This window comes from Cucumis melo, chromosome 9 (genome assembly GCF_025177605.1).
Source record: "Cucumis melo cultivar AY chromosome 9, USDA_Cmelo_AY_1.0, whole genome shotgun sequence".
NCBI classification, from domain to species: Eukaryota; Viridiplantae; Streptophyta; class Magnoliopsida; order Cucurbitales; family Cucurbitaceae; genus Cucumis; species Cucumis melo.
The window spans coordinates 21,181,589-21,294,170 of NC_066865.1; the positions used below are offsets into that span (position 1 = coordinate 21,181,589).

Sequence of the window (112,582 nt, forward strand, 5' to 3'; positions counted from 1 at the left end):
ATTCTCAAGAACAAATATTTTAAAACACGAGAGACCACATCCGCTAATAGCCTCAAGGTTCTCTACGAAACAAAGGAAAACGAAACCCACTGTCAACCAAAACCATCATCGAATGCGACTCAAGAGAAACCCAAATAGAAAAAGAAAAGGTTGAGAGAGACCGGGCAGTGGATGTGGAACGGGCAGCAGCCCGTAGCCTAGTGTTTTTGATTTGGCATTCGATTTTGAGGCCCACGTGGCTTTCTTTGCCAGCGTCAGCATACTCCTCTCGTCATACGCCACGAAAACCTCCACGTCATCCAAAATCCATATGGCCCCAGCGACCAGCAACTGAGGCGGATATTCCTTGCCCCGTCAGGAATTATTCCGTCCGCATATGCGAATATCCGTTGCCGCCACCTTCAATTTATTAATTTAAACCGTCCCATTTAACCAATTACCATCATACCCCTATCCTATTTTTTCAATTTCCATCTTTATCGTTTCTTCCCTTCTTTGAATTTGGATGTTTCTTTCCCGTGATTTTACCAAAATGTCCTCAGCCGTCTTTGTCTATTTATATTTTAACTTTTTGACCCAAACGCATTATATTTTCCGACTTTTCTCTTTCCATTTTTTTCCACTCAATAAAGTTGAATTTAAATAACTGGAACTAAATTATAAAAATAAAAATAAAAACTCTTATAAACTTTGTCTTTTTATAAACATATCCTTATTTAGTTTTAGGTTTTAAAAAATTTCTTCCAATATTTCCTATAAACTTTTATAAATGGTTAGAAATCGGAGGTGTAAATAGGTTAGATCGAGTTGGATTTTTGGAAAATCGGTCAACTCGAAATTGGATTGGTTCAAAAGAAAAAAAGAAGGAGAAGATGATGATGATGTTGGTTTGGTTCGGTTCATCGATTTGGTTTTCGAGTTCTTACACCCCTACTCAAAGCTATATTTTGAGTAGAATTCTTTTAGAATATCAAGTAGGAAATGAGTTTTTAAACAGTATGACGATTTTGAAGATGCAGTGATTCAAATCATCGTTCAAATCTCTAGTAATATTGCAACTTTTGATAGTATAAGAGTATTTTAAAAAATTAAAAACAGCAAAGTTTAATGATATTTTCTAATTTATCATAGGAAAAAATTTAGGTCTATCATCTATTTACAACTCACAAGTTGTTTAATTAAAGTTTGTTATTTGATAATTTTTTTCATTTCAAATATTTGATAAAGTGCACAAAGATAGGTCTCATCCTAAAAAAAAAAATCTTGGGGAGAAGAGTTTATTTGTCAAATTTTGGTGCAATGTTATTTTAATAATTATTGAAAAAGTGAAAATTATGGAAATATCTACATATATTTTGGAGATATTTATTGGTTAAAATTATGGATTGAATATGACTTATTTGATAATTGTTAAAAGAATGGTTGACCAGAAATTTTTTCCCTCATGGATTTATTACAAATTGCAAATAAAGGCTTAGTACAAAAAAGGACAACATTGAATACAAGAGGGGATTTTTCTTTCAATGGCAAAGTTTTATGCATTGATTAATACCACAAGGCGTTATTTGTGTTTTGTACTATGGGAGCATTATTGTGACACACACCATTATAGAATATTACAAAACAAATCAAACATAGGTTAAATTATCAAAAAAACGAAACTCGAAACTATGGGTTGATTCCATTTTAACTATTGTAATTCGAAGTTTGTTTCAAAACAATTCTAATAGATCATTAGCATTTACCTATGTGAACAAGTCTAAATATATATCTAATTAGAAAAAATAGCTAAACACATGATGCAACTTTCTATTATACTTGTTTTTTTGGTATAGTTAAGGGTGAGAGATTTGAATTTTGAACAATATACCTCTCGTTTTTTTGTCATTTTTGTTGTCATGATCTCCTTCTTTCAACTTTATGCCCCAAATTTTTTTTGTGTTTTTTTCTCTAACCTTAAATCTCTAATTATGCTTAAATTTGTTCATAGACAACTCATAAATAAACACAAACTTAATTATTTATGCATTTATAAAAAAAGAAAAACAAAAACAAAAACAAAAACAAAAAAAAAAAAATCAAATCAAATCTCGAGTTAAAATGAAAATTTAAATAACTTATAATAGGTAGGATAGAATACATTATTTTTTTAACATATACAAACACATACACACATACATATCTTATTATACACACACACATATATATACACACACGTGCATAGAGGATGGAGAGAAGGGTGGGAAGGAAATTATTGGAAAAGGAAAGGATGATGACATGATATGGGGTGGGGCCTACTGCAGTGATGGAGTTTTTATTTTTCGTTGGGAAGATAAAGACCGGCGTGTCTGTTACTGTGAGATTAGCATTGCCCACTTGGGTTGGGAATTAAGAAAATATATGTTTGTTCGGAAAAGGGCATAGCGGTCCATTGTATTTCTTTTTAACTCAAAATTCAAACTTCTCTTTCTTTTTTTAAGCAACGGCGTCTTCCATTCTTCCCCTTCTAATGCATATATTATTCTTTTCACTTTTCAAATTTTTATTCCTTCTTTTGCTTCCTTTGGACATTCTCACTTTTAGAGTATACGTCACCTATAGTTGGTTGATGATAAAATTTGAAATATGAATATTATACGGTAAAGTTCTAATTTAGAAAATAATACGACTTATGAAATAAGAGAGAATAACATATCGACATAGTGTCTATTATACAACATATGATATACTTAAATTAGTAAAGAGTAAGAGCAAGCTAATAGTAGGAAGAATGACTTATCTTGCATGTGTTAGGTTTTGACATACTTAAGGGTCTAAATCCAAGATGGATTAAGGAGTGCAAATTCAGAATGACCAAGAGAGATTGGATTAAAATCTGGAGAAAAAAGCAAGCATTTAGAGCTGGAAGACGACATGATTCAACCTCGACCTATGCGAACAAGTTGGGCCTTTTGGCCCGATGCTTTTCCTTTCCCTAGTTAATTTTCTTCCTTAATTGGTCTATTGGATTGTTTGTTACACTTTTCTTGTCTTCATTTGACTGTTATTGTTTCGATTTCATCCCTAATGACTTTTTTGTCTTCCTAAACTTGTGATTCTTGATCTAAAAGTGACCCATGACACACATGTATGCTGAAGTCAAGAAAGAAAAAATGCATCTAACCCTTATGCCACAACAACGAAAAATTTGTAATTTTTGATCTATAAGATGAAAAATATATACTTTCTTTTTCTACATATATTTGCTCTCTATCGCCCTCTACCCCATTATATGCATATATCTAATCACATGGTTTTATAACTTAATATTAACCAATTATGTGCTCTTGCACATATTATTTTATAGCAATTGGATTTGTTTAATTATTATTGTTATATTTGTATTAAATGTTGTTCTAAACTAAACATGTGCAAATTGAAATAATAGGATATCAAGGGATCAAACACAAACAATGTACCGATGAGATACATTGCCAAACCCCAAAAGGAATAACACAAAAATATTCTATTAGACACTTTAATTTAATAAACTATGGCATAATTAAAACATGAATGCTATATCAATAATATTAATAATATTAGTTTTGTCAATATAATGCCAATTTGTCAATATCCAATTCAAATTATCTTTAAATCTATGGAATCTTTTTTGTCACCCATCTCATGAAAAGAAAATATGCTGTTAGATTGACGATTGATAAGTTAAATTAATTATGTATAAAACTTGTAAGATTAAATATTAAAATGTGTTAAATAGTTAGTTCTTTCTTACTTTTTTAAAATTAATTTATTTTTTATAAAATTAAAATCGAAAGATTTAATGTATTTAATTTTATAAACTTGACTTAAATTTTTGAAAGCACATCCGTATAACCAATTATAAGTATTCATAATACTAATTGAAAAAACAAATCATATGATATTTAAATCAATTATTTTATAAATTTAAAGCATGTGATTTAAATAAAGATATATTTATGAAAGTTTTTTTCGTACAATGTTAAGATTTATTAATATGTAAGGTGACGTAAGTCAACAATAAAATTAAGATTCGATTGGAATAAACTCTCTTTTCATTTTTTTTAAATTGAATTTTACTCCAAATTTAGATAATTTAGATTGATTCTCAAACAAAACTTACAAAATTAAAGTTTAAAAAAAGCCATCACCGATGGAAACAAAAGACAATAATAAAACTATTGAAATTATTTATAGACATAGTAAAATTCTATTTAAAACTAACTTAAAAAAATATATTTAAATTTTCATGTTTAATAAAAAGCTAACAAAGGTTGAGTAGTCAAAACTTCGTTTATATTTTACTAAAAATAAATCCTAACACAGACATATTTCAATTAACTTAAAAGAAAGTTTAGGTAAGGAATTAAAGGTTTCAAGTCATTCATAACCTTTATTTTTTCTATATATATATAATTAAAAATCATTTAAGATAACAGAAGTACATTATTTAACTACTCTTTATACAAGTGATCCAAATATTTTACCCACTTAGAGGCATGATGTCAAGTTTAGGTTCAATAATGCTGATAAGAGTTTGTTTAATAATTGATTAAAAACTAATGATAACATTAAAAAAAAATGATTCAGTAGTCCACTTAGTAGTCCTTAGAGATACACACAAACAAAAACGTTAGTAAAACCTAATATTTCAATGATTGATTAAACGACCATTTTTATTATCATTGTGTATTTATTTACAACAAAGAAATAAATGATATACACAAATATAAATTATCCAACTTAAAATTGGATTTTGTGGCTAATGGTGGTTTAAATTTTTTATTTCTATGTCTAAAAAATATTTGGCGGCAAACAAACAAACAAAAGAAAAAAATTAAATAAGCTATAGAAAATTCTATAGATTTTTGCTATATTTATAAATAATTTCAATTATGTTTAATTCAAATAGTAAATCAAAAGTTTATGAATCAAACTCATAAAAATTTAGCTAAACAACTTACTTAAAATGTAATAAATTAGTTTTTGATAAAAATTTAAATATTTGAGAGGTTAAACTCGTAATTTAACCATTTGTTTAAGTATAGAGAAAATTATTGAGAAAGGCAGAAGAGAGAGGGAACAGTGAGGGTTGTAATATAAATTAATTTGATAGAGATTCTCAAAAAGAAAAAGCAATAATTGAAAAAATGTAAGCAAATCTCAACCCATCAAAAATTTGGACAAATTTGTATCTTGAAATTGAAAATGAAGGGCTTAGCAAAATGAACCAGCCCCTCCCTCTGTCACCAGTTTCTATTTTGGACACCATAAATCATTTTCATAAGTTTTATCAATTTCCATATATATATATATATATATATTATATTATACAATATGGACAAACTAATTTCAAATTATTTTATCCAAATTTTATATACAAGATAATCTTTTCAATCATTTCTTTTTTCCTTTTCTGTTACTATTAGAAAAAATGTATATTTTTATTTTTTGAAGATAAGAAAGAATCATTCTCATTTTGGTTTCTTGGAAATTGGAAAAATTTTATAAAAAGTATAATATAATTATTGTTGCTATTTTTTGGTTTTTTTGTTTTTTGCAACACAGTCAAAAAGTTGGAAGTTGAGACCTAAGCAATTGATGTTTTAAATTTTTAACTTCGTGTTTATTTTAATTGAATTAATTTTGTAATATGAAGAATTGATTAAGACTATTTAGAATCTAAATCAAAAAGGACAAATTATTAAAATAAAAACTATAGTTGAGAAATTGCACATTTATTTTGATCAACAAGATATGATCATATTAATTTAAAAAAGCACAAATTTTGGTTAGATATATTTTTCAAGTAGGTTTACATATTTTTCAAAGTGGGCTTTCAAGCTTTTTGAAAAAACTAATTATTTGAAAAAGACCATATAAATTAGATGATTCATATAAATAATAAAGAATTGGTTATAACAATGTATGCATACATATATACATATATATTAAAATAGTTTTGTTGTCTAAAATTTATTTTACGAGAAAAAGTCGAAATTTATTAAAATTTTGAATGAATATTAATCGAGATACGTAATAAGTGTGGAAGTGAAATAGTATCTTGATATGTTTGATTCTTAATCAAATAAGTGGAAGATTCGTTAAACTATGAAACCTCACCATATTACCCTCTCATAAGGTGATGTGCTTCGAGTGTCAATAAAAAGGAGTCCATCCAATGGTATTTAACATAAAAAAAAAGCCCAAGTCATCTCAAAGCCGAAATATCCCGATTGAAGTAACTCAAAAAGAAAAACTATGTTGAAGTAACTAGACTTTAAAATCCCTTATTTCATCTAACTTTAAAATCTCTTATTTTATCTAAAAATAAAAGACTTATAGGATTTAAAATATAAATTATAGAGTAAAATATAAATTAGGGGTATTTTCAAATATAGTAAAATAAATCAAGATATAACAAAATGTTAACAAAAGCTTTGACTCAACTAGTTTATATACGTGTAAGGAGGCAAGAGGTTCCAAGTTCAAATACTGTACTTAAAAGAACCCATAACTATTTTCTTTAATTATTAAATTATCAATTTTTTAATAAAAAACAAAAACAAAAAAAAGTAATAATAAGAAAAATTTATTAAAAATACAAAACTACCGAAAAATATATGCAAAATATCAAATTTTATCGAAGATAAATATTAACAGAAGTTTATCGATGTCTATCCATAAATATAGTAAAATAATAAAATTATCACAAAATATAATAAAATATTAAATACAACGACAGAGATTGTTCGAACTCCATAATTATAAATATTTTAGTTTATTACGATCTTTTTGGTAAAAATATACAATTGCAAACTTAAAGGTAAAACTCATAAATTTGAAAAGTGAGAGACTTGAAAAGACCAAAAGTATAAATATATTTAAATTATCTATTTGATTAATTCCAAGTGCTCATTTATATTTCCCATAAAAATTTGACGGTCAAAAGAAAACAGCAGGGGCAATTCGGTCCAATTGGAATTAATTTGAGATAGGAAAATGAAAATGGAATATACCACATTAAAATAACGAAGAAAGGGTATAACTGTAATTTCAAAAACCGAAAAACAGTGATCCCCACCCGCTATTAAGAATCGTCCTCAATTTCGATTCCCATGAGGAAAAATAGCAAAAGAACAGAGAAGAAGGGAAGGGGGGAAAAAAAAACTGAAGGAGCACAAAGAAGCAAATTCTGTTCGTCGAAGAAGAAGAATACTGAAAATTAGATTAGCGAAAGAGAATTTTTGATTTTCAAAAGCTCGAAGAATACCCACCAACCCCAAATAAATTTTTCTTTTATTCGTCTCTAAGAAAGGTTTGTCTTTGTTTCTTCTTCACAGTGCTTTTCTCTCAAGTCAATATGTTTTCTTCATTTCTAATCTTCTTCCTCTTCCTCTTCCAATTTTCTCGAATTTCTCTTGTTCGACGTGGAAGCTTTTGGTTATCTGGAGTTTTTCCTTTTAAGTTTCATGGTGTTTCTCTTGTTCTGTTTTATAACGTCGGAGTTTTTTTTTTTTTTTTTTTTTTTTTTTTTTTTTTTTTTTGTGTGTGTGTTTCTTGTAATGGGGGTGGAGATTATGAATTTGGATGATGGTTTTGGTGGGATTTTTGAATGATTTATGTGGTTTTTATATCTGGGTTTTTTTTATTTATTGAAAGTTGGAATTGTGTTTTTTTTTCTTTCGATTTTTCATGATGTTGATTGAGTTTGGTTTTGAAGTTGTTGTGTTTTTGTGAATCTATGCTGTACAAGTTTGAGAAATTAGTTTTTGAATTTGATTTTCGTAAGGACTTCGTGGGCTCGTTTTGAGAAGCTGTGATTGAAATTTGAGGCTCTTAACCTAAAAATCAACGTTTAACTAAATGATTGATTGAATTAGAAATCTCTGATCATGTATTCTTATTTAACTCTGGCCTAATATAACTTTCTGTAAATTATTTCTGCAGATTGCACTGGTAGAGGAAAATAATATTGTTCTTCGTTCTCATTCCGATTACCTTAAGAGTTGGTAATGGGTTCATTATCAGAATCAGAATGTGAAGTAAATAACAGGAAGCCATATGGTATAAGATTTCTCGAGTGGATGAGGAAAAAGCCTTTATCCTACAAAGCACATCAAGCCATTGTTCTACTTGTGACATTCTTGGCGTATGCTAACTATCATGCCTCTCGAAAAACTACGAGCATTATTAAGAGTGCTCTTGATCCCTTGTCTCCTGATGTAGGCTTGAAGTTGAACCTATGGAGAACAAGCCGGTCGAGTACACCAGTTGAGAAAACTAATCAATGGTCGCTCTCGAGTGGTGGTTGGGCTCCATTTGATGCAGCTGAAGGGACATCTTTACTTGGTGAGCTTGACTTGGCTTTCCTAGGGATATATGCTGGGGGGATGTACTTCTCTGGCCAATTGGGGGATAGAACCGATTTGAGGATATTTTTAACGTTGGGAATGTTGGGAACTGGTCTGTTTACTTCGCTATTTGGTTTAGGATATTGGGCAAACATCCATATTTTTTATTACTATTTGATAGTTCAAATGCTCGCTGGCTTGTTCCAATCCACTGGCTGGCCTTCCGTTGTTGCGGTGGTTGGTAATTGGTTTGGGAAGAGCAAGAGAGGACTAATAATGGGTATATGGAATGCTCACACATCTGTTGGCAACATTTCTGGCTCTCTGGTTGCATCTGCCTTGTTGAGCTATGGTTGGGGTTGGTCAATGGCTGTCCCTGGTCTGATCATTGCATTCTCGGGTTTGGTAGTCTTTCTGTTTCTTCCCGTGAATCCCGAGTCTGTTGGAATTGATAAAGCAGGAGATGACTTTAGCTGTCCCAAGAAAGCCGGGGAGGGAATTACAGAACCTCTATTGAAATCGGAATCGGAGATTGAGAAGGCAGTCGGTTTTATGGAAGCGTGGAGAATTCCTGGTGTTGCACCTTTTGCATTTTGTCTCTTCTTTGCCAAATTGGTGGCTTACACATTCCTTTACTGGCTTCCTTTCTACATTAGCCACACAGGTGAGCTACATTTCTGTTTTTTGTTTGCTTATGAAATCTATAAACATGAAAGATAAGAATTCTATTACTGGTTTATGGAATATATTTTGCCATTAGAACGATTTTATTTGATTCACGATCTCTCATTCTTCGGTTTGAAATGACAAGTATTGCTATCTTACTCAACACATTGGTACGACAAATCTAATTCTTGGTTAATGTTCTTGCAGTGATTGATGGGAAATATTTGTCAAGTACCACAGCAGGAAACCTTTCAACATTGTTTGATATCGGAGGCGTAGTAGGAGGAATTCTAGCTGGTCATATTTCGGATCGCTTAGGTGCTAGAGCAATAACAGCTGCAAGTTTCATGTACTGTGCCATTCCTGCCCTCTACTGCTACCGAAACTACGGTCACATCTCCATAACTATGAATGTAGCTCTCATGTTCATCACTGGCATGTTTGTCAATGGACCATATGCTCTAATAACAACGGCCGTCTCTGCCGATTTGGGTACCCACAGTTCATTGCAGGGGAGTTCTCGTGCGCTTGCTACTGTGACAGCGATTATTGATGGGACAGGCTCAGTTGGGGCTGCAATTGGACCGTTGTTAACGGGATATTTATCAGCTAAAAGCTGGAGTTCAGTGTTCGTAATGCTGATGGTCTCAGCTTTAATAGCAGGGCTGTTTTTGACCAGGCTTGTTATAGCAGAGGTGACTGCAAAGATTGAGGAGTCGACTTCGAGAGGAAGGATTACATCTCAGAGTCCGGTACTCGAAGTGTGAGTTATGAGACAACAATGATGACGACAACAACAACGATAATCCTGTGTCCCATTGTATTTATCACGTGTTTGGTTCATAAGAAGGTTGTGAACATTGCATCAGAACCATGGTTGTTAATGAAATTTCCCTTCATTTTTTCGAGGGGGCTCAGGGGAGAACTCCTCCAAAGTGTGTGATTCATTCAAGGAGAGGATTTTGTTACAACTTCTCCATGAATGATGTGTTGTTGAATGTGGTGGGAAAAGGTAAAATTGGTATGATTGTACAGTATTTGGCATTATTTGTGGTAGGAAAGGTGAAAGATGATCCTGAAAAACCAACAAAAATTAAGATTGTAAAAATCTTATGTAGTAGTAGTAGAACACTTCTCATGGTATGGATTTATTGAATGAAAAAGAAAAGTTACAACAGAAAGAGAAACAAAACACTTAACACTTATCTTTGTTTCCCTTTATTTTCCCTTTTACCAGTTTTCTTTCCCTCTTTAATGCATCCTTTTGATTTACATTGAATGAATTCTTGTTTATCTGCATACTTTAAATTGTGAAATTAAATCATAAATAACTAAATTATTACAAATTTAAGAAGGGAATCATTACTTGGAAAATAACTACATGTAGGTATTGAATTGCTTGTCCAAACAAAACAAGTTTAGTTAATTAAATCACAAAATATATTGTCAACAAATTCAAAAGATGATGAACAAAATCAAATTATATGTTTAGTGAAGGAAGTAACCGACTTAGGTTATGACTTTTAGAACATAAATTATTCTATTTGTAAATTATTTTCATAAATCTATACCAATCTTGAACGAAAAGCCACACCAGCTGGAACTCAGTAGACTTTGTATTGTAATGAACTAAATAAAGAAATAACCAATTAGACTTTGTAATATTTTTCTATCTTACTTTAGTTATACTCAATTCTTTTACTATTTTTAATTATTGAATACGTAACGTTTGTGACAATCACTTTGAGTTTAAGTGCTTGGAAAATATCATTAATTAAACTTTAGTATGTGAAATATTAATAATCATCCCTTCTTTTTTTTTTTTTTTTGTTTAACGGTGAAAATTGTTTTGTTATCTACTTTCTACCGCTATTGTTTGATGTTGAAAGTTTATAAAACAAATGGTTTTAAGATTTTTTTCCCTACAAATTCTAAACTCTTTTATTTTAGAAAAATATATAATAGCCATGATAAAAAATCGAGAGAAAATATGCTTAATTTTCAAATGCAAGAAACCAAAATTGATTATCAAACATGACCAAATAATGGTTAAAGACAATATCATCGGCAAAAAATTATTGTGTTTCTCCTTCTAAATCTCTTACATTTACGGTATATGAATTAGTGAGATCGGTGATTTAGTTGTAAATTATTACTTCCACTAATTTAGTTGTATTAAGAATAATTGCAAAGGATAACACTTTTAAGATTAATGATTAAGTGAATACTTTTAAAGAAAACTATAGTAAAATTTTCTAGTGAAAAACTTTTTTATTGTAGATTTCTATCAACGATATCTTTTACCCTTTATCACTTTTATTAGCGATATAGTCTAATCTAGAGCAAGATTTAAATTTTTTTGTAACTATTAATATTTTGAAATTAATTGTTATACTCATCGACAAAAATTTAAGTTTTAATCAAACGAGACTATTCATGTCCCCCTTTCCTTACATATAGAAAAATAATTTCTCTCTTTTCCTTGTAATTTATATTTATTAGATAATTTATTGAAAATTATTTTAACCAACAAATTTTTTGATAATATTACAAATATAACAAAATATCATAATTTATCTTTGATTAGATCATACTAAACGAAGATAAATTTCTATCTATGTCTATCATGATGATTAAATTTATATATTTATCTATTGCGATTCATTACAAATAAACGGTGATATTTTGTTATATTTCATCAATATTTTAATTTATTTTACTGTATTTGAAATACTACAAATATTTATTCTTAGGTAATTTTGAATTTAAAAAGAAAAAAATAAAAAGGAAAATGGGCCGGATCTCAATCGGATCCCGGCCCAGATATTATTAGGGTCCATATAAAAAGAAAGGCCACATCGAATTAGACCTCCAAAAGCAACACCAAGAACAAATTTGAAATTTGAAATTCCGAACTCGATCGATCGCAGAGAAGGAGCAAAATCAAAGATGGCGTCAACGCGAGGAGGGTTGAAAGATTTCTACAAGCAAAGGAAAAGCAGTGGAATCTCCAAAGCAAAGGCTTCAAAGCCCTCTTCTAGGAAAACCAAATCTCCGGCCAACTCTGCATCTTTGGGCTCCAATGCCGTCCAACCGGCTGCTCTCGTTTCTCACGGATCCCTCGACCTTCAAGGTTCATATCTCTTCTTCTACAGTCTTCTCCGTATCTTCACATTCTTGGATATCTGCTTAAGTTGTTGGGTATTGGTTGAGTTTTATGATTGTTGAATTAAAGATTCTCAATGGTTGAATCACCTTTCTCGTGGTTGTGAAGGATTAAGAAATTGTTGGGTTTCAGTCATAATCAAGTTATTCAATTGTTGAATTAAAGATATCTATTGTTTTGGATTCTTTAACTTTTTTAATGTAGTTATGCTCAAAGAAGGGTGAACACTTTAGTCTTACCATCTCACGATGTGTGTTGGACATTTGGATGCTTTGATACTTTTTGGACACTTATAGGATACTTGTTCACACCAAAAATGTGCATTAGACACTAGTTGTGCAAAATTAGTACAAGCCTAACCATTCTGCGTAAAGAACACTCATTAAGTTACTAAATGGACACCTAACAATCTAGGAAAAATATAAGAAATTTTGAGAGCGAAGTACATCAGAGTCATTTTTAGCACATATATGTATAAACTTATTGACTTTTCTAGTTATTATGTATAATTTATAAATCTGCCCTTGCCACGTTTGTGTTGTATTTATGTATCGTATTCGTACCTTCTTCTATAGTGATCGTATTATGGATGCCCAATGTTAGATTTCTTTTAATCTTCGACCAGAAAAATCTTATCTATCAATGTGTTTGGACATATGACTATACTACCATGATATTTGTTAAAAACAAGTGTACCTTTTGCCTAGTCTATTTTAATAATCTGCATTTTGTTTCATTTTGAACATTGATGACTTTTGTATTAGATGATTATGGCGAGTCTGAGAATATGCTGAGGCAATTTGATATGAACATGGCATATGGACCATGCCTCGGAATGACCAGAATGGCACGGTGGGAGCGTGCCTGTAGTCTTGGTCTGAACCCTCCAAAAGACATTGGGACACTCTTAAAGGCTGGAAAAGTGCAGTTGGAGTGCTTATGGGATTCTCGAGTTTAAACTTCTAAGCTTGGTGTGTTATTTTTGTTTAATGTATGAAGTGTACGCTGTGCTTATGCTTTTGGACAAAATGGTTCAGCCCCTAGCTGAAACGATGATCACTTTTCCTGTGATATGAATGGGCTTAGAATGTTTGCTGATGACAGCTCCCTTAGTTATTTACTTCTTACTTATGTTGAAAACTTATAACAAGTAGTTGTATAGTTAAATTTGGTGATATTTTCCTTTCCTAGTGTTACACTTGAACTTGATATGATGTGTGAATCCGTGACTCAAGACACCTTTCGATTCCCACTAATTGAAGAGGAAGGGATATTTGTGTACATAGTAGCATTTCAAATTTTTGTCAATGTGATAATGGGTGGGATTCCCAAATTTTTGTCAAAGATTTATTGCAGACATTGCGAGATTGTTAATAAGTGAAAGAGTTGAGTTGTGAAACTGATTGAAAATGGAATCTCATTTTTGCTTTTTTGAAAGTGTAGAAGGCAGAGATTGTAGAGGGGAGGGATAATACTCAGAACTAACTGAATTTAACAGGAAGGACGAGGTTTAAATACTATTTGATCGTTGCACTTTTAGTTTTGGTTCATTTTTTCATGCAATTGTAACACTGGAAGTTTGTGAAGGATTTTAGCAGTAAGTGGTGAGGTCAATGAGAAATGGAAGCTTTTAGTTTTGTTGAGTCCGTCCTTTCAAATATGGAGTTCGTTATTAGAGTATGAGTTCTAAATTTTTGTGATGGCACTTTTATTGTCATTTCCATATAATATGATGATTGATTAATGTAAATATTGGAACACATTCCATTACATTTTGGTTTAATCGGCAAAATGTGGTTTAGCCAAAGTAATCTAAAGTATCTGTTTTATTAACGACCAAAAAGTGTGTTGTTCGACTCTTATTGTATTAAAATTATTGAGTAAATATACTCTAATATCAATTAACCATCTGATTCCTTTTTTTATTATATGGATCCTAAACTTTCATTTTTATTAATTTGTCTTTTAACTTAACTTAACCTGATTTTTAACTAATTCACCCAATAATTTTAATTTTAAGAATAGAAAAGGAAAATTCTCTCTGAACTCAATAACTCACAAAAATAATTTGATTCACGTAAATTGATAAAATATTTATATTTTATAGAAAAATCAATTGTAAAGTACTTTTAAGTGTAAATAGTTTGTCGAAAAAACTCCTTTAATTAATATATATTTTTTCATGGAAATTACAAATTTCAAAAATATCATATATATATGTGTGTGTGTGTGAAAATGATAGTATTAGTATACATACACATAGATTTCATCGATGATGTTCTTATTTTAGGTGACAAATAAGTTGTCTTTTTTTTAGAAAAAGTCTAAAAATAGAAGAAGTTTATTTGAGGATTAATTTGATGATTCGTAGAAATAGGAATGACCCAACAAACTCCCAAAAATAAGACAGAAAAATGGAGCTATAAAATGAGCAACCCATCGTTCTCCATAATCATCACGCTTCCTCCAACAACCAAATAATAATAATAAGAAGAAGAAGAAGAAGAAGAGAACAGCGCCTATCGCGGCAGCAGAAACAAGAAAAAGAAAATGGCGAAATCCATGATCTTGCTTGTTTCAGCCCTTTCTCTTATGTCCCTCCTTAACGTAGCATTCTCCCAGAAGGATCGATTCTTGGTGGAGGGAAAAGTATATTGCGATGCATGCCGCGTTCAATTCTTTACCAAAGCCAGCAAATTCCTCGAAGGTAAATTAATTAACTAAGAAAACCCAGCTTTACGACGACTAAATTGGAATTGAATTTGAAAGCTTTGAAATTGACATACACAGGTGCGACGGTGAAATTGGTGTGCAAAGAAATCGAAGGAGGAAGCGTGACGCTGAGCAAGGAGGCGGTGACGGATAAAACAGGAAGTTACAGTATTGAAGCGGACGGAGATCATGAGGAAGAGTTGTGCGAAGTGACATTGGTGAAGAGCAATGATCCAGATTGCAGTGAGATATCGTTAGAAAAGTATGAACATATGGCCAGAGTGAGCATAACTAATAACAGTGGAATCACCAATCCCGTTCGCCATGCAAATCCACTTGCCTTTATGAAGAAGGAAAAGCTTCCTGAATGCAAAGAAATTCTTAGAGAGCTTGGATTTGACGAAGAGGGCATCCTTGTTTAAGCTTTAACAATTGTATTACCCTTACCACCTTCCTTCTTGTTCTCATTATTCATTCAAACCCACTATTATTAATTAATATATTAATATTCCATTTATCATCTTTTCTCATTTCCATTTTATGATTTCCATTTATCATCTTTTCTGATTTTCATTTATCGTCCTACTTGTTGCAAACTTGCAATGAACTTTAAGTACCTGTATAATCTCAAAGCACCTAACTGATGCATGCTGTCGAACATTCCTTTGCATTCCAATATGATCTCTCAACCATTGAAGATGGGTTGAACATGGGGCTAGCAAACCCACTTTTAGCTTGCTATTCACATCTACAATAATCTTCACTGCCACTAGTTTTCGTTGGCCCAAATTACCATGAATTGAATTAATTAGAACCACTAATGCACCATCATCCCAACAAAGTTAAAAAAATACACACATCCAGCACTCGGACTAGAAAGAGTCTGCCATCCCAAATAGTAACTATAATAATCATCAAGTCTCCCACAGGCCACAAGTGAGTCACCAACTCAGTGCATGCCATGCTGAAACTACAGTTGCACTAAAACTATTTAAAAGCAAAATATTTTGAAATAAAAAAGCACGTATTAGTTTTGACTTCGGAATTAAATAAAAAAGAACAACAAAAAAGGAGGAAAAACACTGTTTTCATGCAGCCGCAGTGAACTTCCTCCGGTGGTCTCTCCCGGCCGTTTTCCTATAGCATTGCTTATAGCATTTGGAGAAAGATTAGCGTATGAATATTTTTATAATAAAGTATTTTTTAGACATAGCAAAATCAACAAAAAATATTTATAAAATATAGCAAAGTATACCGTCTCGATTAACCAAACTGAAGTTGGTCCGACCAAAAACAAGGGGTGGTTGGTGACAACTTAGGAAAGTTCCAAATCAAGAAATTTTAGGGAACATTTCAAAGAACTAGCTCGATCGGTTGACAACAAACTGACCGACATATACTCATCAATGATCGATGTTGATTTGAACATTTACGAAACTAACCATAATTGATTCCGTCTTAAACCGACTTCGATCGATGACCATCACTACTATCTATGATAAACGGTGAAAAACTACTTTATTATATTTGTAAATATTTCTAAATAGATTTGTCATTTAAAATAATTAATCGTATTAAAGTATAAAATCAACGATGAACTAGACTATGTCCAACTGAAGAGTTTAAGGTATATAATTTAGACTTTAGCTGATGATTTTCAACTAGTTAGAGTTCAAGTTTCATAATTAGTTTAGATTTTAGTAGACTGAAATAAATGTTTCCATGATTTTGAAAGGATTAAATTCACCCAATTTTTCTTTGATCAATCATAATTAATTTTACTGAAGTGAAAAATAAGTTTAAAAATAAAATTAAATTGAGTAACAAAATATGTAATCTTAACCTTTCAAAGTTACACCACATATATAAAATTGCTTTCACAGGTTATTGTTATAGAAAACCTTTACTTTGGTTATGGAGTCATGTTAAGCCATGTTTGTTATGTATTAATAAATCAAGTGCATGTTTCATTAACTTATTAATTATCCAAAAGAACATATTTATAAACACTTAAGAAAGTATCCAAATGCATCTACGCAAACAAATAACCGTGTAAATGATGTGAATACAATTCAAATCATTCTATTATAATGGACTATAATTTTGTGTGAAAATAAAAAAAAGCAACGGAAGACAGCAAAGACAGAACAAAATCATTCCAATTTCAGAAGAGTATAACAGCCAAATTTATAGGTAAATCAAAAGGGTATAACTATTGCTGCAAAATAAAGAGACTTTCTGGATTTAAAGATGCACCAACAAACTAAAAAAATCGATCAGATAATGAAAACCAAATAAGGAAAAAAAAAAAAAAGGAAGAACAAAAAACATCAAAACACCTTTTATCAATTGGAAAAAAAGAAAGTTTACAAAATGATAATGCCTACTATCTAAAATATGGGGTGGAGATATGAGGTGAACTTTAAATCTTGTATAATTGTAATCTCCCAGTAATCATCGCAGCAGCAGCAATGGAATCAGAAATCGTTCCTCGAAACATGCAAACCGAATATTAGTTAGAACAAATGAGAAAGAATGAAGGAGAATGGCATACGAGGTAAGCGTAGAAGAGGATTGTAGAGTAATTGACTGACAAAAAGAGGAAGAAAAAATAGAAAGCAGTGTTACAAAAGGGGGAATGAAGAAGCATGGCCACAAATCATGCTATCAAGCAAACAATTAATGAACATAGTCTGAATGAAGAATTTTCTGGCAAGAGCCCACTAAGCTGGTGGAACTAATTCAAATACCAATACAATTTTCCTGCCAACGTAACTCTCTTGAGATGAAATAGTAAGCTGTTCAAATTCTAGATCCTCCCATAGTCTTTTCTTCCACGGGATGCTGGAGGAATGCTTGTAACAGGTTGATTCGCTCTAAACCCTATAGAAGAATATAGATATTATAAGCATTTTGGAACTTCGGAACGAGGGTTCGATTAGAAAGGAAGTACATGTAAAAGGTTAAGGTTATATTATATTGAAAGCATATTTACCCCATGACATGCCACTGCTGAAGGAGCCACTTCCAGGAGAACGAGGGCCTCCAGAATTATAGGTGGGAAGGGGTGGTTGGATCTTCACAGGGTTCCATTCGTAACCTCGAACGTTTGTGCTTCTCCCTTGGTTGAACCGCTGAACAGGTTGCTGTCCCAAGCGGCTTGGGGAATTGTGTGAATTATGAGGCATGAGATGGGAATGCTTCGATGAGGAACGAGCATATCCAGTGTGCAAATCTTGAGCTGAGGGCGGACTACCCACCTCTACATGCGGAAATGCTTGGACAGGTCCAGTTTTTCTGAAATTGTAATGAAATCGAAACGTATAAAGGAAAACTCAAAATGAAAAACATGAAGTTCCAAAGGAGTTCTGTGTCAGAACCAAAATAAAAAAAGAAAATCATGCGACCGGCTGAGAGAAATTTACAAATTACAATATATATTTAGTAGGGCGTGATTTGGTTATTCAATGGATCTACAAATCACAAAGGAAAGTGTGTCCATTTCATCCTAAATATTCAAATAATCAAAGCGCATAGTGTTTGGTTCAAGTGGGGAACTGAATATACACGGTACAACCAACCCCAATAGCTTGGGGTAGGGCATAAGAATGCACATGTATTATTCACATGATGAAGCGAAACTTAAGAAAGAAGTCTCTAATTATTGAAAGAATCAACCAATTTAGGCATAGGTGCAAGCAATTATGGCATAGGGACCATAACTAACCCATACTTCACCAACTAATAGTAAACTGAACCAAAAACCTCCCATAGTAGTTGGAACCCTCAAAACAACGACTAAAGCAGAAGTCAATAAACTAAATACGGCGAGTTTTTACAAAATAGGGGAAATATCTAATAAAAACTCCTATTATGTTTATTTGAACAAAGTACCAAGTCAAAAATTAAGACTGTCTCAACAAGTGTACAAGCACGTGATGTCTACCTTTGTGAGGATAAATTCAAACTAGGGCTTGGCACACTAAATCTTCCAATCCCAGTAGATGGATTTGATGAACCCACATGCATGTTGCTAAAATCAGTCGAAATGCTGCTGACATTTGAATCACCATCATCTTGGAGGAGTAGTTCATCGCTGAAGGAACAGAAATCATACCACATTGAAATTTGACGGAAAAAACAAAAGATCTGCATCTTACAAGTACATTTGAGTGAGACGAGGTATGGGAACTATACAAGGATACCATCAGCCTATAACTCAATTGACTAAACTTTATGCAAATACAATGAGAGACAATCAATCAACACCATAATGAATAAACGAAAGAAATATGTATTAAGGTGGTAATAGAATAAATAATGAATAGCTTAAAAGCACAATCATTGATGGAATACAGATACATTTGAGACAAGCTTTTATTATTTATTATTATTTTAGAATTTTGATACATTAAATTGGTCAAAATAAATCAAACATGTAAATTTAGCATTTAAAAAACATCTGCTTCCGTAAGAACTTGAAAAGTCAATCAAATTGAATGGTTCCTTTTGAAGGGTTCCAATAGCATCATCCACATACTGGAATTTATTTGCTTAAGCTGAACCATTGCAGTGTACATGGAGTCTCATAAATTAGCTTTTTCTTATTATTTTCCATTATGTGGGGTGGGGGTTTGAACTTCAATCTCAAAGAAAGAAAGAAAGAAAGAAAGAAAGAAAGAAAGAAGTATGGCATAGCCTGAGACCTATCCTTATATTGGATTTGTTTTAGTTATTTGTAAATGGATTCCAAGTTTACATTGAAATTTTTTTTCTTACTTTCTCGAAACTATTTGACTGCCCCTCAAGCATGGTGGTTTTGGCTCAATGTAGTGCCAGCTGCGTGGTGACTTTCATCTTTTTGACTTCCTGAACCCTTTGGAGCAGTTGGTTTGCTGGTTGTCTATTATCTTTGGCTGCTTGAAAGTATGCCTCTTTTTTAGGTTCTTTTTCTTTGGTTTCTCAAGGTTGTTGGGAGTTCTGGTGTTTCACGGTTCTTTATTGCAGGTAAATTTGTGTTGGTTATTTGATTATTTGAGGTTTTAAGCTGTACTTCTGTTTGGAGGCTGCTATTTTGACCTGTTTTTTGGTTTATCTTTGGCCATTGTTTTTTCCTTCACTCCCTATCGGAGGTTGTTTTTCTTTTTAATTTTTGTATTTTTTGTTTCTCATTTTAAAAAAATGTTTGCAAGCCTAACGTCTAAAGGAGTTTCTTCAACTTGGCACTACTTTTCTTTTCCGGAGGGATTTATCAATATCAAGACTATCCAAAATTCAAAAAAGTTCAAAAGCCAGGACATTTTTTTTTGCACATCAGACACGTGTCCAGCATGTGTATGACACACTTCGTTTGGATAGAGTGTCTACATTTCCTGGCTGAATACCTGATTTAATAAATTCAATAAAGCAAATACAGATGAAACAATAAAAAATGTAAAATAAAATCCATAATAAAAAAAGGACCGAGTTTTTATGGTAAGCAGATAAAAGTGGACTTTTAAAACAGAACACTCAAGAGCCAACTAGCTTTTTAATTACCCTCTACTGGACTATATGAGATTTGAAGTTAAAAGCAAACAACTTGATTCGATGAATTGATCACGGAGCCACAGAATCCCTCAATTGGTATTGTAACACGTGAGGATAAATGCATGGTTAAAATTGGTGATTCAGATCCAGTATTTGGAAAGTAGTTAGCATCAAACACACTAGTTCAGCAGAATGACTACACAAAGTAATAAGCCTATTTTTCTTTTCCTTCTACCTTTCAAGAATATTTTCTGCTAAACCAAACAAATTTATAAAAAGAATCCACTATTCAATTAACTAGGACTCGGAATCTATCCATCAAGCTCCCTGCTTCTTTTTTTTTAATATTATTTTATTTTATTATTTTTAAATATGAAACCGACAACAGATAGAAATAAATGCACAACAGATAGTTACCAACAAATGCAAAAGATGACCAACTAACCTATAATTGGGATCCCAATCTCCAGGATCGGGCAATTCAGACTTATTACGAGCCACATCCGTTGATTGTGAAAATTGCATATTTGAACCAGGCAAATGAGATCCCGGCATACTCTGAATGGTAGGGTATCCAGCAGAGCTTCCACTACCTACTGGCTGCTGCTTCCAGCTGGTGGCATTGCTACTAGGTGGCAGATGAGATGGTGAGCAACCATGTAAAGAGTTCCCGTCTGCTTGACTGTAGCTTGTGCCTTCAGTAGATTGCCCTTGCCAGTGGGAAGATGAAGAACCATCATGAGTGCCAGGGTAATCCCAAAATTTCCTTCTATTAAATTGACCAACTGTAGCCATTTTTCCCAGGGGCGACCCTTGACAGCTACCCCTAGCAGGAGAAGTTGGCCCATAATGTCCAGGTGAGCCCATTGAAACTTGACCATAACTGCTTGGTGGAGTAAACTGTGATGGACTCGTTCCTAGGGGCAGTGGCGCAAAGTTCCCAGTTGATGGGCTCACACCAATCCCATTACCATGAGATAATTGGAAAATCCTCTGTCGAGTATCTGGGCTACTGGCAAGCACTGATATTCTTGCTTGTGGATGCATATTCATTCCAGATGGGCCAACAGGCGAATAATATGCAAGCATACCATTGTCCCCGTAACTTCCGTAGCTGTTTCCAAACCCAATACTTTCATTGTAGCTACCATGACTTCCAACGCTGCCATAACTGTTGGCATGGGGATATGGTACCATTTGAAAATGTGGGCTGCTCTGAAGAACTCTGTTCCTACCTGCAAGCTGATTGAAAGTATATATTTACTTCAGATCAGAAAAACTTGTAGTAAATCTTCCAAAAATGACAACCGATAATTTGAAAGGCCTCCAATAAATAAATAAATAAAAGGCATTAAAGGGCCAGCAGTCTCACATTGGGGGAGAGACCAGCTGCAAACCAATGCCCTCCACCTGGATGATGGTCATCTACCTTTATGTTTTTTGAAACAGGCTGTGGAAGAGGGGGAAAATTGTATGATTATTATATCCAAAATCACTAAAAAATTGGTAACACAAAAGAGAAAGTAAACCCACGCGATAAAATAAGCTAACGAAGGGGTAAATCCAAGAAAGTCATACATGTACAATTGTGAACAAAAAAAAAACTTCAGTAGATGAATTACATGAGACACATTCTACTCAGCATGCATATTGGGGTGACACGAAAAAAAGTGTGTCAGTTATTCTATGGATTACACAATGAGGTGCTTATGAAAGTATTTTAATTGACTGAATGAATGCACCAAGATAATACTATTCACTCAGCAGTTGTCAAAAGTCATGCAGATACTCTCACAATGAAATTAACTAGGCCAGTTAGTTGTGTCAGTAATCAAGTTAAAATTCTCCTTCGTACTTTAACAATGAAAGAAGTTTTACGCATCCAATGAATTTCAGAGCAAATATTAATAAGTCAATAACAACTAAATAGTTTGAGATTATTGCAGTTTTAAAATGAATTTAAAAATTCCACAATCGTACAAATGTTTGACAAATCAACTTACCAAACGCCGGGTCTCTGGTGGAGGCGTGTATGGGCATGTGAAAGGCTCTCCTGTCACAAAAGGATGTTTGGAGGCCTGCATGTGCACATGGATTCAATATCCAAGTTTCTATTGCTTCTTAGTTATAAAATGTGCTATTCAGGTAAATAAAAAATAAATAAACTCTTACGAGGAAAACATCAATACCTGGAAAGGTGACCACCTTTTCGCAGGATCAAACTCCACAAGTCCCTTTAGGAAATCAATTAAGGCCAACCGTACTTGACTCTCTGTTAATAAATGTTTTTTTAGGTAAGAAACAATTCAATGAAATAAGGAGAGACCCCAAGGACACACAGTGAGAGACTCTCTGTTAATAAATTACAGTCCCTACTAGAAGTTCCTAAGAAACAGAGCTTTGTCCCACACAAAGCCTTACCTTTCCTAATATCTTCCTCAGCCAAGTTTTTTCTATAAGGGTAGTTAGTCACAATTGCTTCGAGGTCCATTCGATTGAAATACTCTTTTCCAATTGAAGGCTTTTTCATCTCTCTCTGAAAATAATCAAACAATCAATTGCAAAATTGGATATGTGTTAGAGTGGAAAGCTGTATACTTGTAAGTTGTAAACAAGTAGGGAGTCAGCATCCAAGAACGATTAATCAATTTAGATAAGGAACTGGAGCATCTAAATTACTAGGCATCTTTTCAAGAAAAGATTAGGTAGACAGAAAAATATCTAACAAGAACATCTCTGATGCTCGATATATTTTTTTGGCAATGGAATAGCAGAGAAATAAATATACACTTACAGCTTCATATTCGTCTGCTTTTAATGCTTGAAAAGAGCTTCGACCACTTGAATAAATTTCACTGTTTTCATTATGGAAACCTCCAATAAACTTAAAAAATTTACTAGTATGTTTTGCCTCCTTCAGAACGTAATCCGGAGGCTGTGCCCTGTTAAAAACAAAGCATGTGGGACAGGAAAGTCAGAATCATCGCAAAAATGAAGAGGAAAAAAATTGTTCTTATAAATAAATATAAAACTAATTTACAGTTCAATCAAATAAAAAGCTGCATAAGGTGAAAAAAAAACAGATATTTCTAGTTCAAACAAAAATTTCAGAACAAAGGGTGATACATTTCCTGAAATTTGAGGGACGATAAAAGGAATAACTGAATCAACATAAATTGTTAAAGGTGATGTCTAACATTATTAAGATAGAATTTTAATTCATCAACTATTAGTACAGAATTTAATTGGTCACCTCATGTATTAGATTAAAAAAAAGGCCATCTTAGAAAAGAAAGTTTTAGAAAAGACCTACCCAAGAATGTCAATCATCCGCCTCAACAAATCAAACTCAGAAGCCCCTGGAAATAATGGCAGTCCAAGAAACAACTCAGCAACTATGCAACCAAAGGACCACATATCAATAGCTGTGGTGTATCTAAGCAAATGGTTAAGGGTAACATCTGAAACCATAAAAAACTAGGAAGAAATATATATACACACATTATATGTGTGTATTTTTAAGGTTAGATTACAAATTTAGTCTGAAATTAATGGATCTACTAAACACAAAATAGGAAGATTAAGGTCCTATTTGACATTAAGTTTAAATTTATGTCTAATAGATTGATCATTGTTTAAATTTATCAAAGACCTATTAGACACAAAATTGAGACCTGATAGACCATACTTTCGATAGTTTAGGAGAGGGCTAGAATTATTTAGGTGGTTAAGAAACCCACAAAAACCAGCAAAGTGCCTATATAACATTGCTCCATGATAAGAAGAGGAGACGGACATGGGAAATGGAAACAACATGACATGTCTACGCATTAAGTAGGACACGTGCACATCAGGATATTGGGGCACTTTTTTTTATGCACATACAGCAATTTAATACTTCAAACACATCACAATGGATAAAACATGTAACTTGTACATAAAGAAACAAAATATACTTCATTAAGAATACTAAAGTTAAAATAAAAAAAAAATTGAGTTTGGTCGCTCAACCCTCCATGACTGGTCGAAAATTCCAAAGTAGCTCCTATTCATCCCCAACAATCAAAGTAGAAGTTGATTTATTATTGCCAAGTTGAAGAAGAGGCCATCTTATCCAACATAAATATCAAACAACAAGAGGATACTACACAAAGTTGTCAACGGCTGTAGAGTTCAAAAATTAAGAAAGACAGATACTAAACCAAATATGTTTCTACATTTTGATTTTGCTTTCATTTACAACTACTTTTTCACATTGTATTTTGAGCATTAGTCTCTTTTGATTATTTGAATGAAAATCTTGTCTTAAAAAGAGAAAAGAAAAGAAAAGTTGTAGACAAGATATAGTTTTCAATCTTTTAGTTTGGACACTCATGAAATGACACCATAACTCCATTCAAAAGGATACTGATATCCGAGCAGGACTTCTGGAGATCTGTAGTAGCGGCTCTGCACAGGGGAAGAGGTATAAGAAACAGAGATAATCTTTAGAATGCTGGGATGAAATGGAGATCAGGAATTACCTGGATGTAAGAATAAACAGTCCGGTCCTCCAGGCAAGCTGATCCGAAGTCTATTATTTTAATTTCTGCCGGCTTTGCACTGCTGTTTCCAACAGTGAAAATTAAACAAACCCGCAGCCTTGTGTAAACATTCAAAGAAAATAATTGAGGGGAAAATAAAACTGTCTCCACAAATTACCTCGTACATAAAAGAATATTTTCTGGCTTTAAATCACAATGAATAATACCAGCATCTTTTAATAGAGCAAGCCCACATAAGATCTTCTCCAATATAAAACAAACAAAAGGTGAGATAGTTACAATGGAGCACAAATGTTTATTTGAAACCCTAAAAGAATTGTTGTACCTGTTTGGACAGCATTTGAACAATGCTCAATGACAACCCCCTAAAATGATTGATCTTGATAAGCTCATACCTAAAGCATAGACAAAGGTTGTAATCCAAGTATACATTTTAGATCACAAGTTCTAGATATAAAGAACAGTAGTAGTGACTTACAAATTTGTATCAAGCAGCTCAAAGCAAATGCACAGATGACGTTGATATACAAAGTAATCATAAATACGAACTATATGATGCTTGTCCTCGGGATCGTACTTCTGATTTAACTGCAAGGAAACCCAATACAGTAAAATTATTAGGTCTCATACTATATTTTTCTTAATTTTCTTTTTTTAAAAACGTATGAAATACATAGAAAATAAAGTCATGGAATATGCAAGAAACTGAGAATTGAATACAAATTCAGATGGGAAGAAGAATCAGTGAAGTATGAAAACTGGAATTTAATCCCATTTATAGCATAGGCAGATCAATCACTTCCCATATCTACAATTTAACTTTAACACTTCAAGATTGAAAGATTTGCTTCATTAGTTCGAGTGGGAACTTTCTCATTCCCCCCCCCCCCCCCCCCAAAGCCACTTCTGCTGCTTCTTTTTTTTTTTTTAACCACACATTTTCCCATCCCCTTGTTTTCAAAGAAAACCCTCTTTGCTTCAGAACATAGATTACGAAAGTTTGAAAAATACAATGTTAATATCCCTTAATAATAGAATCCCGCCCAGTGTCCATGAATGCAAATCACAAGGATCTCTCTACCCCCCCATCAGAATTATCTATGTTGTACATCCTCTGTCTTGTCTGAACTAAAAGAATCTAGAGGAAACCATGTCAAGAAATAAGGAAGAGGAAGCCATTACAACATTCCAGAACCATAAATCTAGTCTACTTATCGATTTTTTTTTCCTTAATTTCTTCCTAAAAATATGAGAAGGAGGATCGAACCTCTGACTTTAAGGTTGATAATACATTTTCTTTTTGTTAGATGATCTATGCTCATTTTTTACCAAATCCTAATTTTTGTTTCATCTTTCAATATTGCTTTTCTTCTCTTCTCCTAAGGATTTACAAGGTATGGTTCCGTTTATGTCCCTCCCTAAAAATGTTCCATTTATGCTTTCTTCATTGTATCTCAATAGTATTGTCTTCTTTTGTTTTCCTCAGTTTCTCTACCATCAATGGGAAAATATTTGAGGAACTAAACATTTATAATTTCTGGAGGAATGTAGTAGCAAACTATTGGAGTTTTAAACTATTTTACCTCTTCCATAAAGCATTGAACCACAAAAGAAAATAGCCTCACCGGTTCACTAAATCATCTAAGTAGCAACAAAAGAAAAGGAAATAGCCATTATCAAAAAAAGATATGAATGAAAGGAAAGTTACCAAAGTTAAAATAGATACTTCAACCAGTGCTTGCTGATAATATGCAGGTTGGTTTTTTATGATCTTCACAGCTACAAAGCTGTTAGTTTCTGCAAACCAGCATTTAGCAACCTGCCCAAAAGTTCCATGACCAAGTAGATCTTTGACAACATATCTGAAATAACCAATTAATCAAATCAAAAACATAATCCATTCAATTGTATGTGGTATATGGATGAAAAACAATATATTTCTAAATAAGTAGAAGGCATATGCCTAAGGGAACTTGAGTTCTCAACCCTAGTTACAAGATTGAAATGCAAGCTTGGGTAAGATAAAAGAAAATACTCTTTCAAGCTGCTGCAAAAATGTAATGTTATAGAATAAAGTTCAATAAAAGAAAATGAAATGGAAAAAGAAATCCTAGCTTTCTGTGTTCTAGGCAAAAGCAAAAACAAGCTGAAGCCACACTTTTATGAAATATCAATTTCAAGAGAAGTTTGGTCAATGGCATCAAACAACCATAAAATACCTCCTTACAAAAAGCAAAAAACCTTTTCCCATGCTTTTCTATAATTTTGCAAACTCCAACTTTTCTCTTTACTGAAATTGCACACAAAAACATTTCATGCAATCTTAACAGATAAAAGATCTTGACATCATTTCCACTCCTCTTGAGCTTTGGAGCTTGACAGATCATGGTCGAAAGAATGGGGGAAGGCAGGGTGGGGTGACCGGAAGAGAAGGGGGGCTGGGACACTAGTTTTGAAGAGAGAGAACTCCATCAAAATTGTTCTAGGAAACAGCAAAATTTCCTCCATCATATCCTTGCACTCCCTGTTGCATGTCAAGACTCTGAAAACCTCGCAAAAAGGGAACCCAATCAACTAGTCAAACTAGTAGCTTTGAAGAATATGATCAAGGTCTTCTAACGCACCTCAGCAAAAGGAACATCATCAACCTCATATCCGGTTAACTTTTCTATATAAGGCCTACTGGACAAAGAATTTAACCTTCTTTGAAATTTTAACCTTTTAGAGTATGGAAAAAGGAGTGAGAGGAGAGAACAAAGGAGCACACAAAAAGTGGAAAATAAAGCTGGAAGAAAACCCCTAGGAAGGACAACGGGTCCAAAGTTGAAGGTCCCTCCCCCCACAACCTACATGAACATCCTTCAAAACTATCACAACTTCTATTCTTCCTGCTATAACTTTTATTATTGTTTATACACCTTTTTGGGTAACTTTCCTCGAGAAGAAGAAACAAAATATAACTTCTTGATTATAAAACCTACACATTATCCTAAATAACTTCTTGATGAAAGTATCTTTGAACTCAATTTAAATTTAAATATGATGATAGTTCTAAAGTTCTAGTCAATCTGTATGTTGATGTCATTTATTGAAGACCCCAAGAAAATCATAATAAGATTTGTGCGACTAAAAGGACTATAAAGATACCGTTAGTTCGACACAGTCCCTGTAGATGCATAGTAGAAATATGAACTGAACAGAGTTCAATGAAAGAGTGTGAAATAAGGATTGAAAATTTCATTCAGAAAACGCACAAACCTCCGTTGCATTTCAAAATTGACTAAAACAGAGTTCACCGCCAAGATAAGATCTGAGTTCACATTATCATAGCCATCATTGAGGACTCCAATTGATGGGCTCGTCAAAAATCTCTTCAGATTTAACTCTTCTGAATATTTAAACTCTGGATTGCATTTTCTGTATGTTTCAACTATGTCCTTGGTTAATCTAGCAACCAGCTGAAAAATCAAAAGTCTTATGTTAGAACAACAGATCATTATTTCTCATTAAATCGGCATCAATATTAATACGACAAAATATGACTTATGTAATTCTGGATGGTACAAGTTTGTGCAGGCAAGGAGATAGAATCAGATTTAGGGAGTATCCTTCATCTGGGGATAGAATCAGATTTAGACTGTTAGTGAATTGAATATTTTTGGTATATGTAATTTTAAACTAATTATCTTTTAAAATTAACACCTCGTTTTCTATGGCATGAACTTATTGGGAAAAAAGGAAAAGTAGAACTCTACAAAGTAAGAATTTGTCTTCTAATGTTAAAATGATCGCTCTCACTCTACTTTAGTGGATTCCATCTCATTTTAACCTAAATACCCTTCTTTTTGTTCATTCTCCATTCTCTTGGTCCCTTCGTTCTTGAAAATAACCTTCTCCAATCTTTTAAAAGGTTGGACAAAAGGCTTCTTCATCTTTCTCAAAGGAGTCATGACACTCAAGATCCCTTATTGGTCTTTCCATTCTTGACAATGGCCCTCTTCTGATCTTATAATTGGTCGAACAAAAGACTTCCCCTTTCTTAAATAAGTCATGAAAATCATTATCCCTTCTTCTCATTTTATAATAACCCTTAAATTTTCATCTATAAATTTCCTTTGAAAATCCCATAGCATTCATTTGTCAAAAGACAGACCACCCTCACTTTTAGATACCAAGCAGAACCTCCGTAATTCTTTTCATTCCATTTTCTAATAATGTGATCATCTCTACAGTCCAACCATGCCAATTCACGCTTTTTTGCCTTCATCTTCTTTTTGAACCACATCTTTCTGTTAACTCGTCCATGAGATAGCTGCCGACTTCAAGGTCAACAAAAACCAAAGCTTAACTAAAGGCCAATCCAGTCGTTGCACTTAGGAGCCCTCTAAAGTAAAAACTAAGCTAAAGAAAAAACAGGGATCCCTGCCAAGGAGAGGCTCCAACTAACAGAGAAGCGACCTAAAGATAAATTACAAAAGAAACTGAAATTAAAGCCCAGAAGAAAAAAATGAAACCTCACCAAGAACCAAACCTCACTAGGCTCTCTTTCCAAAGGCCACACCCCTAAACACTATTATTTCTCTCACCCCACAAATCCCATAAAAACACACACACTCCAACAAGCCATTAAAACGGTCTTTGTCCAGAGAAAGCAAATGGAGGAGGAATTCTCCAATCATACCCCTACCCTTTAGTGAGCACAAGAAAGGCCAAACTCCCAAAAATGTAACCAAACAAATCTCGCAAACTCACTCCAAGGAAGATGATCAAGGTCTTCCTCCACTAGCAAACCAAAAGACTAAATGAATAGATAGATCTATTTTCTGCAAAGAGCCACTAAACTCCATCATATGCCCTCCACTCCACTATCACATAAAAGACAAAAAGAATCGATAGACAAAGCAAGAAGGAACAAAAGGGAGCTCTATTTAAAATGATAAATATTTTTCCATTTCAAAACAAATGTTAAGAATAAAAAATGTGTTCCCTATTATCCATACAATTCACTAGATCAGCTTAGAGGAACGCCTTTGGACTAACTCAGAATATTGACATTTCTGGATCTTCATTAATTATTTTCTGCAGCACTAATTAAAAAGAAAAGGTCCAAACTAAAATCTATCTAGAACTCTAAAAAGTAAAGAGAAACAAGAACTTTCTGCTCATCAAATCTATCTATCTTCAAAGACTCTTTGATCCTTTGACACTTGATTTTCTTTTACACAATTTCTGTCCTTTGAAACTCGATAATAATCAGCAACTAAGACCCTCGGTATTTCTACAATTGTCAAAAGAGGTACATCATAAATATGGGTTCGGAAAATCAATTTACACATATGACAAAATTTTCTTAGAATGGCATATGCTTCTACAACTACAGATGGGTGAATCAACTAGGCTACAGAAACAGATCATCCTACTGCAACAACCACGTGTAGTTCTATAAGCTTCTAAGGGAACGTAGAATACTTCCTTTGCTAAGTGAGATGGACAAGCGGTAGGTGAAACATGCGTGGAAAATTAAGTAACGTGCTAAATACAGCTCAAGAGAATTCAACAACAATCAGCATCATTATGGCCAGAAAATACCCCCCCCCCCCCCAAAAAAAAAAAAAAAACAGAGAGAGAGAGAGAGAGACTCTTAAGCTTTAAAGAAGGTGCACCTCCTTGAGCTGAGAATTTCAACCGGAAACCTTGTAGTACCACGCCAAAGGGAAAAGTCTCAATTTAGCAACAAAACACTAAAACTAATATAAAGTTCGGTATCTGACATGCAAACTGAAAGCATAAACATTTGCAACAACGATGTTCATCAAGCTATTAATAACAATACAGTTCACCAACAAATTAACCAAAATGGAAAAGAACAGAAAGAAAGAAAAGATTATAACTTACGGGTATTCTGGCGGCAAAACACGAATCTTGGGGTGGTTTTGCAGCAGCATTTTCCCGTTGTAAATAAGGACTAAAACCGAGTTGCCTAGGATGCCAAAGCGATCCTACAGACGCCGATGTCGAAGCAGCCAGTGAGTCGCATTCAGCACTTGAGTGTGCAGGTAGACGACGGTCAGCTTCATCACTAGTGCTAACTTCTTCCTTAGCCATAACCAAGGCCCGAAATCAAACTCCAACCAAAGAATTGATATCGCCCAAATCCTCCATTGGAGCTAATCTTCACACATAAAAAGCAAAACCAAATACTAAACCAGAAAACAAGAAATTCACTGTGGGCTTCAGTAGTAGGTGGGTTAATTCTTGAATCCCCCTAATTGCATCTATGGTTTCACAGCCACTCTCAATTCAAGAAATCCGCCAACTGAATCCACTCCCATTCTGATTTTCTCTCTAATTCAATCTCCACAAGCCGACAAAACCCTCCCAACAATCCATGGTAAACAAAAATCGATCAATCTGACATGGGCATATCAGATTGACGATTATCTGAACATTGAATGAATCCTCCAAAACTTCGATCAAACAACAATCCTTCAAAAATTTAACCCCAAAAAGGAAAAAAATCCCAACAAATGATATAATTTACCAATATAACAAAATCACAAAACCATAGAAGAAAAATCCCCACAACGTCGATTGAGAGAAGAAAAGAAAAGAAAAAGAAGAAAAAAAATAGAAAAAGAAAAGTTTTTGAGATATGCAAATTGCAAATTAGAGAGAGAAAGAGAGAGAATAAGAAGAGAGAGAAACAGGAGAAAATGAATTTATGTCTATGGGACAATAATGAGTTTATGTTCATCCAATAGGGAAGTTTATATGTACCGTAGTGAATAAGAGTCCGCCACTCTTATTCTTATTTCTTTTTAACACAAAGTGAAGAAATACCCCTTTTTATCTTCTTCTCTTTTTTCTTTTTTGGCCTTGTTTTGTTTTCAAAAATATTTCTTTTTAAGTACGATAACTCCCACTTATGACCATGAATATCATGTTAACATTAATGAGTTAAATTTAGATTAGCAATTTTGAAATATTCTCATCAAAATATTATACAACATGTTAGACAAACAATAGTTCAAATCACATTTCTTGCCCTTTAGCTCGAGTTTGAACATTTTCATGGTATCGAAATACGTTGTAATATAATCTAAAACTCTTATTTAGATTAAGTGTTTTGAACCTAAATTGTAGTATTATTTTTCATCTCTTTCATTTTTGTTCCGTCCTCAATTTGACACACATTCTAACACTCCTCTAATTAACAGTAATCCTGATTACATTCCAACTTCTCTAACACCCTCGTTATAATTAATAAATATAATATTACTTTTGTAGTATCAACAAGTAAGAAAAATATTATTGATTAAAGAGATTAAGTTAAAATATTATTGAATTTAATATATTGTTTAAAAGAAAGAAAATAAAAAAAAGGGTAAAATTTTGTCACCTATTTGTGAGCATGCATGAGGGAATTTACATTACGTGTAAACACTTCTATTGCTTTTATTTATGCAAACGTCAAACCTCCACGATTGCACTCCACATGCTCAACCTCATCCCAAACTTTCAATCGAGATTTAAACAAAACAAATATCAAATAATGCCCTAAACATTCCTTCTTCTTCTAACCCATTAATTATATAATTACCAAAACAAAACCTTTAGAAAAACTTAATTTTGACTTCAACCTTGGACAATCTTGCAGAAGGTAAAGAGATTTAAGTTCGTATAAATATACTACTAGACATATCGTTGGTACTTAGACAAAAATCGATAAGAGTATCTTAGCTTAAAACTTTGTGTTAACATTAGAGCAAAACTTTGTTGAATAATATTTTTTTTAGTACAATAACTACGAGCTAGAAGATGTACAGTGAAAATGTGTTTGGTTTAAAATTTTAATTGTTTATTCTTGAAAATAAGACATTAAAAAAAAACCGACACCTTTGAAAAGAACATAACAATTTTTATCAAAACAATTTAAATAGTAACAATTTTTAAAAAAATATTTTTTTTCTCTAGTCAATTCAAACCGATCTTAAGTGAAACTTTCGTAATTATAACTTTTAACATGTTAGATATATTAACGTTAATTTATATATGTTGATATTAGTTTTTTAAAATACATTATAACGATATACTAGCTTAAACATGATTAAATTTTCTCATAACTTTATCTAAAAAATAATATAAATCCGATTATAAAAATTAAAGTATTTTTTATTATAGACTTTTGAGCACGATGATGTATCGAAATAATATGTTGGTTTGGTATAATATCGTTCAGCAAACCATATATTCGTATAAAACATACATTGTGGAAAAGTGTACGGATTCAACGAACATTTTTCACAAAGACTCACACCAAGTTGTTATTAAACTAAATTTAAATTAAATTTGAGTGAATTTAGAAGAAAGAAATCCAAACTCAATTACACGTTGTCTTTTTAATTCTAAACACAATGGCAATAAAATAAATGAGTAATAAAGGGACAAGAATATCATAAAAGTAAAAAAAACAAAAGATAGTAGAAAAAGCAGACTTGAATGGGAACACAGTGTATTATGCTAAAAACTATTATGAATTGGTATAGGAATATACGGTCTTTCTATCTAAAAAGTCATTAGTTCGATTCATAGTGTTATTGTCTAGGAATTAATTTTTTACGAGATTTTCTTCACACCAAAATATTGCAGAATCAAATGAGTTATCCCTATGAGATTGATCGAGGTACATTTTAAGCTGGTGCGAACACTCACGAATATATATATAAAAGAAAGTATATATTCTTGAAAATGAAACGGGGTGTGAATAAACTTTGCTTCTGCATCCATTAAAGTATGAAAATATAAAGGTTTTCAAATCTTTTGTACAAGTAGCTTAATTTTCATTAAATTGTTCTCATTTTAAGTCGTATTGTAACGTTTCACGCATATTGTGCATGTGAATTAGGCAAGTTGTTATCCCTAACTTCATATTTATCCATATTATAAATGACAATGAATTAATGTAGTTTTGAGTTATGAGTTATCTCCGTTTCTTTCAAAACTCAAAAAACGATGCTTGTTATAAATGAACCAATCTTTTATACCTCAAACTTTTCCTTCTTCTTTTCGGTTTCTCTCCCATGGAAAAATCACTTCATCTTCTCCATAATCAAGCTTGATTTACGTTGTTTAAAGAAAAATCTAAAGAACGTCCTATGAAACTTAGTTAGATACCTAAAGTTGAAGCAATTATAGATACATGAAGTCACATCATCTAAATTGATCGTGATCTTTAATCTCAAGCTCCAGAGAACTTATTGGTCACATTATCTCATACTTATCCATTTCAAGAAGGTGCAATACTTTATAAAAGATTTTGTTTAACGTCTTTCTAAAGAAAATTTCAAATAAAGTTTATCGATTAGTCACACCACTTCCATAAAATCAATTTCATTCTCAAGAAAGGACTTGTAATCTAACTAAATAAATTTTCGTATATATTTGATTGAATGTAATGCGTCATCCGTAATTTATGACCATCTTATAATGCAGTCAAGTTTACTCTAGGGCATAAGGCATTGTCGTAAGAAGTACCTAACATTAACCTTACACGTTCGATGGGTCGATATGTATCCACCTTGCATGAACCCAAATTAAGTCACTAAAGTAAGACGAGCTAGGGGAACTACTCCCTAATTGGGCTCAAAATATTTAGCAACTAACCAAACATGATGTCATGGGTGAATTGAACTTGACAATATAAGTAAAAAACATAAAAGATAAAGAAAGATAAAGTGGACTTTATATTCAAACAAATCATCGTACCAACTAATTCATCTTATCCTATTTCAATCATTCATAGTTCAATACAAATAAATTTTAATTATATTCTTAGACTCCATAATTTTCATACTTTCTCACTAATGGTTCGGTAATGTGCCTTTCCTTTCTCTAAATTTTGGCACCAAACCCAATAAGTTATTTATATTTGAAATATCATAATAGACGAATACATGTAAATGCATTAGATAGGATAAAATCAAAGACATTCAAGGGATCGGTGTTGATGATTTGTTTATAATGAAATGGTGTATTGAAAAATGTCCCTTTGACCCCCAAGAAAAAAAGAAGATAAAAGTGTACGAGAAAATGGTCTAGATAGCTGAAAATAGAAGACATAAATGAAATTTGACCTACGTTTTAGGAAGATTCTTTTTATTAAAATATCATTTTGATCTCTATATTTATATTTTAGAGTTTATATTATACTTTCAAATGTTGAATTTTAGTTGTCTTAACTTTTGATTTTTTCATTAATTTTATTTTTATTAATATTTTCTATATAAACTTTTAAAATATTTTTATAATTATATAACCAATTTCAGTGAATAAATTTAAATTTTACTTGGGATTAAAAATGAAAATTTAAGATTTAATAAAAATATACAAAGACTAAAAAAAACGAAAAAAAGAACCAATTTTTTCATTATTTTGTTAACATTGGAACAAATTTCACTCCGTCGAACTTTCGGCAGACTCGGACCATACATCGGCACGGGAAAGCAAACAAGAAAGATAGAGCAAAACCGATCAAGTAGAGCAGTTCCATCGATTCAGCTGCGCCCAAGACTTTGATGACGATGATTAAGGTTCCTCAACTCGCGTTCCGTCGGGTTCTTCCAATGCTTCTTCCCCGCAACCAACCTTTTTCGGTTGTCTCCCGCCAAATCACTTCCAACTGTGTCTGCACCGCCGCCGTTGTCGCCGTAATTACCTCCAAATCCAACACCGGCCTCCGTAGTAAGAGCAGTAACGTTGTGAAGTATAGCCGTGCTAATGGAACATTTCCAAAATGGGGTTCGAGTCGGAACTTGAGCATTAGAGCCACTCAAGTGAATGAATCTGGATCTATTGATTCCCCGCTCATGCAGTCAATGGAGAACAAGGTAATTTTTGTTTAGTCTTTGGTTTCTTTATCGTTTTAGATTTATACTTCTCTACGTTTTCGTTTATTTGAGCAAATAAGTGCGTTGCTTTTTTGAGGGAAACTAGGGCAAGTTAATGAGCTAATTTAAGAGGAATGGTATCTCCCAGTTGATTTTAGTCTAGAAATATTCTTAGTAGCTCGGGATAAAGACCTTAAAGCCGATTTTATGAGATGATTTTTCTTATCTTATATTTTCGTTTTAACATGTTTGCTATCGAACTTATGATTTTCAGTTTCTTTTCTGCAAATGCGTATTTGTTTGTAAAACGAATGTGGCTTTGTTTTTCTCGCTCCAATATATTATCCACCTAGTTGTTTAGTTCTTAGCGGTGCCATGTTATTAGAAGGGCCACGAGCACAGCTGGTTGGCTTATTCATTCCGAGGTCACTTGTGCGTAGTGGCGTACGCAGAAATTGATGGCATACTTGATAAGAAAATCAATTCATTTCTCCAATGAAAAGGATCTGCCCTTCAATGAAATATAGATAGATCTGCACACTCAACCAATCGCTACTAGGAAGAGACCAGCACCTGTCATGAGTAAAATTCCAGCAGTTGAGTGCCACTGTACATCTGCCAAGCCAATAGCAGGTGGTGGGTCTGAAGGTTTTGATAGAATGGATTCTAATCTCACCGTTTTTGGTTCTTGTACCAGCTTGGGGTGGTGGTGGACAACCGAAACAATTGGAGGCGCTATAAGTAGTGCAATTATTGGATGATGATTATGAGAAAAAATCCAGTAAAAAAAAGAAAATTAAAAAATTCAAGGAAAGCATGAAAAAGAAAGAGAAATAAAGAAATCTTTTGAAAGATTGATGCTTTTTGTCATGGGTGGAAGAAAGATCTCATCTTTTAGGGTTTTTAAGAGAACCCACTTTGTATTTCACCCCCTTCAATAGGAGGTAGGTAGAAAATGAAGTAGTGATTCAAAATGAAGATCAAAGAAAGAGAAGAAATAAGGAGTGGGTTTAATTTGCATGCCATGAAGTGGTCAAGAACAATGTGAAGGAGGATATCATAAAGGGATTGACATCGTTGATAATATTGGAAACGACCATTTTTCAGAAAGACCAAAAAGAGAGTAGTTTTTTTTTTTTTTTTTTTTTTTGTGTTTCTTTAGAAGAAGAGAAATGGAAGAAGGAAGAAGAGCAGAAAAAAGGTCATGAGTTTATGGTGTATGAAGAAGGTAAATGGGGAAATTATCAGTGATGATTGTCCTTGGTTGATTCTGTGATTTTGACTTGGGAGTCTCGAGCTCTTTGTCAATTCCAACAAAAGAAAAACTTTCTTTCAATGTCAATTGTTGTCCTTGGCTATGGGGAAGTCATGTTGGGAGAATGAAGTAGTTACTGTCGACAGAATCATCGTTGGCAGATGGCTCCGGTGAGAAGGGGGAAAGAGGTGGAAAAGAGGAGAGAGAACACTGTTTTCAATTCATCATTTATGGTTAGCAAAAAAAAGCTGTTCAATCCTTGTCTTGGATAATTATCGACAGTAGTCTGGTAAAGTATATTTGAATGGGAATTGTTATTTTATTTCTTTCTAGAATTTTTCAGAGGTCGTTGTCTATTTCAAGATGATTAAATTTTTGTTTGTCGTGTTGATTTTGCAAATTTCTTCATCCAGATTAAGGAACAACTAGATGCACAATCTGTCTCGGTAAAAGATGCTTATGGGGATGGACGACATGTTAGGTGAGGGCTTTTCTCTATAATTCCTTTTTATGGTAGCTTTAGTATAAGAAGCTTGATTTCTCCAGAGTTTAAATTGAAATACGTTTATTTTTCTGGAATTGGTCTTATGTTTTGTTAAGTTCTATTATTATTTTTATTTGTGTCATGTTATTTTGAGCATTAGCCTCTCTCTCATTTTTTTTTCATTTTTTAAAAATTGAGAGCTCAAAGAGAGATGTTCGAAAAATTCGTATCCATATACGTCCTCTTAAGAACTACATCTCCTGAGGAACACCATTCTGTTCCTATCATGAAAAGTTGGGGACCCGTTTAATTGTCTTGCGGGGTAAATATGTACATATTTTGTCTGTTAAATGTATATATTATCTAGCAAAAAGAACTTTGGTTTACACTTTGTATGGAAGAGAAATTGATAGAAACCAAAACACAATCAAACTATGTGGATAACAGTAAATGACAGTAAATGACTTAAACTTACAGGATAAGCAAATAATTTGAGGTACTTGGACCCTCCTCTCTTGAGACCCCTCTAATGTCGTAATTGACTCACCAAGATAATACCGATCTTCCCTATTCTCCATCCTTCTATTCATAACCAAATTCCATAACCAACTCCTATAGCTAATTACTAATGTACCCTTAAGATTCCTCTTGCACCCTTATACCATTCCTATTGGAGATGGATAGGCTTATCTTCAACTACCCTTTTGGCATCTGTTTCTTGCCAAACCGCAGTTTATGTCCCATGGGTTTGCTATGAAGTCTTCTCATTCTTGTAAATGATTGATGTCTCCAAGCTCAACTAGTTCAAATTTATTTTGCGATCAAAAGGTGAAAGAATTGAATCTCTACCTCCTATATTGTTGAATTAAAAATATTGATCCTGAGCCTCCAACATAATTCCCTAATAAATTGATTAAATGTCTTTATCTCTGTTTTTCCTACTTGAGCAAAGTTCTTTGGAGAGGCACGTTGATTGGGGAGTTTCCTGTGGTTTACATGTTACGTTGAAGTATAATTGGCTTCATGGGCCACATCCACAGGACAAGTCAAGATGAATTAATTACTCAGTTAAGTTAATTTTTGTTGCAGCATTGATGTTGTTTCTTCAGCCTTTGAGGGACAGACGGCTGTGAATAGGCAGAGGATGGTGTACAAAGCTATTTGGGAGGAGCTACAAAGCACAGTACATGCAGTTGATCAAATGACCACCAGAACACCTGCGGAAGCAGCAGCTCAGAATTCATAACTCTCAAAGTTTGTCCAAACCTTCTTGTCTTTGCCAATAAATGTCTTGCAAAAAAGTGTGCTCATATTATTTCTTTTCACCTGTTGATTAATGGTAAAAGTCTTTATCTTTGATCTTACATAGTTACATTCATATGATGGTCAAGGAATCAGCTTGCCTTTTTTTGCATCGGCTCCTCCCCCTCCCCTTTTTGGAACACCAAACATCTGGCTTGAAAACTTAAAATGTCATTCTTAAACAAATCATATTACCTGGGAACCCTCTGTTCTAGAGCTCTAAATATTCTAAATTTGAACCTTTCTTTCCCCACTGCACGCACTAGACTATTTCCTGTTCTTTTTCTCATGGACGTACGCGACTCAGTCACCTTCAAGCAAAATAAGACCTAACAAATAATTACGAAAAAAATAAAATTGCCATCGAGGTCCAAAGAGATATAGCTCCTAACAAGGGACCCAACCGTAGGATCACTGTCCCAGTCCATTCTCTAATGATTCTATTGTCTCTATTTTCCTAAAAAACCCAAGGCAAAGCCTTCTTTGACTTGCCACCAGATCCCCATCTCCTAAAGCAACAGATGTAGAAAGATTTCCTTGATCATTTCAGTTTAATCTGTGTCGGGCTACCTAAAAAACCGAACACAGAAGTAACTCCGAACAGGCCAGACAAAGTTATAGCTCCAAAGGTTAGTATCCATGTCTTCCTTGAGTTTCCAACAAAGAAAGCAGCAAAATATCCCAACCAAGTAAGCCAACCTTCTTGAAAGACAATCAAGAATGGTAACTCTTCTATGAATAACCTAGTAGATGGAGAACTCTACCTCTGAAATTTTCACCTTCCATGGGAAAGGAAAAAGTAACCCCCTTTGTCACCTTCTTCCCATCTCATGTAAAAATAAATTAACTTCATGAACATCACTACTCCTTTCGAGATTTTTTATCTTTAAATTTTGTTATCTACTTTGTTAGGGATGTTTTCAAAGTCCATAAAACTGAGTAAACTAGTTTTTATAAACTTATTGGTTTTTGAACATTGGTTATGAATTTACACCTCTTCTTCAAAAAGGATGAAAAATCATTTGTAAAATAACAGTAAGAAATTTTCCAAAAAATGAAGAAAAGAAAAAACAAAATAGTTTGGTCTATTAAATTGAATTGAACATCAATTAATATATGATTGAATTTTATTTGGTTTTGCATGACGGTTTATGGGAAAAGCTGTTAATGAGAGTTGAATATTTGAAATTGCATTTGAGAACCTTAAACATGATTGCAAGGGAACTTTAGTCGTACATCTTATCATCATGATTTTTCTTGCGGCCATCGTCTATATTCAAGAAGTTCATAATCTTTGTGCCCGTCGCAGTCGACATGAGAAAATACACCAATCGAAGGTATGACAGTTAGGGGTTGGCAGGAGGAGAGAGGGAAGAGCATTTTCGATGAGTAAAAATCAATTTTAATGGATAACCTTGAGCAAAGATTTTTTTTTTGGCTAAGTGATGTGATGGATTTTATCATCTAAATTTGGACCAAAATAGTTTTAGCAAGACCGAGTCATACACCAGAAGCATGTGAATTTTTTTACTAAACAATTTTCAACGTGTGTTGAGATTGGTTCAATTGTGGAGGTAAACTTGTGCAAAATGTAAAGATTAGTTGGGATTCATTGATTAAAAGAACCTAGTTTGGGTTGTCCGGCTTCACTCTATTCAAACTTTTTCTCATAAGATTCTTATTACGGAATAAAAATCATTGTCTACACCTAACCAATTCGATTAGAGAAGGCAACTAAATTGTCCTAAATGTCAAACTTGTGTATTTCGAAAAGATGAAAAGCATGCAAGTTCAAATCAAACCAATTGCATGATCGAGAGAAAGTTAGAGCAAATAATTAACTTCCATGTGTTTACCAATGCAAACTAATTTAGTTAACAAGCTAATCTAACTTATCACTTCATAAATATCATACCCAATTCACAAGTAATTTGCACACGATAGAAAGCAAACATCACGAATTCTCAAGTTTGTACAATAAATTAAAATCTATTCAAAATAGAATGGGATCTGACAATATAATAGTTTAGTTTAAATCCTCACAAAAGCAATGAAATAGAATGAAAACCCTAGTATCCTAAGCTAGAAATTGGTACTTTAACGCCTCATCCACATGTCGAATGATTAAAGAATGATAATGTGCATAAAACTAGTGAAAAATGATTGAAAAAGTAGAGAGAAATTGATCCTTGAGTAACTGGAATCAAATATAGATTGACCTAGGTAGCGAAAACTTGTTTTTAAATAAATGTAAAGTGTGAACAAACTTCAAAACGTCGTGGCACTGTATGCTTTATGCGTTAAAGGTTGCTACTGCCTTACAGTGTCGCACATAGCGCAGTGAGACATTACAATACTGTAAGCCAGAGACTATATAAGTCTTTTTTTGCACTCCTTTGGCTAAGTTTTCACTCATTTTAACTCAAAGATGACATCAACACTGAATAATATTCTTTGGCTTTGTTTTCACTCATTTTAACTCAAAAATGACATCAACCCCGAATACTACCCTTGATTTACTTGAATCCTATAAAACGAGATTAGATAACACATTTTGGTGTTATCCCTAAACACACTTTCGAATGTACCAATATTTTTCCTACTACGTGGTTGAATTACGTGGGGTATGTTTGATAGCAAATGTTTTTGATAACAAGAAATTCAATAAAACTTGAGTTATATTTCTTAAACCAACACATTCTTTAATTTAGCAAAAAAAGAAAAATGGAGTAAATTAGTTAAAATGCTATATATATGTTTTTTTCTAAAAAATACAATTCTGCATTTTGAAATCTCAAATTCAAAATATGAATAAACTAAAAACATGAAAATATTGTTATCAAAATTGGCACTAATTCGATCACATAAAATAGAATTTGAACTTGAGTCATCAACTACACATAACTTGTAATCCAATCTGCTTACAATCCGATTATAGAATAAAACATCTTGGATCAATGTAATGTTCCATTTCTGAATACATCATGGGGTTAATCTCCCCAAACTTCAATGATTCTATAAGAATGTGTGTGTGATTATAATCTCAAAATTTATATACAAGTTATCAATGCACAATAGTTTTCATTGGTTTTCTTTTCTAAGGCGAAAGGAATGCTGTACATGGAACCGAGGAAGAGGATGAAGAAGACAACAATCAAGTATTAACACAGTGTATCTTTCCTCGGTTTGAAAGCAAACTTCAACTGCCAAATAATTCCCTAATTAATGGATGGCAACATTGGATTCATTCCAAGACCAGATCCTCCAAAATTACCTGGTTCGGCATGCTTCACTCTTCCAAAATAACGTATATGGCGTAATAGCCTTGCCAAGAATGTGTTTTGACATATTGTCGAGCTATCGCAGACTAGCGCTACGTGTTTTCTTGCCCTTGTTATGGCCACATTCATCCGGCGACTGTCTCCCAAAAATCCAACAGCTCCGAGATTGTTTGACCTTACCTGATAAAATAAGTAAACAACATCATATGAACTTTCCATTGTAAAAGCAGTATTTGACATCTTGAATGATCCATATATTACATTTTATAAACATCAAAATCAAGACAGCATTTTTCCATAAATATAATTTTGTCAAAAGAATGACATGGTAGCCTGCAAAATGTGGAGAAGCCTCCTTACAATAAACCGATCAAACAAATATCCATTAACTTGGGGTTTCCGGTTGAGATCTTCACTTTTTTCCAGGAGTCACAAACAGTACATCGTTTAGATCAAGCAATGGCATAGAATTTTGCTAGTTATATGCACGAAGGAGATGGATGAAGCCAAGTATCCTCCCAAAATCTCACCCTATCGTCATTCATTCTATCAAGCTTTAAGCTTCCATTTTGGAACTTGTTGACTGGTGCAGCAAGGGAAAGAAAGGTTTGAATGGAACATTATCTAATCAGGGATTAACAGATGAACCTCTTTAGATGGGATTCAAGAAAGCTTGACGATGGAAATTTTGGAATTTCTATGTAAGGGAATTATGAGGATAGCAATGGGAAAGGAAAGTAGAGAAAAGATAACGCTGGACCCATGTGACTAACTAGGATGGGAGTGCATTAATGTTGCCATTAAGGGAGGAGGTTCCTGCATAATATATCTTTCTGTTTCTTATCGCAAAAGAATGTTGGCATTACTTTTGACAATTCGGTGGTGATTGAGCAGGCCAATAATCTTGGGTGCAAAATGGATACTCTTCCATTTTATCTTGGCTTCCCTCTTGGGAGTTGGGAGGAATCAAAGGAGATGCGCCTTTTGGGAGCCATTGGTTGATGAGCTAAAAACACAATTGTACAAGTGGCAGGTTCTTTTCCATTCTAAAGGCGGCAAATTAAATTCAATTCAAGCTGTATTGCATAACCAACCTTATCTACCCTTTTTCTTTCTTAAAGCCATGTTCAAACTACCTAAGCCATAGTTAACGAGGGAGTTTGTTCAGAGTGGTGGAAGCTACTAACCGGGCAGAAACTTGGTTAATTGGAAGATGACCTCGCTTCCTTTGGTTGTTGATGGGCTTGGGATGGGTTCCTTTCGTCAAAGAAGTATTCCATTGTTGATCAAATGACGTTGGAGATTCACTCGAGAAAGAAGTTTTTTTGTGGGGGAAAGTGATTGTAGTGATTTATGGTTGACCCAAACGGGTGGATCATGGATGACCAAACAGGATAAAAGAAAAACGGGAGGAAGACTGGGTTGCTGAAAGTAAAAACAAAGAGTTGCTCTTCAGGCTTACGATGTTTATGGTGGGAAAAGGAAGTAAAACCCTCTTTCTGGGAATGTTTGGGCAGATTCAAGGCTTTTATATGAGAAATTTCCAGATATTCACTCCCCTTCGACAAAGAAAGAAGCCAATATAGTAGATTGTTGAAACTGGGACCACACATGGGACCTCGAGATTAGAAGAGGCTCTTATTTATTTATTTATTTATTTTACTTGGAGGTAGAAAATTGGGCATCCCTTTGTGAAAAACTTGAAAGAATTCAGATAGAAAGGGAAGCAGATAGAATTAACTGGACTTCGGAGTTGGGGGATCCTTTTGCTCTAGGTCTGCTTTACTCTCCCTCAGTAATCATAATGGGGCCTCCAGAACTCACTGGCTGAATTTAATTTCATAGCTTCTAAATGCAAATCATGTGTATCTTACCATTGATATGATCACCGCATCCGCCTCCCGGCCTTGGAAGCTATCAATAGTCGCTACCTCAATACCAGCAGCTTCAGGAATTTCATCAAGCCTGTTCCTCAATAGCTGTACCTGAGCAACATAAGGAGATTGCACTGCGATTGCTCTTGGGCTGACACCTGTGAACAGAATTATAACAGATAAATGTCAATAACTTGTCTTCATCCAAGATGGAGGTACAAAAAGATTAAAGCCATTTAAACACCATAAATGCTTATTAAAACAAGAAATAAATAACTATATCTATTGACCTAAATGTTTCCAAGAAATATGCGTTGATGGGTGAAGTTGTGAAATCTCAGATGGTGCACTCATTTCCACGACCAATAGACTATCTGTGATAAATATAGAGCTCTTCTATTATTTTATTTTTTTAAATTCCAACACTCTCCGACACGCTAGTCATTAATCTAACACATCCTTCAGATTGATATGGGTGAAAGAGGAACCTGATTTTGTATGCATGATAGTTGAGTCTACAAGTAGTTGTCATTCAACAATATTTAGATTGAATTAGGGAACCCTTTATACTTGGTTATTTTCAGTGTCAGAAAATGGATACTTTCAGATCTAATACCAAACATAGTATATCAAAAATAATATATCTTCTATGTATTCTCTTGGCACCTAAAAATTTGAAACGTCTGAAAGAACTAATTTTTACAACTTCCCCAACTTCCATTCACCAAACCTTGTTTGCAATCATTTGGTTCCCTAAGCTCCCTATAATACGCACTAAAGCATCATACTATATGTATTGACATAAAACATTTACCAGAATAAATCAATGAGCAGACATGCTGCACGACAATATCTGCCTCGCCTTCATTATATAATGAGCCTGTACCAGCTGGATCTAAGTACTCTTCACAGCCAACTGACAAACTACCATATGGCATTCTAGTGTCAAGCAACAGCAAGGGGCACTGAGTTATCCATGTTGGCTGCATCAATACAAAGTAGAATAACAGTTGTTAAGTATCACTTGGACAAGGCTTTCAAAAGATGTAAAAATAACATGGACCGCTATGTTTGACAACTTACGGAGACTCTTGAATTTTTTAATAAAGGAAACAAAAGATGAAAAGAGGAAATGGTCGATTTACCATATGGACACTTGTGAAATTTAGTTATACAATAATAAAAATGTAGTTATTATTGACTCCATATAGAACTACGGAAGATAAATATCCAGGATTGATCCCGGATTGAAATGCAAAACTTCTTTGAGTGTAGAAACAAATACAGACGAAGACAGCAAAAAGACCATCACTTAGAAGTCTTTGGACTCGTTTTTGGAACTAAGATTATTGACAATGTAATCGAAATAGACTCTAATGTACAAATCTCAACAAATTTGTATGGGTTACTTGAAAGGCACCAGTAAAGAAAAGATAAGTCAGAAGATCTTTTACAAAGCAGAATCATGTTCTTAGAAATATAACTAAAGAACCTTCACCAACATGAATGTCTAGACAGAAATGCTAGAGTGCACTACAGTTTTGAAGTATGTACCTTGACAAAAGGAGAGTTAACAAGTAGATGAGAAGAGACTGTTGGTGAGGACTTCAATATTCCATCATACATTTCCTTTGAAGCCCAACTAGCTATTGCATCGTTCATTCTGTATTGTATTGTTAACATTGTAGTTAGAGCCCCCTCATGCAAGGTTGCAGCTCGCTCCAGCAATGACACTCCAAGACCACCTTCCAAGGCTTTTCTAGACAAAATCACAGGAGCAAGTTGGCACTGATCACCTGCCAGAATACAACGGCGTCCCTGCAGTATTGGAATCCAGCAAGCTGGTTCAATTGCCTGGCCCGCCTCATCTATAACAACTAGATCAAATTTATCCAACTTCCGAATTAAAGGATCAGCTGCTCCAGTGTTGGTAGCAAGAACAACTTGGGCATTTGAGAGTACTTCCTTCACAGTTTCCTTCTCTTTCTTTTTCAATGACTTCCCAAGCTGCTTCAGAAGCTGGCGTATGCCAGCAGCCAATGAGTCATCCTTTAAACATTGTCTCAAGTCTTTCCTTAAATCTGCCTTCTTCCTTTCAATATCTGTTCTAAAACTTGATAGTTCAGAGTTCACAATTTCAGCCAAAGACTTAGACGCAACACTTGAAGATATCCGTGCTGGATTTCCTACCCTAACAATGTTTATACCAACGTTTGAGAGTTTTTCGACCATGTTGTCAACAGCTGCATTCGTAGGTGCAGTTACAAGCACTCTTTCACCTTGCTGAACAGCAAGTGCAATAAGATCCTTCAGCAGACCTGTTTTTCCAGTACCAGGCGGCCCTTGGATTATCAATATGGGCCGCTTTTTATTCAAAGCACGTGAAATTGCACTCTTTTGTGAATCATCGAAATCTCCATTGAGAACTATGCCATCCAGGTTGGTATCAGCTAGACCTATCACGTTATTATCTTCCATCCACTTGATGTCATCTTTATCACCAAATAATGTAGCCACTACAGCAATAGAAGGATTCTTTTTGTGCAAACCATTTTTCTGAAGCAACATCAATGCTTCACAGTTGCGCTGAAAATGAACTTAGTTCAGATATAACATTTTTCCTTAATAAAATCTCATGAAAACAAAATTGAAGATAACAATGCGGGAGAAGTTTATTCATTGAATCAAGCAATAAACGTTCGCCAAGTACCTCATAAGTGAGAGTATCAGCTAATCCTGGGATGCGATCAATACGCACAGTCTTCCCAAAGAGCTTAGAAAAGGTAGGGTCGCCATGACGAGATTCTAGAGCTACAGTGATGCTGCATCCATCATCCCCCAAATTGTTCACAAACCCTTGCATGCAAGAAGTTGCACCAGCACCCCTGCTATCGCAAACTCTAACACAAACCATGTCTCCCGGTGAAAGGGTTGTAGGCGGTAATCTATGGTTTCCTTCAACCCTGAATAATACCAAATGCATTCCCCCTAATCCTGAATATCAATAAAATTTGACAAGAACTTGTTTAGCATTTTGGAGAATAAATGATTGAAATAGAGCTCAGCTCAAAATTTGAAGAAAACAAATTACTTGAAACACCTTTATAAAATGAAATCATTAGATAGACCTGTAGACGTGCTAACTGCATTCAAATTGCATATAGTGTCACAGAGTTCTTGCTGAGCTTGGCCATGGCTGACTAAGAACTCGATAGGTTTGGAATTATCTGAACCCTCATCTGGTGTAGGAACAGCATTCAACTCCTCTTGTGTGAACTCCAATTCAGAATCTCTCTCAATGCGAAGTAATTCAGACATACGGTTTGCAAACTCGTCGATCCTGTTCTGTATAGCCTTGGCCTTCTTCAGGTCCATGCCTAAAGCACCTTGAACAACCTTGGGCTCGCTTATCTTACGCGCTATAGCTTTGTGCTGAACTGCAAATGCACCATGTCAGTTCCCAGTCACGCAACTTGTCCCTAATTTAACTAATAAATAAATACTTTTATGGGTCCATCAAGAACCACGGTTTGCAAACTCGTTGATCCTGTTCTGTATAGTTCAAATGGAAATCTTTGTTCTATGGACACTATTTAATATTTGAATAGAATTCAATTTAATTCTTTACTTTTCGAACCGTTCTAGAGAAGGAAACACTTCCGAATTAATCCAATCGAGTTCTACCAAAACAGATTAACAAAGTATCATTTTCTTGTAAAAAAACACAGATGCTGTACTTGGGAGTGGAAGAGCAACCTGAATTAGCGAGCTCCTTGAGGAGCTTCCATGATTGAGTTTCGCGCCAATCAAGAAACAGCGATTGGCGTTGGAGATCTTGAAGAACATCCCTAAGCTCCCTCTGGAAATGGTCAAAGAGAGTCGGATAATGAGTAGAAGCTTTCAAACACACAGCTTCAAGTCCAAGGGGCATAGGCACAGCATTCAAATACCGCTGAGCTTGAATGACAAAAGTAAGCCCCGGTCCCATCCGCTGCTGGAGCTCAGAAAAATCTCCCTGAACCTCCGCAGCAGCAAAATCGGAGGCCATAGCTTGCATGGCCTGCCCAATCCACCGAACCACGCTCTTCCCCAGCTCTCTCCGCCCGAGAGGATCCCCATTCTGATAAATCCCTTGCACGTTAACCTCCCTATCATTCTTCTTCTTTTCTTCCAATTCCCTTCGCTTGGGTCGCGCCTTCGTTTCAGAGGCGAGTGAACCACTGGTACTGACACTGATTTTAGCAGCAGTAGAAGGAGAAGAAACCTCAAGAACATTAGGTTTCTTCACATTCTTCTTACTTTTGACAACACGAATCCTCCTCTGAGCACCACTGGGTTGATTAACCCCATTGATAGTCTGAACAAACTGGTGGAAAGCAACAGTTACCGCTGTGTGATTCTGACGAAACAAGTGGATCGATGTTGGTGCAGTCATAGCAATAAACACTCCAAAACTAGAATTGAAAAAAGTACTCAAAGAGAAGAAGAAATCAGTTGGAAATAAAACCGCTGCATCTGGTGGAAAAAAAAAATCTTTCAGTGAAAACAATGGCGGAGAGGAAATGGGGTTTTGGAAATTTAAGACCTTGAAATGAATTTGAGGTGGGGAAGTGAAGAACGATTGCACGTTACAATGGACGAGGGATTTTCATGGAAAGCAATGGAGAGAGAGAGAGAGACAGAAGTCGTTTTCATGTAAGAAAGGAAAAGGAAGGGACTTCACTTTTACTTTGGCGATGTGGAGGAAGAAGAAAAAATCCTGATGAAATCTGTAGGCCATGAATTCTATTGGTTGATGTTGCTGATTTGTATTTCGTGGCGTTGGTTTTTAGGTTTTGGCTTTACTCTCTCTCTCTTCTTAGAACAATGAGACGTATTGTTGTGTTGTGGTTTAGGAAAATTCTCCACGATTGCTTTGTCAACGTGCTCGAAGCTCAGACATTCGTCAGTTTGGCCTTTCTACCTTCTTTTCACTTTGCATCTTCCTTCAATTGTGGTTGAATTTGATGCTACGGAGATGTTGAACTTTATTAACAACTGAGGCAATCGTTAATGTTTTGCCTTCCTATTTTCTTCGGACTTATCTCTGATTATGACGCCAAGGTGATAGTGAACTTATTTACAATTGATTGTTAGATTTGGAATTCGGATCTAGACATTTTCAGGATTCGAACCCAGTGGCAGATTTAGAAAATATATTGATAGTGAGAGTAACCACTAAACCAACTATAAATATTAAAAATTAAGTAGTTTTCTTTATATATATTATACAAAGACAATAAAGTTGAGAGAGACTCGAGTCCGACCTATGCTAAATCCGCCGGTGTTCGAACCATGATTTGGAATTTGGATCTACGACCAGGATTTCGTCTCTGACTTTCCCTTGCATCCCCTGCTATCTAGCAACATCATTCTTCTGGTTATTAGAGCGACCACAAACCAACACGAGTCCTTTTAAGATGTTTTTTTTCTCGTTCACATGCATCATATAATTGATTTTGGAGTTTCTATGATTAAGTTACCCAAAAGTAATGTGCAACTTGTTGATGTAAGTCTTTCTTAACTTTACATTCATATCCTTAATTCATTCATTTTCTTAACAAGTCAGATGAGTCTCTTCACCCTTTTGCTCCATTGTAATGAAGTTGTACTTGTTTTGTTATATATTTTTTACCAATTTTAAAACACATAATCATTTAATTACTTGTTTTTAATTTTATTAGTTGTTGATACGTTGTATTTGGTGGCCCTCATTTTAGGTTTTTTTCCTTTTTGATTTGTTTCTAGGTTTTGATTTTACTAACACTTCACAATTTTTTTGGACGACTGGTTAACTAGTAAATATTAGATCTTGGTCGGATCAATGTTAATGCTTCTTGAAACAAGGAAAAGCATTATGATTGTGTGGGTTGGATGGTATCCAACTATTCTATATCTTTAATAGAGGTGAGTTTTAGGAAGATTGTTCGTAAATGCATCAACTTGTTTCATATCCAATCTTTGATAGTTTAGTCTACATATATTCTGCAAACTTACATCTTTCCTCTGACTATGGTTAAATATGATGTTTAGAGACATAGTAAACTTGATTAAAAATAGCTCTTTAGATTCGACTAAGGTAAATGATGTACTTAAACGATATTTGAGTTTTGAAGAGTTAGTTTGGATCCTATCTTTTTCTCGTTATGCCTTTCACGTATGCTATATAGTTGCTCACTATTTTGCCTCTTACGCTACTCTCTTTGTCACATTTTTTAGTTTTTTTCTTCTAATTTTGTAGACTAGTCTAATTGAATTTTCAATTTCTCAAGTTAAATTCTGGATGTAATTGTGGGTAACTTGTTAGGTTTTTTTTTTTATTTATCATTTAAAATAAAATGGAGTCATGAAGGAAAATTCCCATAATTGGAATTGATTGAACGTTTTTGTGAATTAAGGTTAGCTAGAGTTGGTGATTAACGTGTTCAATTTTTGTATGGTCTTTCCATGCTTTGCTTTCTACGCCCTGAAATCGGAAAGTGAATGTCACGTCATTATGAAAGTTATGTTTCTTTTCTTACAACAATTTATATATTAAGATATGATGTTCATCTTCGGATAACCAAATTCTAAGAACAAAAACAAGTTTTAAAATTTCTTTTTTAGTTTTTAAAACTTGACTTGGTATTTGAAATACTCCTAAAATATAAATAACAAAACGAATATACCAGTAGATGAAAGTAATGATTATAAGCTTTAAGTGGTTATCAAACCAATTAACTTTGATCGATCACTCTATAAATTACGTAGTGTGATACGACTACACTCTTAGACTTTTAATTTGATTAATGATTGATAAGACCATAACTTTGGAATTTAAATTTGTAAATATCTTAAAAGAGAAATAAAGTAATTTTGTTCTCTCTCATTTCCTATGTTGTTTGTATCAAGTTTGTTTCTTATTATCTGTCTAAGACTTATCACCTGGGTATATAAAAATTTCATCTAATCTTGAGAGTATTACATAAAACTTTGTTTCACAAAAACAATAGAGGAAAATATCTAAGACATAATTAAAACTTTCTTTTTTAACCCTCGCATAGGCCATAGGCTTTTAACACCTTGGATTGGGTATTTTCTTTTTTAAAAAAATCTAAGTTTACATTAATTAGTTTATTCAACGCCTAAGTTTAAATTCATTTTGAGTCCAATTTATTAGGTCTAAGTTTAAATCAAAGTCGTAATGGTATGATACTTTACATCTCCTACCTGTCAATATTTAAGTAGGTTTCAATTCTATTTTAGTCATTATTATTTCTCTAATACAAACAACATTTTCTCGAAATGTTTTCAAAACTAGTTATATATTTAGTTACATTATTGAAAAAGGATATTGTACTAATAATTTAATACGTTTATTTCCTTTGAAATACAATATTGTTTCATGTTTATCGATGTGTACGAGATTGAAATATTTTATTTTTTAAAAGATTTCCGCAATACATTTTTATTATCAAAACTTATTCGATAAATCTTTTTTAGAATTTTTTAGAAATAGAAAAAATTGACAAAACTATTTATAATACAGATTAAATATATTATACTTGTATATATATTTAATTACTATTATTTGTTTTTATAAATTTTTCGCTTATTTTTCATCTAAAGTCCTCAATAAGACGATTTTACCCTCACCATCCTGACGGCAGCTGCTTAAACTGGAAAGAAAACAAGCAATTTGATTACTCGTGTGAGCAAAGAACACCGATCGGAGAAATGGCGTCGGTGGTGCGGGGGATTCTGAAATCGATCAAAGACAAAGGGATCGGCACTTTCTGGAGAGAGCTCAAGGAAGAAGGCTACTTGTAATGTTTTCCTCCTCTACTTTTCGTTTTTCATCCATGGTTTATATGAAGTGCCTGGGGATTTTGTGGTGGTTTCTTTTTTTTTTTTTTTTTTGGGTAATTTGACTATTGTTTCCGAATTCGAGAATTCGTGTCCTTTATTTCTTTTATGCTTAATCGATGTGATGTATTGGTGTTTCTCTTATTGGTCTGAAGATCGTTTCAATGTTCGATGACTATGGGTGTTTCTTTCCCAATTTGAATGGTTCCTTTCAGTCGCCGACGGTAGGGAATCGTTAATGCACTCTCTCTATGGCCTTAAAGTGGCCTATTTGAGATTATTTTTGCAGATTTGTATTTCGTGTAGCTATGGAGTGCACTGGCTAACAGGAATTTGCAAATGAAACATGGATATTGATACTTTTCGAGTTTAATCCCTTACTTTATTGTCTACCGATAGAATGTAGATTTTTTTTCAAAAAATTAAAATTTTCTAAATAGATGCTTTTCAGAACTGGTTGTCTCCAATTTCTTTCTCTTTTTGTCTAACTCCCCTCCTTTCTTTGTGAGTCTTGGGAATATCTCCATTGATAGTCCCTACCTTTAATTTTGTTGCAAGAAAGAAATTGTAAATGTTTTATGTTTTCTACTGTTGTTGAATCCCTCTCCTGCGGGCTAGTCGATCTTTGATTGCTATGGAGGATTAGGATCCATGAGGCAAGTCTTACTTGGTTGAGCGAACACTTTGGGTAGGCTTGTGAGAAAGATGCCTATGTTAATAGGTCCTTTTGATAGCTTGCTAAAGAGACATTCGTGTGACAAGCTGAGTGAACACCTTGGATACCTTTACTTGGCAAGTCTTACTTGGTTGTTAACAATTTGGATAGCTTGCCAAAGAGATGTTCCTGTGACGATTAAGGAGTTCCTTTTTCTTCTGCCTTTCAAATAGCATGACATCTTATTGTGGTCGACAAGATGTGTGATTTACTATGAAATATTTGGAGGAACAAACAATAGAGTGTTTAGAGGTGTGGGGAGGGACCCTTGTGATGTCTGGTCCTTGGCGAGGTTGCATGTTTCTCTTTGGGCTTTGGTTTTGGATTTTCTTTTTTTGTTTTTCCTTTGTAATTATTCTCTAGGTTGAATCTTTTTTTAGATGGAAATCCATTTGAAGGGGTTATTGCAGGCTTGTTTTTTTGCGTGCTGATTGCTCTAGTATTCCTTATTTTTTTCCTCGATGGAAACGTTTGTTTTTATATAAAAAAAAATTGATTAAGGTTTATTTTAAAATGTTTGTATTCTTGTATGTGAAACTGAACTTTTAGAAACAAAAATTGAAGCGTGAAGCATGCTTGGTTTCTTAAAGAGATTTTAAATGATTTTTTTTTTTTTTTTAAATTTCTTACCAGGAAATGTTTGAACAACAAATGATCAGATAATGGAATTGTGTTTATGGCATGTGTTTGATGTCGATAGTATGTTGTTTGCTTTAATGAGGGTTTGAAACTAAATTAGTCAGGACTGGGAAGAATAGTGTAATTTAAAGGAGGACTGGAGGAGTGAACATAAAAATTCTTGGTTTGTGCATGTATTGTTGTTGTAAATAATTAGTTTACGTCTTTGTTCATTTTGGAAATGGATACTGTCTCTGTTTCTTCACCAATATTAGAATCTGATCGTGTTAACTGTTTTATTTATTTATTTTGAATCTTGCAGGAAATGCTTAGCCGATGGAAATCTATTGTAAGTTAAATTTTCTATGAAATATTATGCTTTCCTATAAAATGGTTTGTTACTAACACCCCCTCTCTCCTTGGAACACGGATGTATATGCAAAAAAAATCATGGTTGCGTTTCTTTACATTTTATTTATGCTCGCATGAAGGTTTGCAGTATCCATTGGTTGGTGATGCAAAACCATGGGTTGTGCATACTGCATAGTATCCACCGATGTTTGTCCAGAGCCAGCCTAGATTTTCTCAACCATAGTTTCTTCCTATAAGCTTGTGTCAAAGAATGTCTCTTCCTTAGGATTTTTGTTTGATCAGGCTTGACCTGAATTGGTGCCTCCATCAAATCCAAATGGGCAAGAATCTTCCTCGTGGTCCCAATAAAACCTCCATGTTGGTGTCCGATGAACTTCAAAGTTTCTTCATCCCCTCTGTTAAGAGGGAGATTCGGTATCTTTATCCAACCCCCAAATGAGGGGAGAAACTGTTTCTGGTAGGCCAAAGTTGGGTTCTAATAGTCGAATCTCAAGAAAAAGGGACCAACTTTGTACCAATCTTTGATCTTCCATACGGAAGTAACTCGTTCTTCATTGTCACAATGCAGAAAAGCTTATCAATTGACTAAACAATGTACTTCTTCCTCGATTCAAATGTTCTGCTCCTGTACAATTTATGATTTTCATGATACTTCGAATTTTCCATCAATAATAAACCTATTGAGCCATTATTTGGCTTTTTATTTGATGTCAAACAACTTTTTTGTCTCTCATTCATGCAGTGAATAATTTCCTTTCCATGTAAAATATGCATTTTATTTGGTTTAGAGGAGTAATCTTTATCATCTCTAAATTTTCATTTTTTGTTTCAAGGCAAACAAAGATCCACAACATTGGTGCGACACTAGTGGGTGTTGATAAGTTTGGTAATAAATATTACCAGAGGGTTGATGAAGAGACTCAATATGGTATTTTTTTTTTGTCTAATTGGTTTTTGTTTGAGTTTCATGATGTTACTACCTATTTGCTATGGGTCAAGGTCGAGATGTGTAAACCAAATCTTAATAAACTTGCCATGTTAGGTTTATATTTGCTTCTGGTAGATTAAGTTGCTTGAACGCTTGAATGACAAATATTTAATATTAGGAGAAAGAATGTTTAATTGTTAAAGTTACTATTTCCTTTTAGAAACTCCGCCATGTGTGGTGCATTCTTTCTAAGTAATTCAACAAGTACAACATATCCGAATTAAATCTGAACTGGGGTGCTTTTATTTCAGCAATCTAATCAAGTCTCAGAGTTTGTTGGTCTCCTACCTTACTTACTGCTGCTTTTGGTCAGTCTAGTTTCGGCGTATTAGATCTTGGATTTTTGTTGTTCGGTCACCTTTTTATATTTGCTTGTGATGTAGAGGCTTTCATTTGCCCACATTTTACATGTTCTTAATAGTTTATGGACATGATGAGGTCGCTAAGGGGTTAACATAGTTGAGATGTTCGGTGCGTCTATTGATCCCCAAGTTCTTATGCTCATTGTATAATCCTCTTGTACTTTGAGCTTTTGTCTCATTATTAATATTAATAAAAGAGACTCGTATCCTTTTCGAAAGAAAAAAAACTCCGCCATTGATATAAATATTGTTGATGATCGATTGGTTATATTTCTTGTTACTAAGTGATGCTGTTCTTTTTTCTGTTCGAAACTGCTCAATTCCCTAATCTTACCTTGCTGCTGATAGCAGTGTTTTAAAAAGCGCTCTGGGGTGTGCACCTAGGCAGAAGGCACAAGTCTAGTGCCTCGCCTTAAAAAGATGAGACTCAAAAAATAAGGTGCGCCTTAGGCGTGTGCTTTTTGTGAAGCCCCCAACGCTCAAAGCCCTGTGCCTTGAGGATTTTTCTGTTTTTCATTATATATAGGAAGTAGTAATAATTAGGGTTGTTTTTCTTTATTAACTGAAAAAATCAAATTTACTAAGACTAAATACAAACTTTCTTGTGTTTAGGAGTTTTTCTCCCCACATTTCCATTTCAACTATGCTTTCTCTTCTAAATGTAGTACTTTTATTTATAGTGTGTCTAAAAAAATCCGCTTTTTTCTGCAACCCAAAAGATTATTATGCTTTATTACTCCTTGAGTTTTAAAAAACACTAGCGTGACAAGAAAGTAGAAAAAAGCTTGCTGGACCAAGTAGCCGTTACCTTCAAAAGTGAAATTAAGAAGAGAAATTTTTTACCTGTATAAGATGAAACCAGGTAAGTGAAATGAAGAAAGGAATTTTTTATTTATATAGGATGAAACCTTTTTATCTTGAATATCGAATTAACAATTATGCTTGTTCAGCGTTCAACGTTCTCTGACCTTCTCTTTTCATGTTTTGGGAAAAGCTGAGGTAGTGAATTTGACATTTCTGTAGGTAGGCACAGGTGGGTTGAATATGCAGAGAAGGGTCGATATAATGCTTCTCAGGTGCCACCCGAATGGCATGGCTGGCTCCACCACATAACTGATCATACAGGAGACGAGGTAATTCCCCTGCACTTAAAATTCTCAACTAGGCTTTGTAAAAATTTGTTTAACAAAATTGGTATATTATTAAACTATTATTTTGTTTGCACGTATCCAAATATACTTATAAAACACCGTCTTTAATAATATATTTCTGTTTACAAAATTTAGCCAAATTTTATATGGAGAAACCCAATTACAAGGATGAAAATATACGTCGATTTGTCGATATATATCATTATATCACAAATCGAAAAGCTCAACATTGGTATTGAATATCCACATACATCTTTTCCATGTTTTGCAAATGTTCGTAAAACATAAGAATGTCATATTTTTAATCCAATACGAATAGAAATACTAATAACAACATCTAGAGCTTAGTTTGAGAGTAAAAATAACTTGAATATTAATCTAAACAAATTTTCTAAACATTGACTTAAAATATCTGTCGATATTTATTTTAATCCTTGCTGAATTGAGCCTTTTTTTTTGTACATTGAGGTTAAAATTGAAATTTTGGAAGATTAAGGTTGAAATTGAGAGTATTTAACTCAATAGTAAAATAGAACCTTTTCACCTTGCCATGTAGTAAGCAATGTGAAAAATGTTTTGCAGCTTCTGATGCTGAAACCGAGCAGATATGGAATTGAACACAAGGAAAACTTTTCTGGGGAAGGTGAAGAATTTATCTACCATTCCAAGGGACATGCTCTTAATCCCGGACAGAGAGATTGGACTCGATACCAATCATGGCAACCAACCAAATCATAAGTAATTTGTCTTTCAACAATCCCTTTGTTCAATTTGGAAATCCTTGGGATATTGGTTTGTCTTTTTTCCTTTCTTCTGAATAAGCGACTTGTTGTCTATACAAGCTGTGAATTATTTTTCATTATGTTTTACTGCACAACCGATAGAGGAATTTTCAGCATGGTACTGATTTTTCAGGTTTTAACAAATTCATTGTTGTGCTAATCACCTGTCAAATTCTGTTCTTTTGGTGCCATGTAAAATGTTATATCTTGTTGGCAGCTACTATGATAGGATGTTATACCATTTCAGTGTGTTTTAGATGTAATCAGCTTTGGCCTTTGGGCATACCTAAAATGAAAGCCTAACTAATATTTCATGTCTCTAAAGGTTTGAAATCTGCTATCATTATCTCTTATTGATAAACATTGAAACATTTATATATTTGTAAATATTTTCGACAGTTTCTCCGTTTAAAACAATTACCAAATCTACTTTATGAAATTGGAAAATTCTTTTTGTTGGAGATTGAGGTTAGCAACAAATGAACTTCACCCTTTGGAAAGAAAAACTGGAGTTCTTTGGTGTCGCTCCATTTGTTCATCTGTTGGTTTATTTGGACTGAATGAAACCGTAGTTTTTTCCCTTCTTCAATGTTTCAAAGCCTATTAGAATCTTATTGATGGAACATGATTGAAGTTATAGAACATATATTTTAAACATAGAAAGACAAAAACAACACAAAGCTTACTTGATATAAAATTTAGGATAATCCGACAATGCAAAACTATTTTTTATTATAGTTAGGTTATAATAATTCGTGTTAGGGTGTAGATTGTTAGGGTGTAGATTATTTTAGGTTATAATAATATATGTTTGTGATTTAAACTATTTTAATTTAAAAAGAAAATAGTAAACAAAAATAAAATAAAATATAAAATAGTAAAAACTACGATATTTGAAATAGTGTTGACCGTTAGCTAAATTAAGATAACAAAATAGTATTTGCAGTAAGTAAATGTGGTATTATAGTCGTATTGTGCCAGATGTGGTATTATAGTTATAGTATAATCATCGTCCCAAATGCTTATATATAATGAAATTATTTGTTAAGACTCAGTTGAGAAACTGATGTAGGATTCAAATTCTGTTTCTTTTCAAATTCATCAAATAAGTGAATGTCCTTTCACCTTTTAATTATTTTCTAATACCTTTTCCTTGATTTCTCTTGAATTTATATTCACCTAATATTCAATTCTTGGTTACATAAAAAAAAAAAAAAAAGCTCCAAAAACACCAAAGTTAGGCTGAAATGACATTCTCAATTTTCAAATGAAATGACGAGACTTTAAAAGCCTCTCTTTTTATCAACCATAAGTTCTAATGCTCCATGTGAATAACCTTTGATAACTGTGACCATTTAGATTTTGAACTTCCCTATGAACAACTTCAACCTATAGTTGAAAAGAATGTTGGACAACACTTATCATGCCACAACTTTGATCCAGACTTGGTCTTTGGCAATGCAATTGTTATTATTTTTATTTATTTTTCATTATCAATAGACCATAATGAAAAGCAAACAAATAACAACAGACAATTGTTAAAGGTTTCCAGGCTTCAGTTATTACATAGAACTATAATTCTCAACCAAAATTCATTTGAGGAACATTCTGTACTTATACTCCTTTGGATATTCAATGACATTAAAGGTTCCTGGGAAAAGATGGAAAAAAATGCATGCCTTTGCTCAAACTTCTCGATGTTATTTTAGTAACTACATACAATAGTTTACATCGATTTGTACTGGGGTATTTCTTTTTTTACGGTTATTTTGAACTTATTTGCTAGCCTCGACTTAGGGGATGCAGTAAAATGGCAAAGGAAGTTCACTCAAATGCCAGCCTCTGTGTGCTAACTAATGAAGCATATCGACCTTTCTGAGCCAGTAGTTCCAAATGAGTTCCCAGCTCTACAATTTTGCCATCAGCACAGAATGCAATTTGATGAGCATTTTGAACCGTACTCAATCGATGTGCGATCACCAATGTTGTTCTTCCCTTCATTAGATGGTTTAGAGCGTCCTGGACCAGTCGCTCACTAACTGCATCTAGTGCACTGGTGGCCTACACACAAAAAAGATGAAAGATGGCATCATGATCCCTGACTAGGATGACTTTGAATTCCTGGGTCGAGTAGGCTACGCAAGAGGTCTCTTCTCTAGTAACACGGCAGGAAGAAGAATGCAGTTGACATAGAGGACGTGATCAATACAAACTTACCTCATCAAGTATAAGAATTGGAGAATTCTTAAGCAAAGCTCTCGCAATTGCAATTCTCTACAATGGTAAGTTAAATGTCAGTATCTCTCTCTCTCTTTTCAAACAAACGCAAATTTCTGCCGATGTTTTTGTTGCAATACCTGTCGCTGGCCACCACTAAGAAGGCCTCCACGTTCACCCACTGGCGTGTCATAGCCCTTCCAGAATAAGAGTATGTTAATAGCAAGAAATGAACTAGCAAAACAAAATACGTACATTCAAGAATATAGCAAACCTGAGGAAGTGAAATAATGAAGTCATGAGCGTTTGCAGCTTTGGCTGCCTTTATAACTTCATCCTTTGTTACATTATCATCTGGAAGTCCATATGCAATATTCTCTCCAACAGATACCGAAAAAAGAACGGGTTCCTGAATCATCATCTTATTAGCTTTCTGTTCCTTTTTCTCCCTTTCCTCTTATTTTTATAAACAATAAAATATATATATACTTAGGCAATCATTATGTATGTCAATTATAATATTAATGATCAATGTTTCAATCTTTAGCCTCTCAAGGTAAGAACTAAGTGGCATGATAATGTTCAATGTGAGTTTTAAGTAGGTCAAGATATTACTTGATTCACTATTGAGACAGCCCGAGCCCATTCTCTCTTATCAAATGCTCGAATATCCTCACCAGATACTTTTATCTGCCCTTGCTTTGGCTGTAGAATAAACATATCGATGTCATGAACCAATCTATATATTACTGAACTTTGTTGATATAAAAGGGACGTTTCACCTCATAAAAACGTGCCAACAGCTGCACTATTGTACTCTTTCCTGCTCCACTAGCGCCCACTAGTGCCGTTATGGTTCCACATTTAAGGGTTAAATTCAAACCGCTAAGAACGTTAACGTCAGGTCTCAAAGGATAAGAAAAGCACACATCTGCAAGATAAGAAACGAGCACATATTAACATATTAATTCATTTCTCAAAATGCGAAAGCAAGATAGTTCAATTGGCATGTTATCTATAGTTTGAATCTCTTTACCTTTAGTACAAGTAATTGACATATAGAAAACAAGTTTCTAATCTCAAAGTGAGCGCAACCATGAACAGCGCATTATCCTAGTGTATCTTTCCTTGAGGAAAAGGCATGGAAATGGTATTTAGAAAAGAGATGGTTTATTATAATATCTGCGTGTCCAAATGGTGCCTATGAACATCTCAACTAGGACAATCTCACACATACCGGTTATCAAAGAAATGAGTTTATAAATGCCACAGCACAAACAGAAAGCACTTGATGGGAAATACAAGAAGGAAAAATCAAACATAAATAACTGTTCCTCCCTATATATTTATTCGAGTACAAAGGAAACTTTTCACAGTGAATATTGGAAACTGCAAGATATTTACCTTCAAGACAAATATCACCAGACCAAGCAAGATTGATAATGTCGCTAGAAGATTTTAGGGCTGCCATGTACTGTGTTTTCACTTGACTATTTTCATCATCAATGCTGGAGAATAACAACTTATATCTAAATTCTTTTTGTTGCATCTCTTTTTCTAATCCATATGCAAGGGCTTCATCAACCTCTTCATTTAAAACAGAATTGATTCTTTCAACAGCGGCAAAAGTTCGACGGAGATCTCCAAATGAATTTACTAATCCTTGAACCTGAAAGTGATTCCTTGGGTCAGTAATGAAGAGTGGGATTATTGAGAAATAAAAGCCAAAGAGGAACAGGACTCACAGCAAATGTTAACGTGAAAGTATATCCAATAAAAGAAGCCATGGTTCCAACAGAAAGTTCACCCTGCAAGAAGATAATATGAATAATTAAAGGTGGACAAAACAAGGTAAAAAGTAATCTTATTATTAGATGAAATACAGATACACATGTAGACATATATTTAAATTCAAATGAAGAGGGGAACAAAACTTAAATTGATATAGTGAAATTACAAACGACTATTTAAAAGCCAACATTACAAAAAGGCATACTATCCAAAGTAAAAGAATACAGAGGACCTCATTCTAGAAGGACAACTCATTTCTTATACCTGTACATCAGGAGGTATTACAATTGCACCGCAAACTTTTACTGTAGAAACTAAACCCTCAAGCCTTAAAAAATCGGACCCTTCCATTACCATTAAAAGTTTCATTTATGAGAGAGAAAAGTCTATTTCTCTAATAAAAATCTCTTTATCTCTCTATCATACTTTTCTCTCTAGAAAAGTGTATAGTTCTCATCTACCACACTAACTAGGAAAAGCTATATTTCTCTCTATAACACAATTCTCTCCTAAAGAAAATCCCAGTATTTCACTATACCTAAACATTAAAACACTTAGAAATAATTAGGAAAAATTTGGAAATTACCGCTTTCACTTTGTCTCCTCCAAGCCAATACAATGTCATAAGCGAAATATAGACAGCAACTCTAGTTAAAGATTCATTCAGAGATTTAAAAGTCCCAAGTGATATGCCACTGCTCTCATATGCCATAACCTGCCAAAATCCAAGAATACATAAATAATATTCCGGAGACTAACATGAGACCGAGATTTATCTGAAGGCATCGTCACAGTTCCTAATAATATCTTACCTGGCGACCAAAATTGAACATTTGACGCTTTTCACCACCGAACGATCTCACCTGTATCAACGACTTATCTCAACAAAAGCAATCGAACGAATTCCATGGGACCGGTTTTTCAAATTTAGTGAGATAATCCAAGCAGCAAAGTATTTTGAACTCACAGTACGAATTGCAGAGAATGTCTCAGTTGCACAATCAGCCATAGATGCTTGGGCTGACCCATGAGCTTTAAATACTGGAATAGTTGATCGCTTGTATAGAGCTTGAGAGAAATGAAAGTCAGCATTTCAACTTGAGAAAATACAAGACATGAAAATTGGTGTAGCCTATAGCTTTCTGTTATAACTGAATTGCTTCTCCTTTATCTTTTCCTGGCACACCGGCTATCATTTTGGATGCCTAAGTAGAATATGTATGTTAATTACAGATACTCAGATGGCTGCCTCTGTTAAAGCCATCTGACCTTAACCTATACCTAAGAGGAAGATGGCTCGTGTTTAAAATGGATTCTAATTGGATTCAAGAAATAACGACAGACTAAGAAAACACACTTTCTCAAAGCTGTATGACCCTTAGAAAGAGGACTTAATTTGGATTTATAACATCTTTACATTCCCTGAAGCATCACATAGAGGCAGGAGAGGACATGCACAAGTACAAACATACGTAAAAATAAAAGGACCATCCAAGTTGGTCGTGATAATTTGGTCAAAAATATTCAATTGAACTACAGCGCCAGGCTTCATTGACTAAGGATTCATCAAGCATAAAAATGTGTTCCAAGAAAGAAGAAAGAAAGAGGAAGAGGAAGAGTTTGTCTATATGAATACTGTAAAAGAAAATAGCTGGAACCCCAGAAGAAGCTAGCTGGACTGACAAACTTACCCACTGAAACAGATACCGTTAGCATCAGCAGGCCAAGAATAGGTGCAAGCTGGGGGGACAATGCAAATAATATACATATTGTTCCAATCACCTGTAGGAAACAACACATACGAGCAACAAGATCGAACTGTTCAGTGAAGAATGAAATGAAAAAAAAAAAATTACGCAACTTTCTTAAAGGTTCACAGAAATAGGAAATTATGTTCAACCACGAACCAACCAACTAAAAACCTTAGTCATATTTTTCAACAACACAGTTACAAGGAATATAGAAAGTAAGTAAAAGATTGAACACAAAATCTAAGAATATTAAAAAAATCAAAGAGAAAAACCAGTTCAGATAAGAACATTACATATCAATCAGCAACAGTGAAACAAATCTATATGCCAAATACAGGCAACACACAGCTCACTTGTACTTGGTGAAGAGTTGCTTGCCTCAGAGAACGCTCTGAATCCACGATCCCTTGAAACATTCTCACTCACCACATCCTTGAGAGATCCCAAATCAGAAGTTAACAATCCGGTAATTTCACCAACCTTAAAAAGTAAAAGTCCAAGTCAATTCAATTGAATATTTGACTAAGAAATCAACATTCCAATCGAGATAAATATATGGGAAAGGAAGAGTTTATTAAGTCACTATTCTAGGAAGTTTGAATACAGATGACAATATCCAAGCTATAAATCTTTCTGCCCTAATTGGTGCAGGCGGTCTCTACAATAACAATAGAGAACAACACGCAGAACGACTTTTCCTTTGCAGTCCTTTTACTGCGAAGATTTAGCATAAACTACTAAAAGACATCCATAATCTGAAAGTTTAAGTGGTTCAATATACATACCTTGTATCTGTCAAAGAATTCCACCTGAGAAGGAAAAGGGAGAATGTAAATCAGAAGACCAACAATTTCACATATTTACTTGGCGTGGCAAAGCTGGATAGAAGATTCAGCGTACAAACTGTCAACTTCAATAGCACGGCATATTGAAAATAAAACTAAGAGACACTCCAACACTGTAATTAACAACGGAAAAAAAAATATTACCTTCTGAATCAGCAACCGTCCAAAAATTTGGGCTCTTAATCTTGACATAACTTTCTCCCACATGAAATTCATGTTTGTGACGAATAAAACCGTCAATATTGGCTCCAATGCATATAAAATTCCAACTGTACTAAGAAGCCTCCACAGGGACCCAGGTTTTGCACCTATAAGTACCTCAAAAAATCTACCTACAAAAGCAAGCAATGAAACCTTCAGGATTGAAAATAAAACTATGTAATTGGAGTATGCATGCCATTTAGAACGTTGTGTGGATTTCATCTTTTTTCTCTCTTTTGGGAGCTCAATTTGTACCCTGCAATCTGTACGTGGGTAAATTTCATCCCGTGTGCAATTAATTCCTACAATTAGCTTTATTTCCATCTTTTTAAGATTCAAGACCATGGAAAGATTTCTACAACCAAGGTAGTATGTAATGCTTCTACTTACTGATTGTCACATTAGTATAATATAAGAATGATTTGGGGTGCAGATAATAAACAATTTAATGGTGGGTCAATTTCTTTTTTTCCTTTTAGTTATTTTCCCAACTAACTACAGACATTCTTACAGTTAAGTACACAACTCTTTTCAAGGTGCTATCTTTTGAAGATATCTTGTTTTCAAAATCGGGTGTTCTTTTTAATCAGCTTGATCATGTAGCTACATTTTGTGATTGGGTTATTTGACATGGTTCAATTAATTATCCTTATTTTGAAAAGTTTGCCATGGTTCAATAAAACAGGGTATGATTTAAGAGTTAATATATAGTATTCAAATGGACAGAAAATTCAACAATTCCAAAAGCAAAAAAAAAAAAAAAAAAAAACAAAACAAAAAAAAAAAAAAAAAAAAAAAAAAAACAAAAACAAAAAACAAAAACAAAAAAAATAATATGCATAATCATACCAGAGAAAAATGGCATTGAAAGAGTACAAGTAGTGCAGCAAAGAAGAGTAAGCAAAGAACCCAGAAGCCTTAGCTTATGCTTGGTCAAAAGCTTCAAGAACAACCCCAAATTCAAGGCCCCAACAACCCGAACCTGGGAATCGGAGGCGTCATCAACCTTAGGGTCGGACTCGCTGACATTAGGGTCCGACGCAGGGCCGGTGACATAGGCGAAAGTAGAACTGCTACTACTCTTGATTGGACTGTTAAAGACCTTGAGAGGTGTTAGAGTTGAAAATGGCGCGAAGGAAGATGATGAACGGAGAAGGGAAAGAGAGGAATTGGGAAGTTTGGGAGTTTGATTGGGGCAGTGAGAAGGCTTGAGTGTGAAAGGGAGAGATAGAACTGGAGAAGAAGACATGGAAAAAAAATGGAGGTTGCTGAAAGAGAAAGAGAATTGAAATTTGGGTTTCTGAGTTTTTTTCTGGTGGAGATTTAAAAGTGATAGACATAGGCATGAACAAGGAGGAAGGAATTGGGCATGGAGTTGGCCATGTTCTTCAACTTCTTGTTTGTTTGTTGTTAAAATCAAAATTTATTTACATTTTTTCTGCTTCTATTGGCTAACCACTTGTCTTTTCTTAGTTAGTAGTTATAACTAAGTCAGGGGTTATAACGGCTGATGGTCAGAAATACCACTCCCAAATTTTTACCATATGTTTTTTTTACCAAATTATTTTTGTTTGAGTGAGATCCAATATCAAGATTTAGTTGCAATTTTTAAGAAATCTCGATGGTGAGATAATATCTCGATACTCGATGTTGTTTAAGACTTAGTGTAACAAATTGCTAATTTTAAAATGTGAAAATTCTAGTAATTGAATTGACTTCGAAATTTACAACAATTTGTTCACTAAATTTTAGTGATCATCAATTTTATCAGTATATCTTTTACATTTTTAATGATTTAGTCTTATTGTGTTAAATATTACAAAATCAGTGAATTTTCTTACCCATGTAAAATTGAAAGTCAAATTTATTTAATCTCTAAAGTTTTGATGAAGTTGTAAATCGTTTAAAATTTTAAAACATAAAAACTAAATATTAGAAAGATAAGGAATGAGTTATAATATTTATTTTTAAAGTTTAAATTATTTTCTTTTCAGACTAAAATAATAATAAATAAATTTCAAATAGTAAAAACAATAGCAAATGGTAAATAAGAATTTTCAATAATTATAAATTCAAAAGTATTAACTTAACAAAATTTGTAGACCCAAAATACTTTTGGGGGCAAAATAGTATTTTCACTAAATTTTGTAATCTCAATTTCCAAATTCGTGATTCTCTTCGCTCCGTCAAACAGGAAGCTCTCCTCTTGCTCCTCACTCGCAAAGCGGAACCTGGGAATCGAATTCAAGGTATTTATTTTCCCTTAATTTTCTCCCATTTTCGTTTCATTTATGTTATCGGTTCCACAATTTTTCTATTCTAAGATGAATTTTGTTCAGATTTAAACCTTTTTGTATCTTTGTTTGGCGGGATTTTTGTTTGTTTTCTATAGTAAATTTCAGCTGAATTTTAGTGGGAAGGTGGATATTGTTTCTTGAAATCGAATCTATGTGATTGCTGCTTATTGTTATCATTGTTCATTGACAAATTTAGAACTCCAATCCTCTGTTTTTGCATTCAAAACCCCTTTCAGATTTCAGGCATTGCTCGATTTATACTGACTTTATGCCTCATTTAATGATAATTAGCCTTGTGGGTAGTCTTGGGGCATTTTTTTTTCTTAACAACATTGCCAAATGTTAGATTTTGTGTTCTATGTATTAGTGTGACTCATCAGTTTAAGCAAAATACTCTTGAATGATCTCAGGTTCTCAACATTTTATCCGAGGAAGTGAAACTTTGAATGGCACAATCTACAAGTTTAGTCCATACTGGCCTCTTAAATTATGGTTTTAGTCTCAAAATGAATTCTTCATATTGGAGATATGATATGGTTAAATCACGACCTTCCCCTCCTCGTAGCTTTCGTGTCAAAGCTGTACAAGATACCGGGGGTCCTCGTAGGTTAGTTGATATCATTAGACTTGTGCCTGAGCTCTCGAGAAATTACTTTCGGAGTCCTTCGAGGAGGGCCCTTTTTGGAGGAATCTCATTGTTGGGTGGCTTTTATGTGGCACAGACTATCTCATTGTCATTTGGAGCTTTAGGAGTAAATGATGTTATTGCTGCTGTGGTATGCGTTCTCCTTACCGAGTATGTTACTCGATTTTATTACAGTCGACCAAAGGTAACTTTCCCCATTGCTCTACTGAACAACTTCAAAATGGGATTCACTTATGGTCTTTTCATTGACGCTTTCAAACTTGCTAGTTAACAGCACTTGATGAAACCATTCTGGTGGTAGCTATGGCATTTACATTTGTAAAGTTCTTTTTGCAATAGTTTTGGTCTTACTCTATATCTTTACAGCTTCTTCAAATTCTTTTTTATGAAATTTTTTCCATTTTCCCCTCTTTGTTTCTTCTGTATATTTTCAACATACGGTTTACATTGAAGAATTAAATGTTCTATTCACCCTCTAATCGAATATAGTAAGAGATTTGAATGTAATTGAATGAGGTCACTGTAATGTGGCTACCCTTGATAACAAAACTCCTAGTTAATGTAACTGCATCCTTCCAATATCTAATGATATTTCTAACTTCCACTCAACAGACCAATTCAAGCATAGTTAACAATTTTTAGATGAGCATAGTTTAACTGGTTTAGGTATAAACACTTTAACCGATTAAGAGATTAGTAATTTGAATCACTATTCCTAACAGCCTCCGTGCCTTTCAAATATTGTACAACAGCAGATACAAATTTGGGTGCTGGCCCTGAGTACAAGGTAAATTCTGAACTTCGGCAGATTCTTTAATGTTCATTCTGCTGTAATTGATTTCATAGACAGTCGACATCATTTGACTAAGATGAAATATTTAGCAGCATTAATCTTGATTGCTAATGCTCTAAAATACTGCTGATCAAATTATTTTTGGATGAGATAGTGTTTTGGAAAAGTTAAAGAAAATAGCATTTGCTGCAGTTTCTTTTCCTCTTAATGATCATCATGTAATTTCTTAGAGATAAAACCACCTCAGAGATTAGGAAAAGAAAAAGGTATAATTAATCTAAATCATGAATTAGACTCAAGTTAAATCTAACTAGGACAATATAACTCAATAGAATGCATAGTTTTGTATTTTAATCACAAACGCTCGAGATAACATTTGAGTTGGATCAATTAATGCTATATATGTCAAACGAGAAAATAACTTTGGGTTGGTTTCATATGCGAATATCAATATGAACTCCATTTCATATCTTCAGACTCTGACAAATCAAATGGATCAATCAAATATCTATTTTGGCAAAAAAAAAAAAAAAAAAAAGGCATTTTAAGTGTAATCCAAAATGGGTGATAATTATAAAAATGTAAAATGAGATTTTCGTTTCTGAGATTTGAGCTTATATTTTATTTGGTTTTAGTTCTACATAGTCGTAGTTGGCCTAATAATAATTTTGAATTCTTCTTTGGTTGATGGATTGTTATTTGTCCATAAATGCATTATAATTCAAAATCTTTATCTCATATCATGGAAGAATATATTGTGTGGATTGGATTCTCTCAACTTGTAAAAAGAGAGGAAATAACCAAAGAATTTTCCAATGCAACAGATGAACATATTGTTTGGATTGGATTCTCTCAACTTGCAAAAAGAGAGGAAATAACCGCACAGAATTTTCCTATGTAACACTGTTATTACGTCAAGTATTCGGTCTCTTAAGAGACCGTTCGAGGGAAGGATTAAGTTAGGTTATAGAGGGAGGGAAAGACTAGGTTAAGTTATGGAGGGTTAGTGTTATGATAAAATTAGTGTTATAATAAATCTAATATTATTATGATAATATGTGTTTAGAGAAAGGATTATGTAGGTAATATTATGATAATGTTATGATAATATATGTTTGGGGAAAGAGTTAGGTACTTATGAGGGGGAAGGGTTATGTAGGTAGTGTTTTGGAATTTATTTTTTTATACATTTTTTAAAAATTTGTATTCTAAATTCAATGTACAAGTTTTCTATATTTAATTTACCAAATTGTCTTATTTTGGTAAAACAATTTTCAGTAATTTCTTTAAATGTTACGTTCATTTTTAATATATTTTACGTGAAAATAAATTATTAATTTTTAAAAATTTTGTATTCTAAATCCAATACACAAATTTTGTATATTTGATTTCCCAAAATGTCCTATTTTTGTAAAACAATTTTTCAATAATTTCTTTAAATACGATATCCTTTTTCAACCTTTTTTAGGTTATTGTTACATGCGAATAGATTATTAAATTTTTTTAAAAATCTAATATACAAATTTTGTATATTTAATTTACGAAATCGTTCTAATTTTCATAAACCAATTTTCCTTACTTTCTTTAAATACGACTTGAAGTTTTTAATTTTTTTTTAAATAATTGTTACAGTTGAATAAATTATTGTTTTTCTTTTTAAAATAAAAAACATAATGAATTAATGAAGATTGAAAAATAAAGAAGAAGAAAGAGAAAATACTACATTTTGTAAAAGTATGAGCATAATTAGGTAAAAAATTTAGATTCAAAATTTAATTGAAATAAATCTTAAATCAAATCTTGCCATTAAATTGATTTTTTAAAAAGAAAAGTTTCGTACATTTAAAGTTTAAATAGTTTTTAAAATATTTGTTATACATTTTTATAGGTTATTTCAGATTTAAAAATTATTTAATTTAATATTAAATCGTCTAATTTGATTTTGTTTGGAATTTTTATAAATTTAATAAAATTCGTTTTTTTAGAAATTCATTTAACTTAAATTTGTCTAAAGTAGTTTAGATATAGATAGATTAATTTTAAAATAAAATATTTGAAAAGATGAAAAACAAATAAAAATTAAAAAATTAAAAGAAAAAAGAAAAAGTTAAATATGAGAACTAAATGCTTAAACTAATCGCAATGAATATTTAATTAAAATTAATTTCGTAATATAAAATAAATTAAAAAACAATATTTCTTTTAAGATCATTAAATTAATTAAAAACAAATGACATTTGATAAATAAAAGAGTAAAATTTTAAAAATAAATGAAATAGTAAAACTATAGGGAAGTTGATGAAGGTTTAAGAAGAAGGAAAGAGAGAGAGGGAAGAAGAGTTATGACTCCAAGTTACTATAACCCAACCCAATAGTGATAACCCTTGAACCAAACGACCTCTAAGGGTCTAAGACATATCTAAATCTACTATAAGCTCAACTTAAAAAACATCAATTTTATGACTTCTTAACTTTTCACATTGGAGTCCATACAACTAAACAACTTTCCACACCTAACAATTTTCGAACTAAACAACTCCGTTCTTTATTGATTGAATAATTTAAATTGGGATGATAAACTCTATTCACGATTGAAATGTATAGGCTTTTATTAATAAACGTGATCTAAAATTGATATTGACATAACCCATCTATCTAATACACCAAATATTCAACCTCACTTTTAAGTTAAACTAAAAGCACTCACAACATACACTAAAAAGTGTTTGCACTCAAAGACACAATGGTTCCAAATCCATTATACATGTGATATCATCACGACAAGGACCTCAACTACGATTTAAAGCATAAGAATCCAACCTTTTTTTTTTTTTTCTTTTTCTTTTTCCCTTGGGAAGCAAAAGAGATACCCATAATTGCTTAAAGCTTAAGCCAACAGTTTCATTACTAGACAGCAGTGCTTAAATGTAAAGAGTGATACACATACACAAATTGGCACTTATAAAAACCTTAGCTTATGAAGGAAGAGGAAGAGGGTGAAGTGAGAGACCAAAGAAAGGGAAGGAAGTGGGTGAAGTGAGCAAATCAGTTGTAGGGCAGCCCCACGTTGGGCATGGCTTTGGAATTACTTTGGTAACCCTTTTAGTTTTTCTTCTTAATTGTTTCCAATTAAGTCAACTTTTTCTTTTTTCATTTTCTTACCTCAGTTTGTATAATAATTGAATTTCTTTTGTCAAATTTAAGAAATAAAAACAAGTTTTCAATTTTTTTTCTTTTAATTTTAAAGTTAATTCTAAGTAAAAAGAGATATCAAGGCAATAAGTTTCAAAAGCTAAAGATGAAAAATCAAATGTTTACAAAACGAATTGCGATTTGTTTAAAATTTCAAGGTTAATTCCGTAGACTTAGCCCAATGGGGCTGCCCTGTAACTGCTTTTGGCTTAATTTTGTATTGAGATTAATCCCTACGAGACCTTATTAACTGGGGCTTCCAATTACAAGCGGAGAACGCCTTAAGGTAATAAGAAGTATATGTTTGTGGTTGTAGTAATCTTCTTGTTTAAATGATTTTTGCTATTTTTTCAAATATAACTGTAACATTCTATGTTCAGATTCGGAATTCAGATATTCTACTTTTCCCTTCAACCTAACGACATCATTCTTACTTGTCGTAAAGGCTTATTAGAGTGAATTTCACCCCCTACAAAACCAACACGAGCCCTTTCAGCATGTTTTATTCTCACTAAATGTTTATTGATATCTACTATAGATAGATTTTAAAATTTTGCTATATTTGTAAATATTTTAAGCAGTTTTGTCATTTTTCTATATTTATATATGAGAGATTTTCAAATGTAATAAAATGATCTAAATATTTACAAAATATATAGCAAAATTTTGGATTCTATTGATGAATATACAACATTCATATATTCATAGAAACGGATAGATTTTTATCGATATTATCTGTAACATTGATAGCGAAATTGATAGAAGTTATTTATCAATGTCAACATTGATATAACTTAGTAGAAGTTGATCAATGTTTATTACTATCAATACAAATAGAATCTAAAGTTTTTGCTGTTTTTTAAAAATATTTTCGGTAGTTTTATCATTTACAATAATTTTCATATAAAAATTATATTGACGTAAATTATCAATGGCAACAAAATCAACCTTCACAATTCTCAGAATTAATTTAATAATTATTTCATATATGGATAATAAAAGAAATATAAATTGTATTTGAGCTATTTATGAAGTATATGATGTGATTTTCATCATTATGATTTTCATCCGATAAGGCGAACTGGTTTTTTTTTCTATTTAATTTCATTAAACAATTTCCGACCTTAAAGTCATTTTGGTTATTCTGAATAGTTGTGAGTCTAAGATTTTGGTTATTTTGGGAATGATGTGACAATTCTGAACTATTTGCATACTAATTAAACAGAGCCCATAAAACGTTTTAAAGAGATCATGATTGACCGACTCAACCTTTTCTTATGATGTTCTATTTTGCAGGTCTTTTCCTCTGTAGCTGTCGTCCTTTGTATTGCTGAGTACTTGATCTGCAGATTCAAAATTTTTCGTTCAAGCGTAGCTTTTCCAACAAAAACTCTACAGATATTTTTAGTTTAATTTTCATCCAAGTCCATGCACTAATATGGTTGAGTCTCCATGAATTTTTCAACCGGGAATAGGATGGTAAAATGGTGTGTGTGTCTATGGCAACTACAGGGGACTAAATTGAAAATACTTTATAACTAAAGAGTACTATATATATATATATATACTTAAAAATTTCAATATTTTTTTAGGTAAAGAGATGGCTATGGAAATGGTGAAAATTAAATGAGGTTGGTATGCACAAAATATGTGAGATTAGACTTCTAAATTATTTGATTGATTAAGTAAGAAGAAAACTCCATGTTTGGAAGTGTACAAAAGCAACCAACATGATCTCTAACTCCATGCATACAAAACACAAAAAAATGTATATCTAACACTGATATCGATGACCCACAAAAAAAATGTCAAACTTAAACACATGGTTATTAAAAAAGACAACAATAAAATGATGGTAGTTTATCATTTAATTAAAGCAGTTTTAAGAAGAATATGGTTGATATCGACCAAACCTGTTTATCGAAGAAAAGCTTGCAATATACTGTAATAAGTTATATTTACATCAATTGAATTAACATATATAAATTGTTATAGAAGAACTCTTGAAATATTTTTTTTAGCCTTTGGTTTAATTTAATGAATGGCATTTTTTTCCCAATAAAATTTTTGATGAGACTCTTGAAAACAAGTTGCATTAGAGGACATTTGGATTTGATTAGGCAATTTTTTTTGTTCAGATAGTCATTTTTGTCTAAATACCTTTTATAAAAATTATTTTAGAAAACATTCTATTTTCTAGAAATTAAAGTTTTTTCACACGTAAGTTTGTTTGTTTTGATATAATTTAAGCGCTTTTATTAACGTAGAAGAAGACTATGAAATACTATGAACCGGTTGTTCTAGTTGGTTGCATGGTTGTTGTTGGATGTCACATTAGAGGCTATCATTGGATCAGTTGGCCGCTAGAAAGAGTCGTCACCAAGATTCAAGTTGGAGGTGGTCTTCGCTGGAGTTGGTTGCATAAGTGATTCGAAAGTTGGACGTTGTTACATGCAATCGTCAGAAGAGGTTGTTGTCCCTAGTTGTTAAAACAATCCACATTAAATTGGAAACCCAAACAATGCCTACTATTTTTTTTTACACACGTAAGCTAAGTCACATTTAGAAGTACGTACATTAATTAGATTTGTTTAAAGATGTAAAGAGTCCAACAAAACTCAGTATATCATTGTTAACTTAATATAATTCAACTAATTTAGACATATGTTCTCTTAGTTTAGAGAACGGTGGTTTACATTGTTCACTCAAATATGTCCAACTCATAAATAAAAGTATAAATTCACGTGGTTAAGAAAATCAATAAATAAAGAAAATATAAAAATATAAAATAATAATAATAAAAAAAATGACACATATATTTACATAATTCACAAACCGTTGTGTTAATTACATTGTTCATAAGATAGAAAAAGATAATAATTTAGAATACAGAATATAAGTTTCTCTAAACTTAATAAATTTATATACAGTAAACTTCTCCTAAACTATAAGAAATAAAAAATGTAAATAAATAACATATCAAATTAAACTTTAATCTGTTATATAGAGCCTAAGCATGGTAGCAAACTCAACAAAACTATATATAAGTTAAATGTAAATTGAAATTATTCAACATTTTGTAGTTGGGAACTATGAGTAACAGAATCTTTCTGAGAATAATTAAGAGGCTAAAAAACCATAGCACATTGCAATTTTGAAAAATATACAAATCCAATTCTCATATGTATAATATAGTTGATCGATAGTACTCAACATTATCTTAATAATTCCTATTGATTATTTTAATATATATGATGGATCAAAATACCTCATAATGATTAAATTTAAATGTTACTGTAACTGATCGATCTGATTAAGTTACTATTATAAAGCTCGCCATTGTTATAGGTACCTATTTTTGTAATACAGTGATAGTGCAATTAGTTTTGTCTATGAAAGTGTATTTTTAGCCACTTGTTAGCTTGTTGCTAAATTTGAATTCTTGGTCATTGCAAACATATCTTGCAATCTGAGTAATTAGTATAGTAAAATTTATAGTTTGTAAAGATGAACAAAACTAATGTAAACACCGTTACAAAGTTTACCTAACCAAAACTCGGTCGGAAGTTAATTTGAAGTGTTAGCAAATGGTCTCACCTATTTTATTTCAGCACCTGTTTTATTTTGAATTGCTTATTTGACAATTAGTTAAGGAATTAGTTAAGATCTTCTCAACGATGGTCCAAGAGAGATGACCTATTGGTGAGGTTCCGGAATATATACCAGTCACCATAAGTTGTTCTTCAGGGTTTTTTTCGACGAAAAATAAAGAAAATTTGATAGAAGAAAAACTTAAGTAATTATTGGGTTTGAATTGAATACATATTCTGATTAGTGCAGAAATTAAGGGGAGGTTTCATAATTAGTTTTGATGAATTGGTTCTAGAGGACAGCAGGTTGATAATAATGTAGAGTGTTGTTCCTCCAGTAATAACTATGTATTCAACATCTATTGTCTTCTATCCTAGGCAAACAGTCCCCATATAAACAAATGTTGATGTATTGCTTGTTTCCTTTCATTTACTCTAGTTTCATTGTTTACATACAATTGTAGTTACAACTACACTAAAAACCATTCATTTCTCATGCAGCATATAAAAGATCATTAGAAACAAAAAGAGGGAAAATACAAACTCAAATTATTTTCATTTCCACCTAAATTAAACTCACCAGCAAGAGGTCTTAACTCGTCTCTCGATCACCACAGTCCCCTTCACTCTTATCCCTTCCCCTTTGTTAATACTCTCATTGACATTTTTTCATGCAAGTCTCACATTTATGTCTACATTAATACCTTGATGTTAAGTGAGCTACATTTAATTTCTTCATATCCCACGCTATATGCTTTTTCCTTCCCTCAAGAATCTCTGATGGATCCTCCAAATTAGGAAAAGAATACTTGAAGATATGGATATAGTCAAGGGATACGCAACATGGAAGGTTTCTTGATCATATGGGTATACTTTTCTTATTAAAGACATCTATATTAGATAACAACAAGGAGCGGACACAACTGCACGGGCTAAGACATAAAGCAAAACGCACAAAAGGACAGCAAGCGTCCAAGGGAAACACTCTCGAACTCAAAACATCACACAAAATTAAACCAGTTAAGATAGGAAAATTAGAAACATAAACAGAACAAGCAAAGACAGACAAAACAAAAGGGTTAGATTTTTTTTTAAAAAAATATATATTTTTAAATGAATATCCATAGCATAAACCCCTCAAGCATATGCCCTTATTCCAAAGGGTTTATTCTCTTTAATCTCAAAGTCAGAATAAGTGCATATAAAAGCTTGTGGAAGGTTTAGGGTCTCAAATGGCTTCTAGTGAAAGGATGATTCAATAAGCAAATCAGTCTTAGGGCAATCTCTTTCTTGGCAGGTTCTGTTGAAGTTAAATTAATCTAAACTTAATACATGAATTTGCATTATTAAATATGCATGAATATGTGAGATACATGGAATAGTTAATAATCACTAAATACATTGATATATGAATAGTCACATGTATTGATATTTATTGTTAATATACTTTTCTACTAGTATAAATATGTGTAAGGTTTCTCATTTGTAAATAAGAAAGAAAGTAAGAAATTCAAGTTTAAGAAATATTATTCAAGTTCTTTCTTCTCAATTGTGTGAATAAGAGAACAATCTTCTTCTCTTGTTTCTTGATTTGTATTGTAAGGGTCTATTACGTTTCCAACAAGTGGTATCAGAGCTCCGGTTAGATATGGCTTCGAATGGTAACATGTTGCAACCCCAACTTCCAAGGTTCAGCGGAAAGAATTTTAATCAATGGAGTATTCAAATGAAAGTGTTATATGGCTCTCAAGAATTGTGGGATATTGTTGAAAGAGGATACACTGAAGTTGAGAATCAGAGTGAGCTCACAAATCAACAACTTGTTGAGTTAAGAGAAAATCGTAAGAAAGACAAAAAGGCTTTATTCTTCATTTATCAAGCTGTTGATGAATTTATTTTCGAGAGAATTTCAACAGCTACTTCTGCAAAGGCGGCTTGGGATATTCTAAGATCTACCTATCAAGGAGAAGATAAGGTAAAGATGATAAGGTTACAAGCTCTCAGATCCGAATTTGATTGCATTAAAATGAAAGAAACTGAAACTATTGAAGAATTTTTCAATCGTATTCTTGTAATTGTCAATAGTTTAAGATCAAATGGTGAAGAAGTAGGCGATCAAAGAGTTGTTGAAAAGATTCTTAGAAGTATGCCAAGAAAATTTGAGCATATCGTCGTTGCAATTGAAGAATCGAAAGACTTATCTACGTTGTCTATAAATAGCTTGATGGGTTCTCTTCAATCCCATGAGCTAAGATTAAAACAATTTGATGATAACCCCGAGGAAGCTTTTCAAATGCAAACTTCATTTAGAGGCGGTTCACGTGGAAGACGTGGTGGTCATGGAAGACGAGGAGGTGGAAGAAACTATGATAATAGAAGCGGTGCAAATTCTGAAAATTCACAAGAAAGCTCTTCTTTATCTCGAGGAAGAGGAAGCGGAAGAGGAAGAGGCTTTGGCAGAAACCAAGGAGGTGGTCGTGGTAATTTCTCTCAAATTCAATGCTTTAATTGCGGAAAGTATGGTCATTTTCAAGCAAATTGTTGGGCACTAAAAAATGGAGTTGGAAATACCACCATGAATATGCATAAAGAACAAAAGAAAATTGATGAAGGCATTCTATTCCTCGCATGTAGTGTTCAAGACAATGTTGTAGAGCCTACATGGTATCTTGATAGTGGTTGTAGCAACCACATGACAGGAAATAGAAGTATATTTGTTACTTTGGATGAATCTTTCCAAAGTGAAGTGAAGACTGGTGATAATACCAGACTACAAGTCAAAGGCCAAGGTGATATTCTTGTGAAGACAAAGAAAGGGACAAAACGAGTTACAAATGTGTTCTATGTTCCAGGTCTAAAGCATAATCTTTTGAGTATTGGCCAACTGCTTCAACGAGGTTTAAAAGTTTCATTTGAAGGTGACATATGTGCAATCAAAGATCAGGCCGGTGTTCTTATTGCCAAGGTAAAAATGACTGCTAATAAGATGTTTCCTCTTAACTTTACATATGGTCAAATATCTTGCTTCAGCAGCATATTGAAGGATCCATCCTGGCTTTGGCATTTTAGATATGGTCACTTAAACTTCAAATCACTATCTTATTTGTGCAAAAATCATATGGTGAGAGGTATACAAAATATCAACCATGAGACAAATATTTGTGAAGTGTGTATTCTTGCAAAACATCATCGAGATTCATTTCCAACTGGGAAAGCTTGGAGAGCCTCTAAACCTCTCGAGTTGATTCATACAGATTTGTGTGGTCCTATGCGAACAACAACAAATGGAGGTAATCGATATTTCATAACCTTCATCGATGATTTCAGTAGAAAGTTGTGGATTTATTTTTTGAAAGAAAAGAGTGAAGCACTTGTATGTTTTAAATCCTTCAAAGCTTTTACTGAAAATCAAAGTGGTTACAAGATAAAAACTTTGAGATCTGACCGTGGTGGAGAATATATAGCTTTTGGTAATTTTTTCAAGGAGCAAGGAATTCATCATCAAATGACAGCTCGAATGACTCCACAGCAAAATGGAGTTGCAGAGAGAAAAAATAGAACAATCATGGAAATGGCGAGAAGTATGCTAAAAGCAAAAAATCTGCCAAACGAATTTTGGGGAGATGCTGTTGCATGTACTGTTTACATTCTAAATCGAGCTCCAACAAAGAGTGTTCCAGGTATGACTCCTTATGAAGCATGGTGTGGTGAGAAACCATCTGTTAGTCATTTGAGAGTGTTTGGGAGTATAGCTTATTCTCATATTCCAAATCAGCTAAGAGGCAAGCTTGATGATAAATCTGAAAAATGCATTATGGTAGGTTATAGTGAAAATTCTAAAGCTTATCGATTGTATAATCCTGTGTCAAGAAAAATTATTATCAGCAGAGATGTGATTTTCAGTGAAGATGAATCATGGAACTGGAATGACGACGTCGATGAAGCTAAAAGTCCATTTCATGTTAATATTGATGAAAATGAAGTTGCTCAAGAATTAGAGCAAGCAGAAATTCAAGCGATGGAGTCATCTTCGTCCTCAACGTCATCTTCCACAAGTAATGATGAAATCTCACCAAGGAGAATGAGGAGTATTCAAGAAATTTATAATACCACTAACAGGATTAATGATGATCATTTTGCTAATTTTGCATTATTTGCTGGTGTTGATCCTGTAACTTTTGATGAAGCCATCCAAGATGAGAAATGGAAGATTGCAATGGATCAAGAGATTGATGCGATAAGAAGAAATGAAACATGGGAGTTGATGGAGCTTCCGACAAACAAACAAGCTCTTGGAGTAAAATGGGTGTACAGAACAAAGTTGAAGTCAGATGGTAATGTTGAAAAATACAAGGCAAGACTTGTTGTAAAAGGCTACAAGCAGGAATATGGTGTGGATTATGAAGAAATATTTGCCCCTGTGACAAGAATTGAGACCATTCGATTGATTTTGTCATTAGCTGCTCAAAATGGATGGAAAGTTTATCAAATGGATGTAAAATCCGCTTTTTTGAATGGACACTTGAAGGAAGAGATATTTGTTGCACAACCTTTGGGCTATGTGCAAAGGGGAGAAGAAGAAAAAGTGTACAAGTTGAAAAAAGCTTTGTATGGATTGAAGCAAGCTCCGCGAGCTTGGTACAGTCGTATTGACAGTTTTTTTCTAAAGACAGGATTTCGAAGGTGTCCATATGAGCATGCACTCTATGTCAAAGAAGACAAGTATGGCAAATTTCTCATCGTTTCTCTTTACGTTGATGATTTACTTTTTACTGGAAATGATAAATTTTTGTGTGATGATTTTAAGAATTCCATGAAAAATGAATTCGAGATGAGTGATATGGGTCTCATCCATTACTTTCTCGGAATTGAAGTTAATCAAAATGAAGGAGAAATTGTCATTTCACAGCAAAAGTATGCTCATGATTTACTAAAAAAATTTCGGATGGAAAATGCTTCACCTTGCAACACTCCCATGGATGCAAATTTGAAATTGTGCAAGGATGATATTGGAGAAGCAGTCGATCCAAGTTTATATCGAAGCTTAGTTGGAAGCTTAATGTATTTGACAGCAACAAGACCTGATATTTTATTTGCCGTAAGTATGTTAAGCAGATTTATGACAAACCCGAAAAGAAGTCATTGGGAAGCAGGAAAAAGAGTTCTTCGTTATATTCTTGGCACCATTAATTTTGGAATTTATTACAAGAAAGTTTCAGAATCAGTGATGTTTGGTTTTTGTGATAGTGACTGGGGTGGTAATGTGGATGATCATAAAAGTACATCTGGTTATGTTTTTAGTATGGGTTCAGGTGTTTTTTCATGGACTTCAAAGAAACAATTTGTTGTTGCCCTTTCTACAACCGAAGCAGAATATATCTCGTTAGCTGCAGCTGGATGTCAAGCTTTATGGCTTCGGTGGATGTTAAAAGAATTGAAGTGTATTCAAAAATGTGAAACTGTTTTATTTTGTGATAATGGATCTGCCATAGCATTATCAAAGAATCCAGTTTTCCATGGAAGAAGCAAGCATATTAGAATCAAATATCATTTTATCAGAGACTTGGTTAAAGATGGAGAAGTGATAGTAAAATATTGCAAGACTCAAGATCAAGTGGCTGATATTTTTACAAAGGCGCTCAAGTTTGACTTATTTGTTAAATTCAGAGGAAAACTTGGAGTTGCTCAAGTTTAGATTAAGGGAGGATGTTGAAGTTAAATTAATCTAAACTTAATACATGAATTTGCATTATTAAATATGCATGAATATGTGAGATACATGGAATAGTTAATAATCACTAAATACATTGATATATGAATAGTCACATGTATTGATATTTATTGTTAATATACTTTTCTACTAGTATAAATATGTGTAAGGTTTCTCATTTGTAAATAAGAAAGAAAGTAAGAAATTCAAGTTTAAGAAATATTATTCAAGTTCTTTCTTCTCAATTGTGTGAATAAGAGAACAATCTTCTTCTCTTGTTTCTTGATTTGTATTGTAAGGGTCTATTACGTTTCCAACAGGTTCTTGGCTTTTTACATTATTCATCACAATACACATATATATGTGTGTATATATATTTATCATAATATTTATTGTTTTTATATCATTCCCTATATAACTTGCCAAAGGAGAGTTGCCCTATGACTGCTATAGCTTAGCAATAACTTCTTATGTATAAAGGTATGTCTCCTTTGTTCTCACCTTTTTTTTACCAAAGTTAATGATTATTATTCTAATTTGTACAGATGTTTATACACAGACATGTTTGCTAACTATTTTGTTAACTTCTTTTTCTTTTCTTGAATTGTCAGGGTGCAAAAAAAGTTACATATACTGACTTGGGAGAAAGAATCGATTTGTAGTGTAAAGTTCAATAAAAAAAAAAAAAAAAAAAACAGAAAGTCATGACCTTCATGCTTAAGTGAATTATCATATCTTACCATTTTGGAAATACATAGATGTCTCTTATATACATATATACACACATAGAACTAATTGAAACGGTTCGTTGTTGAAATTTGAAGAAGGTTTAAAATATGAATCAAAATAGCAAACATTCCAATGAGTAACCATTTTATTTTTAGTTTTCTTTTTTGAAATGTATGCTTCTTTTCTTTCGATTCTTATTTAAAATCACTCTCTTATATGTGATATTGAAATACGTAAAAATCCAATAAGTAAAAAAGCAATTTTAATTGAGAAAGAAATAACATTGCAAGACTTTGAATACATAACCTTGGGTGTTAGTGTAAGATTAGATGGATGATTATCTCGTGAGATCAGTTGAAGATTTTTGGTTATTTCTAAAGTAAATAAGTAAAAAGTGTTTAATAAATTATTTGAATTATCAATTATATGTTTAATAAATTTCTAAATTTTTTAAAACTTGCATAGTTATTAGATACAAACTTAACTGTAGGTGAGTTTGAGACAATTTGTAAATAAGACGGAAAGTATAGACGAGCATCAAACAGAGAGACTACCCTAGATCTTGTTAGGTTCTCCGTGGAAAATTTTTCTAATACTATGCTAGTATAGAAAATAATAAATTAATTTATTATTGAAATGAGGTCATTTATCGATTCATAATGAAACTCGGTATAATTGTAATTAATTATGACTTGTCAAATTATGAATGAAAATAGTAAGTATTACTATAGTAGTAGAAATTTTTCTATCATCATCGTCTCCCCCTTCTAATTATCTTGTGTGCTCATTGAGGTTTGGGGAGAAACGTATAACTACAAGGGCATTTCCTATACTTTTTGGGCTCTTTCTTGCATTCTTAATCTTTCTTGGGCATCATCCAAGTTATGATCATTCTAGGGGCCATGGTTACTCTCTCTATACATTTCTTATCATAGAGAAGGGTAATATTGGAAAAATAGAGATATCAAGATTGATGTGATTGGTACCCTTCAAATAATTTTGAACTTTTGGTTTATTTGATCCTAATTTATAAATTTATTTTTTGAAAAATAAAATATTAAACTTTTAAAGGAAAAAAAAAAAAAAAGAGTTCATTTTAGATTGAATTGGGCCATTGGGTCATATATTGTCCTTTATTTTGAATTCAAATATTTCTTTCTAAAATTCTATCCTCCTATAAATAGGATAGAATACAAAATTTTGATATATTTTATAAATTTTTTTGATAATTTAATTATTTAGCATAATGTAAAAGAAATAACTAAAACAATTATGAAATGAATCGTGATTTATGGGGGATTTTTGTAATAAATTAAAAGTAAGGTTTGATAAAAGATGAACAAGTTAAGTAATGATTGGAAGGACAGTCAAAGAATTCCTTCTTTTTCTTTTATCTTTTCTTTTCTTTTCTTTTTTTCCTTTTTGAAAAATAGGTATATAATATAATTTTATTTTGTTCTTTTTCACTTTTTTGAATATCATAAATTATGGTGGTGGTGTGTGTGTGTGTGTATGCAGATGCAAACTTTTGCTTTTTCATCATTTTCTCAAGGACAATCATTTTTCATTATGTTTTTTTTTCAACATCTATTTTCTTTAGATCTTGACTTTTCATTCCTCACTCACTCACTCACTCACCTACAATGGAATAGATAAGTAAAATGAACTATTTATACTCCATTTTGAAGGCCAATAACAAGAAGTTTATTAACAAAATATATACTAATATATACTTCAGTTTTCAAATAACTCTACTGCTATATTTTATATGTAATTTAAGTAATTATTCTCCCACTGGATTGAAGTGTAAATAAAATTTTTAGTTAGAAAAAGGACGATCTTAATTTTAAAAAGAATAAAATGATTATTTTCTTTGGTGTGAGACATTTTGGATGGTACCAAAAGCAATAGTTATGATCATGATGGATATATACCCGTGGGCAAATTAATTATACATTGTGGAGATAGGTAGAAGTTTTGTTGTTCTTATCGATTAATATCATAACCATGGTCTAAACTTATACGTGTGAGTGAGATCCTTAGCGATTTTGAACAGAAATAGTAAGTCTTGTGGATGAATTTTGAGAACATACAAAAAAGGGTTTGGAATGTGTCAAGAAAGTAGAGCTCTATCAAATCACGTGGATTTGAATTGGAGAGTAGACTTATCAAGTTGAGTGGACTGATAGGAAAATTGAAAGATATATCTCCGTATGATATTTAGTTTGCACGATCTTAGATAAGAGCAAACTAATATTATAGTCTATCCACTATAATCAAATCACGAAAAATTACTATTTGAATCTATCATCGTTATATATCATTCTGGAAAGTAAAAACAAATCTTCTCAACAAGATTTCCAAAATTTTGATGTTTTCATCCTGAGTGGAATTTAACCTCTTCCAAACTTTTTTTTTTTTTAAGAAAAAAGAAGAACTTAAACAAATAACATTTAAATAATAACCAACTTGAAACTTGAAAGAAACGTTTAAACATTAAATTACTCATAGGATGTGATCATGCATGGTATATATATATATATATATAACTATATTTGACTGACTATATAAAGACTGAATTGAATTTATATAACTTAGAAATTAGAAAATAATATTATGTTTTTCATTTTAAACTATAAAATTGTTGATCTATATCCTTAAATATTTGAATAAAACCATTTGGAAATGACAAATTATACATACATATATGTATGTATTGTAAAGTTTAGGTGCTTGTGAGGTTAACAGCTCAAATGAGAAGTAATCAACAATATTCATTCATTTAGAACAATATATAATGCAGCTGGAGATGGGTAGGATTTATGAACAAATTTTCCACATTGTGTTCAACTCCACATATATAGTACTCCAATTGGTATAATGTATTAATGTGGAGACCTTTTCTATTAATTAGTTCAATATTAATTTTAAAAGATTATCAAAATTTAATCTTCTAGAGAAGTTTGCAGTAATATAATAATTGTGAGTTGTTTTTAAATATATTAAAATTAACTAAAACGTTTACGCAAATATATAGAAAAATTTTATAGTTTATTTATCATCGTATGCTGCGATAGACTATTATGTTGGTGTTTATCTATGTTATGATAGATACATATGATAGTTTATCGTAATAAGTATGATATTTTTAAATATATGTAAATATTTTAAGTCAGTTTTGTAATTTAAAATAATTTTTTAAAAATTAATAGTTTTTGTAAAATATATATTAATATTTAATCAACCTTTTTATGTCAAATAATTGAGAGATGAGAATTTCCTATTTCTTTTCTTTAATCTCAAAAGGGAGTTCGCCACTAACATAAAATAGAGTTTCTCCAACCCCCCTTTTCTTTGTGAACAAGTCTAGGATCAATCCAATATATATATATATATATTATATTAAACTTTCAAAGTAATCTCATTCTATGCATTGAGAGTTTCATTTCTTCCTACGAAAGGTTTGGAATATAAGTTTAAAAACAAGAAATAGGAATGTTTCGAGAGATTGAGTTGAGTTATTGAACTTAAAATCGTTTAGATTTGAAGCAACGTTGTTTTGTTCGAGTTTAAAAAAGTTTTGAATTTGGAGTCTAAAATTGTTTGATAATCAAGCTTAGTTTAGTATTTGAAAGAACAGTTTATTTTTAAAAACTTTTTTTTCTTAAGATTTGATTATAAATTCATTGTCTCTTTAACAAAGGGATCGCGAGAAAATAAACATAATTTTTAAAAACAAAAAACAAAGTTTGTTCTTAGTCTGTGAAATTAAATGAATAACTTATAACCAAAGAACACTGTGCATAAAATCTATATATGAAAAAAAATATCCAATTTTAGTCTCTATATTTTTAAGTAAGTCTTACATTTAATTCATACTTCCAATTCATCATTGATTTTCTTTTAATTTTGGAAATTTATTCACACATTAAATTTTCTCGCTTAAAAACCATTGTTATTATTAAACCATTTCTTTTAAAATCAACTTTGATAAACTAAAATTTAGATTTTGAAAACTTGAAAAGAAAATTGTTTTAAGAGGTAAAATTGCAAAAAATATTTACAACATCTATGATAAATGATAATATTAAAAATATTTATAAATATAGTAAAATTTCAATATTTAAAATTAAATAAAATCGAAAATATAGGAATTAAAAATGTTAATTAATATAAGGTTTAATTTTGTAAACAATAGGTGGCTTTTGTGTTATTGAGTAGGTAAGGAAGCATTCCAAGAAACACTTTTCTTTTTCTTTTCTTTTTCTTTGGGTAAGCAATGAATGAATGGTGCCGGCCAATATGAAACCACTTTTTTAGAGTCCACTATTTGTTGCTATTGTCTTTTTCTCAAAAGCCGTATGTTATGCTCAAACTCACTCACCCCATAAAATCACTTCTTCCCCCCAAATTTTTTTGTACTATGTTTTCGTTTAAAATATTTACGACATACCGTAAATTTAATGATAGACGTCGATGATATTAATAAAAAACTTATATCAATTTCTATTAATTTTCAATTTTATCGATAGACATTATTAGAAATTTATAAGTTATCTAATAGAATTTAAAATTTTGCTGTATTTTATAAATGTTATTTTTATTTTTATTTATTTTGTAATATTTGAAAATGTTTCTTCCTTTTATTTACACTTTAAATATTTCCTTTTTATACATCAACAATGGGAGAAATATGAAGAAAAAAAAATTCCACGCTCCCATATAATATAGAAAGTGTTTGTGAATTTTTCTAATGCCGTTGAAAATGTCATACTTCTATCATAAGAGTTTATCAACAATTGAAATCTATCACAGATATACTATATTTCAAATATTGGTCTATTGGCTATCATTGATATACCATAAGAGTTTAACAACGATAGCTGATATACCAATATTTGAAACACGGTATGTTAGTGATAAACTTTGACAAATTTTGCTATATTTACAATTTTTTAAAAATGTTGCTATATATACTAATATTTTGAATCTAATTGCTATATTTGAAATATCCTTATATTTAATTTAAAAGCATGCTTATGACACACTTTGGAGAATGAGGATCGAAATTTCTACTTTTATAACAGATGGTTACTTTATTTACCATTAAGCTAAGCTCATTTTGATGAATATCATATTCTACTTATTTTATCTAATAAATTTATTTTCATAAATACTAGTGAACTCCACAAACCTCCACGTTGATTTGGAAAACTACGAAGTTTTAAAAATAGGGTGAGATTTGTTAACATTAATGTGATGTCCAGTCCACAAATACTTGTGAAAACAAATTTATAGTACGAATAAGGAAAATATATTTTCTCGGTAGTACTAAAACAAATTTCAGTTAATTTTTAAAACATGTTGATGTGAGACTAAAGAAAGGAATTTTTCTCTTGCTCTCAATGTATAAGAAAATTTCTCGAAAATTTCCCCCTTTTTCACCAACATCTATTCAAACCCTATTTTCAATGTTTTCAACTCCAAATTTTCCTCATCATGATTTAAACTTCAAATTAAAGTCCTTATTTCTTACGTACTAAGATTCAGCTATGAAATAGCTTTTTTTTTTTTTTTTTTCTTTTTATTGAAAGAAGAAAATATTCAAAGTTGTTTGGTGAAAAATTCCCAAATTATTTAGAAAAATGTATCATGAGAACAAAGTTGAAAATTTTGATCCACTTTTCAAAAGGTTTGATTTAACCACATTATCATTTCTGTCTCTAAACATTATTTAATAACGTTATAATTGACTTGATTTTTTTTTTTAAAAAAAAAAGACAAAGTTAATGATTTTGATGTGAAAAAAAGATGTATTTTCTAAAATTATTTGTTTAAAAGTATTAAGTATGAATTTATAAAGAATAAAAAAGAAAAAAAAAACTTAATTCCCTCCCTGACCTATTCATTCCATCCTTAGCCACCCCTATCTTAATTGTTTAGACATCTCTTAGATATATTTGTTTAAAATTTAGGTTTTGTTTAGTAACCGATTTATTTTTTTATTTTGGTTTTTGAAAATTCGATATTTTTTCTCTCCATTTCTTATAATGGTTTGTATATTTCTTAAATACAATCATTTGATTCTTAGTCACATTCTAAAAACAAAAACGTACTTTTTGAAAATTACATTTTTTAGTTTTCAAAATTTGATTTGGTTTTTTAAAACAATTGGTAAAATGTAGAGGAAGAAAGTTGAAAAGTGTCCATAGGCTTAATTTAAAAAAAAAAAAGAAAAAGAACGAAATTATTGTCAAACGAGATCTTAAAGATCAAATATCACAAACTTAAAGGTTTAAAGTCTAACTTGCACTTTAACATTAAAAAGAAAAAAAAAAAAGACCATCGTAAATATAGCAATTGTAATCAAAGTATTAGTGAATAAAGTAAACCGTAATAAATTTTAAATTCAATTCTCGAAGTTTTATGAAATGCATTAATAAATTTGATAGAGTAGTCAAATTTTGTGCTCTATGAAAGAGTTGATAGTATTTTATTCATTTATTTTTTTGTAGTAGAAATGGTCATTAAATTAAAAATTAGGATTAAGAGGTCAAACTTCATAAATCAAAAGATATCAAAGCTGATGAGATTAGGGGACCTTTTCAACGTGAACAAATTTGTTCTATACTTTTTTTTTTTAAAACGTATATCTATTAAAATAAAATCAACCAATTGATAGGTTATGGAATTTTACTTATTAGTAAATATTTGTAACAATTTTATTATTTATAGTAGTTTTCTAAATAATATTATAAAAATATATTTAAATATATTTTTATTCTATCGTATGAACAAAAATTTATTAAGATTATGAAATAAAGTAATAAGTTCTCTCAAGCTTACCAAACGAGTATAATTCAATTAACATGAACTTGTACTAATAATGGAACGTTATGATGTTTGATTTTTCATCCATCAAACATTTTAAAAAAAAGTAACTTAACTAATATGAAACTTTGTAGAAAGATAAATAAGTAAAACTTAGACTAAATAATACAAGATAAGTGTAGATACATTAATATCACACAAATAAGATATACTTAAAATGTATATTGAATCGGCAGTGCCATACTATCGATACAATATATTTATAATGATTTTGAAAAGGTACTAGCATACTAAATCATTTTAATTATTATGAGTTGGTCTAGTGGTAGAAAACATAGTCTCAATAACAAACTATCAATTGTCGTCATCTATTACCTTTGATGTCTGAATTTAAAACTAAAAATGTACTTTTATCTCGAACAAAAAAGTAATTTATAAATTATTGTTTTATTAATATATTGGAAACCTCTAAATTAGCCATCAAATTAACAAATTCAACATTGAAAAAGATAATAATAATAAAGGTAGGAACTTTAATGGTCAAACCCAAGTATATTAAGCAACACACCCATTTAATAGGAATTTGGAAGCATACAACAACCTAAGGAAGAAAAACAGAGTATCTTAAAAGGAAAAACAGAGATGCCGTCGCCGTGCCTGACCGAGATCTCCGCCGCATGTGGCGGAGGAAGCGGCGGCGGAAGCAGCTGTTGCCCAACTCCACTCCTCAACTTTCCATCCTCCCAACCCTCAACCACCGCCACTCCTCGCACCTCTGCCGCTTCCCGCCGTGACTTCGCCGCGAAAGCCAGCGCCGGCGTCTTCCCAAACACCACGTTTACGAACCCAGAATGCCTCCCTTCGCCGCCGCAGGCCCTCTCCCTCTTCCTCGCCGCCTTCCCTCAGTACAGTCAAACCCAAGAAATTGACGCGATCAGAAACAGACAATATTACCATCTCAATCTCTCAAACCACATTTGTCTCGATTACATCGGCATCGGCCTCTTCTCTTACCACCAATTCCAAAAACATTCAAACCCATTCCCTTCTTCCAACCTGAATTTCCCTTTCTTCGGCGTTTCTTACCGTACCGGAAATCTCAAATCTCGCCTACTCGAAAATGGCCTCGATTCTGACCTAGAATCCGCCATTAAACGAAGAATATTCAGATTCCTCAACGTTTCCGAGTCCGATTATGCCATGATTTTCACTGCAAATCGGACCTCCGCTTTCAAACTCTTAGCAGAATCATACCCATTTCAAACCAGCAACAAGGTTTTAACTGTTTATGATTACGAAAGCGAAGCAGTGGAAGCCATGGTTAGCAGCTCTCAAAACAGGGGAGCTACTACCATGTCGACTGAATTTTCCTGGCCAAGATTGAGGATAAATTCAAGGAAATTGAAGGAGATGATTGTAAGTAAGAACAAGAAGAAGAAATCTAAAAAGGGTCTTTTCGTTTTCCCATTACATTCCAGAATTACTGGAGCTCGTTATCCTTATTTATGGATGAGTATAGCACAGGAAAATCGGTGGCATGTTCTTGTGGATGCTTGTGCTTTAGGGCCAAAAGATATGGATTGCTTCGGACTGTCGTTGTTCCGTCCTGATTTTCTTGTTTCTTCATTCTATAAAGTTTTTGGTGAAAACCCCTCTGGATTTGGATGTCTTCTTGTGAAAAAATCTGTCATTTCAATTCTTGAAACCAATTCTTCATCATCTAATGTTGGGATTGTTAATCTTGTTCCTGCCGATAAGTTGTTGCAGCTAAATGAAGATTCATCAGGAACTGACATAGATCTTGAGTTTCAACAACAACAAATGGTTCCATCAACAAGCTCATTTTCAGGTCCAATCTCTCATCAAATTTCAAAAACAACAACCAATTTTTCTGAAATGGATGAAGAAGGTAAATCAGGATCAAATGTTTCAGAAATTGAGATAGTTTCAAATCGATATGAGACAAAATGCAAAGGCTTAGATCAAGTGGATTCATTAGGCTTGGTTTTGATATCAACAAGAGCAAGATGTTTAATCAATTGGCTAGTGAGTTCATTGTTAAAACTCAAACATCCCAATTCACAAGGGGCTTCTTTAGTCAAAATCTATGGCCCAAAAGTGAAATTTGATCGAGGACCAGCTTTAGCTTTCAATGTGTTTGATTGGAAAGGGGAGAAAGTTGAGCCTGTTCTTGTACAAAAGCTTGCTGATAGAAGCAATATTTCATTAAGCTATGGATTTTTACATAACATTTGGTTTTCAGATAAGTATGCAGAGGAGAAAGGGAAAGTTCTTGAGAGGAAAGAGTTTGGAAAAGATGAGAAGAACATGAAGAAAAGTAAAGGGAATTTAGGGATTAGTGTGGTAACAGCTGCTCTTGGGTTTTTGACAAATTTTGAAGATGTTTATAAGCTTTGGGGTTTTGTTGCTCAGTTTTTGGATGCTGATTTTGTTGAGAAAGAGAGATGGAGATATACTGCTCTTAATCAAAGAACCATTATTGAAGTGCTTTAGTTCATGATTTTGATATATTCTTCCCTTTATATTCTTTGAAGTTGTAATAAATTCTTGGAACCTTTGATAGAAATCAGAACCTGCTGTTGTGATGAAAAGAAAACAGAGACAAATCAAATGACATGTGAATATTCATGGTATGTTTCCAAGTTTTTCTCTTTTATTACTATGGCTATACTTTAATCAATTCAGATCTGTTTAGTTCGAAAGATTTATTATAAGTTTAGTTTATTATACAACGGTTAAGGTACATTTAGATTATGAAACTTTCATCCATTTGTACATGCAGACCATAGTTGAGGATGAAATAAGCAAAGTTATACTAATTACTTTGTATTAGATGAAATTTATAGGGGATTTCCTTGGAGTTTCTAAACCCATGATTTTCAATTTTAATCCATAGACGATGAGTATTAGATTTGAATTGTCTTTTGATTTTCACTCTTTAAGTTGATTAAACCTACTTGAACGTTTTTAGTATGCAACGGCAATGAAGCTCTGTTACCAAACCCTAAGAATTTTACTTAAAAACTAAGAACGACCATGTACAATCTTGAGGACATGCTTTAGATAACTTAGAAATTAAGGTAAATATTTTTTGAAAATGGTGAAACCGAAAACAATAGAGAAAGGATCTTTACATTGTCACATCTATTTGTGTTTAGGAGGTTACACTTGAAGTGATAGTACACTTTGATGTACAGGTGTGATCTAGATCATAAGAATATGAAACATCACAACTTAATGGTAGAGACATGTTTGAACAAACAGTTACATCTTTTTTCGTACTATTACTATTTGAGTTGAAGTGGTATATTTTTTATGTATATAAGTATGTAAATATGAAAATTCATGATTTAGCAAGAGATATGTTTAAACGGACAACCATATCCTTTGTGACACTATAACTATTTAGGTTGAAGCGATATATCTTATGGGTGTGCTTTGATGTTTGAACCAAAGATGTATAAGCTATTAATATCTAGCGATAAAGCAAACTCAACTTTGTAATTAACGAGAAGGTTAAAAGTCTAATCGACCATTTCACACAAATTTGGTTGAAAAGTTTGACTTAAATGGGACCGAGCAAAGAATCCAAAATTTTTGGAAAATTATGTTAAATGATAAATTTTTTGAAAATATTTACAAACATAATAAAATATCGTAATCTATTTGCGATATTTATCATAGTCTATATTTGTTTATTGCTTATAAATATTTTAGTTTGTTTTGCTATTATTTATAAATAATCCTTACTTTTATCATTTTGTTTATGTTATTTTTCGGTGAAATCACCAAAAGAGAAACTCATATTTTCCGATTGGGTCTTTCACTCTCGATTCCTTCCCTCTTTCTCACTCTCGTTCACTCGTCGACAAACACATCTGAAGCTCATTCCATCGAGAACTCTTCTCGCTCTCATCGGCAACACCCCATCTCGACGTCCTCTCCCGTTTTGTAACATTCACTCTCGACTTTTTCCATTTTTCTTTCTCACATTATGACATTTCTATTTTCTCTCTCACTTCTTGGTGATCCTATACAAATAAAATTAAAGCGTAATATTATAATTTTGAATGGCGAGGTAAAAGTAATAGGAACAATTATAAAGTTTCAAATAGTGGGGAAGAACAAGAAACCATTTGGGGTTTTGTTTTCAAGCTTTTATATAATCTATCTGATTTTAAATGTCTGAAATTATAATTAGAACAGGTTTTTCGTTTTGAAGTTTCCAAATATAAGATTTTATTCTCTAATTTTTTAAAATATAGGCTTAAGGGGTTCTTGTTGTGGCATTTTGTTTGCTACCTATCAATCATAAAAAACTGAACCATAGTTTTTTTAGACATTGACATTTAATATACTTCTATCAGTTATATTGATAAACAATGATAGAAATCTATCAATCTCTATCATTGATAGAATCTAAAATGTTGCTGTAAGTTGTAAAATTTTTAGTTATTTTATTATATTTAAAAATATCTTTTTTAAAATTAATTTTAATATAATGTTGACATGGAAAATCGTAAAATAATAATTGAAAAAAAGGTTAAATTATTGTTAGAGTTTTGTTCGATTCAAAATGTCTCAAAATACGTCAAGTCTTGTGTGTTCCCTCAAACCAATGTCACCTAGAAGATTGGACTAAAAAAAGGTGAGCCCAAACCCAACTTGGCCCAAACCCAACTTGGCCCAAGCCCAAGTTTAATTGTTTCGGCCTAAAAGACAATCAAGCCCAAACCTAAAAGAAAAGAAAGGGAGAAGCTCCCAAGCTCTAAAAACCAAAGCTTTTGATAGTTTTGAAAAACGGTAATCGTAATTATAACAATTAGATAAGTGTATGACAATATTTTAAAAGATTGAAAATATAGTAAAATCTGTTAAATTCTATCAATGATTAGAATCTATTATTGATAGACCAATATTTGCTATATTGGTTACTCGTCGTAACGACCTTTTAAAAATAATCATCGAATACTTGAGAAAACAATTTGAGTTAATTCAGTAGTTATAAGAAAATCTATTTCTACAAATATTATATTGAAAAAAATGAAAATGAGAGAAAAATATGATAGGTTCACAAAGAATAATTTCAATGACAATGTTGTTCAGTATTAATTTAATTTAGTTAAAGTATGAAGGGAAATTATTTTAAATTATAGATTTCTGAAAATATTCATAAATATGGTTGTTCACACGAGATTTCCAAAGAAATTTGATTCGTGGAGGTGAACTTGTGTTGATGTTGTATTTATGTTGATTTGATGCGATGTGGTTCGATCTCTAAAATTTGATCCTCTGATTCTCTCTCGGGCTGGATGCTTACGCTTGATTTGAGGAAGCGAAGCGTGATGTTCTTGGAGTTGGAGTCTTGGAAGAAAGCTTGTAGCTTCAATCTTCGAGGGTGTTCTTGAAGTTGAAGTCTTGGAAGAAAGCTTGGATCTTCAAAGGAAATCAATATTCGAGGATGGTCGACAAGAGTTGAGGAGCCTTCTATCTCTTGAGAGAATTCTCTCTAGACCTGGAGTCAAAAATTTCCAACCCCACAAATGGGAACTCCTCTATTTATAGAGTTCCTTGGTGGGCTTTTATGGACTTGAGCCTGTTCTGGTCCATGGACCATACCCATGTGCCTAACTAAATAATATTTAATTGAATCAAAATAATTAATTCGACCCAATTGTCATAATAAAGACACGTGACATCATTAGAATTGTCCAATTTGTCTTTATATTTAATTTGGGACACATGCCAATTTTGATTGGTTACAAAATTTCTTATTCAACAATGCTAAAATATTATAATTTATTTATAGTAGACCACAATATACGATTATTTGTGTCTGTCCTGATATAAATAAGCGCATATAGTAGTCTATATTGATCTATCGTGATTTATTGTAAATAAACTGTGATATTTTGTAACTATTTTTCTTTATTTTGCTATGTTTGAAAATAGTCAAATAATTATCTGGGTTGATTTTTTTTTTGTAAGTTAATATCAATTAATTCTAATTAATCCTTTTAAATAACTAGGAAAAAAGAGAGAGATAGGAATTCTTAAACAAAATATTTTTTTCTATTAGTTATTTTAAATAAAATTACCAAAATGAGCTTAATTCAAATTCAATTTACTTAACTTTTCTCCCTACATATAAAATGTTCTATCTTTTACTCTCTGTACTAAAAAAGTCTTAATAAACTTTTCAAATTTCGAATTTTATTTTTTAAAAAAATTATAATGATTTTATTTGTTGGCTTATTTTTTAATAATAAATAAATATAGTTATTATACTTTATTTCTTAAAATGAAGTGAAGAAACATATTTAAATCTTAAACTTTTAAAAGAAGAATGGAAGAAGAGAATTTAAAAAAAAAAAAAAAGTGTTGGTATTTTTTTTTATAAAAAAGTAATAAAAGTTCCTTAAACGTCTGGTTTCTGTGTTTTAAAAAGATATATTTTAGTTTTAAGTTTATAAAAGTAAGTCTATTTGATATATGATTTTTCAATTTTAAGAGTAGGTTAAAAAATATTGATATTTTTTTAAGAAAACTTATATGATAGAAAAAATTATTTTAGAGAAGATATGATTTTTAGAAATTAATTATCTTTCTAATTTAAAATGTCATATAGTTATTTAACATAAAATTATAAAGTTATCTGAGATTCTTTCTAAACCTACTTTTAAAAAATGAGGGACTAAAAAGGTATCTTTTGATGGATCAAATGAGCCTATTATGATAAACAAAGCAATTAAAAATGTATACTTTTAATACTTATGAACTAAATGCACGTATTTTTCAAAACTTGAGGACTAAAAGGATAAATATATTTATATAAGAGACTTTGGTGTTCGTTACTTATAAAGAATACGAAAGATGTGATGTAAGGAAGTTGGGGAGTCGAATCGCATAACATGCCAACTCAAGGAATCTCCACATCCATTCAACTTTTGATAAAAAGTGTGACAAACTTGCTTTAACATTTTAACGTTGAACCAGTCCTTAATATTTGCTTTAAAAGTTTTATCGCGAATAAGTATATTTATAGAAGAGACTTTGGTGTTCGTTACTTATCTAGAATGGACAAATGAACCATTGAGAAAAATCGTTTACCCTCAAGGGTTAAAAAAAAATAAGTCGCATACCCTCAACTCCTTAATGATCCATTTGTGAATTGTCCGTTAAGAGTTGGGACAGTTTCAAGCTCAACCACTTTGACGACTGCAAATCACTCATTGGCTCTTTAAGATCATCAATGTGACAACTAAATATTCCTATTTGAGTCTTGTAAAGAAAATTCATGTGACTCCTAGGGTCCTCTTTGGTACTACCACAATGATCTGAATGGTATCACTAAGTAATGCTACCTAGGTCTCCTCCATGTGCATCATATATATATCTTCCTTGGGTTCTATCAAAGTGTTTCAAGATCCTCCATGAGATTCCTAGGTCCTTTGTGTCTCCTATCTACCTATTTCATGGGCCATAGCTTCCGTATGAATGAATCTACGTCTTTCAAGGTTCTTTTTGAGGTCTACCATAGATCATCCAATGGTCTCTAGCGTCCAATTAAGGTCTTCTATGGGTCCTATGACGTATCTCTACACTCCCTTACAATAGTGCGTAAGCTTCTTCATAGTGCCTCCAAGCTATATCTAGATCTAAGTTACCTTTGAGTTCTTTAAATTATCACTCTAGCTAGCCTCCCAAATGGATTATCGGAATTACTAGTCAACTTCCTCATGTATTCTCTAGACTACCTTTTCCACAAGTATCTCCCAAACAACTCTTCTATCTCGATCTACCTCTGCAGATTTACCCCTAACAATTTAGTTGCAATGGCAGTAGTTTTCTTAATCCATTATTTTTAAAACACTAAAAAAAACGTGGGAAAAAAAAACAGTACATGCAAATAAATTGGGGGGGTAAAAATTAAAATTTTGATATAGGTAAAAAATAATAATAATTGATGTGACCATAAATATTTAATGAAAAGTCTAAGTTGAAGTCAATTTCTCCAAGGAAGTAAGTGGGCACAACGCACGAGGAGTTCACGTGATGGCCACACCCCATTGGTGAAAAGTAAGGCTGTGGAGACCACCTTGACCATCGTGCTGTCGCATTTTCATTGGTCGTTGACGCACGAAATTTGTACGGTCCTAACTTTTTTATCACTGATTAATCAAACACATCCCTAGGAAACCAAAATGAGAGAAGCACCGAGGTTGTACCGCACGCAAATTCACACATTGTTTCATTTATGTTCTTAGGTTTGTTCTTCCCTCTCATAAATGTTTTTGTTTTGTTTTGTTTTGTATTACTCAATTCAATTTTGTTACTATGTATTTCATATGTTTTTACATTTGTCCCCTTTTTTAATCTCATTGGCTTATTTAAATGGATTGATAAAACAAAATTCTTTTTTTTTTTTTATTTTAAAAGTCATTTTTATTTATAATAAATATCGTAAGTGTTTCCAAAATTATTTTGAGTAATTATTGAGCGCTTTCAATTTTATTATTTTTAAAACAAACGCTTGAAAAAAAAGTTAAACAAAACGTATTCCTTAGTTTATATCTTATCGTAAAATATATTATTTGAAATTTAAAGACAAACTTATTAGGGTTTAACTTTATATATATATAAACTAAATTGTTACATTGTTAGAACTAAATTTATCATAAAGTTTGATGTTTCTTTTCTTTTTTATCATCGAAGACTAAATGGCTAAAAAAGTAAAAGTATAGGAAGGATGATTGTTACATGCTAAATATCTATGAATCAAAGTTCATGGAGTGAATTGTTATTTGTAAAAGTCTTGGAATTATAATTGTTCTTTAATAATAAACCTACAAGAATTTGAAAATTGTATAAATCAATCGTTACTAGTCAAAGTGCATAAATCAATGCTAATTAACATGCAGTAACCTTTAATTTATAATGTTATAGTATTTTTAATTTTGCGATCCTTTGCGTTATTGAACTCTAAAATAATTTGACACTTAATGTGTTTAATAAAAATTAAGTCCTTACGAATAAAGATTGTGACTAAATCGTTAACCCAATAAGATTTAGGAATCAAAATAAAACTTTAACTATTATTTAACAAATTTTCAATAAAAAGAATCCTCAATCTATATTACTTTTGACTTTTGATAACAAAGTCTACCGAATTCGCTGTAATCAACTTAAGTTCTTTTACTATGTTGTAAATATCAGTTTTAATATTATTGTCATCCATAATAATTCCCCTATATATACTACTCATTCAAAATAATTCGTAAAATTATATTTTGTATGATTGATTGCAAATATAAAAGTTCAAATTAGAAAATAGTTAATCATAAATGTCAATGAATATTCCATCTTTAACAAGTTTATTAATGGTAAAACTAACAGTGATAATTAATGAATACTCACTTTCTCAAAGTTAGAGGTTCTCCATCCATTTTTTTTTGACTCTCACGTGTTGTATTAAAAAAAAATAAATAAACAAACACGTTTGTTTGGTTTCTAGATTTTAACATTTAATTTATTATCTATAAGTTATATTTTTTACATTTTAGATCTAAATTTTATTTTAAGATATTTTCGATTTTCACTAGATACTAACTTTAACTTTTGGTATTGATTAATTAATTAAAAACTATTGGTATTGATTAATTAATTAAAAACTATTAAAATAGAGAGTGTTAGCAGCTATAGAAATAGTGAAACTCAATTAGTTATAATTCTTTTTAAAAAATTTACCGACACTAACACTAAATATCGAAAAAAATTGAAAATTTTAAAGAGAAATTATTGTAAAAAAAACTACTAAAATATTTACAAAACATAGCAAAATTTTAACTCTATAATTGATAAAAGGTAAAATATTGATATATTTTATAAATTTTTTAAAAATCATTTTACTATAATTAAAAATACCTCTAAAATAAATTACCAAATAAAAACAACCCAACGACCAAAAAAAAATTTTTTTGGAATAATGTTTTTCCCCCTTAGTTTTTGGAAGATGAATAAAAGTGAAGCATATATATAATAAATGTTATTTCTTTTTATTAAAAGGAAGAAAAAAAAACACATTATTATTTTTGGTAATTAGTCAAGGCAATGAAAAAAAAAACAACAACAACAACAATAAATAATATACATGAAAAGAGAAAATAAAATAATTAAAAAAAATGCTTTTATTGGTTTGAGGGTGAGATTGAGAAATGGGGATAGATTCCAATTCCTTCCTCTTTTAGGGTTTCTTCTTTCTTCAACCATTTTCACACTAATAATTTTCTCATTCTTCTTCGTCTTCTTCACTCTTCATTCTTCTAAACTTTTCTTTAAAAGCACTTGGTGTGTTTCTCATTTCTTTTTTTATTTTAATTTTGCACACCCCCCCCCCCCCCATTCTTTTCCCTTCATAACCTCAAAATCTCTTTTGGGTTTTCATAAATTACCAAAGGGAAAAAAAAATCCCAAATTCATTGATTTATTCGATTTTCTCTTCATCTTTTCTTCCCTTGGCCTAACAAAAACCATGCCATAATTTTCTGATTTTTCTTAATTATTAACCCTTTCAAGTGAGAATAATTTTCCTTTCCTTTCCTTTCCTTTTTTTTTTTTTTTTTTTTTGGAATTAATCCTAGTTGGATTTCTGTATATATATATATATATATATAGATATCTGATAATATATGCAATTTTTTTTTTTTTTTTTGGTTTTTCTGAAGGGATAAATTTGGAAAGAACGACATGGTTCGTGGGAAAGTAGAAATGAAACGAATTGAAAATTCGACAAGTCGTCAAGTGACATTCTCAAAGAGAAGAAATGGACTTCTGAAAAAAGCTTATGAATTATCTGTTCTTTGTGACGCTGAAGTTTCTGTCATCATTTTCTCCCAAAAAGGAAGACTCTATGAATTCTCAAGCTCCGAGTAAGTTCTTATTTTTTAAATTCACTTTTTTTTTTTTTTTTTTTTTTTGTTGATGAATTAATCCAAATTTTAAAAAGGTTGTGATGCTGATTTTTATTTTTTTCAAATTTTCAAATTTTTAATTTTAGTTCAAATCTCAACAATATCTACCTTTCACAGTGAATATACCAAATTGTACCTCTTAGATTTCTGCAAGATTTTCCCTTATGGGAAACTGGAATTCTTTTTTAAATATAATTTCCAAGATAAAAACTATGTGCTGTTTTTTTGAATCTGAATTATTATGTTGTTTCAAGGCTATGATTTTATGGGTCAATTGTACCTTTTTTCTTTTTCCTTCCCTTTTCTTGAGGGTATAATTCAAAAAGAATTTGCCCTTTTAATTTAATTTTAGATTGCTTTTGTTGCATTGGAAGGAGTATATTGCAAATTGGATATAATAATCTAATTCATTAGTTTATTTTCATTTCCTTTATGTTTCTATGAGTGGCAATTTAATATATATTTGTACGAGTTATTTTATGTTGTTTTTGTTTGATTTTTTTTGGTTTTATTGTAAGAGAAATGGAAAAATAATAATATTTCATATAAGTATAGTTTACTTAGTTATATTTCTCTTAATGTAGATTATTATTATATGTTTAAATATCTCTATTTATTAATTTACTATAAGAAGAAATGATCTCTTTTAAGAAAACAAAATTCAAAAGAAGATATTTTTCTATCGTTTTTTTCTTATACTTTTTGTTCATTGGTACACATTCCATAATTCACTTTCTTTCTCCCTTTTTCATGATCATTTACTTATACTTTTTTTAAAAAACTATTTTTTCATTAAAAGTACAATTATTTGATAATAATTTATGTTTTTTACATTCAAATATTCTTAGCCAAATTTTCCCATATATCATTCTTATCATTTTGCATGCAATTAATAAAGTGTCATTTTGCTTTACCTATTTGTAATTTAGTATTGTCCACATTTAAAATATTCCTTGGTTAGTACTCTAGAAAATACATCATATACACATTTTATGTGTTATCTCATAGTTGAAGAAAAAACGACATTACATTTGAAGGAATTGCTTAATCTTTTAATCATATTAATATACTCTAACATATATATTAGGTTTAGTGTAGAAGTGTAAGTAAGTGGTTAACTTTATTTAGTTGAACTTATTTGGATGTTTAGTAGTCTATTATATTAAGGACTCTCCGTGATATTATTAGGTTTTGGACAATAGAAATTGAAAATTTCACGTCTCTGATAAAGTTATTAAATAATAATGTTGGATCTAGGACTATTATATATATTTTATCTTAAAAGTGTTTTTTTTTTTTTTTTTTTGCCATTTTTGTTATGTTTTACATAGATTAATTCTTCATTACAAAAAATTATCTTCCTCATGTTATGTTTTCTTTTTCCTCTAAATAAAAATTAAATCCATTCACTCACCAAAATGAGCATAACTTAGCTAATATCAAATATTTACTATAATCTCAAGGTTAAAGATTTGACCCAAGTGTTACTTTTTGTACAACCTATCATACACTTTCTAAACTAAAAAAAATAAAAATCATTTCCATATTAATGTAATTAATTTTTGGTGTTTTTCTTTTTCATTTATATTAATGCATAAGCTTAGTGTTCTATTTTCTTTAATTTTTTTTTAATTTTTATGACTATTTGGGCTCTTTTTTGAAATATTTGAATGGAAAGAGATAAAAGGAGTGTTTTTGTAAGGTTCTTGAAAATAAGAAGTTTAGTTTAGTCAGTCTAGTCTAAGTCATGTTTAATAGACTAGAGTAACTAATTTTTTTTAATTAACATTTCTGTGCTTTTGTAAATATTTGAGCTTTTCTTGTATGCACAGAAATGTTAATCAATGTTTGAGCTTTCTGGTATGCATTTGTGTAATTCTTGTATAGATCATTTTTAATTTGACTATGGATTTATGTTTCTGTCTTCATTTTTATTCATAATAATACATTTTGAGACATTGAAGCTTTACTTTTTTTATAAAATATATAAATTAGGTTTTGTATATATGTAGAGAGAAATATGATAATTATCATACATATTTGAATCTTAGGTAAAAAAAAATAAAAAACATTAATAGTCATGATTCTCCAAGTGTCTAAACTAATTAAAGTGTTTCAAGTAATTGAAAGGATAGACTATTAGTGTGTATATAAAGTGTTAATCAGTTAAACTTTTGTTAAGTATGTTAGTAAGTTGTTAATAACAACTCTCAGCATTGGCCTTTTGAAGTTAATTAACCATCAAAATTAAGATAAAAACCAGCATGATTCATAAAAACGAAATCTCTATTAAAGGAGTCGATACATTTATTAGAAGTTGTCTAAGTGATATTATTATTATTATTATTATTATTATTTTGAAGTGATATAACAATAATCAAATCCAATATCACGAGTATCCTTTTAACTTGCTTCGACGATGATTCCATTTTTTTTTTCTTTTTTCTTTTTCAATAAAGATATACTTGGTATGGTTTTAAATTAATAGGTAAGTAATTTGGTTTATTTATCGTTTATTTGAAGAATTATTTAGTAACAATGCTATATATATAATCAAAGTTGAATTATATTTTCTTTCTCATAATATATATATATTTTGAATGGTTCAGCATGCAAAAGACAATCGAACGCTATCGTAAGCATGGGAAAGAGGGACAAAGCAACCCTTTTCGATCAGAAGGATATATGCAGGTTTTTTCTTCAACTAATAATTAAACTCTATCCATCAACTTTAATTAAAATATTTCTAATACCTTACTTTATATTTTAAATCTCTAAATTGAGTCAATCAAATCTTTTAATTAGTTTTTTCTTTTTTGTGACACCATGGAAGATTGACATCGAATCTCTTATTTTAAAGTTGTTCGTACATTCTTTATATGCTAAGTCGTGTCTATTTGGCTAAGTATATAGCTCAGTGGATAAAATCACAAACTATCATCTTAATATTAGTTGTTACCGAGACTTTAAAAGTAATCTGTTTTTACTTTTATTATTTTGCTATCTATCTTGAATTATGTAATGATGGTATACAAATTTCTTAAAGCAAATATATGATAGGGTTTTTGTGGATTAGGTTACAATTTGTTTTATGAAAAAATGAGCTAGAGAATATTATTTTGATTATATACATGTGTATTGTATTGGTGTGTATGTAATATATGTAAGGCAATATAACGATGAAAGAAAATCTTATGTTAAGGTGCAAGTTTAATAGATAAATAGTTATGCATGCATGAATAAATTCTCAAATGGAGAGAGAATATAAAATAAAATCCTCTTCCAAAAGACTATATGACAACCCATTTGGAATAATAAATAATTGATTTCTGATAGGATGAGATGTTAGAAAATTAATCTTGTTTTAGCTAGTTAATATATCATTTGGTTTTGTTAATTGGTGTTTAATAATTAGTAATACATTGTTTATATTAGATAACATGGGTTGGGTGATGAGAGAAATAACTCATTTATCTTATAAACATTGTGATCAACTTAAACTAGTCAATTGGTTATGGTAAATTTACACTTTAACACTTTTCGATCTCTTTTCTCTAGTATCTAGGATTTTTCTTAATTGTAGAAGTTTTGTAGAATAACCTTAAGTAGAGAACATTAGAGAAGGAATGACATTACATAAGGATTTGAACCTAATATCGTGTTTAGTTACTTGAATCATGTTTTTGTTTCCTTTTATTGGTAGACCATCCCATGTCTCAATTTTCATCTAACATTCCAACACAATTTTATTAATTCCTATACGAAAGATGACAATAAAATTGTAATTTTTTAAAAAATAGATATATAATTTTGAGACAATGTAGTTTAATACCCTAATGAATATTTCTTATTTGATCATGGATTCTACCTAATCACAAATCCGCTGCATCGATGTCTATGCAGCAACTGAAGCAAGAAGCTGAGATGACTGCAAAGAAAATCGAACAACTTGAGAAATCCCAACAGTATGCAATTTAAATTAAAGCTTACCATATATGGTATCACATATTATAGGGGTAATTCATATATATTATTGAGCATTATATTTTGAATTTTGATGTGGTGTTAATTAGGAAGCTTTTAGGACGTGGGTTGGATTCTTGTTCTTTTGAGGAACTTCGAGAGATTGAAAGACAATTGGTACTTAGCTTAACTCGTATTAGAGAAACTAAGGTACGTTTCTAAATATAATTCTCATAACTATTCTTACATTTTTACCTTAATTACTTCTCTATGCGAAATATAAGAATTTGATCCTTTTATTATTTCTTAATTATGTGCTTAATTATGAATGCTTTTAATTACCACAAAATAAATAGTTGATTGTTTATGTTTGCTAAACTTTGATAAGTTTTCTTGATCAAGATTTAAGATGTATCTACTTAGGTTGAGATGCTTGAGTATATATACAATATGCACTTGTCGTTGCGATATATTGCTTCATTTTTTAGTTTCTTTTAGAGAAAAATGAAATGTCGACTTCGCTAGAACGATTTTTTTCTTGATGCATGAAAGAGGTATGTCGAGATCATTTCCTTTATTTCTAACCCAACCTAGTGAACTCAATTCAAGCATGTTGGAAGCAAGGCAATTTAATTAAGGTTTAAGAGAAGTTTTCTTATCAAGAAGTAACTAAAGGAAGAAGATGACATAAAATGTGTTGGAATGTTTTGAATTCAATTTGTTGAGTTATTTGTAATTAAAATTTAGAAAAATGCACTATATAAAAACTATGTAACCCAAGTGGAACTATTATTATATTCTGAAACTATTCTCTCTAATAAAACCGTTATCCTTCTACTTCATGAACTGCGAATATCTATGTATTAATCTCTCTTTACGTTTTTTTGTATTCTTTTAATTTGTTGATTTCGTAACAACAATAAATATATACAACTCATAACCCAAATGGGAAAACTGTCGAAAACTAACTTCCCTACAAGTCCTAAGTAAAAACTTGACCGCTCTTAAATCTTTGAGAAAACTTTTGTGGGGTTTAATGCAACAACTTATCTTGTATTTAAGTGATGAATCAATCTCAAAACACAACTTTAATGGAAATTATAAGGAAGAATAAAAACATTTTGGGACCTGCAAGCCTCTTAAATCTAAGCCCTCAGAGAGTTTGTGAAATCTATCAGTTTGAACCCACCAAAGTGACACAACCCCTTCAAAGTAATCTCCTTGAAGTACATATCTCCATGAAACCCAAATGCATAGGCTACTGGGAGTCAATTTCTTTTGAGACTCAAATGGATACTCAGATTCAATAAGAATTTAAAAATATGATTCGAGAAATTTGGTGAACCCACAAAGACACAATCTTAAGAGGGCATTTTGAAAATCATTGTAAGGAGTCTCTCACTCTCTTATGTGTTCCTTCATCATAGGTTTATCTAATATGATATCATAGCCCATAAAACTTAAATGGATATTTGGTAAAGAAAAAAAAATGAGAAAGATGGAACCACATGTTAGGTAATATAGTATTATAGCTATGAAACCTAAACAAATACTCGATCTAATAAATAATTGAAATTTAAGGATTAGACATATTGTGAATCTCCTATTAAAAGAAGTCTCTTATAATCTTTATAAAATAGATTAGTTACTTCACCTCATGTTTATTTAATATAGTATAAGAGCTCAAACAACTCAAACAATGTCAATTAAATTTTGAGGTGGAACCTTTGTTTACTTAATAGTTAATTGTAGCAATCTATGCCAAAATGCACATTCCAACTCAAAGAGACTCCCCCTACTATTAATTAATTAATATGACATCAACTTTTTTGTGAATGGATCATAACAAGATCTATTACAGGCTATGAAGAAAAATCATGAAAGAATTTAGTAGGGAGAGAATTTTGGAGAAACTACTTCTATCGATTGTTTTGACACTTGGACTCCATCGAAGCTTTGTTAGTTTTTTTCTTTTCCAAATGGTAGAGAACACTTCTATTTATAGATGCAACAAACTTCTCTAAAGAATAATAATTAATGGCCTAGAAAATTACATGAGGTTTACCTATCCTTAAAATATATTTCGCTAATGCAATTACCTTGCATATTCCAAAAAGTCATATAAAAAATTCAGAAACCAAGTATATGAGTTACATTTAACAAGATCTCTCCCTCCTAAAATTGGCAACTCCTCCAAAGTTTGTTCGGCTGTTTCTTTGTACAATGACAATGAGTAAGCATTCTCAATTAATGTTTGCTTGAACTTCTTTATATATGGAAGTTGTGTAGTTCGTTCGACCATCATCTTTCCTCTCATTGCTGACCTCAAGAGAATGATGGTAAATTAGATAAGTCCCTAGTGTTCAAGGCATTTTAGTATATACAATCTCAAAAGAAACAACAATATAATATTCTTTTCTTTCATTTGGTTAATGCCAAATTCAGTTTGGACAAAGAATAAGGTCTCATTGCTATGGATGATCACCATTCAAACATTGAATGACTGACGTTCCTTCTAAAATTGGTGACTTTCGTTTGACCATTCGTTGAGACTAGTATGCTATACTCCAAAAATGACTTGAAAACTTTACATCTAGGTCAAAAACTATATATGGATTTTGTATAACCTAGTAGACGAAAAACTTATGTAAAGAAAAGTTTGCAAAACTTAACGTCATTAGACTTTTTACTAGCAATAAAATGTGTCACTTTACCAACATGGTCACCCATGAAAAACATCAATGCAGTCCCTTAAATTAGGAGTAAAGATTGAGGATTCCACGTATGGAGAAACCTTCTATATCTCCATGGAACCCAAATGCATGAGCTACTACTTCCCTTGGCCGATTGATTTTAAAGATAAAACTTCATGTTAGATAGCCGACCATGATTACCTTGTGAGATGGAAACTCTTGTTATCTAATATAGTAGTGAAGCTAATAAAACCTAAACGAGTATTTAATCTAATAAAAAAATTGTGATTTGATTAGTAATAGTGAGTTCAAAACAGACACCATCTTGAAGGGGCAGCATGTTAGGAATTCCATGAAAAACCAAGGAACCCTACACTCCTTATTAGATAGATAAGCTACTCCTATTGTCAATGTTTTAGCACATATCCTCGTATTATCGAATAAGAATCCATGGCTTTATTAGCTTTTCCAACATGTGTTTGATGTGTTTGATAAAGAAATCAAACCTTCATACATGGGAGATATCCAATGTACACATGCATCCTACTAATATTCATTTGAGAGATTAAAGGGCATTTCAAAGAAAAATGGTTAATTAGCAATATAAATTATTTGTATAGAAGATAGTGATTCCATGATTTATGTGTTAATTTAGGATTCGACGTTAGAATGCACAACCACAATCAAGTGATGGAATATGTGCCTGTAGACTTAATTGATCATCAAAGCTTCAAAGACGATAGGCAACTTCGTCAACCCGAAGGGCATGACTAAAAACTCATAAAGCTCTTCGTGAACCTAGAACCTAATGGTCTCTAAGATGTCATCTTCATGAACATGTACTTGGAACCAAAAATAGCAAAATCATTTACTATCGAAACACATGTAATTAATTTATCAGCAAAGTGTGAAGAAGTAATTTTGATAAACATATTTTGTGTGGAAATGCTCACAATAAGAATTAAAATCACTTGATAAGTAATGCTTGTAAATGTAATTGCATTAATCATTAAAAAGATTTAAACTTTAGAATATATGTTGAAAAATGTTTTTTTTTTCTTTTTATTTCTTTTACAGGCTCAGCTATTCAAGGACCAAAAGGAGAAGCTGATTGAAAAGGTAATTTTCATATTTTGAAAGATTTTGAGTTCATCATATATCAGATAATTAGTAATTTCTCTTTTCGAATTTTAGATCATTGTACAATAGAAAGAGATGGAGAATATCATTCCCTTAGATATACTTGAAATTTGTAATTTGAAGCTTCATTTAGCAATGAGTTAATTTTGAAGTCAAAATCTTAATTTGACTAAAAAGATCCCATCTAAACAAAAATTGTATATGAACTAACTAATAGATAAAAGCAAAATAATAGTAGTAATACCCAAAATCTAATCGTCAAATTGCTCAAATCAAAAAGTAACTAAAATAATATTTGGTTTAGTTAAATGGTAATCGACATAACCTTTTAGAACAAAATTATGAAACAGAATATGAAAGGGTGAAATATTTAAAAAATTGATAAGTTCATCCAAATAATATTGAGAAATACCAAACCTGAACATCCAAACTAATAGCCCTAGCCTTGTCCAATAACACAAAACATCTTTTTTCTTTGTAGATAAGCTTAAATTTGCATCTGCCACAAATCTATACAAAAATAACTCCAAGTATCGTTAATTTCAGCAATCAAAAGTCTTAGTTTTCAATTGTTTAATTGAGTCAAAAAACTATTATAGTGGGCATTAAACTACTGACCTTAGAAATGATAATGGTGTCATATTCTTTTAAGGTCATGTTAACGAGCTAAATTTGTTTTTTCGTAAAGCTAGAGTAGAAAAATAAAATCTTCTAAATTCATGAAGTTTATTTTGTACATATGCATGGTTCTTTACATAGATTTATCATCTTTGTTCAATCTTGGATATGAATTGAACCAAATGTGTAGAAAGAAACTCGGATTCCACTTGAAAACTCACAGCAACAGAGAATATGGTCCAAGTCTTCCTCAACCTTCTGACAAAGCATACAGTTAAAAGGCACAACCAGCAAAGGGTACTTCTTAAAAAGCCTATCCAACATTGCTTAAGAACCTGGCAAGTAAAGAGTCTCATCTTTCAATAGACCTTAATCCTCCAAACCATAGAAAAAACTGAAATACCCAAAGGAGAGGAACTAACCAAACACTAATTGAAGGAAAGATTTGCATAAGACACCCTTCCAAAGGATTGGGGATTCGAACTCTAAGATCCCTCCTCTTGCTTCTAAAGGAGTTACTCTCAAATAGGGAAAGAGTCCTACCACCTCGATCGTTTCCCTATCAGATCAAAGGGTACGACCAAACTCGACTTATTGAAATTACGTAACTCCCAATACCAAGTTGTACAGGACCGTTAGCTATTTTCTTGAAACTAGACAAATTTTATGAAAGTGAGTTCAATTTGCCTACTAGAAACCCATTTGAGTTCCCTTTTTGTTAACTATATTTTTTAAAAAATAAGAACCAGTAAATTTTTATTGATAAGATTAAATTAAAAAGGTGAATTCTATCCAAGGGAAATTACAAAAACATAATTCCAATTGGTTATGAGATTCTTCAGAATGTAACTGGAGAAAAGAATACTTAATTTCCACCTTTGTCCAAAACTTTACATTCATTAGATACGGAGTGATCATGAGTATATAATTGAAGACAATTATCTGCATTAGTATATAAGGTCTTTTAAAATGAAATCAAATCTAAAGTCATAAGGTTTATGTCAAATATAGACAATGTTATATCATTGTGAGAATATTTGGAGAGTTATCTATGTGGGAATATCGAGGCAGCTCTTATTGGTTTGTGAATGATAGAAGGCCATATTCAAAGGTTCTTATCTTTGAAGTACTGTTTTTTTTTTATAAGATACAGTTTGCAGTCCTGAGTTCAAATTCTTATAGTTTGTTATTTTTAAAACATGTTTTTTTAAAAAAAATTTAGAGAAAAAGTAGGCTATAAGACCTAAATGGTTATCAAACGGGTAGGTTGTTTTTTATTTTTGGTATTTATCTCAAAATTCTAATGCTCGTAAGAACCATGAAAAATGGGAGAATGAGAGAAAAACAATTGTATATTAAGTTTAACTTTCTGACATATTTTGGAAAATCTATGCTTGTATATATGCATATGTATAACTCTACTTCTTACTTTAGGTTATATTTTGGATACTGCATTATTTTAAATTATCTATTTATTTGCTGAATTAGGGGAAACTTCTTTTAGAAGAAAATCTAAAGTTGTCTGCAAAGGTATGGCCTCATTTTTCAACTATTCTTAAAGGTTACATCTTTTTATATAACCTAGCTGAAAATCACAACAACACTAAGATTTGGCTTGCTTGAGATTGTCTTTAAATGAAAGATTCTTCTGTTAATTCAATTAAAAAAAATATATCAAGGTCATGTTTGAGGGTTATGTTCATTAGTAGTTTTAAGTTTTTTATTGACTTTATAGTGTGATATTTATAGTTTTGTTTAGTTAAATTTATGGTATACGTACTTTGATGAGCGCATGAGTTCAATCTTTTATCCTTTCAATCAAGGCAGCCACTGAATCCTTTGTGCTTACCAAAGGTAATAGGGGTGGAGTTGTTTAGTCGTTGAGCCTACTGTGCATGAAGTTAATAAGCCATAAAAATTGATATTTTTTTTACTCGTTTGCCCCACAATGAGTTCAAGAACTCCACATGCTAAACAAAAATTGAAGTTAACCACTCCACTGCCCTGGAAGTCATTCTTGAGGCTGCAGTCTTTCAATTATGATATTTCAGAGGAGTAGCAAATGAGAGTGAGTACTTTAAAGGGTGTTTGAATTGGTTAATGTTATGGTACGTGGGTTATAACGGTGTTTTAGGTTATAATAGTCTATGTGTGGGATATAAATTATTTGATTCTAGGTAGAGAATAGTAAATACCGTAACAAAACGAAAAAGAAAGAATGCGTAGGAAATAGTAATATTGTAGTAGTTAATTAATGGTAGGTTATAATGGCCGAAAACATCAACTATTATATTTGAAGCTCCAAACATAAAGTTTGGGTTGTAATAGGTCATTCCACTGACTTTTAGACGGACACAGAACCACTCCGATGAAATCCTAAAATTTTTACAAGATCTTTAATATAAAACAAATAGAGTGGAAGACAATTGTTCTCCTTATATACCTTCTTCATTCCACCCACATGGGCTAGAAACTTTTCTGGTTTTTTATTCTTAGAGTATTATGTACTTAGATTATAAATTTGTTCATTTTGCTAATGTACATTTTATTTTATGGACTTTGATTTTGCACACTATAGTGTGGTATTAAGCCATGGCAAGAAGAAGGTGTTGAAGGAGATGGAGGCATAAATATGATGAGTAATTTATGCAGCCAAAGTACTAATAGCCAAGCTTCTGATCATCACATGCAGACTGAATTGTTCTTCGGATTGTCTTGCTCATAATATAATGAATTGAAGGAGCTGTGGCTATATATGTTCATCTAAAAGTATTAACAAATTACTAATTAAGCACACACAATTTGCAAACATGCAATTTTTAAGCTTTGCTTTTTAATTTAACCATTAGCTGTATGTAAAATTATTATTCAACACAATGAAATAAGAAAGAAGAGAATATATGATGTAGGAATTATGTGTACTAATAATCTCTCTTGTGCAGAAATTTATGGCCCCCAGAATTAATCAGATTTAAAACTCCTATCACATTTTTAAATCACTAATTAACTTAAAAACTTAAATAGATGGTAAAAAGAATTTAATAATATATCACTTAATACATATCTTAATTTAGTTAGATAAAGTATCATCGAGTAAGTTTCTAACCTTTTTGTGGCGTCAATCTCAAAGAAATTATGGCATTTGAAGGGTATGTCGAAACATCTAACTAAGGTTCTATGATAACCTTCATTTTGTCTTAGAACAGATGATTGCATCGAGTCCATTTGACAGATTTTTAGGCTTGAGTGGGGTTCAAAGGTGCCCCAAACGATGTTAAAAATGACTCATGAAGTGCACTTAGATTGCACCTAATCGGATACTCTTTTAGCATACAAATATAAAAATTTAAATGCTAGTTTTTACTGGACAATCGCTTGGACTCTGCACCAGACAACACCTATCAAAGCTCATGGGTTGATGTTTTAGTGAGCGTCCAAATAGATATTCTTTTAATATTTGTTTAAGGATTTCACATTATTATTTTCTGCACTAGGTTCTAACTTGTCCTATTACCCTGAATACTTTTAGTAATTTTAATTTATGTGTCGATTGCTAAACTTAAAACTAATGTAAGGAGCGTCAAGAATACGTTTAAGCTCAATTGACATTTATGTGTGGAAAATCATGATGTTTGTGGTTCAAATGCTCCTAGCTTATATGTACTTAACAGAAACTAATTAAGGTAAGTGAGAAAAATAAGTGAAAATTTTGTTTCAGAGGGAGTTTATCGAGAAAAATGATATTTGAGTTGTAATTAAATTTGGATTCAAACAAAATTACATACAAATAATATTCCATAGGCCAAGAACATTAAGGTAATTCTAATAGTTGTCACACTTTCAAGCCAAAATGTGAACACAATTCGACTTAGCATCAAGTTGTACAATAAACATCAAGAAATGAGGTTCGATCCTTCTCTCACCCTACATATTACCAGAAAGAATTTTTTTAATTTAGTTTCATTTGAAGAGATCAAAGATTTCAATTCCACGACGAAAGATTGAGGACTAAAACGAAATCAATAAAAGTATGAAGACTAAAATTGAACAAATTCTAAAGTATTAGAAATAAAATGATATTTTAATCTGTATATTTGAATTGAATTTCCTGGTCTATATTTATTACTATATATAATACCATCTGTGTGTGTATTTAATACAACAATTTACACCCTTTCATCAATATGCTCAGTAATATCTAGAGACTCCTCAGACATCACCTTCAATTTTCCTTTGCCCCTCACATTTTCTTTCTACAACTTCAAAGTTAATTTTGAGACACTGAAAAAAAAAATGTCTTCTCTTTCTAGTCCACACTAGAGATTATGGAGTGCAATGTTCTCTAATTGATTTTTACAGCAAATGGTAAGCTAAGAAGATGAAAGAAAATAACCTTTGGTAAAAACGAACCAAAGCTTTTACGTCGAGATCACTATATCATCTTTCCTATTGATATCTCTCCCTCTACGGAAAGAGAGAGGACATATATATAGTATATATTTGATATATTAATTGGTCACCAAGACGTACACGTAAGTTCATGAATATATATAGTCTCTAATGACAATGAACATGGTTCAAGTGTCAATACAAAGCTCTTCTCTTCTTTCAAAGCGAAGACATATTTTTTTTCCATGACAAATAAATGTTGTTTTTAGAAAAATATAATGAACAAATGTGCCGTTTATAAAAGAAAAAGTTGTATAGGTTAGATTTCTAAACTTTTAATTTTGTGTACGTCTAAAATGGTTCTAAACTTTCAATCATGTATATTATACTTTTAAAATACGTTTAATTTCAAACAAATCATTTATTATTTGAGTTTTTTAAAACTTCAAAAATATGTTAAACACAGATTTTAATTTTAATTAATTTCATTTCAACAAATTAGAATTTTTTACCAATTTTAGTAATAAGTTGAATATATTAGACGTCTTTTAAAGCTTAAAAATTTATTAGACAAAAATAAGCATGAAAATTTATCGACGACTACAATATAAACTCGTAATTTAACAAAGTAAGGAAATGATTTTTCTTTTTCTTGGTTTGAAAACAATTGTGTTGTTTCTTGTTATATTTATTTATTTATTTTTGTATAAACTAAAATAAAGGTCTGATTTATATGCACTTTCAGAATTTAGGAAGACAAGTTTGAAAAGAGACCCATTGATATTTTGATATAAGTTGTTGTTGACAATAAATAAATAAATAAGAAACATTATTTTGAAAATATATGAGAAAAGAAAAGAAAAGAAAAGAAAAATATAATTAAGGATTAATATTTGAAAAGAGAGTGTCAGAGGGGAGGGGAGGGTAAGGTAAGAATCTCTCTCACATACATAACATAACACATCTTAATTTCAATGCCTTCAATTTAATGACCCATCATCTCTTTTCTCACATGTTCAAATTTCAAAATATTGATATTGATTATAATATTCACGTCTTAATTTTAGCATTTTTAACTTTTTTTTTTATGAAAATGTTGATTATATTTTTATTGATATTTCTCAATATAAAATTTAAAATATAAATTTCAATTAGCAAATAAACATTTTGTTATTTTCAAATAAGTAAACGTGTATATTGTCTGTATTATATTTATATTAGTAGTTTTGTGATGGTTATTATTTGTTATTCA

General features: G+C 31.9%; 11 protein-coding genes and 1 non-coding gene across 19 annotated transcripts; 9 read left to right on the forward strand and 3 right to left on the reverse strand.

Moving 5' to 3' along the window:
- The first annotated feature begins 6,938 nt into the window (after positions 1 to 6,938).
- On the forward strand, positions 6,939 to 10,243 carry LOC103504635 (putative glycerol-3-phosphate transporter 1). Its single transcript, XM_008469013.3, has 3 exons — positions 6,939 to 7,336; positions 7,969 to 9,036; positions 9,246 to 10,243. Exons 2-3 carry the CDS (start codon positions 8,034 to 8,036, stop codon positions 9,803 to 9,805), a joined length of 1,563 nt encoding a protein of 520 aa, XP_008467235.1. The 5' UTR covers positions 6,939 to 7,336; positions 7,969 to 8,033; the 3' UTR covers positions 9,806 to 10,243.
- Positions 10,244 to 11,864: 1,621 nt separating this feature from the next.
- Positions 11,865 to 13,390, forward strand: LOC103504636 (uncharacterized). The gene is made up of 2 exons (XM_008469014.3): positions 11,865 to 12,171; positions 12,969 to 13,390. The coding sequence occupies exons 1-2, from the start codon at positions 11,988 to 11,990 to the stop codon at positions 13,160 to 13,162; spliced, it is 378 nt and encodes a 125-aa protein (XP_008467236.1). The 5' UTR covers positions 11,865 to 11,987; the 3' UTR covers positions 13,163 to 13,390.
- Positions 13,391 to 14,651: 1,261 nt separating this feature from the next.
- Positions 14,652 to 15,433, forward strand: LOC103504637 (olee1-like protein). The gene is made up of 2 exons (XM_008469015.3): positions 14,652 to 14,911; positions 14,995 to 15,433. The coding sequence occupies exons 1-2, from the start codon at positions 14,755 to 14,757 to the stop codon at positions 15,336 to 15,338; spliced, it is 501 nt and encodes a 166-aa protein (XP_008467237.1). The 5' UTR covers positions 14,652 to 14,754; the 3' UTR covers positions 15,339 to 15,433.
- A 2,041-nt stretch (positions 15,434 to 17,474) lies between these two features.
- LOC103504638 (dual specificity protein kinase YAK1 homolog) lies at positions 17,475 to 31,727 on the reverse strand. 4 transcript variants are annotated; one of them, XM_008469017.3, is made up of 18 exons: positions 30,885 to 31,727; positions 28,248 to 28,447; positions 26,698 to 26,851; positions 25,468 to 25,577; positions 25,315 to 25,384; positions 25,147 to 25,229; positions 24,969 to 25,047; positions 24,854 to 24,894; positions 23,759 to 23,881; positions 23,240 to 23,387; positions 22,867 to 22,981; positions 22,635 to 22,717; positions 22,449 to 22,523; positions 21,818 to 21,895; positions 20,891 to 21,687; positions 18,863 to 19,012; positions 17,912 to 18,213; positions 17,475 to 17,799 (listed from the first exon to the last, which is right to left on the reverse strand). In XM_008469017.3, the coding sequence occupies exons 1-18, from the start codon at positions 31,092 to 31,094 to the stop codon at positions 17,726 to 17,728; spliced, it is 2,892 nt and encodes a 963-aa protein (XP_008467239.1). In that variant the 5' UTR covers positions 31,095 to 31,727; the 3' UTR covers positions 17,475 to 17,725. The 4 variants fall into 4 exon arrangements, with proteins under 4 accessions (XP_008467239.1, XP_008467238.1, XP_016898801.1 ...); XM_008469016.3 differs by having other exon boundaries at positions 24,969 to 25,050; positions 30,885 to 31,713; XM_017043312.2 differs by lacking the exons at positions 26,698 to 26,851; positions 28,248 to 28,447; positions 30,885 to 31,727 and adding an exon at positions 26,573 to 26,596 and having other exon boundaries at positions 24,969 to 25,050.
- A 3,670-nt stretch (positions 31,728 to 35,397) lies between these two features.
- LOC103504639 (protein BOLA4, chloroplastic/mitochondrial) lies at positions 35,398 to 38,978 on the forward strand. Its single transcript, XM_008469018.2, has 3 exons — positions 35,398 to 35,875; positions 37,544 to 37,611; positions 38,704 to 38,978. Exons 1-3 carry the CDS (start codon positions 35,564 to 35,566, stop codon positions 38,858 to 38,860), a joined length of 537 nt encoding a protein of 178 aa, XP_008467240.1. The 5' UTR covers positions 35,398 to 35,563; the 3' UTR covers positions 38,861 to 38,978.
- A 2,951-nt stretch (positions 38,979 to 41,929) lies between these two features.
- LOC103504640 (uncharacterized) lies at positions 41,930 to 48,855 on the reverse strand. The gene is made up of 7 exons (XM_008469019.3): positions 47,828 to 48,855; positions 47,200 to 47,508; positions 46,782 to 47,065; positions 45,626 to 46,657; positions 44,886 to 45,054; positions 44,072 to 44,229; positions 41,930 to 42,377 (listed from the first exon to the last, which is right to left on the reverse strand). The coding sequence occupies exons 1-7, from the start codon at positions 48,504 to 48,506 to the stop codon at positions 42,135 to 42,137; spliced, it is 2,874 nt and encodes a 957-aa protein (XP_008467241.1). The 5' UTR covers positions 48,507 to 48,855; the 3' UTR covers positions 41,930 to 42,134.
- Positions 48,856 to 51,705: 2,850 nt separating this feature from the next.
- Positions 51,706 to 57,103, forward strand: LOC103504642 (probable NADH dehydrogenase [ubiquinone] 1 alpha subcomplex subunit 12). The gene is made up of 5 exons (XM_008469021.3): positions 51,706 to 51,915; positions 53,611 to 53,637; positions 54,494 to 54,588; positions 56,034 to 56,143; positions 56,744 to 57,103. The coding sequence occupies exons 1-5, from the start codon at positions 51,827 to 51,829 to the stop codon at positions 56,897 to 56,899; spliced, it is 477 nt and encodes a 158-aa protein (XP_008467243.1). The 5' UTR covers positions 51,706 to 51,826; the 3' UTR covers positions 56,900 to 57,103.
- A 1,375-nt stretch (positions 57,104 to 58,478) lies between these two features.
- On the reverse strand, positions 58,479 to 65,154 carry LOC103504643 (ABC transporter B family member 28). Its single transcript, XM_008469022.3, has 16 exons — positions 64,598 to 65,154; positions 63,692 to 63,879; positions 63,488 to 63,511; positions 63,081 to 63,182; positions 62,643 to 62,733; positions 61,919 to 62,019; positions 61,764 to 61,814; positions 61,538 to 61,666; positions 60,906 to 60,968; positions 60,565 to 60,829; positions 59,943 to 60,091; positions 59,776 to 59,865; positions 59,435 to 59,569; positions 59,301 to 59,357; positions 59,161 to 59,217; positions 58,479 to 59,004 (listed from the first exon to the last, which is right to left on the reverse strand). The coding sequence occupies exons 1-16, from the start codon at positions 64,995 to 64,997 to the stop codon at positions 58,768 to 58,770; spliced, it is 2,139 nt and encodes a 712-aa protein (XP_008467244.1). The 5' UTR covers positions 64,998 to 65,154; the 3' UTR covers positions 58,479 to 58,767.
- A 706-nt stretch (positions 65,155 to 65,860) lies between these two features.
- LOC103504644 (uncharacterized protein ycf20) lies at positions 65,861 to 68,733 on the forward strand. Of its 3 annotated transcripts, none has more exons than XM_008469025.3 (4): positions 65,861 to 65,997; positions 66,456 to 66,875; positions 67,414 to 67,478; positions 68,309 to 68,733. In XM_008469025.3, the coding sequence occupies exons 2-4, from the start codon at positions 66,492 to 66,494 to the stop codon at positions 68,310 to 68,312; spliced, it is 453 nt and encodes a 150-aa protein (XP_008467247.1). In that variant the 5' UTR covers positions 65,861 to 65,997; positions 66,456 to 66,491; the 3' UTR covers positions 68,313 to 68,733. The 3 variants fall into 3 exon arrangements, with proteins under 3 accessions (XP_008467247.1, XP_008467248.1, XP_008467245.1); XM_008469026.3 differs by having other exon boundaries at positions 67,444 to 67,478; XM_008469023.3 differs by lacking the exons at positions 67,414 to 67,478; positions 68,309 to 68,733 and having other exon boundaries at positions 66,456 to 67,198.
- Positions 68,734 to 75,536: 6,803 nt separating this feature from the next.
- Positions 75,537 to 80,427, forward strand: MIR399B (microRNA MIR399b). Its single transcript, NR_120783.1, has 2 exons — positions 75,537 to 75,563; positions 80,297 to 80,427. It is a non-coding gene; the product is annotated as a microRNA MIR399b (primary transcript).
- A 7,415-nt stretch (positions 80,428 to 87,842) lies between these two features.
- On the forward strand, positions 87,843 to 90,190 carry LOC103504647 (uncharacterized). Its single transcript, XM_008469027.3, has one exon. It carries the CDS (start codon positions 88,179 to 88,181, stop codon positions 90,048 to 90,050), a length of 1,872 nt encoding a protein of 623 aa, XP_008467249.2. The 5' UTR covers positions 87,843 to 88,178; the 3' UTR covers positions 90,051 to 90,190.
- Positions 90,191 to 97,745: 7,555 nt separating this feature from the next.
- Positions 97,746 to 109,869, forward strand: LOC103504648 (MADS-box protein AGL42-like). 3 transcript variants are annotated; one of them, XM_051089754.1, is made up of 8 exons: positions 97,746 to 97,805; positions 98,282 to 98,485; positions 101,137 to 101,218; positions 102,431 to 102,492; positions 102,601 to 102,700; positions 106,261 to 106,302; positions 108,430 to 108,471; positions 109,520 to 109,869. In XM_051089754.1, the coding sequence occupies exons 2-8, from the start codon at positions 98,304 to 98,306 to the stop codon at positions 109,664 to 109,666; spliced, it is 657 nt and encodes a 218-aa protein (XP_050945711.1). In that variant the 5' UTR covers positions 97,746 to 97,805; positions 98,282 to 98,303; the 3' UTR covers positions 109,667 to 109,869. The 3 variants fall into 3 exon arrangements, with proteins under 3 accessions (XP_050945711.1, XP_050945712.1, XP_050945713.1); XM_051089755.1 differs by having other exon boundaries at positions 97,751 to 97,904; XM_051089756.1 differs by having other exon boundaries at positions 97,778 to 98,131.
- Positions 109,870 to 112,582: the final 2,713 nt, after the last annotated feature.

What these genes read in the sequence shown, in the direction of transcription:
- LOC103504644 (XM_008469023.3), top strand. Translation starts at nt 66,492, where the DNA reads ATGGCACAATCTACAAGTTTAGTCCATACTGGCCTCTTAAATTATGGT.
- LOC103504639 (XM_008469018.2), top strand. Translation starts at nt 35,564, where the DNA reads ATGACGATGATTAAGGTTCCTCAACTCGCGTTCCGTCGGGTTCTTCCA. An exon ending in TGCAGTCAATGGAGAACAAG is followed by an intron (nt 35,876 to 37,543) that starts GTAATTTTTGTT and finishes TTCTTCATCCAG; the next exon opens with ATTAAGGAACAACTAGATGC. An exon ending in GGGGATGGACGACATGTTAG is followed by an intron (nt 37,612 to 38,703) that starts GTGAGGGCTTTT and finishes TTTTTGTTGCAG; the next exon opens with CATTGATGTTGTTTCTTCAG.
- LOC103504637 (XM_008469015.3), top strand. Translation starts at nt 14,755, where the DNA reads ATGGCGAAATCCATGATCTTGCTTGTTTCAGCCCTTTCTCTTATGTCC. An exon ending in AGCCAGCAAATTCCTCGAAG is followed by an intron (nt 14,912 to 14,994) that starts GTAAATTAATTA and finishes TGACATACACAG; the next exon opens with GTGCGACGGTGAAATTGGTG.
- LOC103504647 (XM_008469027.3), top strand. Translation starts at nt 88,179, where the DNA reads ATGCCGTCGCCGTGCCTGACCGAGATCTCCGCCGCATGTGGCGGAGGA.
- LOC103504642 (XM_008469021.3), top strand. Translation starts at nt 51,827, where the DNA reads ATGGCGTCGGTGGTGCGGGGGATTCTGAAATCGATCAAAGACAAAGGG. An exon ending in TTAGCCGATGGAAATCTATT is followed by an intron (nt 53,638 to 54,493) that starts GTAAGTTAAATT and finishes TTTTGTTTCAAG; the next exon opens with GCAAACAAAGATCCACAACA. An exon ending in CTGATCATACAGGAGACGAG is followed by an intron (nt 56,144 to 56,743) that starts GTAATTCCCCTG and finishes AATGTTTTGCAG; the next exon opens with CTTCTGATGCTGAAACCGAG.
- LOC103504640 (XM_008469019.3), bottom strand. Translation starts at nt 48,506, where the DNA reads ATGACTGCACCAACATCGATCCACTTGTTTCGTCAGAATCACACAGCG. An exon ending in CAAGGAGCTCGCTAATTCAG is followed by an intron (nt 47,509 to 47,827) that starts GTTGCTCTTCCA and finishes GTGCATTTGCAG; the next exon opens with TTCAGCACAAAGCTATAGCG. An exon ending in TGCAGTTAGCACGTCTACAG is followed by an intron (nt 47,066 to 47,199) that starts GTCTATCTAATG and finishes ATTGATATTCAG; the next exon opens with GATTAGGGGGAATGCATTTG.
- LOC103504638 (XM_008469016.3), bottom strand. Translation starts at nt 31,094, where the DNA reads ATGGCTAAGGAAGAAGTTAGCACTAGTGATGAAGCTGACCGTCGTCTA. An exon ending in GAGCTGCTTGATACAAATTT is followed by an intron (nt 25,385 to 25,467) that starts GTAAGTCACTAC and finishes TCTATGCTTTAG; the next exon opens with GTATGAGCTTATCAAGATCA. An exon ending in TGAGGAAGATATTAGGAAAG is followed by an intron (nt 22,718 to 22,866) that starts GTAAGGCTTTGT and finishes ATTTATTAACAG; the next exon opens with AGAGTCAAGTACGGTTGGCC.
- LOC103504643 (XM_008469022.3), bottom strand. Translation starts at nt 64,997, where the DNA reads ATGTCTTCTTCTCCAGTTCTATCTCTCCCTTTCACACTCAAGCCTTCT. An exon ending in AACGGTATCTGTTTCAGTGG is followed by an intron (nt 62,020 to 62,642) that starts GTAAGTTTGTCA and finishes ATTTCTCTCAAG; the next exon opens with CTCTATACAAGCGATCAACT. An exon ending in GAGGAGACAAAGTGAAAGCG is followed by an intron (nt 60,969 to 61,537) that starts GTAATTTCCAAA and finishes ATCTTCTTGCAG; the next exon opens with GGTGAACTTTCTGTTGGAAC.
- LOC103504648 (XM_051089754.1), top strand. Translation starts at nt 98,304, where the DNA reads ATGGTTCGTGGGAAAGTAGAAATGAAACGAATTGAAAATTCGACAAGT. An exon ending in CAACTTGAGAAATCCCAACA is followed by an intron (nt 102,493 to 102,600) that starts GTATGCAATTTA and finishes GGTGTTAATTAG; the next exon opens with GAAGCTTTTAGGACGTGGGT. An exon ending in ATCTAAAGTTGTCTGCAAAG is followed by an intron (nt 108,472 to 109,519) that starts GTATGGCCTCAT and finishes TGCACACTATAG; the next exon opens with TGTGGTATTAAGCCATGGCA.
- LOC103504636 (XM_008469014.3), top strand. Translation starts at nt 11,988, where the DNA reads ATGGCGTCAACGCGAGGAGGGTTGAAAGATTTCTACAAGCAAAGGAAA. An exon ending in CGGATCCCTCGACCTTCAAG is followed by an intron (nt 12,172 to 12,968) that starts GTTCATATCTCT and finishes CTTTTGTATTAG; the next exon opens with ATGATTATGGCGAGTCTGAG.
- LOC103504635 (XM_008469013.3), top strand. Translation starts at nt 8,034, where the DNA reads ATGGGTTCATTATCAGAATCAGAATGTGAAGTAAATAACAGGAAGCCA. An exon ending in TTTCTACATTAGCCACACAG is followed by an intron (nt 9,037 to 9,245) that starts GTGAGCTACATT and finishes ATGTTCTTGCAG; the next exon opens with TGATTGATGGGAAATATTTG.